We start from the raw sequence: 144,179 nt of genomic DNA, 5'->3' as shown, positions 1-144,179 counted from the left end.
CCAACTGAAGCTCAGAAAGCTCCACTTTTGAGCAGGTGGGGATGGGACAGAGGCTCAGGGCTAGCTTCACCTCCAGCCTTTTATTCTCCCCTTGGCCCTTGTATGGGGTCTCTGAGTGTGAAATGAATAGGAGCCTCCTCCCCAGCTGTTTTCCAGGCCCTGGGATCTGTCACAGCCTCCCAGAGGGGTGCAGCCCACAGCTGAGCCACCTCAGGGAGCAGTGAGGACAGGTCATAGAATCATAGAAGATTAGGGATGGAAGAGACCTCAGGAGGTCATCTAGTCCAACACCATGCTAAAAGCAGGACCAACACCAACTAAACCATCCCAGCCAGGGCTTTGTCAAGCCGGGCCTTAAAAACCTCTAAGGATGGAGATTCCACTACCTCCCTAGGGAACCCATTCCAGTGCTTCACCATCCTCCTAGTGAAATATTGTTTCCTAATATCCAACCTAGACCTCCCCCACTGCAACTTGAGACCATTGCTCCTTGTTCTGTCATCTGCCACCACTGAGAACAGCCGAGCTCCCTCCTCTTTGGAACCCCCCTTCAGGTAGTTGAAGGATGGTATCAAATCCCCCCTCACTCTTCTCTTCTGCAGACTAAACAAGCCCAGTTCCCTCAGCCTCTCCTCATAAGTCATGTACCCTAGCCCCCTGACCATTTTCATTGCCCTCCGCTAGACTCTTTCCAATTTTTCCACATCCTTTCTGTAGTGGGGGGGGGGTCCAAAACTGGACTCAATACACCAGATGTGGCCTCACCAGTGCCGAATAGAGGGGAATAATCACTTCCCTTGATCTGCTGGCAATGCTCCTACTAATGCAGCCCAATATGCCCTTAGCCTTCTTGGAAACAAGGGCACACTGCTGACTCATATCCAGCTTCTTATCTACTGTAATACCCAGGTCCTTTTCTGCAGAACTGCTCCTTAGCCAGTTGGTCCCCAGCCTGTAGTGGTGCATGGGATTCTTCCGTCCTAAGTGCAGGACTCTGCTCGTGTTCTTGTTGAACTTCATCAGATTTCTTTTGGCCCAATCCTCAAATTTGTTTTGGTCACTCTGGACCCTATCCCTACCCTACATCTTATCTACCTCTCCCCCCAGCTTAGTGTCATCTGTAAACTTGCTGAGGGTGCAATCCATCCCATCATCCAGATCATTAATAAAGATGTTGAACAAAAGCAGCCCCAGGACCAACCCCTTGATACCGGCTGCCAACTAGACATTGAGCCGTTGATCACTACCCGTTAAGCCCGACAATCTAGCCAGCTTTCTATCCACCTTATAGTCCATTCATCCAATCCATACTTTTTTAACTTGCTGGCAAGAATACTGTGGGAGACCGTATCAAAAGCTTTGCTAAAGTCAAGATATATCACGTCCACTGCTTTCCCCATATCCACAGAGCCAGTTATCTCATCATAGAAGGCAATCAGGTTGGTCAGGGATGACTTGCCCTTGATGAATCCATGTTGACTGTTCCTGATCACCTTCCTGTCCTAAAAGTGCTTCAAAATGGTTTCATTGAGGACCTGCTCCATGATTTTTGCAGGAACTGAGGTGAGGCTGTAGTTCCCCGGGTTCTCCTTCTTCCCTTTTTTTAAAGATGGGCACTATATTTTCCTTTTTCCAATCATCCAGGACCTCCCACAATCGCCATGAGTTTTCAAAGATAATGGCCGATGGCTCTGAAATCACCTCATCCTATCAAACCAACCAGTGCTGGGTCTCAAAGAGGCTTACGTGTAAGACCCATTTACTCCTCGGGGTATGTGGGTCTCTTGGGGGAGAAATGGGATCCCTTATGCATAGCCTGGCTTGGAGCTTCCCCCATCCCTGATCCCAGCCCTGGGACAGAGATGTCTCCATTAACGTTCCACCCTTGGTTTTTTCCTAGCAAGAGGCTACCCAGAGATGTCTTCGAACCTGGATGCCTGAGAGTGTTTCTGGGAGGAGGTACCAGGCCCTCAGGCCTGAAGAGAGCATCATGCAGTCTCCTTCACATGGCATCTCTGCTCTCCAGCTCCACTTCCCACAGCAGAACAAATGAACCCTTCAGCACCCAGAGTCCCAACACTTTGACCTCCTCCTTCCAATCAGCACTGGGTTTCTCCAGCCCCCTCACCCCACCTGTCAGCCTCTGAATGATGAAGGGCCTGAATGTCAGAGTCACCGGAACAAGCAAAATTCCAGTTCCAGCCAGTGGAGCCTGTGTGTACTCAGCCCCTCTGGAAACTAGGTCTTAAATGGGGAGCAAGGACCCCAGCCCAGTAACAGCAGGACTGGGCAGAGCAGGCATGTAACAGGGTACTTTCCCCTGGGCTGCAGAGCCTGGGGCTTAGCCAAACTGATTACAGAATGAGCCCTAACTGAGAGGGACCATGTGCCTCCCCCTAAAGAGCCAGATTTCAGTGGTGATAAAACCCACTGGGCTATAAACTGGAATGAGAACTAGGTAGAAAGTTCAGAGCAGCAAGGAAAGCTTACAGGGGAACTTGAGAATAGAGGTAGGAAGTGCCCAGGGAAAACTGCAGCAAAGAGAAAGAAGCAGACCTAGCTGTTGGGTACAGGGCCCTTGGCTGCTACCAGTGTCAGGGTGGGATTCGGTTCCCCTGCTGGCCCCCAAAAGCGGGTGTACACACACCCAGAGAGGGTTACCAAGCCCAGAAAAGGGGCTGCAGGCTGAGCAAGAGGCCCAGCGAAGGCAGGACTTCTGTCTGTGGAAAGAACTCTTTGGACTTCTAATGTTGAGACAAGCTGGGCCTAGAAGGGTGGACTAAAGGTTGTGACCCAGCCAGAGGCTGAGTTACCACGTGGGGAAACTGCATTGGTGTTGGAGCAACCATCGATGTGGGATGCTAGCCCAGTGAGAGGGCTGTGATTCCCTCCCTGACCATCAGGGGTTATATAACGATGAGTAGATTCATTTATTATTGGCATAGTCGGCAGGTTTGAATTCACCCTGTCATCCATGAGGGCAGATGGAAGTCTTGGTTGCTGAAGAAAGGTCTGTCCCACCAAGCAGCTGTATCGAGGAACCGAGCTGGTCACTGGATTTCCCACTTCAGTTCCAGGGACTGGTTAAGCAGCCAAAGCAGGTCTAGGGGTTTTTCCAGCAGCTCCTAGAAAACCAACAGAAGCAGTAGGAAGTGCAGGCAGAGCTACAGACACAGCCAGCAATCTTCATGGAGCAGCAGCAATACCTGTGAGAGATCCTGCAAAAGGAAATCAACCCAGGGTCTGCTATGACCATGAACAAAAAGAGCAGATGAGGAGAGCATGCCTGGGCTGTGCTGAGAAGGTTAGCCCAGGAGAGCAGGGCATGAGAAGCTGTACAAGCATGGCCTAATGCCAAGATGGGGACAAAAGTTCTTTGGTTTTGGTGCAGAGAAGCAGGTCATATCAAAAGACACTGCCCATTTAGGAAATTGCTGAGTGGCAAAAGGAGGGGCCAGGGCCCCAAGAAGGTAGCAAAAAAGGAGAAGGTTTCCTCTGGCACAAACACACATGAGGCAGGCAATGTGGAATTGGCAGTGATGGCTGTAGACTTTGCAGACCCTCAACCAATACACCCTGTTGGGTGCTGCAGGGAGGTGAAGGATGAAATGGTTGGCTTGAGCAGTCCATGGTGGGTCCTCAGACGCTGATGGAAAAAGTTTTGAGGGATGCAGCAGCGGTCGCCAAAAAAGGGTACAAGAGAAGCTAATGGCTTCAGAACAGGTTCTGCAAGCAGCTGTTAATGAAAATGAGTGTCTTCAGGAAGAGCACTGGGATACTGCAGAAGAGAAGGATTGCCTCTTAATTCTGATGAGCGAGCAGGCAGGGGCTGCAGATGCTGAGCGCCCAGGCTGTACAAATGCGCAGCCGGTGATAGTGATGAGATGGTGAAGGATGAAGCTTGGACAAGAGTAGAACTTGCCCCTGGTTTAGGCTGGGGTCTACGGAGGAGGGTATATAATAGGGTGGCTTGGCCTGTGGGCTGCAAAGCCTGGAGCTAGGCCAAATTGATTACAAAGTGAGCCCCACCTGAGGGGAAACCAGGGAAAACTTCAGCAAAAGTACAGGAGCAGACCTAGCTGTTCAGTACAGGGCCTTGGGCCAGAACGAAGAGTCCACGGTAGGACTGAGTTCTCCCACCATCCCCAAGGAATGGGACATTCAAGACCATAGAAAGGGCCACCAAGCCCAGCAAGAGCAGGCTGAGCAGAAGTCAGGCTGAGGAAGAGCCCCCAAAGGGGCGGAAGGCCTTGTTTCTGTTAAAGACATTTTTGGACTTTTAGTTTGGGATGAGTGCGACCCAGGAAGGAGTGGACTAAAGGACGGTCACCTGGTTGGAGGGCTGAGTTCCCAGCCAACAAACTGCCAGAGTGCCAGAGTGACTATCGGCGGGGGTGCTAGCCCAGCAAGAAAGCTGTGACCCCAGGCCTGGCCAGAAAGGTGCGCCTAGCGGTGAGTTAACTCTGTTACAAGCCTGCTTCCATTATGGAAACAGCCTGGTATTGGAGAGTGGTGGGGAGAATAGAGAAATGGGAGGGACTGCTGAGGCTGGGGTGGGGAGGAAGCTGTGGGGCAGGGAGGAGATTAGAGATGGGGCCCAGCTTGTGGGTGGGATCCTGCTGGCTGTGTCTGGAGCACTGTGTAGCCTCTTCTATGGAAAGTGCCCGTGGGTCAATGGGGCCTGAATCTCTCATTCTCCTTTGTTTCCTTTGGGCATCACAGGAGATGTCTGAGGAGCTGCCCTTGGACTTTGTGCCCAGCGCCATCCTCTACAACTCATGGTGGTTATGTGCAACCTCAGGTTCCAGTACCCTCCTGCCCGGATCCCCTAACCCCAGTGCTGCTCAGGCCCAGAGGCAGGAGTCACAGTCCCTCCCACTCCCAGATCACCTCCCACCAGTGGCTGTTCCCCTTCTTTGGCAGAGCAGGTCCCTCTCTCCTGGCTGGGGGGTTGATTTGACTCCAGCAGAGTTAGTATGGCTATGGGAGAGGATGGCAGGAGGGATCATACAGCAGGGTCGAGTGATGAGAGCAGGGAACGGATTGTACTGCAGCCCTGCCACTGACAGGTAATGTGACCTTGGCAAGGTCACTCTCCCTGCTGGTGCCTCACTTTCTACGTCTCTGAAGTGGGGATAATCCTGACCCACATTTAGAAAGTGTTTGATCCTCTGACCTTGCTTCCCAAATCCCTGCCCTCCTTGCCCTATAAGGGCCTCTGCCCTGTTCCTCAAACTTCCATACCTATATTAGTGCCTGTGTCACCCCCCAACTGCAAGGTCTCATGCACAGTCTCCTGACAGCAAACTGAAGCTGCCCATGGATCTGGAACAGGAATTGCAGTTCCTGTGCACTGCCATTTATGGAGTATTGTCCATGGGCATGGGGAAGGTCAACACCCACATCCAGATAGATCATCAACCTACTCCTCTGTCCCAGGAGCAGGAAGGCCTCTGGTGCTTGATCTCTTCCATAGCTGGAGCTGCTAAGGTGGGTGTGGGGTGGGCAGAGATGGGAACAGGCCACAGGATTAATAAAGTCTCAGGGGGAGACTCCCACTCTGTGGGAGATTGTTACCCCTTTGTGGGGAATCCCTTACTTGCAGATGTTGTGCTTTGGTTCCTGGACTCTGCCAGAAAGCCCAGCTCCCATTCCTAGTAGCTTGGCTGTTCCATACCCTACCACACACAGGCTCTCTGCAGAGAACTGCTCTGGGCAAGGACTGCAGAGCCAGCTGTCATCCTGGCAGGTGTGGCCCCCGATTCCATAACCCTCACCCATGGTCTCCCTCAGCTGGCAGGCTCTGAACAAGGCCTGTGCATGCTGAAGAGCCTGCTGACAGCAACCCCCAGCACATCTCCAGCATAGGTGGAGGTGCGCATAATGGGGAGAAGCAGCAGAAATTTTACCTTAACCCCGGGGAGGCCTGGAAATGAGAGACTGGATGATCCACGTTTCCATTGTGTCCTGCTACCTGAGAGCCCATTGGGCCACCCTTGGTCAGTGCAGTCAGTGCAGAGCAGTGTTGGGGCCCTGCCGCCTTCAGGGACACAGGGAAAGTGCTGATGCTTTAAGACAGGGCTCTGCCTGGTTCTGTTGAGCACTAACTCCAAGCTCCAGGCCAGCTTTGGGAGTGAGAGCATCAGACCCCTATGAGGTCCAGGAGAAGGTCCTCAGAGAAGAGCACTGGCTCCTTTCTAGGAAGCTGAAGAGATTCACAAGGAGGGAATAAGCCCTTCTGTCCCATGGACACAGATTATTTTAAGGAGCAGGGGGTTGTCCTTTGTCCAGCAGAGACCTGTCCTAAGTCACACCCATAAATCTGGGATAGAGCTAGCAACTTGACTGGGTCCCACCCTAGCACTTCCCCTGGTGCACTCTATTCTCCCCTTCCCTCTTGGCTATTTTGCTCTGGGTCTATGAATATGAAACAAACAGAACTTCTCCATCATTGAGGTTCTGCTCAGGCCACCCAGAACCATAAGCCCCTGATACCCCATTGCCTCAACATGTGAGAGCTTTGCTGCTGTCAAGCTGTGTCAGCTGCCAGACACACCAGCCTCTCTGCCTTGCCAGCAAACTCTTCAAGTCTCTGCTAGACTAAAACTTGTGTTGCAGGAAACAATCAGTGAACCCCAGTTCCCCAGAGTCATCCCCCTGCATTGTCCAGTCCCCTTACTGGACACCCACAAAAATTATTAGGTTTGCTGCCTCCAAAGAGACACGGCACACCTCAGCCTGTTAGGTAGGCTGGAGACTCACACTTCACTTGAACACACAGCACTGAGATGGTTTGGGAAGCATAGTAAAAAAGAACAGAGATTTAAGTGATACTAAGCAAGAGAAAGAGACAAGTGTGGTTACAAACAAACAAAACAAAACACACTTTTTAGTGACTAAAACTGAATCTTAGCAAGTCACCATCTTTGCCTCAGCAGTTTTCAGACTAATATCAAGTTACCAGCATCTCCAGCACTGCGGACCAGGGGACCCAATGTTCCCACAATCAAAGGGTGCTGTTCCCTACGTGATGGAGAACTCAAATGTCTCTTGCTCCCCTTCTATTACCCAAAGTCCATTGTCTGTGCTTCCAGAGCCAGGAAGGCATCCTGGGGTGCAGACTGGGCCCCCTGGTGTGCTCCCCAAGATGCCACTTGTTAGCTTGGTTGCTTTGTTTACCTTCGATGTCAATGTACTTTCATTGCCTATGGTTTACAAAGCTTGACCCAGACAGATGAATCCATATTCCTGTCGCTAAGCCAAACTTGTTTATCAAGTCTGATCCCAAAACAAACATATTTTCAGCACACATACACAACTCATTACACCCCACCCAGACCTACATCACACAAGGATATTCTTGACCAGCGTGTTCTCAGTGTTCCTAACAGAAATGACTTGATTGTCACCTCTGTCTTCCAGGCTCTGTCCCAGCCTCTCACACAGATGTATCCTGCAACCAGCCCAGCTCAGGGAGCAGTGGGAACATCCTGTCAAACCAAGCAACATGGGTCTCATGGAGGCTTAGATGGAAGATCCCATGCATCTCCTGGAGGTAAGAACTGTTCACTCTTCTGGGCACTTGGGGCTTTTGCGACAAAGAGGGGGCTCCTGCTACATACCCTGGCTGGGAGCTTTCCCTATCCCTGGATCCCAACCTTTAACAGAGACCTATTTGTCATCATGACATTCTTATTTTTTTCTTAGAGGATGTGTCTGGGATCCTGGTGACTGTTTCCTGCAGGAGGTTTGAGCGAAGAGAGATCAGTCATTGTCATGACCCATGGGTCTTCAACCTGGGTCTGCAGGGTTCATGGGAGCAGCCACACTCCAGCCCACTCCCAGCTTCTGGCAAACAGAGGCCAGGGACATGTAGAATATGCTGTTGCATCCCTGCCCATCTTGGTTAATAGCCATTGATGCACCTATTCTCCATGTACTTATCTAGTTCTTCTTTGAACCCTGTTATAGTTTTGGCCTTCACAACATCCCCTGGCAAAGAGTTCCACAGGTTGACTGTGAAGAAATACTTTCTTTTGTTTGTGGGTGTAACATGGATTTATATAGAGGCAATACAATATTTTCTGTCTTATTATCTATCCCTTTCCTAATGATTCCCAACATTCTGTTCACGTTTTTGACTGCCGCTGCACATTGAGCAAATGTTTTCAGAGAACTATCCACAATGACTCCAAGGTCTCTTTCTTGATGGGAACAGCTAATTTAGATCCCATCATTTTGTATGTATAGTTGGGATTATATTTTGCCATGTACATTACTTCGCATTTATCAACACTGCATTTCATTCTGTCCAAATGTGGGCTACCATTACTGAGAAAAATGTTGATTTTTTTTATTAACCATAACAATCAAACAACAAATCTGGTCTTGGATGTCAGACTAGAGAATCCAATGGTCCTTTGTTGCCTTACAATCTATAAATCTATGAATGTACCTCTATGATTCTTTCACACTATTGCACAGTTCCAAAATATCAAAACTTCCCAACAGATAGAACATGATTTGCCACTATTCACAAATATTCATAGAATCACAGAAATGTAGGACTGGAATGAACCTTGATAGGTCATCTAGTCCAGTCCTCTGCACTGAGGCAGAGCAAAGTATTATCGAGACCATCCCAGACAGGTGTTTGTCTAACCTGTTCTTTAAAACCTCCAATGGTGGAGATTCCACAACCTTCCTAAGGAATTTGTTCCAGTGCTTAACTACTCTGACAGTTAAGAAGTTCTTCCTAATATGTAACCTAAATCTCCCTTGCTACAATTTAAGCCCATTGTTTCTTGTCCTATCCTCAGTGGATAAGGAGAAAATTTTATCACCCTTATCTTTATAACAACCTTTTATATACTTGAAGACTGTTATCATTTCCCCCTCAGTCTTCCCTTCTCCAGATTAAACAAACTCTATTTTTCAATATTTCCTTGCAGCTTATGTTTTTTAGACCTTTAATCATTTTTGTTGCTCTCCTCTGGACTTTCTCCAATTTGTCCACATCTTTTCTGAAGTGTGGTGCCCAGAACTGGAGACAATACTCCAGTTGTGGGGTGCTGAGCAGAGCAGAAGAATTACATCTCATGTCTTGCTTACAACAATCCTGCTAATACATCCCAGAGTGATGCTTGTTTTTTTGCAATGGTGTTACATTGTTGACCCATATTTAGTTTGTGATCCACTATAACCCTCAGATCATTTTCCTTAAGTGTTGAAAACCCTTCTCATTACATAAGTTGTGGAATATGAAAATGTTCTTAAAATTCTGCTGGGAATTTACTCCCTGTCACATGAATTCTTAGGCTATTAAGGCTGAGACTTGTATAGCACTCTAACACCTCTTGATGAGTTGAGCACTTTAATCCATTAAGGCCCTCTCTAAACCCCAGCCAATATTGTTGGAAAGTTAGCAATTTTTATTTCACTGGGCCCCCTGTTTCACCAGCCATGTTTACGTGTTTACGTCCAGCAGCTACAGCTGGATTTCCCCCCACTGTGGAAACCTCTCTGGGAACTTGTGACCAATGTGAACCTCCAGTGATTCAGGATGTCTTCTTCAAAACAAGTGTGATTGATTGCTCCACAGAAATGTAACTAGCAGAGAGAAATAGCATTTAAACAATAACATCCTGTGTGCATATTGTCTTACCTAAACATAGCCTTTCCATGACAGTTTAAGCAGGAGTACCATGAGACAGGTTGCCTCTGCAGCCACAGCATCTCGGACAGTCTGATGCCCCAGTTAGAATCTCTCCCCCTTTATTCATAGATTCCATGGCCAGAAGGGCCCCTGTAATGATCTAATATGAACCACTGTGTAACACAGGCCATGAGACTTCTCTGAACTAATTCCTGTCTGAATGAGAGCAGATCCTTTAGAAAGAAATACCCACTCTTGATTTAACCATTGGCAGTGATGAAGAATCCTCCATAACCCCTAGAAAACTGTTCTAATGATTAATTACCCTCACTGATAAAAACCTGCATCTTATCTCCAGAATGAATTTATCTAGCTTCAACTTCAAGCCACTGGATCCTGTTGGACCTTTCTCTTCTAACTTGATGAGCCCTCCATTATCACATTTTTGTTCCCCACATAGGTACTTATAGACTGTGATCTATTCATCCCTTAACCTGCTCCTTGTTAAGCTAAACAGATTGAGCTGCTTGAGTCTATCAGTAATGGGCATATTTTCTAATAATTTAATCATCCTTGTGGCTCGTCACTGAACTCTCTCAATTTATCAACATCCTTCACGAACTGTGGGCACCAGAACTGGACAAAGGATTCCAGCAGCAGTTTCACCTGCACCAAACTCTGGGGAGCTAATATCTGGCTGATTCCCCAACTTACAGCATGTTTTAGTGACAAGCATTAATGTTATACATATATGGATAGAAAAATGACTTTCAGCAGATCATAACCTTTCTCATGACACCTCACATGGCCTGCTTTATATGCAAGATCACAATCATATATAAATGAGGAATATGGGGGTTACAGGGCACTCCCCCAGGTACAGAATGTCAGAACAATCACAAAAATGAATACAGATCTTTCTCACATGCTTCACAGAAGGTGAAGTTTAAATTGCTAATGCTCCACTGCTAAAGCACCTTGATACCCCTGTTTGGAAGGTGAAATATAAATGCAAACTAGTAGCAGTTGGGACTGAGTCCTCACCTCTATTCACAGAACAGCTCAAGTTTGATTTTATGAACTCTTACTTCTCAGGGTTTGGGGGACAGAATTCAGGTTTCAGAGAGGTTCTTGTCTTTCATCATTCTGCAGAAACTGGATCTTCTCAGTAAAGAGACCCTCATCCACCTGAAGGGGCGAGCAGCTGCCAAAATCTTACTTTGGAACATGGTTTCCCCCCTTCATTTACAAAGTGTAAACGCTTCCTCATATTTGCATCTTCTGATGTCACCCTTTTTAATATGGCCTCACCTCAGCCTTTCTCCCACTTGGTTAATTTTGTGTCTCCAAAGCTTTGGAGCTAATAATGCCCAATGTGACTTGTATAATTACATTTTTTTTATGTCCAATAATCCTGTGAGGGGGAAAAAAAAACTAGAACATGATTAAACACCAGTTTACATTTTTGAGAGATACCACTCCAAGGTATTCCAATGTACTTGCACTGCCTCTCAATTAATATTCAATATATGCTGCCGTCTAGTAGGTATTTCAGAAAACAGGTGCCCATAGCTCATTCTTACTCTATACCTCCACCAAATGAACATTTTACAGCATCACTGCCCTTTTCCCCAGTATTTATTTAGCTCCTGAGATCTATCCATCACTATTCAGTTTAGTCCTCTCATTTCCTCCACAATCTGGTGCCATCTGGTGTCGATTTCACATCACAACAGCCTGTTACTCTGTACCCTCTGCTCTCCTCAAGTGGATTCTTCCTTTTTGTCCTGTCCTCTTGCAATAGCAGCATCATTCTTGACTCTCTTGTGTCCCCTGGTGGCCATTATATAGTATAGCAGCCTAGTTTTCTTTTCTTAAATGTGCTGATCTGCATTGATGTCCTTTTCTCTTCAGGGCCTATTCCTCAACATTTACAGACTGTTATATAGCTTCATGTCCTTTTCCACTTCCCTCTCTGGGTTATTTGGCAGCATAATTCATCCTTTCTTACACTTCCATTTCAGCCGCTGTCCATCAGCCTTTGGCCAGCACCTCTGCACCTGTCCCAATCCTGTGCCCTCTAGACAGCACACCCACATCTTTCCATATTTCTTACCTTACCATGCAACTACTAGGTGTGCACCATTCCCAGTTATAGCCACTGTGAACCCAATCATACAACAGCATGATTAAAACAACTGTCACTACAACAGCAGATACAACAACAGTTCAGCTCACAAAGGTTTAGCAGGGGTTTCCCAGAAGTCCAGTGCATTGCTGTTTATGTGGGGCCTGTTTCCAATGGAAATGAATGGATTTAACCTACAGTGACAGAAGCCCAGTGGCTATCCAGGCTGAGATTTTCAGAGGGGTCTAAGGGAGTTCAGCATTCAGCTCGTTTCAAAGGGATTTGGGTGCCTAACTCCATTAGGCCCCTTGGGAAATCCTTTCTGCAGAGTGGAGGCCCTACAACTCTCACTGATGGCCAGCTCCCATGGCTCTGGCGAAGCCCTGACGTGCTCCGAGTGACTGAACCAGCACTGCCGTTTTTGGCATCCCAGGAGTTCTGCCCATTGGTAGGTGGTAGATATTTCCTCTCATCATAGGTTGCCTCACTCCCTGAGGAGGGGGCCCCGTGTGGAGCAGAGCTGACTAGACAACATGCCCTGAGAATTAGCCCTCTCAGGCCTCGTGCTTGTTCCAGTCAGTTTTGGGAACATTCATTGTAACAGCTCTAGGATTGCCAACCCTCCAGGATTGGCCTGGAGTTTCCAAAAAATTAAAGATTAATCTTTAATTAAAGATGATGTCATCTGATTAAATCTCCAGGAATACATCCAACCAAAACTGGCAAACGTAAGCAGCTCCCTGCCTTTGAACTGCTCTGTGCACCTGGCAGCAGCAGAGCGGCTACTGCCCTGCAGTGCCACATGCTGAGTCCCTTCTCAGTGACCGTTAGAGAGATTGAGCCACAGGACCAACCTCAGTTCTATGTGTGCATTAGAGGGGAGGGGGATAGCTCAGTGGTTTGAGCATTGGCCTGCTAAATCCAGGGTTGTGAGTTCAATTCTTGAGGGGGCCACTTAGAGCTCTGGGGCAAAATCAGTACTTGGTCTTACTGGTGAAGGCAGGGGGCTGGACTCTGTAACAGGTTGGATCATAGAAACCCCCTTGGGAGCTGCCGCCTGATGTGCAAAGACTACCTCTGCTCATGTTTTCCCTGCCAGCTCAGGACTCCAGCACCCTGTCTTGCTGAGCCAGACACTCCTGTCTGCTCCAACACAGACCCAGGGTCTGAATCACTTGTCCCAAAGCTGCAAGTTTACCTGAAAACAGCTCACAGAAGTGTGCTGGTCTTTGGCACTCAGATGCCCAACTCCCAATGGGGTCTAAACCCAGATAAATCGGTTTTACCCTGCATAAAGCTTATGCAGAGCAAACTCATAAATTGTTTGCCCTCTATAACACTGATAGAGAGATATGCACAGTTGGTTGCTCCCCCAGGTATTAATACATACTCTGAGTAAATTACTAAATAAAAAGTGATTTTATTAAATACAGAAAATAGGATTTAAGTGGTTCCAAGTAGTAACAGACAGAACAAAGTAAGTCACCAAGCAAAATAAAATAAAATGCGCAGATCTATGTCTAATCAAGCTAAATACAGATAAGTTCCTCACCAGTTCCAGAATGCTCCCTTTTACAGGCTGATCTTCTTTTACCTGGGTCCAGCAATCACTCACACCCCCTGTAGTTACTGTTGTTTGTTCCAGTTCCCTTCAAGTATCCTGGGGGGGTGGAGAGGCTCCTTCCTTAGCCAGCTGAAGACAAAATGGAGGGGTCTCCCACGGGTTTAAATGGATTCTCTCTTGTGGGTGGAGACCCCCCTCCTCCCTCCTATGCAAAGTCCAGCTCCAAGATGGAGACATGGAGTCACCTGGGCAAGTCACATGTCCCTGCATGACTCAGTCTTTACAGGCCGAAGCCATTGTCCACATGGTATCTTGTGTGTCTCCAGGAAGACTTCTTATGTGGATTGGAGCATTCCAAGATGCATTGTTCCCCAAGTGTTTCCTGATCAGGTACTTAACCTGGCGAATTCCTTCCTAAAGAAGCTGACTAAATGCCTCACAAAGCTTACTTAGAAACCAAGCCAGCATACAGCCCATGTTCTTAACCTCAAGTAGAAAATGATATACATGTACAAATAGGATGAATAGATATAGTAGACCATAACCTTTACGGAGATATGTTACATGGCACAGGCAGCACAAAACATATTCCAGTTATGTCATACATACATTTATAAGCACCGCCCCCCCCCCATAAAGCCTTATGGAGTACACTGTCACAGACTCAATGACCTTTTGGGGTCCCTTCCAGTTCTATGAGATAGGTATATCTCCACATTTATTATAACCCCCAACTGGGTCAGGATTGTCCCCACTGATCAGGGCTGTGAGTCTTCTTCTTTGTCTTAGCCCAACCTCCCTGCACCCATGCACCTTGTGAGCCAGGTGCTGTTGCTTTGCCAGAGCTGGTCACAGCCAGACTTAGCCCAGATAAGAGCTATTAAGCTGTTCCTGGTGAAGTGTCCAGAGGTCACTGCTGGGCCTGGCTGTTTGCGTCCGACCTGTGGGAGTGCAATGGAAGTGACTGGTTTGCAGGTGGATATGGTTTGGATGGCAATAGAGACCGTTTCAGGGGTGATTTCCCAGCTGCCATCCACACATGCTGCACCAGGAGTTCATATTTTCATCACCCAAACATTTATGTTGATCAAAAATGGCTTTTTATGGGAAAATTATTGGTGAAAAAAAATTCTGCACTCCACCCGGGGCCCAGTTAAAAACTCCATGATGGGATCATGGTTATGGACACCTCCCTGATGGACAACCCTGACCTGAGCTCTGGCTGGATTCTTCATTGTGTCCTTGGGGGCCTAAGAAACTATTAGAAGTAACAAGCCTTCTGGTACTGTCCCCCACTGGGCTTTGTTCATACTAGGCTGTTGGAATTGGATTACCAGATTTTATTGTCTAACACAGAGAAACTATGATCAACAGGGGATGTACACAGAGATTTGCTTTGATATTTAGTGGAGTTTGTGCCATACACAACATGTCGGCTCTACAGCAGCATCACCCAGGGTGAATGTTTTGCCAACACCATCCAAAAAAATACCATCATCCTGTACATATCAGTGCTGAACATGAGAGGTTGCTAGAACTGCCCACAACCTCATGTTCCTCTCTGTTGTTTTACATGGACACAGCACAAGATCATAAAGACTCTGCTTCAGTAACTCCATGCAGATCATCTCCATTAGTTTTTCACATTAGCACTGTGTGACAGGGTTCCACACAGCACAGGATCATAAAGACTCTGCTTCAGTAACTGCATGCAGATCATCTCCATTAGTTTTTCACATTAGCACTGTGTGACAGGGTTCCCCTGGGTACAACCTGGAACTGGGGTACCACTGTGCCCCCTTAACTCTCCATCCTGGGCTGTATCTCATACTGCTTTGCTAGTGACAAACAGGAAACCCTTCCCAGAGCTGTTATCACTCAGCACAACAGCAGGAGGAGCCCCACACCCAGCTAGATTGCATGAAGGCACCCAAAGCCTCTCATGAATCACACAGAAAAAGGCACCAGCCTATTCCCACAAGCTCCCCGACCTTGCACCCCTGTTCAGCTTTACCGCATCCTGCCCTGGTTAGAAGCCTGACCAGTGTGAGTTTATAACCATGTCTGTCCCTTCCTCAATATGGAGAGGAAACACACAATCCTTTTAAACAGAGCTGAGAATTCCCTTGAACTTCAAGCAAAATACACTGTTTTAGGTAAAATATAAAACAGGTTTATTAACTAGAGAAAGATAGATTTTAAGTGATTATAAGTGGTAGGCATAAAAGGTCAGAGATAGTTACCACAGAAAATAAAAATAAGTGCACAGGCTAAATCTTAAACCTTATTCCACTAGGCAGTATTTACATCAAGCAAGTTCTCACCCCACTGGATATTACAGTCCTTATGCACAGACTTCCTCCTGAAGCCTAGACCAGTCTCCTCAGATGAGTTTTGTCTTCTCGGCACCCCGGTTGTTTCCAGCATATGTGGGGGAGGAGAAAGGCCAAGACATGATGCTAGTGTCCCTTGTTTTAAACCCTTGGCCCATGTGCCTGGCAGAATCTAGCCTAGGAATGTCCTGGTGGGCTTTGCTGAGTCACAGTGAACAAGCAGTCCCCAAGTCACAGTGATCAAGCAATTCCCATTCTTTGGGGCTTGCATAGTTTAGTCACACAATTGATTAATGGATGTTCAACACCCATCTGGGCAGGGATCCTTTGTATGTCACTAGCAAACTTACAGCACATTTCAGTAACAACCATACTCAATCGCTATACAAACTAATGATACACATATTTGGACAGAACAACGGGTTTAAGCAGATCATGATATTTATATATCTTACATGGCATGCTTTGTATGAAATATCAATGTGGGATGTTTGCCTAAATCACGCAGGCAACTTTGAAAACCTCAGCCTCAGTTATTATCTAGGATTCCCTGCAATTCTCTGTGAATGCCATATTTACTGACTGCTTTGCTGATGGCTTCCCTGACCTCTCTGTTTCTCATGCTGTAGATGAGGGGGTTAACCAGGGGAGTCAGGACAGTGTAGCAAAGAGAGAGCACTTTGTTCAGGTCTCTCAGTGTATCGCGTTTTAGGAGCATGTACACAATCATTATTGTTCCATAGAAAAATGTCACCACAAAGAGGTGGGAGGAGCAGGTGGAAAATGCCTTTTGCCTCCTGGTGCTGGAAGGGATTCTCAGGATTGCAGCGATGATACAAATGTAGGATGTCAGGGTTAGTAGAAATGGAGGCAGGGTGAATACACAGGCAAATATGAAATCCAGCAATATGATCAGGTGTGTTTCCCCACACAAGTTTTATCAATGGGAGGGATTCACAATAGAAATGGTCAATTTCATTTGGGTCAGAATATGAACTGTGACATGAAGAATACCAAGATGGTAGTAGCCAAACAACCATTTAACCATGTGACAGCAGCCAACTGGAGGCAAAACTTGGTATTCATAAGAGTTGAATAGTACAGAGATTTACATATTGCTAAGTACCGAGCATAAGGCATCACTGCAAGCTGATAGCATTCTGCAGATGCCAGAAGACTAAAGAAGTACAGTTGTGTGATGCAGCTACTGACAGAAATGGTTCTGTCCCCAGTCAGGAGACTGGCCAGCATCCTGGAGCTGCAGCAGATCCCCAACCAGGACAAGTTCCCCAGGAAAAAGTATATGGGGGTGTGCAGATGCTGATCAGCCACAATAAGCAATATGATGAGAATATTTCCGGCCATGATTGCCATGTAGATCACTAGAAACATCAGGAAGAGAAGACTTTACAGGTCAGAGAGATCCCCAAATCACAGGAGGATGAATTTTGTGATGGCCGTTTGGTTTCCCCAGTCCATGTCTGCCATGGGTTGAGACTAGGAACTAGGGCTGTCAAACGATTAAAAAAATAATTGCAATTAATTGAACTGTTAAACAATAATAGAATAGCATTTATTTAAATATTTTTGGACGTTTTCTACATTTTCAAATATATTGATTTCAATTACAACACAGAATACAAAGTTTACAGTGCTTACTTTATATTTATTTTTATTACAAGTATTTGCGCTGTAAAAAAAACAAAAGAAATAGTATTTTTCAATTCACTTAAGTACTGTAGTGCAATCTCTCTATCATGGAAGTTGAACTTCAAAATATAGAATTATGTACAAAATACTGTGTTCATAAATAAAACAATGTAAAATTTTAGAGCCTGCAAGTCCAGCCAGTCTTACTTCTTGTTCAGCCTATCGCTCTCACAAACAAGTTTGTTTACATTTGCAGGAGATATTGCTGCCCGCTTCTTGTTTGCAATGTCATCTGAAAGTGAGAACAGGTGTTCTCATGTCACTGTTGTAGCCAGCATCGCAAGATATTTATTTGCCAGATGTGGTAAAGATTCATATGTCCCTTCATGCTTCAACCCCATTCCAGGGGACATGCATCCATACTGATTATGGGTTTTGCTCAATAACAATCCAAAGCAGTGCAGACCTATGCAGGCTCATTTTCAATATCTGAGACAGATGCCACCAGCAGAAGGTTGATTTTCTTTTTTGGTGGTTCTGGTTCTGTAGTTTCCACATCAGAGTGTTAATCTTTTAAGACTTCTGAAAGCATGCTCCACACTTCGTCCCTCTCAGATTTTGGAAGGCACTTCAGATTCTTAAACCTTGGGTTGAGAGCTGTATCTATCCTTAGAAATCTCACATTGGTGCCTTCCTTGCGTTTTGTGAAATCTGCAGTGAAAGTGTTCTTAAAATGAACAACATATGCTGGGTCATCATCCGACACTGCTATAACATGAAATATATGGCAATATGCAGGTACAACAGAGTGAGGGGACATACAATTCTCCCACAAGGAGTTCAGTCACAAATTTAGTTAATGCATTTTTTTTAATGAGCGTCATCAGCATGGAAGCATGTCCACTGGAATGGTGGCTGAAGCATGAAGGGGCATACAAATGTTTAGCATATCTGGCATGTAAATACCTTGCAATGCCAGCTACAAAAGTGCCATGCAAATGCCTGTTCTAACTTTCTGGTGACATTGTAAATAAGAAGAGGGCAGCATTATCTCCTGTAAATGTAAATAAACTTGTTTGTCTGAGTGATTGGCTGAACAAGAAGTAGGACTGAGTGGACTTGTAGGCTCTGAAGTTTTACATTTTTTTGTTTTGTTTTTGAGTGTATATGTAACAAAAAAAATCTACATTTGTACATTGCACTTTCAGGACAAAGAGATTATACTACAGTACTTGTATGAGGTGAACTGAAAAATACTATTTCTTTTTTTTATCATTTTCACAGTGCAAATATTTGTAATAAAAAATAATATACAGTTTGATTTCAATTACAACACAGAATACAATGTATACGAAAATCTAGAAAAAATATAAATATTTAATAAATTTCACTTGGTATTCTGTTTAACAGTGTGATTAAAACTGCGATTAATCTCGATTAATTTTTTTAATCGTGATTAATTTTTTTGAGTTAATTGCATGAGTTAACTGTGATTAATCGATAGCCCTACTAGGAACAATAAAAGAAATGGTGCAGTCAAATCGGAAGACGATAGAGCTGAAAGTTAATCAAGTGTTGCAAATTAATTCCATAAATATTCAAAAATTCCTCTACCTCTCCTGGTTAACTGGTAGACTTCAAAAAAGTGCCAGGCGTCTCAGTCCGAGAACTGAACATTGATATTCATGTAGACCACCCTCTCTCATATCAGAGTGTAATACCAACAGACGTCAGCAGGTGGGCTCGAACCTGGGACTTCTGGAGCTAAATGCATGAGCCTCTACTGTATGAGTTAAAAGCCACACGGCCTTTAGTTAAGGCTGTAGCAGACTCATTAAACTCTCACTGTCACTAGAGGGGACAGAACACCACACCCAGGGGGTGTATAGGTTACAAGAGCAATAATTATTATAACAGCAGCTATTTTTCTGGTAGCCCAAGTACTGATTTGACAGACCAGACCACCTCTTTATCTATTCTATCCCTTCTAGTGACATACTGGAGCTTAGCAGTGATGCTTAAAGGCAGCATTCCACTTGTGGTCATAGTCTGAATCATGTCATGTCTTAGGAGGAGTCAAAATCAATACAATAAATAATCAGTGCCTTAGTGTCCTTAGGCACCAGTCTTCTGCTAGAATTCATGGAAATTAATCTAATACTAGATCTTGCTAAAGTCAGCATTTTAGTGTCCTGTAAAAAAGGGATAATTATGTTTACCCCCTCACAAGAGATCAGTTTATGTCATAAATTATGAAGTGGAGTCAGTTCTTCCTCTGTTCATGTACTAACAGAGATGAGGATGACATGTTGAGGGACTGGCAATGCCTTTTCTATCTCAGATGAGAATTCTTCATGTTAACCACGTAGTAGTAATAAAATACAGCTCTTCTGAGGGTGCATTTTAGGAAGAGGCAAAACCAGGCATGATGTGCAACCCTAATTAGGGAGGGACCCTCTGCGTGCCATAGTGATTGTGGGCTGATAAAAGAGGGACAAGAAAGGCACTAGGGAAGACAAGTACTGCCCTCAAACTCAGAAAACAATCTGCTATGTATTACCTTGTGAGCTGGACTAGTAACTCTAACACCACGCACCACCCCAAGGGGACTCACACTAAGGAAGATCCCCAGCTGGTGTGAAATGGCCGTAGATCCATAGGCATCAGTGGGCCAGATCCCCACCCGAGGACATTTCACAAGACATATTTCAATTTCCCCATAGTTAATTTCCCCATGGTGCTATTCACACTGACAGGCACTGCTGTGGGTAAATAAGGCTAAAACTGCAAATATTCACAGAGCACATGCATGCCCTTTCTTGGAAGGTGGGACAGAAATGCCGTCAGGCACTTGGAGCTCACCTGCAACCACAGGACAGCCCAAGCTTGAAGCGATGAGCTGTTATTTCTCAGCATTTGGCAGCCAGGACTCAGGATTCTCAGCTGAGGTCCTTGTTTCTCATCATTCTGCAGAATCTGGACCTTCCCAGACCTGCATCCACCTGAATGGACAAGCAGCTGCTTCAATCTGCCTTAGAACATGCTCTGCCCTCACCCATGTACAAAGTGCAGAGGTCTCCTGCATTGGTATCCTTCTCTTTGGCAGGCTGCGTCTCCCTTGAGTCCACCTCCGAAGGGTCTGAGCCTGGGGAGTTAGCACTGTGTTTTCTGTGCAGACAGTACAAACAACTGTCCTGATGCAACCAACCTCCCACACCCAGAGGAATTGCCTTCCTGCTCCCTGCTGTACAAGATCACTGCTCTGCATGGGTGAAATGTAACTGAGCGCCCATGCAGTGCACGGCCATCCAGAGTGACTCTTGTGACGGTACCTCCCATAAGGCTTTATGGAAATATGCTTATATATATATATATATATATATATATATATATATATATATATATATATATATATATATATATATATATATATATATATATATATATATATATATATAACATAACTAGCGTGTGTTTTATGCTACATATGCCATGTAACATATCTCTGTAAATGTTATGATCTACTGAATGTATTAATCCTATTTGTATGCATGTATCATTTTGTATTGGAAGTTATGAATATTGTGAATATTGGCTGTGTACTGGCTTGATTTCTAAATAACCTTAGCAGAGCATTTGGTCAGTTCCTAGAGAAAGGAATGTTGAAATTAAGTACCTAATCAAGAAACATTTAATGGACAATGAATCTGGGAATGCTCCAATCCACATAAGAAGTCTACTTGAGGACATTCAAGGTAGCATGTGACCCATGGCTGCTACCTGGTAAGAAACTGTGAGTCATGCATGGACATGTGACTTGCCCAGGTGACTCCAGAACTTCATCTTGGAGCTGGACTTTGCATAGGAGAGAGGAGGGGGTCTCCACCCACAAGAGAAAGCCTATTTAAGCCCGTGGGAGACCCCCTCCATTTTGTCTTCAGCTGGCTAAAGAGAGAGCCTCTCCAGCCCCAAAGATACCTGAAAGAAACTGGAACAAAAGACAGTAACTACAAGAAGGTGTGAGTGATTGCTGGACCCGGACTAGAAAGAGATTATTCTGTAAAAGGAAGCTTACTGGAACTGGTGAGATCTTATCTGTATTCAGTTTCTTACTGTATTAAACATAGACTTGAGTGTTTTATTTTATTTTACTTGGTAATTCACTTTGTTCTGTCTGTTACTACCTGGAGCCACTTAAATCCTACTTTCTGTATTTAATAAAATCACTTTTTACTTATTAATTAACTCAGAGTATGTATTAATACCTGAGGGGGCAAACAGCTGTGCATATCTCTCTATCAGCGTTATAGAGGGTGGACAATTTATGAGTTTACCCTGTATAAGCTTTATACAGGGTAAAACGGATTTATTTGGGGTTTGGACCCCATTGGGAGTTGGGCATCTGAGTGTTAAAGACAGGAACACTTCTGTAAGCTGTTTTCAGTTAAGACTTCAGCTTTTGGGCACTTGGTTCAGACCCTGGGTCTGTGTTGGAGCAGATGGGCGTGTCTGGCTCAGCAAGGCAGGGTGCTGGATTCCCAGGCTGGCAGAGGGAAAGCAGGGGCAGAAGTAGTCATAGCACATCAGTTGGCAGTTCCCAAAGGGGTTTCTGTGATCCAATCCATCATAACTATCTCTGTATGTATTTATTTATTTACACAAGTGGTCAGATCTTAGCTTAGATATTAAGAAAATCTTTCCAACTCCCAGGATAGTTAAGCATTGGAACAGGTTACCTAGGCAGGTTGTGGGATAAGGTCCTAATTTGGCTTATATGCCATTTAAATAATTGTATGTCTTCAAAGCCTTGTTACTAACAGTGCCCGGTGTAAGTCTTTTCTTTTTCCAGTAACTGCATTTTAAAAAGCTAATGAATCTGAACATAGGGGGCAATATTTCTGATGATGAAAAAAATGTTTGTTTAAATTTATGAAAGATATCTGTCTAAGGTGATCATCTTTGACAATGTACATCTCCTTTGTCACTGCTTCAGGACTGGCTGCCCTGGGTTGGCTGCCATGTAGTCATCATTTGAGGCTTAGGGGCCTAAAAACCAGCTTCCCATGGCTTGTCCCCCTACAGTATGATGCCCATTCACTTCATTTTATTGCAGAATGAGACATAATGGCCATTGGACTCTGCACAGGACATCGCCCCCATTCGAATCAGTATGCTCTGGTGCCCCCTAGTTTCTGTTACACAGTGTAAATTTCTCACTTCTCAATCCTTGCCCTCTGTCTCCTCTAACAGTTATTTGAAATCATTGGTCTCCTTTTTCACACCCTAATTCTAAATCACCTGATGTCCTATACTTATATCACAGCACTTGAATGTTGTACACAGAAATGTTGTACGGTATTTCTGTTAGGAGTTTGTATTTTACTGGAGTAGTCATAGATGCAGTTATACCAATGTGGAATAAGTCATGCTAGTGTAAGCAACTTTATGCTGGTATAACAGCATCCTCTAGCACCTCGTCTACACATATGCCTGGCCTATAGTTAAAAGCTTTACTGACAGTAAAAGCCATAGTTTTACTGGCATACAGTGCATATGCTGGCAAAATTAATATTGTTTCCCATAATACAGTATAGCCACCCCTATCCACCACCACACACCACTGCCCCCTAGTGCCCATTATACAGTATAGCCACCCCTTCCACATCCCCACCCTCTGCTGCCCCTAATACTGTGCTATACAAGTGGTTAGCCAATGGTCCCTTTTGGCCTTTGCAGGTATGCCTTCTGGCCTTAGAAGGGGATGGCTTATGTGAAGTATTTTCCCTGTTGGATTATTATTAATTATTAATTATATATTATTTATTATTGTTATTATTATTATTATGTTGCGTTTCAATAAGGAAATGGAGTGTGTGTGTGTGTGTGTGTGTGTGTGTGTGTGTGATAGAAAGATGCTCACACACAGAAATATAGACACACACAGAGAGATTTCCTTTCATCCAAATCTTTCATTTGCAAACTACATATTAAATGTACTTTATATTAATTCTTCTGTGTGTTTGTTAAAATGTGAGGCTTCAACACCCACCTGGAAGGTCTGACTCATATTAGCCATTGTTACGCATGCAACTGAAGGCAATGGGACAACTGACATGAGCAAAGATTACTCAGCAGAGTCACTCTCTGCACGACCATGCACTCCACTCAGAGTGTAACTGTAACATCCGTGGCTGTTACATTTCAGCCATGCAGAGCAATGATCTCATACAGCAGGGAGGAGGAAGGCGATGCCTCTGGGTGTGGGAGGTTGGTTGCATCAGGACAGTTGTTTGCACTGTCTGCACAGAAAACACAGCGCTAACTCCCCAGGCTCAGCCCTTCAGAGGTGGACTGAAGGGAGATGCAGCCTGCCAAGGAGAAGGATATAAATACAAGGAGACCTCTGCACTTTGTGTGTGGAGAGGGAAGAACATGTTCCAAGACAGATTGAGGCAGCTGATCGTCCATTCAGGTGGATGCAGATCTCTTTACTGAGAAGATCCAGATTCTGAAGAATAATGAGAGACAAGGACATCAGCTTAGGAACCTGAGTCCTGGTCACCAAACCCTGAGAAATAAGAGCTCATCGCTTCACACTTGGTATGTCCAGGTAAGCTTCCTAACTGAATTTCTATAGCACCTTCAAAACAAGGGCATGGATGTGGTTTGTGAATATGAGAGGGACGAGGTGGGTGAGGTAATAACTTTCATTGGACCAACTTCTGTTGGTGAGAGAGACAAGCTTTTGAGCCACACAGAGCTCTTCTTTAGGTCTGGGATAGACAGTGCTTAATTTGTAATGAAAGAGGTGCCAGGGCTCAAGCAATTAGGTACAGGGTTCAAGTATTTTTTTTTACATTCATAATTGATGTGGCAAGCCCAGAGTTTCCGGGTGTAATGGGATCCCTGCCCCGGGGTGCAACCTGGGACTGGGGTACCCCTGAACCCTCTGTCTCACCAACCTGGACTCTTCTCTTACACTGTGCTTCTGTGACAAGCTGCAGACCACTCCCGGTCCTGCACTCACACAAACCTTTACACAGGCAGGGATACACCCAGCTGCAGTTACATGAAGGCTTCTCCCCAGCTTCACAGCCTAGGGCCCAAGAGAGTACCATCTCTTCTGGTCAAAAGCCAGACCAGTATAAGGTTATTACCCAGTCCACCCCTCCCTCAAAGTGGAGAGGACAATGCACCAGGTGATAGGGTGTTTTTGTCTTTTATCATTTTCCTGTGTGAGTTCATTCAAAAGCATAGTGATTGTCTGGTTTCACCCACATGGTTGTTATTGGGGTATTTAGCGTATTGGATGAGATACACCACATGTTGTGATAGGCATGTGGGGTGTTGATCATGGTAGCAGTGGAGATAAGTCAGCAGGTTTTGCCTTTGTTGTTCTGGCATGTTTGAGGTGGTGTGTTCTGGTCTATAGTAAGCTCAGAGTTTCAGCATTCAGGGGCACCATCTTTTCTCCCCAGTGCCTTTCTGTTTCCTGGATTTTCATCCTCCAATCATTACGGCGTGCAGAGGGTCCCACCACGGTTAGGGTTGCACATCAAGCCTGGTTTTGCCCCTTCCTAAAATCCACCCCCAGAAGAGCTGTATTTTGTTACTGCTACATAATTAACATCAGGAATTCTCATCTGAAACAGAAAAGGCATTGCCAATCGCTCAGCATGTCATCTTCATCACTGTCATTAACTGAACTACGAAAGGATTGACTCCACTTCATAATTTATAACATAAACTGATCACTTGTGAGAGGTTGCAAATAATGATTCCCTTTCCTATAGCACACTAAGATGCTGAATATGCCAAGATGTATTATTAGATTAATTTCCATGAATTCTAACAGAAGATCAGCACCTAAGGATACTAGATTCAATTGAAAATCTCAGTCCACGATTTTAGTTCATGTATTTATTGATTTGGATTCTAACTGAAACATGACAAGATTGTGGCCATGGCAAGAAGTGGAATTCTGCATTTAAGCATCATTTAAGCAGTATGTCAATAGATGGGATATGATAGTAGATAAAGAAGTGGGTGGATCTGTCCTATCAGTACATGGGTTACCACATAAAAGGCTGTTCTTAGAGTACTCAGTAATTTGATGTGACAGAGGGTGGTCTACCTGGATACTCACGTTGTGTTCTCAGACTGAGACTCCTGACACATTGAAGTCTACATTTAGCTTTAAAATTTCATCTGGTAACCAGGAAAGGGAGAGGAGTTTTTGAATATTTATGCAATGAATTTGCAACACTTGATTAACTTTCAGCTCTATGTTCTTACAGTTTGATTGCACCATTTATTTTATTGCAGTTTATTTATTGCACCATTTATTATCCTAGACTCAACCAATGGCAGACATGGACTGGGGAAACCAAACGGCCTTCACGGAATTAATCCTCCTGGGATTCGGGGATCTCCCTGACCTGCAAATTCTTCTCTTCCTGCTCTTCCTAGTGATCTACCTCACAACAGTGGCTGGGAACAGCCTTATCATTGCGCTAGTTGTGACTGATCAGCAACTGCACACCCCCATGTATTTCTTCCTGGGGAACTTGTCCTGCTTGGAAATCTGCTACACCTCTGCCATCATGCCCAAGATGCTGGCCAGTCTCCTGACTGGGGACAAAACCATCTCAGTCAATGGCTGCATGACACAACTGTATTTCTTTGCAGTTCTGGCAGGTACAGGATGCTATCTGCTAGCAGTGATGTCTTATGATCGGTATTTAGCGATATGTAAACCCCTGCACTATTCAACTCTTATGAATACCAGGTTTGGCCTCCAGTTGGCTGCTGGCACATGGTTAAATGGTTTTTTGGCTATTACCATCTTTATTTTATTCATGTCACAGTTCATATTCTGTGGCCCGAAGGAAATTGACCATTTCTTTTGTGATCCCATATCACTGATAAAACTGTCCTGCGGAGACACAGGCCTGATCATATTGTTGGATTTCATATTAGCCTGTGTATTCACCTTGCCTCCATTTCTTCTAACCCTGATGTCCTAGATGTGTATCCTCACTGCCATCCTGAGAATCTCTTCCACCACCGGGAGGCAAAAGGCATTTTCCACCTGTTCCTCCCACCTCACTGTAGTGACAATTTTCTATGGAACAATAATGATTGTGTACATGCTACCGACACTCGATACACTGAGAGCCCTAAAGAAAGTGCTCTCACTTTGCTACACAGTCCTGACTCCCCTGGTAAACCCCCTCATCTACAGCCTGAGAAACAGAGAGGTCAGGGAAGCCTTGCGTAAAGCAGTCAGTAAATGTGGCTTTCACAAAAAAATTGCAGGGAGTCCTAGATAATAAATGAAGCTGAGGATTTCAAAGCTGCCTTGATGATTTAGACAAAGAGCCCCCATTGAAATTAAGTTTAAAAACTCCCATTGAATATCTTAACACTGATGTGAAAAACAAATGGAGACAATCTGCACGGAGTTACTGAGGCAGACTGTTTATGGTCCCACATTGTGTCCATGTAACACAACAAATAGGAATATGACGTTGTGAACAGTTCTATCAATTTATCATGTCCAGCACTGATACATATAGGATGATGGTATTGCTCTCTGGTTTGTCTAAATATTCACTCTGGGTCAGGAGTGTGTCTAGCATCTGAAAATGCCAAAAAATGCCATGTTGCATAAGGCACAAACACCATTAAATATCAAAGCAAATCCCTGTGTACACCCTCTGTCACTCATTGTTTCTCTGTGTTAAACAATAAAATCTGATAATCCAATTCCAATAGCCTAGTACTTCCAAAGACCCGTGGGTGACAGTATCATAAAGTTTGCTAGTTCAGATAGTTTCTTATGCCCCCAAGGACAGAATGGAGAATCCAGCCAGAGCTCAAGTCAGTGTTGACCGTCTAAGTGGAAGGAGCAGGGAGGAAGGTGGCCATAACCATGTTCCCGTCATGCAGTTTTTAACTAGGCCCTGGTCAGAGTGGAGACAAAATTGTCACCAAGTGTTTATCTCCATAAAAATATGTTTTTGAATTTTAAAAAAATAAACATTTGGGGAATGAAAATATGAACTCCTGGTGCAACAGGTAGGGACATCAGCCTAGGAAATCCGTGACCCCTGAAACGGTGCCTCATGCCAACCTCACCATGCCCCCCCTGCAAACCAGCCACTGCAATTGCACTCCCACAGGGCAGATGCGAACAGCCGGGCCCCAGCGGTGACCTCTGGACACTTTACCAGGAACAGCTTCATAGCTATACCTGTGCTACACCTGGCTGTGACCAGCTCTGGCAAAGCACCAGCACCAGGCTCACTGGGCTCATGGGTACAGGCAGGTTGGGCAACCACAAAGAAACAGACTCAGAGCCCAGGTCAATGGGGACAGTCCTGACCCAGCTGGGGGTTTGCCAAGGCACTAGGGGATGCACACACATAGAACTGAGGCTGTTCCTAGGGCCAGGGCAGTCAAACAGTCACCAGGAAGGGACTCAGCACATGGCACTGCAGGGGAGAAGCTGCTCTGCTGCTTGAGCAGTTCAAAGGCAGGGAATGTCCCCAATACTGACTGCAACAAGCACAAGGCCTGAGAGGTTTAGCTCTCAGTGTTCGGTGTCCAGCCAGACCCAGGTGCCTCAGACAGCTCTGCTTCACACGGGGCCCTCTCCTCTAGGAATGAGGCAACCTATGGTGAGAGGAAGTGGCTACCACCTAGCAATGGGCAGAACACCTGTGATGCTAAACACGGCAGTGCTGTGTCAGTCACTGTGAGCACATCAGGGCCTGGCTGGAGCCAGGGGAGCTGGCCATCAACTCTGCAGAAGGGATTTCCCCAGGGGCCTAATGGAATTAGGTACCCAAATCCCAAATCAGCGCTGAACTCCCCTAGACATCTCTGAGAATCTTAGCTTGCATAGTCACTGGGCTTCTGTCACTGTAGGTCCAGTCTATGCATTTCCATTGGAAACAGACCTCACATTAACAGCAATGCACTGGATTGATGGGAAACCCCTGTTGTAGTATCTGCTGTTGCAGTCATGCTGTTGTGTGGTGTTGTTCCCAGTGGTTCTAATTGGGCACAGTGCACACCTAGAAGTAGGTAAGAAATGAGGAAAGATGTGATTATGCTGTCTAGGGTCACAAGAGGGAAGAGGAATGGGACAGGTGTGGGGGTGCAGTGCAAAGACCGATGGATAGCAGCTGAAATGGAAGGACAAGAAAGGAGGAGTCATGCTGCCAAATGACCAAGAGAGCGAAGTGAAAAGAGAGGAGAATCTGTATAATAGTGTGTAAGTGGTGAGGAAAGGGCACTGAAGAGAAAAGGGCCTCTATACTATAAAAAACTGGGGATAGTAGCAGAGGTTAAGGAATGAGAAATGGGAAGTTATACCCAATAATTGCCACCAGGTGGCACAAGAGAGTCAAGAATTGGAAGGCGGCAGCTAGACTGAGAAGCTGACTCCACTTGAGGAGAGTAAAGGGTACAAATATATTAATATATGGAGATATACCTATCTTATTAAACTGGAAGGGACCTTGAAAGGTCATTGAGTCCAGTCCCCTGCCTTCACTAGCAGGACTAAGTACTGTCCCTGACAGATTTTTGCCCCCAATCGGCCCCCTCAAGGATTGAACTCATAACCCTGGGTTTAAGCAGGCCAATGCTCAAACCACTAAGCTATCCCTCCTCCCATAGTAGCAGGCTGTCATGATGAGAAATCAATACTAGATGGCACCAACGTGTGGCATAAACGAGAGGAAGTCAGCTATACTGAACAGTGACGGACAGATTTCTGTAGGCAATTAAGTAATGGAAAAGGGCACCAATGCTGTAAAATGCCCACTAGGTGGCAGCAATCTATAAGAATGAGATAAGGGCAGGTATTTTCTGATCTGCTCATTAGATGGCAGGATGTATGGACGATTAATTGAGGGGCAATGCAAGTACATTGCAAAACCTTGGACAGGTGTCTATCAAAAATGTAAGCTGGTATTTAATAATGGTTTAAAATATTTTCCCCATAAGCTCATCAGACTTAAAGAAGAAAAATGCAAGGAACTATACAAGTCATATTGGGCATTGTTAGCTCCAAGGCTTTGGAGACAAAATTAACCAAGTGGGAGAAAGGCTAAAGTGGGACAGTGACATTGCAGGCTATATGATTTTATAAAAATATGCTAATGAGTGAATATAATGTAACTGGAATATGATTCATGCAAATGGTCTCTTGTAAGGTATCATTACAAAGCTTATAATCTGCTGAGTGTGTTCTTCCTATTTCTATAAATGTATCTCTCTTGTATCTATTGTAAGTATGCAAAGTGTGGGCCATTAATGGTGGTTTGGAATCTTGATGACTCCCATTAATCAAGACAATTGACTGTGGATGGCTTTGTTTGCAGGCAAGCCTTCCTGTGAGTCAGGCTGGGAGGAATGAACGCTTGGGGTCTTACAGTGACATGTGATCATGTCACCTGAACTGAATCCATCTTTAACCTAGTGCTTTTCCATTGAGAAGGCATTAACGTGCCATCGAGGGTAAAATGAGGGTCCGGCTGTAGAATCTTGCCTGTATGCTCGGGGTTCTACTGATCGCCATATTTGGGGTCAGGAAGGAATTTTCCTCCAGGGTAGATTGGCAGAGGCCCTGGAGGTTTTTCGCCTTCCTCCGCAGCATAGGGCAGGGGTCGCAGGCTGGAAGATTCTGTTGTGGGTGGGTCAGCTTTTGTGGCCTGCACAATGCGGGAGGTCAGACTAGATGACCATATTGGTCCCTTCTGACCTTAAAGTCTATGAGTCTATGAGTCTATGAGAAGGGGGGGTGGGAACCCAGACGGCAAAGGATTCCCACCTTATGCAAAAGATATATACGTGGGTGGAACAGAACAAAGAGGGAGCCATTATGAGGAATCCCCTAGCTACCACCTGAGCTAAAACAAGGCCTGTACCAGGGGAAAGGATTGTGCCCAGACTAGGAAGGCGTCCAGTCTGAGAAAAGAAGCTTATTGAAACATCTCTAAGGGTGAGATCTTATTTGTATTCAGTTGTATTACTGTATTAGGTTTAGATTTGTGTGTTTTATTTTATTTTGCTTGGTGATTCACTTTGTTCTGTCTGTTGGGATCTCTTAAATCCTACTTTCTGTATTTAATAACATCACTTTTTACTTATTAATGAACTCAGAGTATGCGTTAATACCTGGGGAGAGGGGCAAACAGCTGTGCATATCTCTCTATCAGTGTTATAGAGGGCGAACAATTTATGAGTTTACCCCGTATACGCTTTATACAGGGTAAAACGGATTTATTTGGGTTTAAACCCCATTGTGAGTTGGGCATCTGAGATTTAAAGACAAGTGCACTTCTGTAATCTGTTTTCAGTTAAGTCTGCAGCTTTTGGGCACTTGATTCAGATCCTGGGTCTGTGTTGGAGCAGGCTCAACAAGACAGGGTGCTGGCAGAGGGAAAACATAGAATCATAGAATCATAGAATATCAGGGTTGGAAGGGACATCAGGAGGTCATCTATTCCAACCCCCTGTTCAAAGCAGGACCAATCTCCAACTATCCCAATCCCCAAAGCAGGGGCAGAAGTAGTCTTTGCACATCGGTTCGCAATTACCAAGGGGGGTTCTGTGATCCAACCCGTCACAGGGACCTTATTAAAAAGTGTGAAGACATCAGAGGATACAAAGATATGAAAGCATTTACACTTTGCAAATGGAGGGGGAAGACCATATTTCAAAATAAGAACATGGAAGTTGCTCATCCCTTCAGGTAGATGCAGATGAGAAGATGCAGTTTCTGTAGAACGATGAAAGACAAGAACCTCTCTGGACCCTGAACCCTATCTCCCAATGCTTGAGAAATAGGAATTCATCAACTCAAGCTTGAGCTGTCCTGTGGATAGAGGCGAGGGCCCAATCCCAAACTGCCATTGGCCATTATCTTTGAAAACTCAAGGCGATTGGGTGAGGTCCCAGATGACTGGAAAAAGGCTAATGTAGTGCCCATATTTAAGAAAAGGGAAGAAGGAGGATCCGGGGAACTGCAGGCCAGTCAGCCTCACCTCCGTCCCTGGAAAAATCATGGAGTAGGTCCTCAAGGAAGCAATTCTGAAGCACTTAGGGGAGAGGAAATTGATCAGGAACAGTGAGCATGGATTCACCAAGAGCAAGTCATGCCTAACTAACCTAATTGCCTTCTATGACGAGATAACTGGCTCTGTGGATGAGGGGAAAGCAGTGGACATGTTATTCCTTGACTTTAGCAAAGCTTTTGATACGGTCTCCCACAATATTCTTGACAGCAAGTTAAAGAAGTATGGATGGATGGACTATAAGGTGGATAGAAAGCTGGCTAGATCATCGGGCTCCATGTCTAGTTGGCAGCCGGTATCAAGCGGACTGCCCCAAGCATTGGTCCTGGGGCTCATTTTGTTCAGTAATGATCTGGAGGATGGTGTGGATTTCACCCTCAGCAAATTTTCAGGTGACACTAAACTGTGAGGAGTGGTAGATACGCTGGAGGGTAGGGATAGGATACAGAGGGACCTAGACATATTAGAGGATTGGGCCAAAAGAAATCTGATCAGGTTCAACAAGCACAAGTACAGAGTCCTGCACTTAGGACAGAATAATCCCATGCACTGCTACAGACTAGGGAGTGAGTGTCTAGGCAGCAGTTCTGCAGAAAAGGACCTAGGGGTTACAGTGGACGAGAAGCTGGATATGAGTCAACAGTGTGCCCTTGTTGCCAAGAAGGCTAATAGCATTTTGGGCTGTATAAGTAGGAGCATTGCCAGCAGATCCAGGGATGTGATCATTCCCTTCTATTCGGCACTGGTGAGGCCTCATCTGGAGTACTGTATCCAGTTTTGGACCCCACTCTACAAGAAAGATGTGGAAAAATTAGAAAGTGTCCAGCAGAGGGCAACAAAAATGATTAGGGGGCTGGAGCACATGACTTATGAGGAGAGGCTGAGGGAACTGGGATTATTTAGTCTGCAGAAAAGAAGATTGAGGGGGGATTTGAAAGCTGCTTTCAACTACCTGAAAGGGGGTTCCAAAGAGGAAGGATCTAGACTGTTCTCAGTGGTACCAGATGACAGAACAAGGAGTAATGGTCTCAAGTTGGAGTGGGGGAGGTTTAGGTTGGATATTAGGAAAAACATTTTTCACTAGGAGGGTGGTGAAGCACTGGAATGGGTTACCTAGGGAGATGGTGGAATCTCCTTCCTCAGAGGTTTTTAAGGTCAGGTTTGACAAAGCCCTGGCTGGGATGATTTAGTTGGGGTTTGGTCCTGCTTTGAGCAGGAAGTTGGACTAGATGACTTCCTGAGGTCCGTTCCAACCTGAAATTCTATGATTCTTTTATATGTCTGGGTTGCTGCATCATCCGTTTGAACTCTGCTTTAGTGTAGGTAGATGACCTCATCAACACTCTGCAGGGTACTCAACCCCATCTGGAGTGGGGGTTCTGCTGGCCCAGCTCCGAAGTTCTGGACCTTGGTCTTCTCCCATGAGGTGTTCATTCCCGTAGTGTGGCCAGCATCTGGCGGGATGATGCTGAAATGTTTTGACTTCCCCACAAACAAGGCAGCATTGTCAGTATAGTTTTGGTCAGTAAACACTTCTTCACCAACCTTGATTCAGATACGTGGAGTGGTAAGTCCTACTAGCCAGTCGATGGCTCGGCAGAATAGTGCCAGGGCGAGAATGCATCCCTGCTGCATACCTGATGCTGAGTAGAAATGCAGCAAAACCCAGGAACCAATGTGCACTCTTGCACCTGGTACTGGTGTGAGGATCATGCACCAGATTTAGCAGAGCATCTGGAACACCAAGTCTTTTCAGGAATCTTGCCCATATTATGTATGTATGTATTGTAGTACCTAGAAGCCCCAGTCATGGATCAGGGCTCCGTTGTGGCAAGCACTGTCCAAACACAGAGCAAACAGACAACCTCTGCCCCAAAGACACCATAATCTAACTCTCTGATCCTGTTGCTGAACCCCACTAAACTCAGTGTCTTCAGTAATATCTTGCAAAAGTAAGTTCCACAAGCTAATTCTGCATTATTTGAGATAATATGAGTTTTGTGATCTAAGATGTTTGTTTAACCTCCACAACTACTTTAGTAGCTGACAACTTCACAGTCTTTATACAGTTATCCTCACAACACCCCTGTGGGGCAAGGCAGTGGAATTATCCACATTACACAGATGGGGAAGTAAGGCCCAGAGAGACACAAGATTTGTCTTCATTGCTCAGTTAACCTGGGTTCAGGTGTGGGAACCCAGGTCAATTTACCCCAGAGTTGAGTGTCCACATTGCTAAGACACTCTTAAGTCAGGTGATATAGCCAGGTCCACACTAGCACTGTAATAACCTGGGTGAGGCACTCGGATTTATGGGGCACAGGCCATGGTTCTGAACTAAGCTGTGCTGCTCTGTGAATTGTTTTGCAGTGTACAATGGGAGAACTTGTCTGTCTATCTTGGGCCCTTTTGCAGATGTGATTTTACCTAGAGCTGGCTGAAAGCCAGTATTTCTGATATGCAGGAAATTTAGTGGTTGTTTTTTTTTTTTGGAGGGGGGGGGGGTTATTTTGTTCTGAATTGTTTTCTAAATTTCCCTTTAACTGAAAATTCCAGGAAAAGTTTCATTTCAGAAACATCGACTTATGGTGTCTCTGAGAGGAGACATGCTCCCTTGCAAGTGGCAGCTGCTGACTGAAATTAACATTCTTGTCAGTTTTGCACTGCCTAAAACTCACAGAAATGTCAGTTTTAGCCAGCACTGACCAGGAATTAGGTTCTGGGATCACTGTTGCTGGCACTTTGTGGAGCCCCTGGGCAGCCCTCTGTGTTGGAGCTTTCCTGGAGCAGTGAACCCTGGAAGCTCTGAGATCCACCAGCCAGGAAAGCTGGGAAGTTTCCCTCTTTTTCTTTAGAACATTTCCACCAGCTCTATTCTTATCTCAACAAATCAGTGAACAAGTGCTCTGTGGGCTGGGCATGCACCTCAGTTCTGTCTGCAGTCCGTATTCCAACCGGGCAAGGCCTGGATATAGTTCAGGATGCCAGAAAGAGGGTTTCCAAGATGTTTGTGGGGTTTAACCCCAAACCGGTGCATATAGACTGGTAGGTGACTTTAGATGCAGAAGAAGGGTGTAGGAAGAAAGGCAGGAAAATACAACCATGGGGGGAAACATGGAGGACTCTCAGTAGCCTGTCTCCTCACTGCAAAGTGGACATGTCCTAGCCCAAATTAAAGCAAAGCCTGGGCTCTAAGCCACGCCCCTAGCTGGGATAGCTAGCCTGGATTCAAAGCATCTCCAAACCTGGATCACAGGGTTTTGTGTGTGGACAGTAGAGGCTTTTGGGCTAAAATCTGGGTTAACTCTGAAATGAAGAGATACCTCAAGGATCAAATTTTCACAAGCACATTGGAGATTTAGGAGATTAAATCCCACTTTCAAAAGTGACTCTGAGCCAGATTTTTAAAGGTATTTAGGCACTTCACGTTGGTCCCAATGGATTCTCCAGATGCAAAGATAAAACCTCTGTGGCCCACCATCTCATACTGATGCAGGCAACCTTATGGGCTGCTCTGATGCTGCACCTCCCTCTCCATTTGCCTCTGTGATTGTGGGAGTGGAAGGGCCTTTTGAGGTCTCTTCAACACCCAGAGCGGAGGAAAATATTTTGGAAAAGTTGCTATCGAAAAATTGTCACCACTTCTTCAATTTACTCTGACTGAGGGGATGGTTCATGGACTGATTGACTCAATGTGGCCTTTGTTGCAAGGGAAGAACATGGGGGAACATAATGAAATACAAAGGCAGCACATTTCTGGTAAAGGAAAGCAGGAAGGTGCTGACCTGGGAGCTGGGAGAGCTGGAGTCAATTTCTTACTCTGCCACTGGCTTCCCATGTGACCTTGGGCAAAACACATAGGGTAAAATCTTGAAAAGTGACGTAGGAGTCTAAGTTCCATTTTAAAACCTGACTTAGGTGCATGGATGTTGAACATCAATGAGGCTGTGATTTCTAAGTGTCTGAGGGCCAAATTTTTAAAGGTATTTAGATGCCTAGTAGGATTTTCAAGAGCACCTGGACAACTAACAGCCAGTGATGCTTTTGAAAATCACCCCTCTCTCCCCATGGTGTTTTTGTTTGTTTGTTTGTTTGTTCGTTTTTACTAGGGCTGTTGCCTAATCGCAGTTCACTCAAAAAAATTTATTGTGATTAATCGCAGTTTTAGTCTCACTGTTAAACAATAACAACAAGGAGTCTGGTGGCACCTTAAAGACTAACAGATTTATTTGGGCATAAGCTTTCGTGGGTAAAAACCTCACTTCTTCGGATTCATAGAGTGAAAGTTACAGATGCAGGCATTATATACTGACACATGGAGAGCAGGGAGTTACTTCGCAAGTGGAGAACCAGTGTTGACAGGGCCAATTCAATCAGGGTGGATGTAGTCCACTCCCAATAATAGATGAGGAGGTGTCAATGCCAGGAGAGGAAAAGCTGCTTCTGTAATGAGCCAGCCACTCCCAGTCCCTATTCAAGCCCAGATTAATGGTGTTAAATTTGCAAATGAATTTTAGTTCTGCTGTTTCTCTTTGAAGTCTGTTTCTGAAGTTTTTTTGTTCAATGATAGTGACCTTTAAATCTGTAATAGAATGACCAGGGAGATTGAAGTGTTCACTTACTGGCTTATGTATGTTACCATTCCTGATGTCCGATTTGTGTCCATTTATTCTTTTGCGGAGGGACCGCCTCGTGAAGGCCATCGACCCGCACCTGGGAGAGGTCACCGTCAACTGCACCATCCCCGGCACCGACAGCCCGCTGCGCCCAGACATCGTCGTCACGGATGAGGTTGGAAAAAAGATCATTCTGGTCGACGTAACGATTCCATTCGAGAACAGGACCCCGGCCTTCCGTGAAGCCCGAGCCTGCAAGTTCAAAAAGTACACCCCCCTGGCTGACACCTTGCGGACAAAGGGCTACGAGGTGCACACCGACTCCCTGCTCGTTGGGGCCCTCGGTGCCTGGGACCCATGTAACGAACGCGTGCTAAGGACCTGTGAGGTAGGCCGTCATTACGCACGGCTCATGAGACGCCTGATGGTCTCGGACACTATTCGTTGGTCATAGGACATCTACACAGAGCACATCACCGGCCACCGCCAATACCGGAAGTGAGCCGGGGAGACCTCGTGCACACGCAAGGGGGAGAAACCTATAATCCCCCCCCCCCGCTGGACTTTATCCGCTGAGCCCTGAACCCACCGAACCTAACTGAATCCCACCACGTGAGGGTCACCCCATCCCCATTACCCAGCCCGCTTACTTATACTGGGGGCTGTATGTGATGGCCAGTGGTGTTCTGTTATTGTCCTTGTTGGGCCTGTCCTGTAGTAGGCGATTTCTGGGTACCCGTCTTGCTCTGTCAATCTGTTTCCTCACTTCTCCACCTACCTCCCACAGGGGGCTACAACAGTGGTACCCTCAACTCATCTAACAACATTGTCAATCTTTCCAACCACACACTTAGCCCAGCAGAAGAGTCTGTCCTATCTTGGGGACTCTCTTTCTGTCCCACCATCCCCACGAACATGATACAGTTCTGCGGTGATCTGGAAGCCTACTTTCGTCGTCTCCGACTCAAGGAATATTTTCAACGCACCACTGAACAGTGCACTGACCCACAGGAACCCTCCTACCAACACTACAAGAAGAAGAACTCTGCGTGGACTCCTCCTGATGGTCAAAATGACAGACTGGACCTCTACATAGAGTGCTTCCGCAGACGTGCACAGGCTGAAATTGTGGACAAACAACATCACTTGTCCCATAACCTCAGCCGTACAGAACGCAATGCCATCCACAGCCTCAGAAACAACTCTGACATTATCATCAAAGGGGCTGACAAAGGAGGTGCTGTAGTCATAATGAACAGGTCGGATTATGAACAGAAGGCTGCCAGGCAACTCTACAAGACCACATTCTATAGGCCACTATCCTCTGATCCCACTGAGGAATACTAAAAGAAACTACACCATCTGCTCAAGAAATTCCCAGCTACAGTATGGGAACAAATCTACATGGACACACCCTCAGAACCCTGACCAGGGGTATTCTATCTATTACCCAAGATCCATAAACCTGGAAACGCTGGACGCCCCATCATCTCAGGCATTGGCACTCTTACAGCAGGATTATCTGGCTATTTGGACTCTCTCCTCAGACCCTACGCTACCAGCACTCCCAGCTATCTTCGAGACACCACAACTTCCTGAGGAAACTACAATGCATTGGTGTTCTTCCTGAAAACACCATCCTGGCAACCATGGATGTAGACGCACTTTACACCAATATTCCACATGAGGATGGACTACAAGCTGTCAGGAACAGTATCCCTGATAAGGCCACAGCACGCCTGGTGGCTGAGCTTTGTGACTTTGTCCTCACCCACAACCACTTCAGATTTGGGGACAACTTATACCTTCAAGTCAGTGGCACTGCTATGGGTACCCGCATGGCCCCACAGTATGCCAACATTTTTATGGCTGACTTAGAACAAAGCTTCCCCAGCTCTCGTCCCCTAGTGCCCCTCCTCTACTTGTGCTACATTGATGACATCTTCATCATATGGACCCACGGAAAGGAGGCCCTTGAAGAATTCTACCTGGACTTCAACAATTTCCACCCCACCATCAATCTCAGCCTGGACCAGTCCACACAAGAGATCCACTTCCTGGACAATTCAGTGCAAATAAGTGATGGTCACATAAACACCACACTATACCGGAAACCTACTGACCGCTATACGTACCTACATGCCTCCAGCTTCCATCCAAGGCACATCACACGATCCATTGTCTACAGCCAAGCCCTAAGATACAACCGAATTTGCTCCAACCCCTCAGACAGAGACAAACACCTACAAGATCTTTATCAAGCATTCATAAAACTACAATACCCACCTGGGGAAGTGAGGAAACAGATTGACAGAGCAAGACGGGTACCCAGAAATCACCTACTACAGGACAGGCCCAACAAGGACAATAACAGAACACCACTGGCCATCACATACAGCCCCCAGCTAAAACCTCTCCAGCACATTATCCACAATCTACAACCTATCCTGGAAAATGATCCCTCACTCTCACAGACCTTGGGAGGCAGGCCAGTCCTCGCTTACAGACAACCCCCCAACCTGAAGCAAATACTCACCAGCAACTACACACCACACCACAGAAACACCAACCCAGGAACCAATCCCTGTAGCAAACCTCGTTGCCTACTCTGTCCCCATATCTACTCTGGTGACACCATCAGAGGACCCAACCACATCAGCCACACCATCAAGGGCTCATTCACCTGCACATCCACTAATGTTATATATGCCATTATGTGCCAGCAATGCCCCTCTGCCATGTACTTTGGCCAAACCGGACAGTCCCTCCGCAAAAGAATAAATGGACACAAATCGGACATCAGGAATGGTAACATACATAAGCCAGTAAGTGAACACTTCAATCTCCCTGGTCATTCTATTACAGATTTAAAAGTCACTATCATTGAACAAAAAAACTTCAGAAACAGACTTCAAAGAGAAACAGCAGAACTAAAATTCATTTGCAAATTTAACACCATTAATCTGGGCTTGAATAGGGACTGGGAGTGGCTGGCTCATTACAGAAGCAGCTTTTCCTCTCCTGGCATTGACACCTCCTCATCTATTATTGGGAGTGGACTACATCCACCCTGATTGAATTGGCCCTGTCAACACTGGTTCTCCACTTGCGAAGTAACTCCCTGCTCTCCATGTGTCAGTATATAATGCCTGCATCTGTAACTTTCACTCTATGCATCCGAAGAAGTGAGGTTTTTACCCACGAAAGCTTATGCCCAAATAAATCTGTTCGTCTTTAAGGTGCCACCAGATTCCTTGTTGTTTTTGTAGATACAGACTAACACGGCTACCCCCTGATACTTGTTAAACAATAGAATAACAATTGAAATGTATTAAATATTTTGGATGTTTTTCTACATTTTCAAATATATTTATTTCAATTACAACCCAGAATACAAAGTATAGAGTGCTCACTTTATATTATTATTTTTTTTACAAATATTTGCAATGTAAAAATGATAAACAAAAGAAATAATATTTTTCAATTCACCTCAGACAAGTACCATAATGCAATCTCTTTATCGTGAAAGTGCAACTTACAAATGTAGATTTTATTTTGTTACATAACTGCACTCAAAAACAAAACAATGTAAAACTTTACAGCCTAAAAGTCCACTCAATCCTACTTCTTATTCAGCCAATCGCTAAGACAAACAAGTTTGTTTACATGCTGCTGGCTTCTTAATCACAATGTCACCAGAAAGTGAGAATAGGCATTTGCATAGCACTTTTGTAGCCAGCATCCAAGGTATTTACGTGCCAGATATGCTAAACATTCGAATGCCCCTTCATGCTTCGGCTACCATTCCAGAGGCCATGCTTCCATGCTGATGATGCTTGTTAAAAAAGTAATGTGTTAATTAATATTATAGCAGTCTCAGATGATGACCCAGCACATGTTGTCCATTTTAAGAACAGTTTCACAGCAGATTTGACAAAAAGCAAACAGGGTAACAATGTAAGATTTCTAAAGATAGTTACAGCACTCAATCCAAGGTTTAAGAATCTGAAGTGCCTTCCAAAATCTGAGAGAGACAAGGTATGGAGCATGCTTTCAGAATTCTGCTGCAGAAACTATGGAACCCAAACCATCAAAAAAAATCAATTTTCTGGTGGTGGCATCTGAATCAGATGATGAAAGTGAACATGCATTGGTCTGCACTGCTTTGGATCGTTATCGAGCAGAACCCGTCATCAGCATGGACGATGTCCTCTGGAATGGTGGTTGAAGATGAAGGGACATATGAACCTTTACTGCATCTAGCACATAAATATCTTGCAACACTGGCTACAACAGTGCCATGCGAACACCTGTTCTCACTTTCAGGTGACATTTGTAAACAAGAAGTGGGCAGCATTATCTCCTGAAAATGAAAACAAACTTGTTTGTCTGAGAGACTGGCTGAACAAGAAGTAGGACTGAGTGGATTTGTAGGGTCTAAAGTTTTACATTGTTTTATTTTTGAATGTAGTTATTTTTGTACATAATTCTAAATTTGTAAGTTTAACTTTTATGATAAAGTGATTGCACTACAGTACTTTTATGAGGTGAACTGAAAAATACTATTTCTTTTTTTTTTACAGCACAAATTTTGTAATCAAAATTAAATATAAAGTGAGTACTGTACACTTTGTGTTCTAAGTTGTAATTGAAATCAATATATTTGAAAGGTAGAAAACATCCAAAAATATTTAAATAATTGGTATTCTGTTATTGTTTAACAGTGTGATTAATTGCACGATTAATCATGATTTTTTTTTAATCGCATGATTAATCATGATTTTTTTTTTAATTGCTTGACAGCCTTAATTTTTACCTGTTTTCACTGACATCTTTGAAGGGTTGGTTAAAAATAATAATTTTTAAAACACAAAAATGCTTTAAAAATGAAAAGTCATTACTGAAAAATGAAAACTTTGATCAAAAAATTGAACCGTTAACTAAAATATTAAAATTAGTACTGAAAAATCATTTTGTCCCAAAATACTTGGGCTTCCACAAATTTATTTTAGTACAAAATATTTAGGTTTTGAAACTGCATTCACTTAGATGTTTCCATTTCAAGTACAAGTTTTCATTTTCTAAACACCAAAACAAATATTTTTTTTCAAAAACTGATCATATTTAATATCCCAAGCATTTTTATTGATTTTTTTTATTATTTTCAGTTTCTGAGTGTGTTTTTGTTTGTTTGTTTTTCATAAATAACAGAAAATTTGGATTAAAATTGAAATTTTCTGCAAAAATATTCATTTTGGTCAACAGATCATTTTTTACCTAAAATTCCAAGCAGCTCTACTATTTGGGAGGTTTTGAAAATCTCAGAGTAAATGTTTGGGGTATAGAAGGTCCATCACTCTCTTTTCCTCTGCCCTCATTCCGTCATCTGGACCTCCAAGACTTGACACCCAACAAGGAACATAAGGAAACCAGATGGAGCAGGGCAACATTGGGTCAGAAAGAAAGGGGAGTAGGGCTGGGAAAACGGAACACTGTTTCCACAAAGATGCTGCTTTCTTTCTGAGATACACACATTAATAGCTGGGGTATCTTGAGCATGTCTACATTGCAGGTGGGCGTAACCTTCCCAGCCTGTGTAAACAGACTCACACTAGCTTCATTTGAGCTAGCACATTAAGACTAGGAGTGTGTGCATTGCAGAGACTCAGGCTGGCAACCTGAGCAATGCTTGAGAGCCTTAGGGCTGGTCTACACTGGGGGGGAGGGTCAATCTAAGATATGCAACTTCAGCTACGCTATTTGCATAGCTGAAGTCGAAGTATCTTAGTTCGACTTACCTGACCATCCTCATGGCGGCAAGTCAACCACCCCGGCTCCCCTGTTGACTTCACTTACTCCTCCTGCCGAGGTGGAGTACAGGCATTGATTCAGGGATCGATTTATCGTGCCTAGACGAGACGTGATAAATCGATCACCGATAGATCGATTACTACCCACCGATCCGGTGGGTAGTGTAGATGTGGCCTTAGCTGCTGCTTGAGCTGCAAAGTCTCCACTGCTGCTTTAGCATGCTAACTTGAGCACAGCTAGCACAAGTCTGTCTAGGTGGGCTGGAAGGCTCACTCCTAGCTGCAGTGCGGACATACCCTCAAGGGCAAAGGCCCCAAGAGAAAACTCACAAAAGTTCACCAGCCTTTTAAAATGATCTTATTTTTTGCCAGCAAGAGATTGCCCAAACACCCACCCCTCTCCCCCCACAGCCATGCCCCACCCAAGCTTAGCAGAAGTTGGTATCCAAGTCTACATCTGAAGTAGTTAGGATCAATGTTGGAATTTCAATAGATGGTTGTCATAACTATAAAGGGCAAGGTAACAGCCCTCCTGTGTACAATACTATAAAATCCCTCCATCTCCATTCAATGACTTTGAAAATCCCTTCCTAAGTCTACCACAGGGCAGATTGTCCATCTACTCACACATGTGTAAAGCAGGAGAAACTCCACCAAAGTCAATGGTGTCACTCACATGAATAAGGGTTTCCCAAGATTCTGGTCAAGTCAATCTAAAAATGGACATTCCACTCTTTGGGAAAACATTTCCTGGCTATCACCCTACCCAGAGCCTCTCTTATCTCCTTGTTCCTCAAGCTATAAATGATTGGATTCAATAATGGTGGCAGCACGGCATAGAGCACAGATGCCAACAGGTCCCAATAGGAAGAAGACATTGAGGTTTGCCTCATATACACAAAGCTGCCAGTGCCAAAGAATAAGCCAATGACCACAAGGTGTGGCAGGCAGGTGGAGAAGGCTTTACGCCTTCCCTGCATGGATGGGATCTTCAGTACGGTGGAAAAAATCTGAATGTAGGACACGATGATAAACACAAAACAGCCCAGTGCTAAGCACACCCCAAAGAGGACCACCACAACCTTGTTGGAGTATGTGTCAGAGCAGGACAGCTTGAGCAACTGAGGGATATCACAGAAGAATTGGCCGACAACATTGGAATGGCAGAAGGGCAACCTAAAGGTGTTGCCTGTGTGAAGCACTGAATATAGGAATCCACTGACCCAGGAACCAGCTGCCATCTGGGCACAGGTACCCCTGCTCATGATCATCCTGTAATGCAGAGGAAAACAGATGGCAGTGTAGCGATCATATGCCATCACGGAGAGAAAGGCACATTCTGTGGCTGCAAGTGAAATAACCAGAAAGACTTGGGTGACGCATCCAAAGAAGGTAATGGACCTGGTGTTGGTTAGGGAGTTGGCAAACATCTTGGGGATGGTGACGGAGATGTAGCAGAGGTCTAGGAAGGATAGGTTGAATAGGAAGAAATACATGGGGGTGCGAAGGTGGCAATCGAGGGCTACAACTGCAATGATAAGAAGGTTCCCTATCACAGCTGCTAGATAAATGAGTAGGAACACCATGGAATATAAAATCTGTTGCTCTCGGATGTCAGAGAATCCCAGAAGAAGGAACTCGCTCACGGTAGTTCTATTGATCATCTCCTTCCATATACTTGGTGCTGCCTGCAAAGGAAAAGGACTTGGAGTAATCAAAAAGAAAGGAAGCATATAAAATATTAAGGCACAAAATTCCCATTTCAGCTATAATTGAGTTAAAATTTTACGCCTTTTTTGTGTTGATGGAGGTTTTACTACTCATACAAATATCTTGATGGAGACTTTGAAAGCCATCTAGCGAATGTGAGTGCTTGGAAGTGGTGAATGTGAAAAGGATCTAAGGGTTAACACGAGCTCCTAATGTGATGCTATGGCACAATCATGTGGGGAACATCAACCTGAATGACATGTGATGGAGGTCTCATTCAGAGATTACTAAAATATCTTTGGAATTTCTAAATAATATAGAGGACAATTTCCTAACTCAAAATTGTTGTGTCTAAAATGGGGTAATTCTAGATTAGACCTTGTCCTACCAGATAAAGAGAAACTGATCACAGAACTAAGGATTAGTGTTAGCTTAGGTACATGTGATCATGACTTGATCACATTTATAATGTGTAAGTACAATGAAGTCCAGACCAGTAATATATATACTCTGTGCTTAATAGGGCCTGTTTCACAAAGCTGAAAACAATTGTGAGCCAAATCAGCTGGGAGGAAGACTTTAATTACAAAAATGTGAATGATAATTGGGAATCATTTTACAAATGCCCTATTAGATGCCCCAAAAGCTACAATCAAGGAGGAAGGTTGTGCAGAATATAAAACAAAAAAATCTGGATTAGAGGGAAAGTTGTAAAAATAAATAAATAAATAGATAGAAAACAAATGGAGGAAAGGGGAAGTTGACAGTAATGAATCTAAATCAGAAGTCAGGATTTGCAGAAAATTGATAAGGGAAGCAAAGGGACACAAGGAGACTTCTATAGCCCACTCAGTTAAGGACAAAAAGAAGAAAAGATTTTTAAAATATATTAGGAACAAAAAGAATTCTGATAATGGTATAGGTCCAATTACTAGATAGCAATGGTAGAATTATCAATATAGTATATATTACTATTCTGTATTTGGGAGAAATATGGTATAGTCTCACATTGTGATGATAATACTCCACACCACAAATATAATGGATTATGTTAAACAGAATCAACTAAAGTTAGACATTTTAAAATCAGCAGTTGCAAATAATTTGCATCCAAGTGTTTTTAAAGAGCTGGCTGAGGAGCTTGCTTGGGAATTAATGTTGTTTTTCAATAAGTCTTGGAGCACTGGGAAAGTATCAAAAGATTAGAAGAAAGCTAACTAATGTGCAAATTTTTCAAACAATGGCAAATGGGATTACCTGGGTAATTATAGGCTTCTCAGCCTGACATCAATTCTGGGTAAAATAATGTAGCAGCAGATAAGGGGCTCGATTAATAAAGAACTAAAGAAGAGTAATGTAATTACTTAAAATCAGCATGGATTTATGGAAATTAGATTCTGTCAAATTAATTTGATTTCTTTTTGATGATATTACAAATTTCATTGATAAAGGTAAAAGTGTATGTAATATACATAGATGTATGCAAGGTATTTGACTTGGTACCACATGATATTTTATTTAAAAAGTGGAAGCATATAAAACTGAAAAGGCACACATTAAATGAATTAAAAACTGGCTAAGAGATAGGTCTCAAAATCTAACTGCAAATGGAGAATCGTCATTGAGCTGGTGTTTTTCCAGTGGAGTCTGGCAGAGATCAGTTCTTGGCCCTACACTATTTAACATTTTATCAATGACCTGGAAGAAAACAAAAAAAAAAGTCACGGATAAAGTTTGCAGATGATGCAAATATTGGAAGAGTAATAAATAAGGAAGAGGTTTGCTTGAATTGCTTGGATTGCTATCTGGATTGCTCGGATTTGGATTGCTACCTGGATTGCTTGGTAAACTTAATTGCTTGGTAAACTGCCCAAGAAAACAGTATGTGTATTAATATGGCTAAATGTAAATGTACACATCTAGGAACAATAAAAGTAGGCCATACTTACCTGAGAGGCAGCTCTGTCCTGGGAAGCAATAGCTATGAAAAATATTTGAGGTTGTGGTAGACAATCAGCTGAACACAAGCTTCCAGTCTTACACAGTGGCCTACAGAGCTAATTTGATCTTGAGATGCATAAACAGGGAAATCTCAAGTAGGACTAGAGAGGTTATTTTACCTCTCTTCTTGGATCTGGTGAGATCAATGCTGAAACACTATGTCCTGTTCTGATGCCCACAATTCAAGAAGGGGGTTGATAAATGAGAATGGGTTCAGAGAAGAGCCATGAAAATGACTAAAGGATAGGAAAACATACCTTATAATGATAGACTTCAGGAGCAAAATTTATTTATCTTATGAAAAAGACTGTTAAGGGGTGATTTGATTACAGTCTATAAGTACTACATGCTCCATATTTTTGAAAATATCTGAAATTCTGAAATCATTGTAACTCCATTGGTTTTCAGTACAAACTGGGTTATTTTGGTGGTTGTTCAGTTGGTTTGGTCTTTAAACTTTTCCAATGATTTCTTTTAAAAGAACATTAATTTCTCTTCAGTTTTGTTCTCAAACTAATTAATTTTTGGACAATACAATTTTCCAGTTTTTGAAAATAACTATATTTCCAGTTTGATATTGTATGTTTTTGAAACATAGTTTCCCTGTGTCAGCAATGGACAAGAAAAAATCACCCCAAAATGCCAAAAAACAAATAAACAAAACATCAGTGAGGATAGCGACCAAACACAGAAAAAGATGAAGGGTCCAAGTAACCTCATGCCAATACAGACAAACACAAGGTTTGACATCTAATCCCCAGGAAAGAGAGGACACACACATTTACAAAACAAAAACAGGAAAAGTTCAACTAAGCAATACACTCAAAAAGGCATGAGAAGGGAACACTAAGGAAAAAAGAAGAGAAAGAATAAAGATGCAGAAATTTTGCAGAATACAGTAACTTAGAATTCAGGAGGAAAATGGACAAAAAACATTAAGAATTACTATTTCTTCTTCTGTAAATCTATCTATATTAGATTCTTATATAGACCCCATCACCACAGCATCTTAGATCTCAAAGTGCTTTACAAGGAAGGAAGATTGGGGTGAATTAAGAAAAGTAATATGACCAGGACAATTCCATACAATGGGTCAGTACCACAGTCAAGAAAAGAACCCAGGAGACCTGACTTCCAGCCCCTGTCTCTACCACACTAGATCCCTCTCCACTCCTAGAACCAGAGATAAAACCCACAAGACCTGATTCCATGACTCTATGTTCCCTAGAACCTCTCCTGTCATTCTAAAAAGATGGAAGGGACGGGATGCACATTCAGACAAGATACTAGAGCCTCTGTTCTGAAAAAATACATAAGCAAGAAGTTCTGCTTAAGCAGCATGCTTACATTTATGTATAAGGGTTTTCAGGATTAGGGTCTTAACTACCTAGATCTAATTCTGTTTTGTTATGCTGGTGAAAATCTGGAGTAAAGTCCTTTGGCTTAAATTTCCACCCTTGGAGCTGAAAACAGGATCTGGCCCCAATCGCCCAACAGACTTTTATCTGCTAATACTATTTGTCAGGTGATAATTCCAGGGGCAGATACATACAGATGCCAAATAGTGGGTGGCCAGTTCACAGATGGATTAGGGTCCCTTGGAAAGTTGGCACAAGAGGTGGAAATTACCTCTGCTTCACACGTTCAAAGCAGGATCATTCAAAGAGGGGTTGGCCGATTACAAGGATAATTAACATATCCAGAGATATCATAGTTAATTCTAAAAATATGAATTTTGGGGAAAATGTAACATCTTATACCTGAAGGCTTGAACCAGCTTCTGTCAGAGATCAAGATGAGACCTTCATGGAGAGCAGATTACACCACATCTTTGTTCCATAAGGGTCTTACACCATCCTTTCCATCATCTGGTACTGGTCACTGTCAGAGACTGGATACTGAGTTAGATGGACAAGGGTCTGAGCCAGTGTGGCAACTCCAAGCTACCTCCTATGTTCTCTGGTTTACAGAATATTCTTCACTCTTTTGTCCAGCTGAACTATTAAATGAAAGCAGATTAAATATCTGGATAACATCCTCAACTGAAGTAAAATGAATTCAATGGAGCTCAGCCAGAGATCTAGCTTATTGACTCCAGTGGATCTATGGACAATTTATACCAGCTGGGGATCTGTCCATTTGTGTTATTCTGAAAGAAAAGAAAACCCTGCTATCTCTTCTACACAAGTGCAATTGCATTTATTTCAATAGATTTACTCCTGATTCATACCTGTGTAAATGAGAGGAAAATGAGACTTTTGGTTTCCATTTAGTTTATGTTCAAGAAATTTAATATATGCTCAAATTCTGCATATGAAGGGACAACTTCCAGGTTCAGTTATATCAGTATTAATTCAGACCATAAAACACCATAAATGTCAATGCAGCCACAACAGATCTGCACTGGAAAAAAATAGGGCATATGTAGGACCTAAAGAATCTGACTCTCCTGATTTGGTTCTGATTGATTTTTTCCGTGACAATTATTGATGAAAATGAATTTATTTTCTTATTTGTATTTCCCGCCCCCCTCCCCCCCAACCCTCCCTTTTGGGGAGTAGGTGTCATAAATAACTGAAACCCCAGCATGTTCCATAAAAACAGATTTTTTTCATTACAAATTATATTTTCTCCAAAAAGGATTTTTTCCAAAAGAAAACTTTGAATCAGATCTATACTCAACCAATAACAAAAGCATTACACTAGTGTCAAAACACCGATTTCCAAGAAAACCTGCTTTTGAGCCCCCCAGTCAATTTTCAAAATTGGACATAAGCACCCAAGTCATTTAGGTGCTTTTGAAAATTTTATCCATGATCAGAATTTGTCTCATTACATAACAATTTCTCATCTTTATCCCCACTGCCAATGTTAAGTTGTTCAGAAAAATGAAAAAGAAAATGTTTCATAAAACTGCACTAATATCTCAGCTGGCATAAATTACCATAACTGGATGTATGTCAGTTTGCTCCCTTTGAGAATCATTCGAATATGACATGTCCCTTTCACATCTAAATGATTCTGGTCTCACACCAAAGGAATTATTCTTGATTTACACTCTATTAATGTGAATAAAATATGGCCCATTGAATGAAATGATACAGAGATACTCAAACATACCCGTCTGCAAGAAATACTTGCCCAATGAGCATGAGATGTCAGATCAGCGTTCAACAGCACTAAAGCAATGATGCTTTCCAAACCAAATATAGTCTCTGTGGCCTTTGGAGGCATGTGCCTTGGGGATTTTCAAAGTTAAGATGCTCATGCAAACTTGAATTGGAAAATTTACATCTCGGTTATAATTTAATAACTCCATTGAGTTCTATGGGCTTTACTAGTATGTTTAGCTGAGATCAGAATCTAATTGCATTTACTACTGTTTGATTTGATTCTTTGGCTGGGGTTTTCAAAGGAGAGAGTTAAGCCTTCAACTCCCATAAAACTTTTGATGTATAGAATCATAAAATCATAAAATATCAAGGTTGGAAGGGACCTCAGGAGGTCATCTAGTCCAACCCTCTGCTCAAAGAAGGACCAATCCCCAACTAAATCATCCCAGACAGGGCTTTGTCAAGCCTGACCTTAAAAACCTCTAAGGAAGGTGTCAAGGCTGTATCCCCACTTTGAACTTTAGGGTACAAATGTAGGGGCCTGCATGAAAACTTCTAAGCTTATCTACCAGCCTAGCTCTGGTCCGCTGCCACCATCTTAAGAATTCCCTCCCTGGGAAGCCTTGAGAAACCTTTCACCAATTCCCTGGTGAATACAGATCCAAACTCCTTGGATCTTAAATAAGGAGAAATTGACCCTTCCCCCCTCCTTCCTTTCACCAACTCCTGGTGAATACAGATCCAAACCCCCTTTGGATCTTAAAACACAGAGAAATCAATCAGGTTCTTAAAAAGAAGGCTTTTAATTAAAGCAAAAGGTAAAAATCATCTCTGCAAAATCAGTATGGAAAATAACTTTACAGGGTAATCAAACTTAAAGAGCTCAGAGGACTCCCCTCTGTCTTAGGTTCAAAGTGTAGCAAACAAAGATAAGCACTCTAGTAAAAGGTACATTTACAAGTTGAGAAAACAAAGTAAATCTAAGACGCCTTGCTTGGCTTTTACTTACAATTTTGAAATAAGAGAGACTTGTTTAGAAAGATGGGGAGAACCTGGATTGATGTCTGGTCCCTCTCAGTCCCAAGAGCGAACAACCCCTTAAACAAAGGACACACCCAAAAGCCTTTCCCCCCCCCCCAAGATTTGAAAGTATCTTGTCCCCTTATTGGTCCTTGGGGTCAGGTGTCAGCCAGGTTACCCGAGCTTCTTAATCCTTTACAGGTAAAAGGATTTGGAGTCTCTGGCTAGGAGGGATTCCATAGCACTGTACACAGGAGAGCTGTCACCCTTCCCTTTATAGTTATGACACGCCCCCCAAATCACAGATAGTGTTGGACGTCCGGTTCCACACTGGCTGTGATTTCTTCCTGGAGCTCTAGGAGAAAACAGAGTTAATAAAACACATGTACCTTTAGACATCTACTGATTATATAAAAACTAACAATATGTTTTATTTCAAGAACAATTGTTAACCAGTTAACTCTGGGAAACTTTCCCGGGAGAGTGCATCAGCCACTTTGTTAGAAGCTCCCGAAATGTGTTGTATTTCAAAATCAAAATCTTGGAGAGCTAAACTCCACCGAAGAAGTTTTTTGTTATTTCCCTTGGCGGTATGAAGCCACTGTAGCGCAGCATGGTCTGTTTGTAGTTGGAAGCGCCGTCCCCAAACATATGGGCGTAGCTTTTCCAGCGCGTACACAATGGCGTAGCATTCCTTTTCGCTGATTGACCAGTGGCTTTCCCTCTCAGACAGTTTCTTGCTGAGAAACACGACAGGATGGAATTCTTGATCCGGTCCTTCCTGCATTAAAACTGCTCCCACGCCTCGCTCGGACGCATCTGTGGTTACTAGGAACGGTTTGTCAAAGTTTGGGGCCCTTAGCACAGGGTCAGACATGAGGGTTGCCTTAAGCTGGTTAAAGGCCTTTTGACACTTATCAGTCCACTGAACTGCATTTGGCTGTTTTTTTCTGGTTAGGTCTGTCAGCGGGGCGGCGATTTGGCTGTAGTTTGGTACAAATCGCCTATAATATCCAGCCAAGCCTAAGAAGGATTGGACCTGTTTCTTTGACTTTGGAACCGGCCACTTTTGGATAGCATCCACTTTGGCCTGTAGGGGATTTATAGTTCCTTGACCCACCTGGTGTCCCAGGTACGCCACTCTGTTTTGGCCTATTTGACACTTTTTAGCCTTAACAGTTAGTCCTGCCTGCCGGATGCGCTCGAAGACTTTTTTCAGGTGCTCCAGGTGTTCTGTCCATGAATTAGAAAAAATGGCCACATCATCGAGATAGGCAACGGCAGATTCTCCCAATCCCGCTAAGAGACCATCTACAAGTCTTTGGAAGGTGGCGGGTGCATTTCGCAACCCGAAAGGGAGTACATTGAATTCATACACCCCTGCCTGGGTGACGAAGGCGGACCTTTCCTTAGCGGGTTCATCTAGTGGTACTTGCCAGTACCCTTTGGTTAAGTCTAAAGTAGAGATGAATTGGGCATGTCCCAATTTCTCCAATAGCTCATCTGTGTGTGGCATTGGATAGTTGTCAGGACGAGTTACAGCATTTAGCTTACGGTAGTCCACGCAAAAGCGTATTTCCCCATCTGGTTTGGGAACTAGAACCACTGGAGATGCCCATGCACTGCTAGAGGGGCGGATTATACCCATCTGTAGCATGTCCTGGATCTCCCTTTGTATAGCCGCTTGGGCATGAGGTGACTCCCGGTAGGGTGGGGTTCTAATTGGGTGAGCATTACCTGTGTCAATGGAGTGGTATGCCCGTTCGGTCCGTCCTGGAGTGGCTGAGAAAATCGGTGCAAAGCTTGTGCACAGCTCCTTTATGTGCTGTCGCTGCAGACGTCCCAGGGTCGTGGAGAGGTTCACCTCTTCCACGCCACCATTCCTCTTTCCTTCATAGTAGACACCTGCAGTCCACTCCGCGTCATCAGTTTCCTGGGCTGTAAACTGGCAAACGTTTAATTCTCTAGAATAAAAGGGCTTAAGAGAATTAACATGGTATACCTTAGGCTTTATGTTGGAGGTGGGGGAGGCTATGAGATAGTTAACAGCTCCTAGGCGCTCCTGGACCGTGAATGGTCCTTCCCACGACGCTTCCATTTTATGGGCCTGGAGCGCCTTTAAGACCATGACTTGGTCTCCTACTTTGAAGGACCGTTCTCTGGAATGTTTATCATACCAGGCCTTTTGCTCTTCCTGAGCATCCTTTAGGTTTTCTTTAGCAAGGGCTAAAGAGTGTCAGAGGGTGTTTTGTAGGTTGCTTACAAAGTCTAGAATGTTAGTTCCTGGAGAAGGCGTAAACCCCTCCCATTGCTGCTTCACCAACTGTAATGGCCCCTTAACCTCGCGGCCATACACAAGTTCAAATGGTGAAAACCCTAAACTGGGATGTGGTACAGCCCTGTAGGCAAAAAGCAACTGCTGCAACACTAGGTCCCAATCATTGGAGTGTTCATTTACGAATTTACATATCATGGCCCCCAAAGTCCCATTAAACCTCTCCACCAGACCATTGGTTTGATGGTGATGAGGGGTGGCAACCAAGTGATTCACCCCATGAGCTTCCCACAGGTTTTTCATGTTCCCTGCCAGGAAATTAGTTCCCGAATCTGTAAGGATGTCGGAGGGCCAACCTACCCTGGCAAAAATTTCTGCTACTGCCTGGCACACACTTTTAGCCTTGGTGTTGCTTAAGGGTACAGCTTCCGGCCATCGGGTAGCAAAATCCATGAAAGTCAGTATGTACTGCTTTCCTCTGGGTGTCTTCTTTGGGAAAGGACCCAGAATATCCACAGCTACTCGCTGAAATGGGACCTCAATTATGGGTAGTGGCTGGAGAGGGGCTTTACCCTGGTCTTGGGGCTTTCCCACTCGTTGGCACACCTCACAAGACCGGACATAATTAGCAACGTCCTTGCCCATTCCCTCCCAGTGGAAGGACTTCCCCAACCGGTCTTTGGTTCTGTTCACCCCAGAATGGCCACTGGGATGATCATGGGCTAAGCTCAAGAGTTTTACCCGATACTTAGTGGGAACTACCAGCTGTCTTTGAGGATGCCAGTCTTCCTGGTGCCCACCAGAAAGAGTCTCCTTGTATAAAAGTCCTTTTTCTACAACAAACCGGGATCGGTTAGAAGAGCTGAGAGGCGGTGGGGTGCTCCGTGCCGCCGCCCAAGCTTTTTGAAGGCTGTCATCTGCTTCCTGCTCGGCCTGGAACTGTTCCCTTGATGCTGGAGACATCATTTCCTCCTTGGACTGTGGACTGGGGCTTGGTCCCTCTGGAAGCGATGCAGGTGCTGGGGCTTTTTCCATTGACTGTGAACCGCTGTCCGCTGGTGCACTATGTGGTATTTCAGGCTCTGGCTGAGCCTCTTGGGTAGGGTTATCTGCTGCTTCCTCCAGTTTAGGCTCGCTGGTGCCCTCTGGCATTGGAGTTGTAGACGGGGTTGCAAGCGCTGGACTCAGTGCTGGCAATGGTTCTGGTGCTGGTTGCGTTGCCAGTTCCGGTTCTGGGACTGGCTTTGGCTGGGTCTCTGGGATTGGATCCACTACGGCTGTTGCAGTCGTTGGCAGGGGATCCGGTTCCACCACCTGTTTTTGGGTCTCCGGTAACACAGACGGGGCCCTGGTGGACGGCTCAGGAACAGGGATGGGGGTGAAAGCTTGCTTAGCCTGGCTGCGGGTGACTATTCCCACCCTCTTGGCTAGCTTCACATGGTTGGCCAAGTCTTCCCCCAGCAGCATGGGAATGGGATAATTGTCATAGACTGCAAAAGTCCACATTCCTGACCAGCCCTTGTACTGGACATGCAACTGGGCTGTAGGCAAGGTTACAGACTGTGACACGAAGGGTTGAATTGTCACTGTAGCCTCAGGGTTGATGAGTTTGGGGTCCACTAGGGATTGGTGGATAGTTGACACTTGTGCCCCAGTGTCCCTCCAAGCGATAACCTTCTTTCCGCCCACTCTCAAGGTTTCCCTTCGCTCCGAGGGTATGAGAGAGGCATCTGGGTCTGGGGTTCTTTGGTGTGATTGGGGTGTAATGAACTGTAATCGGTTGGGGTTCTTGGGGCAGTGAGCCTTTATATGCCCCAGTTCATTACATTTAAAACATCGCCCTGCTAAGGTATCACCGGGGCGATGTTGGTTGCTGGAGACTGGTGTGGTGGGGTGAGAAGGCGTCTGGGGTTTCCCTTGGGATGTGGGTGGGGCCTTGGGTTGTCCCCGGTGATAAGGTTTTGTTTCGGCTTGCCCCTTCTGATATTCGCTCCAACTGCTACTAGCTTTTTTCTTTTCTGTCACCTCCACCCATTTGGCTCCAATCTCCCCCGCCTCGGTTACAGTTTTGGGCTTCCCATCTAGGATGTACCTTTCTATTTCCTCAGGAACACCCTCTAAAAACTGCTCCATTTTTACTAGGGAAAGCAGATCTTCCAGAGATTTAACATTTGCTCCTGATACCCAGGCATCACAATTTTTGTCAATGTGGTAGGCATGCCGGGTAAATGACACATCTGGTTTCCACCTTAGGGCTCTGAACCGCTGACAGGCATGCTCAGGTGTTAGCCCCATTCTGATTCTGGCCTTGTTTTTAAAAAGTTCATAACTGTTCATGTGTTCCTTAGGCATTTCAGCCGCCACCTCTGCTAAGGGTCCACTGAGCTGCGGCCTCAGCTCTACCATGTACTGGGTTGGAGGGATGTCGTATCCAAGGCAGGCCCTTTCAAAATTTTCTAAGAAGGCCTCAGTATCATCGCCTGCCTTGTAGGTGGGGAATTTCCTGGGATGGGAAGTGGTACCTGGAGAGGAGTTGTTAGGATGGTCTGATGCACCCGGCCTAGTCCTTGCTGCTTCCAGTTCCATCTCTTTTTCTTTCAGCTCCATCTCTCTTTTATGGGCCTCCTGTTTGGCTTTTTCTTCTCTTTCATGGGCCTCCTGTTTGGCTTTCTCTTCTCTTTCATGGGCCTCCTGTTCAAGTTTTTTAATTTGAAGCAGTCTTTGATGTTTTCTTTCATTTTCTTCTGCTTCTAGTTTGGCCAGTTCTATTTTGTTAGCTGCTTCTTTGGTAGTCATTTTCCTGTTTTCTTGTGCTGGGTCACACCCTCTGCAGTTGACTGAAACTGGGATGTATTTAGCTCAGGCTCCTGCTGAGTGCTGCTGAGTTAACAGAGACTTTCTAACTAGCTACTTCGGAGGATGTAAAAAGAAAAAAAAAACAATTCAGATTGTAAATTACCTTTACCAGATCAAAGTTTGCTCACTTATTGAACCGTTCTCTTAACAAAGGACCTTGTTAAAAAAACTTAACACCTCTGCCTTCAGGCAAGGAGAGATAAGATATGCATCTACCTTCAGCTCTGCTTTCCAAGCAGCTAGAAGGAAAAAAAAATCTCTTACTGGCTTTTGGGTTTAAAACGATCCCACCGCTGTGCCACCATGTCAAGGCTGTATCCCCACTTTGAACTTTAGGGTACAAATGTAGGGGCCTGCATGAAAACTTCTAAGCTTATCTACCAGCTTAGCTCTGGTCCGCTGCCACCATCTTAAGAATTCCCTCCCTGGGAAGCCTTGAGAAACCTTTCACCAATTCCCTGGTGAATACAGATCCAAACTCCTTGGATCTTAAACAAGGAGAAATTGACCCTTCCCCCCTCCTTCCTTTCACCAACTTCTGGTGAATACAGATCCAAACCCCCTTTGGATCTTAAAACACAGAGAAATCAATCAGGTTCTTAAAAAGAAGGCTTTTAATTAAAGCAAAAGGTAAAAATCATCTCTGCAAAATCAGTATGGAAAATAACTTTACAGGGTAATCAAACTTAAAGAGCTCAGAGGATTCCCCTCTGTCTTAGGTTCAAAGTGTAGCAAACAAAGATAAGCACTCTAGTAAAAGGTACATTTACAAGTTGAGAAAACAAAGTAAATCTAAGACGCCTTGCCTGGCTTTTACTTACAATTTTGAAATAAGAGAGACTTGTTTAGAAAGATGGGGAGAACCTGGATTGATGTCTGGTCCCTCTCAGTCCCAAGAGCGAACAACCCCTTAAACAAAGGACACACACAAAAGCCTTTCCCCCCCCAAGATTTGAAAGTATCTTGTCCCCTTATTGGTCCTTGGGGTCAGATGTCAGCCAGGTTACCCGAGCTTCTTAACCCTTTACAGGTAAAAGGATTTGGAGTCTCTGGCTAGGAGGGATTCCATAGCACTGTACACAGGAGAGCTGTCACCCTTCCCTTTATAGTTATGACAGAAGGAGATTCCACCACCTCCCTAGGTAACCCATTCCAGTGCTTCACCACCCTCCTAGTGAAAAAGATTTTCCTAATATCCAACCTAAACCTGCTGCACTGCAACTTGAGACCATTACTCCTTGTTCTGTCATCTGGTACCACTGAGAACAGTCTAGATCCATCCTCTTTGGATCCCTCTTTCAGGTAGTTGAAAGCAGCTATCCAATCCCCCCTCATTCTTCTCTTCTGCAGACTAAACAACCCCAGTCCCCTCAGCCTCTCCTCATAAGTCATGTGCTCCAGACCCCTAATCATTTTTGTTGCCCTCCGCTGGACTCTTTCCAATTTTTCCACATCCTTCTTGTAGTGTGGGGCCCAAAACTGGACACCGTACTCCAGATGAGGCCTCACCAATGTCAAATGGGGGGAATGATTATGTCACTCGATCTGCTGGCAATGATCCTACTTATAGAGCCCAAAATGCCGTTAGCCTTCTTGGCAACAAGGGCACATTTTTTACTCATATCCAGCTTCTCGTCCACTGTAACCCCTAGGTCCTTTTCTGCAGAACTGCTGCCTAGACACTTGCTCCCTAGTCTATAGCAGTGCATGGGACTCTTCCATTATAAATGCAGGACTCTTCACTTGTCCTTGTTGAACCTCATCAGATGTCTTTTGGCCCAATCCTCCAATTTGTCTAGGTCCCTCTGTATCCTATCCCTACCCCCCAGCGTATCTACCACTCCTCCCAGTTTAGTGTCTTCTGCAAATTTGCTGAGGGTGCAGTCCACACCATCCTCCAGATCATTCATGAAGATATTGAAAAAAACCGGCCCCAGGACTGACCCTTGGGGCACTCCGCTTGATACCGGCTGCCAACTAGACATGGAGCCATTGATCACCACAGTATCTGAGCACCTCAGCACCACAGTATCTGAGCACCTCAGAATTGTTACTAGACTTTGAGAGTTCGGTGTTCATCTGCAATGAAAGGCACAGGATTTGGACACCAAACTTCCTTAGGCTCCTTTGAAATAATATACTTCCTCAGGATCCTTTGACATAATATACTTAGACCTCTCTAAGGTGTTTGACATTTGATTAAAAACTACAATGATATAATGTTAGTATGGTATACATTAGATTGATTAAAAACTGGCTAATTGATAGGTCTTAAAATTTAAATGTAAGTGGGAGTCATTCTTCAGTGAGTGTATTTCCAGCGGGGTCCAGCAGGGATTGGTTCTTGGCCCTATGAGATGTAACACCTTTATCAATCACCTGAAAGAGAACATCAGATCATCACTGATAAAGTTTGCAGATGACACAGAAAATGGGGGAGTGGTAAATATTGAAGAGGGCAGATCACTGATTCAGAGTAATCTAGATATCTTGGTAAAGGAGGTGAAAGCAAACAATGTGTGATTGAATATGGCTAAATGTAAATGGATAGATCTGGGAAGAAAGAATGTTGGTCATATTTAGAGGATGGGGGACTCTATCCTGGGAAACAGTGATTCTGAAAAAGATTTGTCGGTTGCGATGGATAATCAGCTGAACATGAGCTTCCAGTGTGATGCAGTGGCCCAAAGAGCTAATATGATCCTGGGATGTATAAACAAGGGAACCTTGAGTTGTAATGTAGAGGTTATTTTACCTCTATATTTGACAGTGGTGCAAATGTTGATACATTGGAGAGGGTTCAGAGAAGAGTAATGAGAATTATTTAAATTATTAGAGAACATACCTTATAGTACTAGACTCAAAGACCTCAGTCTTCTTAGCTTAACTATGGGAAGGTTAAGGAGTTACTTGATTACAGTCTATAAATACCTATATGGGGAACAAATATTTAATAATGTTCTCTTAAATCTCAGAGGAAGGTATAACACAGTCCAATGCCTGGAAGTTGAAGCTAGACAATTTGAGATTGGAAATAAGACATACAATTTTAACAGCTAGACTAATTAACCATTGGAAGCGTTTACAAAGGGTGATGGTGGATTCTTAATCCCTGACAATTTTTTAAATCAAAATGTGATGTCTGCTCTATGAATTTTTTGGGGGAAGTTCTGTGGCCTGTGTGATCACAGTGGTCCCTTCTGGTCTTGGAATCTGTAGATGTATGAAAATCCCAGCCACTATTGGCACAACACTTCTGTGACATAGGGTAAGGTTCTTTAGCTTAGGTCACATGATCATAATGAACAGTTCTGGCCTTCCAATCTATTATGCCCATTTGTAAGTTACCCCAAGGCAAAGTGTCAATCAGGGCCACATTTTCAAATGTAATTAGGCACTGAGGTATTTTTTTTTAAAGCATCATGGCACCTACTACCCATTGAAATCAATGTATGTTAGGGGCTTGGTTTGAAAATCCCACTAGGTACCCAAATACCTTTAGAAATCTAGCCCTAAGTGATTTTCTCAATGTCACACAGGAAATCTGTCACTAAGGCAGGCACCAAGGCTTGGTCTCCCAAACCATAGTCATCTCCACTAGTCCACCATTCCTATCCCATCAGTAACGGGGTTTGGGTGTCTAACTCCCTCAGACTTCTTTGAAACCCTCAGAGTGAAGCTAGTGGCTATTATTTACACAGGGGAGTGAGTCAAAACTCGACCTAATAGTTGAAATCACTTCGGTTTTCTCCTTTATTTTTGATGGTGTCAGAACATTTTGTTTCAATACGGTCAAAATGTTTTTCCCAACTTTCTCATTTTGTTGTATTTGGTTTTGACTCCTAGAGTACATTATAATATTTATATATATATTATATATATATGCAGTATTAAATTGTATTATATTTACTATTTTATTTTATGTTATGTTTTGGTATGTTTCTACCATATTGAAATGAAATAGTTGATATTATTAGAACAATATTCATAAGTTGCAAGACTAGAAGAGACCATTGTGATCATCTAGTCTGACCTCCTGTAGAACACAGGCCAGGGACCTAACCCAAAATAGTTCCTAGAGCAGATCTTTTAGAAAAAAATACATCCAATCTTGATTTTTAAAATTGTCATTTATACCTTTCTCTGCTAGATTAAAGAGCCCATTGTTAAATATTTGTTACTCACATAGATACTTATAGACAGTGATGAAGTCAATATGTAATTAATATATTTCTAAATAGATTTTTTTGTATTTCCATTCCATGAGAAATGTAAAAATATTGACTTTTCATTTCAATCTGGAATGAAAACAATGGTTAAAATGTAAGAATTTGCTGCAGAATGGAAATTCTGTTTTTGGTGCTGCTCTAATGAGCCATAGAATCTGGCTTGCTATCAGTGCCAGAATCTGTAAGCCCGATTTAGGCTTGTCTACACCAGTGGCTCTCAACCTTTCCAGACTACTGTACCCCTTTCAGGAGTCTGATTTGTCTTGCGTACCCCCAAGTTTCACCTCACTTAAAAACTAACTACTTACAAAATCAGACATAAAAATCAAAAAGTGGCACAGCATGCTATTACTGAAAAATTGTGTACTTTCTCATTTTTATCATATAATTATAAACCAATTGGAATATAAATATTGTACTTAAATTTCAGAGTATAGTATGGGGGTGGCCAAACTGTGGCTTATGAGCCACATGCAGCTCTTCTACCGTTAAAGTGCGGCTCACAGAGCCTCCCCCCACTCCTTCCTCCAGACAGGGGGTGGGGGAGCTTGGGCCCTCTGCCTTGCAGTGGGGTGATGGGGTAGGGGCTTCTGTCCAGTGGTGGAGGGGGTCATCTCAGAGCTTCAGCCCTGTGGGGTGAACCTGCTGGGGCTTCAACAGGAGCAGGGCTGAAGCCCCGAGCCCTGTCAGGTGCCTTTCACGGGGTTGAAGCCCTGAGCCCCAGTAGGTGCATCCTGGCTCTCAAACTTCTGAAGGGTCAGCAAGTTTGGCCACCCTGGTAGAGTATATAGATCACTATAAACAAGTCACTGTCTGTATGAAATTTTCATTTGTACTGACTTCGCTAGTGCTTTTTCTGTAGCCTGTTGTGAAACTAGACAAATATCTAAATGAACTGATGTACCCCCTGGTTGAGAATACAGGACTGCATTAAAACACACTAGGGAACTTTTAATGCACACCAGCTGGGTCTACACAGACCAATTAGCGCATAACACATTAGTGTGCTTTTAAAAATCACACCACTGTAGACACACTACCCCACTCTGTAGATGAGCCCTTAGGCTATGGCTACACTGGCGCTTTACAGTGCTGCAACTTTCTTGCTCAGCAGTGTGAAAAAACACCCCCCTGAGCGCAGCAAGTTACAGCGCTGTAAAGCGCCAGTATAAACAGTGCCCCCGCGCTAATCTAAAATAATCCACTCGTGGAGGTGGAGTGCCTGCAGCACTGGGAGAGCTCTCTCCCAGCGCTGGCGCACGACCACACTCGCACTTCAAAGTGCTGCCGCGGAAGCGCTCCCGCAGCTGTGCTTTGAAGTTTCGAGTGTAGCCATGGCCTTAGATGAATCATCCTTACAGAGGTGAGTTGTCTCTCTGACTCAGAACTTTCTGAAAAGGCCTGTTGCTGACTCCAGCTCAATCCCTCAAGTGACAGCTTCAGGCTCAACTGGAAAATTTCTTTTTTGATTAAATGAAAACATTGTGAAAAGTGTCTTCTTTCCTAATTTTTTTTAAAATTCTTCAGAAAATGAAACCTCAGAGTTCTCTCTCTCGCTCACTCTCAGCCCTTCTCAGGCTTTGGCTCTGCTTCAGCAATCCTCATATTAACTAGTTTTTTTCTCCCACAGATCAAGCAGATGCGAGTGCCATGGAAGATGCTAACCGAACTGATATGGCTGAGTTCATTCTCATGGTTTTTTTCACATCCCCGGAGCTGCAGTGAATGCCCTTTGTGACGTTCCTGATCATCTGCCTCCTGACCATTGTCACCAACACTTCCATCATTGACATAGTCACTGCCACTGCCCTATGTATGTGTTACTCAACAACCTCTCCTTCCTGGAAATCTGATACACCCCAGTGACAGTGCCCAAGATACTGGCTGGGCTTCTGCTGGGGAGCAGGTCAATCTCTGTCAGTAGGTGCATTGCACAGATGTCCTCCTGGTACTTATGGCATATGATCGCTACTTGGCCATATGCCACCCTTTGCAGTACTCCACTGTCATGTGCAATACCTTGTGCTTCAAGCTGTCAGCAGTCACTTGGGTCTCTGGCTTCCTGGCCTCATCCATCCTCACCTCAGCAGTGTCCATGGCCACTGAGATCTACTGCTTATTCTGTGACTTTGTCCCCCTGGCAAAGCTCTCCTGCTCAGACACGTATCTCAGCAAGTTCATGAGTCGCACCCTGATGTGGGTCCTAGCTGGTAGTTCCTTACTCCTCACCACCGGTTCCTATGACTGCATCATATGGATGGCACAGCAGTCACCTTTGGAAAATGGTCTCCAGAAAGCTCTGTCCACCTTCGGTGTCCACACTTCAGTCACTGACATATTCTGTGGCTCAGCCCTCTCTATGTAGGCTTGGCTGCCAGTGTTGGTGTCCTCCAACATGGACAAGATGGTATCACTTTTCTTATGCATCCTGACCCCACCCTACGGAATGACATGGTGAAGAATGCACTGAGGAAATCCATGGTGACTGCAGGGTTATTTAGGGTCTAAGGAAGAACTTTCTCTGGGTGGCTTTGTTATGTTGTGGGGTATCAGTGACTGCATGAATCACAAACCTCATTGATATTGGGTGTGAAGTACCCTTCAATTAGGACAAGTTAATCAGAAGCATCCCACCTAAGACAAAAGGAGGCTGTGAACATGCCCAGGAGTTTGGACTGAATAGGAGAAGCACTTTTGCTGAGTAGTGTTTGTGTTTTGTGTGTGTGAGCGGGAGGAATCGGGGGACCGAGGGTCCAAGGGGAAGGCAGAACACACAGAAATTGAGAACAGACAGGAAAAGAGAGAGGCAGAGGCTAAAAAAGTAAGAAATCCAAGCAGTAGTCCGTGAGCCTAGTGAGACCCTGGAAAAAGCTAGAGAGAGAGCTTTTAGGTTGGTGTTGACTTAAGAGGCTTGGGGCTGTACGTTAAGAAACTGCTCTTTTTGTTCTTGGTTCCTCCTGCATTCAGAGAAGCCGGACTTCGTACCTTCCTTTTAAATAAAGAAGTTTTCATAAAAGAAAATAGCAGACTCCATCAATTTCTACTTCTAACTGGAAGGTCCCCAGGGTCCCGAAATATGTCTACCTGCTTGGTTCGAAAAGGGGCAGAAGTATTTTGTTGCATGTAAAGCAATGTTATTCTACCAGTGGCTTGATCTGTATATAGTATTGAGTTCCAGACAGAGTGTGACCCCTGGCAAACAACAATGGAGACAAGGCTGGTGTGACGGGTTCCCCCTGGAGTGCCAACGGGAACTAGAGTACCACTGAGCCCCCCTGACCCACCAGCTTGGGCTCCCTTTACACTGTACTGCTGTTACCAGCCTGCCAAGCCCTCTCCCAGGTTCCAGACTACACTTTTACCAGCACACATACAGGTAGAGACACATCGGTCTGCAGTTACATGCAGACGCTGTGATCAGCTCTGCATGGGGAGGTTTCAGCTAAGAGACTGCTCAGCTATTCAGGTACACACTTACCTCTGGAGTGTAAACCCAAAATTATACCGTCTTGCACTGCACAGCAAACTGTACAGCATAAGCTCATGACATTCATCCCCTCCCTCAATGTGGAGGGGAAATATACAACAGATTTCTGCCCCAAGTTGTGACTCACACATACATTTGTTTTAGACAAAGTAAAAACAAATGTATTAACTACAAAAGATACATTTTAACTTATTACAAGGGATAGCAAACAAATCAAACCAGATTACCTAGCAAATAAATAAAAACACAAACTAAGCTTAATATACTAAAGAGGTTGGATAGAAATAGCAGATCCTCATCCTAAGTGATGACACCAGCATGCTGCTGGCTCTTAAGGGGCAAGCTGCACTAACTTACAGCTTAAAATACCCAGGTGTTCCATTCACAGGCTAAAAATCCCTTTACCCTGGGTCCAGCACTTCTCCCCAGTTCAGTCTTTCTTCCTCAGGTATTTCCAGGAGTCTTCTTGGGCGGGGAGTCAGTGAAGACTCATGATGATGTCACTCTCCTGCCTTAAATAGCTTTTGAATATGGTGGGAACCCTTTGTTTGAAAGCTTGGTTCCCACACCAGTCAGTGGAAAAACACTGATATTCCAAGATGGAGTCCAGCACCAGGTGACCTGGTCACTTGTCCCTGTGGTGTCACAGCAGCCATGAGTCAGAGGCTGTTTGCAGTGTCCTCAGGAAGGCTCCCAGGTGGGAAATAAGCTTCTTCTAAGACCTATTGTTCTCCCTAATGGTTCATTAACTTGAATGGGCCCTTCCCAGCCAGCCATCTAGACTGACAGCCTTTTGTCTACTGGGTGTTCCCCATGTATAAACACATTTGTAACACAGATACACAGCCAATATTCCTAACTTCAGATACAAAAATGATACATGCATACAAATAGCAGAATCAGTAAATCATAACCTTTTCAATGATATCTCACGTGACCTATTTTGCAAAAAACACATTATGGTTATGCTATTATCATATAATAATATCTGTATGAAGAATATGGGGTGCAGTGTCACAGCTGGAACTCAAGATGTTTGGGAGCTTGTTTGTACCTCTGGCAAAAGCTGATGTCTATAATAGCCAGGAAGGGTGAAATCTTGGATCCACTGATGTCAATAGGAGTTTTGCCATTGATTTCAATCAGACTAGATTTTCACCCTCCTGTTTAAGAAGGTATGTAATTCCAGATCTCATAGAATCATAGAATATTGGGGTTGGAAGAGACCTTAGGAGGTCATCTAGTCCAATTCCCTGCTCAAAGCAGGACCAACACCAACTAAATCATCCCAGCCAGGTGTGACAGGTTAGATAACAGAACCCTCCTTGGGAGCTGCCACCTGATGTGCCAAGACTACTTCTGCCCTTGCTTTTCCTGCCAGCTCAGGACCCCAGCACACTGTCTTGCTGAGCCAGACACGCTCGTCTGCTCCAACACAGACCCAGGGTCTGAATTACTTGCCCCACAGCTGCAGACTTAACTGAAAGCAGCTTACCGAAGTATTCTTGTCTTTAACACTCAGATGCCCGACTCCCAATGGGGTCTAAAACCCAAATAAATCCGTTTTACCCTGTATAAAGCTTAAACAGGGTAAACTCATAAATTGTTCGCCCTCTATCACACTGACAGAGAGATATGCAGAGCTGTTTGCCCCACCAGGTATTAATACATACTCTAGGTTAATTAATAAGTAAAAGGTGATTTTATTAAATACAGAAAGTAGGATTTAAGTGGTTCCAAGTAGTAACAGACAGGATAAAATGAATTACCAAGCAAAATAAAATAAAACACGCAAGTCTATGTCTAATACAGTAAGAAACTGAATACAGATAAGATCCTCACCAGTTCCAGAATGCATCCTTTTACATACTAATCTCCTTTTAGTCTGGGTCCAGCAATCACTCACACCCCTTGCAGTCACTGACCTCTATTCCAGTTTCTGTCAGGTATCTTTGGGGGTGGAGAGGCCCTCTCTTTAGCTAGCTGAAGACAAAATGGAGGGGTCTCCCCTGGGCTTAAATAGACTTTCTCTTGTGGGTGGAGATCCCCTCCTCTCTCTTATGCGAAGTCCACCTACAAAATGGAGTTTTTGAATCACCTGGGCAAGTCACATGCCCATGCATAACTGAGTTCCTTACCAGCCAAGCCACATTCCTGGGAAAGCTCAGATGTGGATTGGCGTCTCCAAGTTCATTGTTGGCTTAAGTGTTTTTTGATTGGACACTTACTGAGAATAATCTTTTCTCAGGAAGCTGACCAACTGCTTCACTAAAGCCTATTTAGAATCAAACAAGTATGTAGCCAATATTCATAACTTCGAATACAAAAATGATACATGCATACAAACAGGATTAATAGATTCAGTAGATCATAACCTTTACAGAGATATGTTACATGGCATATATAGCATAAAACACATTCTAGTTATATTATATATATAAATACATAAGCATATTTCCATAAAGCCTTATGGGGGGCACTGACCGTCACACCAGGGCTTTGTCAAGCCTGGCCTAAAAAACCTCTAAACATGGAGATTCCACCACCTCTCTAGGTAACCCATTCCAGTGCTTCACCGCCCTCCTAGTGAAATAGTGTTTCCTAATATGCAACCTAGAACTCCCCCACTGCAACTTGAGACCATTGCTCCTTGTTCTGTCATCTGCCACCGCTGAGAACAGCTAAGCTCCAGCCTCTTTAGAACCCCCCCTTCAGGTAGCTGAAGGCTGCTATCAAATCCCCCCTCACTCTTTTCTTCTGCAGACTAAATAACCCCAGTTCCCTCAGCCTCTCCTCATATGTCATGTGCCCCAGCCCCCTAACCATTTCTGTTGCCTTCCACTGGACTCTCTACAATTTGTCCACAGCCTTTCTGTAGTGGAGGGACCAAAACTGGACACAATACTCCAGCTGTGGCCTCACCAGTGCCACATAGAGGGGAATAATCACTTCCCTCGATCTGCTGGCAATGCTCCTACTAATACAGCCCAATATGCCGTTAGCCTTCTTGGCAACAAGGGTACACTGCTGACTCATATCCAGCTTCTCATCCACTGTAATCCCCAGGTCCTTTTCTGCAGAACTGCTGCTTAGCCAGTCGGTACCCAGCCTGTAGCTGTGCATGGGATTCTTCTGTCCTAAGTGCAGGAGTCTGCACTTGTCCTTGTTGAACCTCATCAGATTTCTTTTGGCCCAATCCTCCAATTTGTCTAGGTCACTCTGGACCCTATCCCTACCCTCTACCATATCTACCTCTCCCCCCATCTTAATGTCATCTGTGAACTTGCTGAGGGTGCAATTCATCCCATCATCCAGATCATTAATAGATATGTTGAACAAAACTGGCCCCAGCACCGACCCCTGGGGCAATCCGCTTGATACCGGCTTCCAGCTAGACATCGAGCCATTGATTTCTACCTGTTGAGCCTGACAATCTAGCCAGCTTTCTATCCATACTTCTTTAACTTGGTGGCAAGAATACTGTGGGAGACCGTATCAGATGGTTTGCTAAAGTCAAGCTATATCACATCCCGTGCTTTCCCCATATCCACAGAGCCAGTTATCTCATCATAGAAGCAATCAGGAATCATAGAAGGCAATCTCATGACTAAAGCAGATTGGGAATTTTCCATCAAAACCATTTATTAATGAAAACTGAAGTATCTGGAAAACTTAAAACTTAATCTTAATCATCCATAGGAAAAAATTGATTTTGCCAAAATACTTTGATTTTTCATCTAGGATATTTCCTTCTGAGTCATGAAAACCCAAACTGAAACACAGAAAGTTTTGTTTTGGTCAGTTTTACATTAAACTCTGGTAATTCATGGGAGCTCCACTTTGGGTGACTCATGCCCCATTCTCCTCTATGGGCCGTGCTCCGTCCCTGTACACATTTGTTATGGTGGAATGCAGATAATGGCCAGGCTATTGCAGTATTTCACTGCTAACAGGGCTGGTAAGAGCAATCTCATCCATGGCCTATGTCCCCCAAACTTGACAGTTCTAGTATATGGTGGTAACAGTATCTTTAAGCACATGAGAGTAGTCTGGTATGTATCTGTCCTCCCCTGTCTCCACATGATCCCCAGCAACATATAGTCCCCCCACCATTCCCAACTCCCCCTCCCCTTCCCATACCAATAAGTATTTAGATCTTTAGAAGCCAAGTGTACACAAAAAATGTTGGTAGAATCTGTGAACTTTAAGAAAAGCTGTTTTGTTTCCAGGGGCTGCATCTCTGGAACCGCTTGCATAACTGACCTCAGATTTGGATCACTGACCTTACTCCTGAAATAATAGCTCTGAGGTACATGATCTTTTTCAGAATCTCTGCTTACATGAGAAGCACAGGGAGAAGCCTTAAACCCTGTAGAGAAGTAGGATCCCCCAGATTCCAGTTCTCATGGAGTGGGGTATAGGCCTTGCTGGAGCCCTAGGCATAACTAACAGTGTGAACCAAAGGCTGAGAACTTGGCAGAATAGCAACACACCAGGTACTAGTCAATCAAGTAAGCACATTCTTGACCTGAGACGATGGCACAGGGACACCCAGAGTTCTCAAGTAATTGTGTAAACACATTCTTAGGAGATGGTACAGAGGCACAAGGACCCCTCATAAGATAAGGAGTGAATGACAGGATAATGGATGACGATGTTTTGTTTGAACTAGCAGGTACAAGGAAGAGGATAATGAAAGCATATGAAGTGTAATACATTTTGAAAAAAATTTTCACTCTCATTCAGAACAAAATGTTGAAACTTGTAAATGAGCAATTAAAAAAAATATTCAGAAACATGAAAATGTTTCATTTCAATAATACCCAGTAATTTTGTTTAGATATTGTTGAAACATTTTGTTTGGATAAAGGCATACCATTTTGGTTTGATAATATTGAAACATTATAATATTATAATTTTGGTTTAATAATATTGAAACAAATGTGTACAGGGACGGAGCACGGCCCATAGAGGAGAACTTAGGAATCACATAACAACTGTGTGGCCTATCGAGATGAGTGGCGGTGGAGAGAAGAGAGGACAGGTATTCAGGAGCCTCAGACTCTAATCCCCACTTCTGCCACTTGCTTGCTGGGTGACCTTGGCCAAGCCGCATCACCTCTTTGTGCCTCCATTTCCACATCTGTACAATTGGAATAATAATGTTTCTCTCCATAGTAAAGTACTTTGGCATCTACTGATGAAAATCACTAAGTAAGAGCTAGGTATTATTACCATTAGCTAGGAATTATTATAATCACTAGGCTACAGTAGCATCTTAACCACAAACCTAGATGAGGCACTGGGGAGGCCACGGCTGGAATACGGTGTTCAATTCTGGGCGCCAAACATAAGGAAAGATGTGAACAAATTGGAGAGAGTCCAGAGCAGAACAACCTGACCTATGAAGAAAGGTTTAAAAAACGTGGGTATGGTCACTCTTGAGAAGAGAAAACTGAGGGAGGACATAACAGTTTTCATATAAGTTAAATGCTGATATAAAGAGGGCAGGACAAGAAATAATGGGCTTAATCTGCAGCAAGGGAAATTGACGTTAGATATTAGGAAAAGCTTTATAGCTCTAAGAGTGGTTAAGCTCTGGAATAGGCTTCCAAGGGAGGTTGCAGAATCCCCACTCACTGGAGGTTTTTAAGACCAGGTTGGACAAACACCTGCCAGAGATGTCCAGGTTTACTAGGTCCTGCCGTGGTTCAGGGGGCTGGAATTGGTGACTTCTCAGTGTCCCTTCCAGCCCTACATTTCTATGATTCTGTGACAACGACAATGACCACTAAGTCCTGCCAACAACGTTTTCTGTTAAAAACAAGCATAAAAAACACCTGGGAAATTCACTGACAAACTTCATGATGCAGAGTTACATGTGTACGTGGCCAGTGGTATATCATGCCTATGTGCTTTAGCAATTCTATGATTGTGATCTTCATTGAGACCTTCAGCTTGCATTGCAAACTTCTTGTTGGTTTAGGACACCCAGGTCCAAATAAGTCCAATCCTGACATCGGTCTGTTCTGAGCTCTGCTGCCCATACTAGAGTGCAGGATGCCTTGCAAAACACTCCCAGTGAGAGAACCCTCAGGAGTCATCAACATGGACTGACTCTTCTGCACTGGAACATGGGTTTTCTGTTGACAGGGCCACTGAATTGAATTGACTCTAAACAGAAGCAAATTGGGGTGGGAATTAGAGCTGGGATCCACCCTTCCCCAGCTAAAGCACATGGAAACAAGATGTGGTGAAGAGACTTTGCCTACCTAAGGAGGCTGACCAGAACCAGGTCTGCCAGGGCGGTGAGATCAGACTGAGGGGGATGCGTCAAGAATGTTGTTGTAAGATCTGTTACTCTAGTGTTGTGTTGTAAAGAGTAAAGTGTTTGTGTCTCTTACTTTCTGCTGCATTGTGCCAGAAGGGATTCTCTGGGCTCACTGCCAGGTAAAGGGGAATGTGTCTAAGTAACTGGATGTGGGGAGGAATGAGACCCTTGTTTTAGTGTTTAATCCAGGTGGACTTCAGATTCCCACTGCCAAAGACGGGAGTTACGCATAGTATATGCACCTGGGAGTGTTCCTGAGGGCTAGTCTACACTCGAAGCACTACAGTGGCGCAGCTGCACTTATGCTGCTGTAGTGTGTCTGGTGAAGGCACTCTATGCTGATGGGAAAGAGCTCTCCCGTTGGTATCATAAAACCACCTCCGTGAGAGGCAGTAGCTATGTTGATGGAGAAGCTCTCCCGCCGACATAGCGCTGTCCACACTGGCGCTTACGTTGGTGTAACTTAAGCCATTCGGGGGGTGGCTTATTCACACCCTTGAGTGATATAAGTTATGCTAAAGTAAGTAATAGGGTATACAAGGCCTGAAAGAAACCCAAAGGTAGGGACAGTGACCAGTCACTGTCTAGACTCAGAGGGGTTAGATTCACATGGGGCTCAGAATTTGGGTCTGAATATACCAGACTGGTGCCTGTTTGGGCCAATTTGTCACACCACTCATTGAAATGTAGGAGGCAAATCACATTTCAGAGCTATTGTGTCAGGCTCTCTGCAAATTCAGGCAGCCATTGCCATACTTGTTTCACTCATGTCATGTTTTCAAGGTTGTCTTAGAAACCATAACAGATAGAGATGTAGAGCTAGTATCACAGGTGGGATTTAGGAGCCTAACTGCTCCTTTAGGAGTCAAAGGCCAATATTTAGACACCTCTGGCATTCATGAACTCCCAAGTTGCTATGTAGCTCTATTGATGTCTGAAGTCCTCAGGTGCCCATGTTTCCACTAGTAAAGTCCCTGAGATGCCTAAATTTTTGCCATTGGGCATGTGCAAAGTCACCAAAGTATTGACAGCACTGAGCCAGCTCATCACCTAACTCATGCCTACACCCCAGGAGGATTTACAAACTTGATGTTCACCCCAACTATTTTGCCTTTGGGGTTCTGATCTCGCAGGTGTGCTCAGAGGTCTCTCTCAATCTGTACTGTTGAAGGTGTTCTAATCTATGTACATACAAAAATCTTCATTGAAGCAGGGACTGGAAACTTGGTCTCCCAGGAGAACATCCTGGCAACTAATACTAGAGAGTCCTGGAGGGTGTAGAGAGAGTGGGGGTCACTCTATACCCTAGTGACTAACATATTCTCCTGAGAGACCCAAGTTCCATTCCCAGTTCCAATGAAGGTTTGGAAATGTCTACAGTACAGCTACAGTGCTACAGCTGTACCACTCTACCAGAGACATTTACTACACTGACAGAAGGGGTTTTTCCACCAATGTAATGAATCCACCTCTCCGAGAGGCAGTAGGAAAGTCAACAGAAGAATTGTTCCATTAGCCTAGTATTGTCTACGCTGGAGCTTGGGTCAGCTTAACTACATTTCTGAGGTGTGTGAATTTTTCACACTGCTGAGTGACATAGCTAGATGATCTGAAATTTGAAGTGTAGAGCAGGCCTTTAAATTTGCATTGAAAATGAAACATTTTGAACAAGAGTGTCTGAGATGTATCAACCCCATAATTCTAGATAGCCCCAATGTTTAGGGTCCTTTCCTATGAGGGGGGAGATCGGGGATCAAATTTCTCTCATCAGGCAGAGGAGGGATTTGAACCAGAGCCTTCCATACCTTGAGGTGCGTGAGTGCTCCAGCTGCTCAGTGCTTGGCTAGATTAGGTGGTCCCCCCAGTCAGGGGGCCTGCTTTTGTGAATTCCCTTTTTAAGCACCTAACTCTCCCCCTATATTGTAGAGCCTTGAGTCACAAAAGAGCATAGGAGCCTAACTGCCAGTTTAGGTGCCTAAATCCCAGAATCAGGCCCCACAACAACTCACAAAACCCCTCACAGCTGACCCTGAACCCTGTAGGCACCTAAACTCACTCAGCCCCTAAATTTTTGCAGTAAACTTTCTCTCGGGGCCTATATTTCTGCCTCTGAATGTAAGCAGAGCAGCCTCTCCCAGAGCGATGCACAAACTAGGGGAAGAAAGGCCTTCATCTATGTCCCCTGCAGGGCCTGATATGGTAGGTAATCTCAGAGCATGATTACCAGCGCAGGCCCCTCTAGGCAAGCTTGCACAAGCTGCCAGAGGGACAAGATGTTTAGGCCAGTGGTGAGGGTACTCAGCTAGGATGTGGGAGAACCCTGCTTCAAGTCCCCTCTGTGCCTGCCAGCTCTGCTCTGGGATGGAGGGAGCGAGTGATGGGGCAGAGGGGGAGCAAGTGGGGGGGTGGGACATGGGGAAAGCATCAAAGATGGGACCTCTGGGGGGTGGGTCGGGTCAGAGGTGTCTGGTTTTCAGCCATTAGAAAGTTGGCAACCCTACCAATGCCTTTTTAAATGAGTTAGCCACTGTGTGGCGGGCCTTCAACAAAAGAGAATGAGGGAGCCCTGTTGCTTCAGTGTCTATCACACTCCATGGGTCTAGCACTCACCTGAGAGATAGAAAAGGCCTGTTCAAATCCGTTCTACCCTTCAGGAATGGGGGCGACTTGAATCAGTGGTATCCCACATCCCAGGTGAGTACCCAAGCTGCTGGGCTGAAAGCTGGCAGGGTGTTCTTCTTGCCCTCTTCAAAATGACATAGTGTGCCTGACACCACGACAGGCTTTGCAGCTGAGAATCTCGAGAATCTGCAGCAGGGACTTAAGGACCTACCTGCAAGAGAGGGGCAGGGGTTAGTACACCACTCTCCCTTTGGCTACCTTAGGCAGCTCCCCACTATCATGCTGCCTTTTGTGAATCCCATACTTAGGTGCCTATCACACTCATTTTTGCATAGGGAGCTCAGGTGCCAAACTCAGGTTTTGTGAACCCGTGATTTTCCAGCTGCCTACAAGTTAGGCGTGGTGACAAACAGCCTCACCAGAGCTAAGTTGTTGTATGAATCTTGCCCTGGGTTCCTCACTTAGGACTGTGAATGGAACCAGGCAGCAGGGCACCTAAAAGAGAGAGGTTGCAACCCTGAGTGTTGAAATGCCTAATTCCCCTTTGTGAATCTCGTCCTTACTTTTTAAAGCTGACTTTCTGGAAGGCAACTGAGAAGTCTAGATGTATCCTCTGGGAGAGTCTCTGCCACCTCTGCACATTGGGAAATGATGCCTTTACTTGAGGTTAAATCTGGTCAAGAACTAATATGGGGACAAAGGAGCTTGACCTTATACGATGATGATTATAATCATAGAAATATCAAGCTGGAAGGAATCTCCAAAAGTCTTCAAGCCCAAACCCTGCACCATGGTAGGACTGTTCCTGATCACCTTCCTCTCCTCCAAGTATGGACCAAGTAAACCTAGACCATCCCTGACAGGTGTTTTTTGTCCGACTTTTCTTAAAAACCTCCAATGATGGGGATTCCATAACCCCTCTTGAAAGCCTATTCCAAAGTTTAACCACTCTTAGAGTTAGGAAGTTTTTCCTAATATCTAACCTAAATCTCCCTTGCTGCAGAGTAAGCACATTATTGTCCTATCTTCTGTGGGCATGGAGAGCAATTGAACACAGTCGTCTTTATATCAGCTCTTTATCAAATCTGATAAATGCTGAAGGCTGGAACGTCGTTTCCTCAGTAATGCTGTTTAGGCTGCTCAGCGGTTCTGTCCTGGAATACAGGACATGTTGATTCCAACAGATCCCATAAAGAAAGCACAGGCTTGGTTCTGTGGTGAAGGCACTCGGCCAGGTTTATTGTCAATGGAGCACGGTCCTAGTGCTCTGGCTCTGTGGTTACAGATACACTAACACATGTAGGCCTGATCCAATGGACTGAGATCAGGCAGCAACAGGACTTACCACTGCCCCCTCGGCTGGACAAAGGGTTAAGGCAAAGTACCCTGATATTTATAGGCTGATGCAAACAACTGGAATAAACAGCTTAGACACCGCCTTACATATTTCCTGACATCTCTGTGTTACCTCCCCTTATTTCTGATTTCTTGGGTAAAACATCCCTATTCATTATTTTGTCATACCATCTTATCTTGCACTAGATTGGGATATATCTGTACTAACTGGAATAAATGTATGTAAATATCTAGTGCCTAGTACACTATCAACAACTTTTCCAAGTTCATGCACTGGACAGTGAACTTGTAAGCATTTGCTTGAATACATGGCCAGACTTTGGTTCACAGTCTCTAGTTCAGTCCTTAAATCTTGCACCAGGGCCTGTGCTCCAGGCTCTCTCTCTCTCTACTACGCTCAAGACTACACATACCATTTTTTTCAACTTTCCCATAGTTTTTTTTCTCACCTTTTCTGAACCTTTTATCGTTTTTTGTTGCTGTCCTCTGGACTCTTGCCAATTTGTCCACATCTTTCTTAAAGTGTAGCTGAGATAACCTACAGCCCAGACTTTATGAGGGATTTGCCCTTGTAGGAGCCCCTTGGGTAGGCTGCTCCTTCTGAGGCCCATCTCCGGTCCCCTGAGAACACCCCTTTCTCATGGATGGCTCATGACTCCACTTCTTTCTGGTGTGGGACCCCACAATCAAATCACTCTCTGACTGGGTCTCCAAGTTACTTCCACCTGGGTTCCAACCATGCAATTTAGCAGGTCTAGCTGGACTTGGACTTGGCCAGAGTTCCCCTTCCAGAGCCTGGGGTCAGTAATAGTTTTCAGTGACACAGAAGCAGGAATATTTGTCCAAATCATGCCCTGAGCTTAGAGAAGCAGTTTTAAAAAATAACAAAGAGACCTGTGCACCTATTGTCTTCACTACACTTGGCATTCACCTCCAGCTCAGTCTGTCTGTCAGCCTTCACCCTGCTGGCTCTGGGTCCCTCTGTCAGCTTCCAGCCGAGCTGACCACTTCCTTTGTAGCCCTCCCAACCAATGACCTAGCCCATTGCTGTCCTAGCTCTCTGAAGCAGGTACCTCAGAGGCTGATAGACCAGTGTGGTTGTTTTACTCTTCCTGCGTTCTTTAACAGTCCACTTTACAATCTGTTTGGTTTGACTCTATGCATTTGATCAGGCAGCAATGCCCAATTGAAAAGAGAAACCAAATCATACATCATATCCGTAAGAAATAATACAGACATGTTCCCACTTTGTCAGACCTCCCACGTTGAGACATTTGAATGGGGCTCAGTGATGAGAAAAACAAACTGATAAGAATGCGAAAATCCCACTACTGCTCAAGAGTTTACTCAGAGCCTCCTTTACTTCTTTGTTCCTCAGGCTGCATATGACTGGGTTGAATGTTGGAATAATGACTATGTAGAGCAGGGTGAGGACTCGTTCGGTGTCCACCGAGACACTGGAACCGGGCCTCATGTAGGCGATAATAGGGCTTCCTGATTCATACTGAGAAAGCAGGGCAATCAGCTAGTTATCTTAGGTGCATGAACATGAATGCAAGAAGCCCGTGAAACAAGCAGGAAGAATTGGAAGTCCTGGAACAATAAAAGAACTATGATGTGATTGGAATAACAGAGAATTGGTGGGTAGCTCACATGACTGGAGCACTGTCATGGATGGGTATAAACTGTTCAGGAAGGACAGTCAGTGAGGAAATGTGGAGGAGTTGCACTGTATGTAGGAAAGTGGTGATTGCTCAGAACTCCAGTATGGAACTGGAGAAAAGCCTGTTGAGAGTCTTTGGGTTAAGTTTAGAGGTGAGAGCAACACGGGTGATGTCATGGTGGGCATGTGCTATAGACCACCAGACCAGGAGGATGAGGTAGATGAGGCTTTCTTTGAACAATTAACTAAAGTTTCCAGAACACAGGCCCTGGTTCTAATGGGGGACTTCAATCACCCTGACATCTGCTGGGAGAGCAATACAGCAGTGCACAGACAATCCAGAAAGTTTTTGGAGTGTGTTTGTAGTGAGGCGGCCTGGCTCCCGACAGCCCCTGAGAGAGAGGAGCCAGAACAGCCACCCAGGTGGGCGGAGCCAACCCCAGAGAGGGAGGAACCAGAACAGCCACCCAAGTGGGCGGAGCCACCGCCACCTGTTCCCGCCCCCCGGAAGTCAAGGGGCGGGACAGGAAGTATAAAAGCCAGGCCCCAACACTCAGTTGGAGCCGAGCGGCCGGAGAGGACAGACGCTCCTGCTCGGGCTCTGGCTAGACCAAGCCTTCCCAGAAGCAGGTACCCTGACGCCGGCAGACCGAGCCTTCCCAGAGGCAGGTACCCGGACGTGGGCCGCTCGAACCTCCCTCGAGGCAGGTACCCCGAGGTGGACTGTCCGAGCCTGCCCCGAGCGCGGTACCCCGAGGTGGACTGTCCGAGCCTGCCCCGAGGGCGGTACCCCGAGGCGGACTGGCCGAGCCTGCCCCGAGCACGATACCCCGAGGAGCGGCCCGAGCCGGAGCCAGACCCGAGACCGGAGGAGCGGCCCAACCTAGACAGCCCTCAGCAACCCGAGGAGCCCATGGTGTGGGACCCCGCTGCCGAGCCCAGCGATGAGCAGGTACCCATGGAGGAGGAGATGGGAAGTGGCCCGGGGATAGCAGACCCCGAGCCTATGTCAGTGTGTTGCGGTCAGGATCCCCACTGACCCAGCAGCAGACGGACTGCTGCTGATAGGGCCCCGGGCTGGAACACAGTGGAGTGGGTGGGCCTGTGTTCCCCCCTGCCACCCCACGCCGGGTGGCAGTCTCTCCTCCTCCCTAACCCTGGGCTCCTGAACTGTTTGCCTGCCCAGCCCCTGCACCAGAGGGCCTGGGCTCCTGAACTGTTTGCCTGCCCAGCCCCTGCACCAGAGGGCCTGGGCTACTGATTGCTTGCTGCCCCGCCCTGACCTAGGGCCTGGGCTGCCACTACTGGTGCTCAGTCCCTGCCTGAGGGCCTGAGCCCTGAAGCACTGTGTGTTTGCTCAGCCCCTACCTGAGGGCCTAAGCCCCTGGACTTACTGTGTGGTTGCTCAGCCCCTGGTTAAGGGCCTGAGCCTCAGAGAGACTGATTGTTTGTTGCCCCACCCTGACTAAGGGCCTGGGCTTCCTGACTTTGTTAGTGCTCAGCTCCTGCTACAAGGACCTGAGCCCTCTGGACTATTGTTTGTTGCCTCGCCCTGACTGAGGGCCGTGGCGTACTGACTTTTAGTGCTCAGCTCCTGATACAAGGACCTGAGCCCCCTGGACTATTGTGCGTTGCCCCGCCCCGACTAAGGGCCTGGGCTTCCTGACTTTGTGAGTGCTCCGCTCCCGCTACCAGGACCGGAGCCCCTCGAACCCTGGTGTATTGCCCCGCCCTGAGCTAGCGTTTGGGCGTATTGGACTTGGTAATTGCTCAGCTCCGGCTGCCGGAACCAGAGCTTAGGACTGGTATACTGCCCAGCCCTGACTGAGGGCTGGAGCTCCTTGCAGCGGCAGGGAGCCTTTTGTTTAGCCCCCGCCTAAGGGGCGGAACCCCGAGACCTCCCGAACCCGAGGTCTGATTTGGCCGTGTAGTGAGGCGGCCTGGCGCCCGACGGCCCCTAAGAGGGCACAACCCCCCTCACCGGACCCTTTACAGTGTTGAAGACAATTTCCTGGTGCAACTACTGGAGGAAACAACCAGGGGCCCTTTTCCTCTTGACTTGCTGCTTACAAACAGGGAAGAATTGATAGGGGAAGTAGAAGTGGGTGGCAATCTGGGCAGCAGTGACCATGAGATGCTTGAGTTCAGGATCCTCACAAAAGGAAGAAAGGAGAGTAGCAAAATACGGACCCTGGACTTCAGAAAAGCAGACTTTGACTCTCTTAGGGAACTGATGGGCAGGATCCCCTGGGAGGCAAATATGAGGGGGAAAGGAGTCCAGGAAAGCTGGCTGTATTTTAATGAAGCCTTATTCAGGACGCAGGAACAAACCATACCGATTTGCAGAAAATATGGCAGGCGACCAGCTTGGCTTAACAGAGAAACCTTCGGTGAGTTTAAACACAAAAAGGAAGCTTACAAGAAGTGGAAACTTGGACTGATGACTAGGGAGGAGTATAAAAATATTGCTCGAGCATGCAGGGGTGTAATCAGGAAGGTTTGAAATAGTTGGTGTTGGTTAGTTGGTGTTGGTCCTGCTTTGAGCAGGGGATTGGACTAGATGACCTCCTGAAGTCTCTTCCAACCCTAATATCCTATGATTCTAAGGCCAAAACACAACTGGAGTTGCAGCTAGCAAGGGATGTGAATGGTGACTCGAAGGGTTTCTACAGGTATGTTAGCAACAAGAAAAAGGTCAGGGAAAGTGTGGGACCCTTAATGAATGAGGGAGGCAACCTAGTGACAGATGATGTGGAAAAAGCTGAAGTACTCAATGCTTTATTTGCCTCGGTCTTATCAGACAAGGTCAGCTCCTCCACAGCTATCCTGGGCAAAACAGTATGGGGAAGAGGTGAGCAGCCCTCAGTGGTGAAATAACAGGTTAAGGACTACTTAGAAAAGCTGGACATGCACAAGTCCATGGTCCAGATCTAATGCATCTGAGGGTGCTGAGGGAGTTGACTGATGTGATTGCAGAGCTATTGGCCATTTTCTTTGAAAACTCTTGGCTATCATGGGAGGTCCTGGATGATTGGAAAAAGGCAAATATAGTGCCCATCTTTAGAAAAGGGAACAAGGAGAATCTGGTTAACTACAGACCGGTCAGCCTCACCTCAGTCCCTGGAAAAATCATGGAGCAGTTCCTCAAGGAAACTATTTTGAAGCACTTGGAGGAGAGGAAGGTGATCAGGAACAGTCAATATGGATTCACCAAGGGAAAGTCATGCCTGACCAACCTGATTGCCTTCTATGATGAGATAACTGGCTCTGTGGATATGGAGACAGGAGTGGACATGATATATCCTGACTTTAGCAAAGCTTTTGATATGGTTTCCCACAGTATTCTTGCCAGCAAGTTAAAAAAGTATGGATTGGATGAATGGACTATAAGGTGGATAGAAAGCTGGCTAGATTGTCAGACTCAATGGGTAGTGATCAATGGCTCGATGTCTAGTTGGCATCCAGTATCAAGAGGAGTGCCCCAGGGGCCCGTCCAGGGGCAGGTTTTGTTCAACATCTTTATTAATGATCTGGATGATGGGATGGATTGCACACTCAGCAAGTTCGCAGATGACACTAACTTGCGGGGAGAGGTAGATATGGTTAAGGGTAGAGATAGGATCCAGAGTGACCTTGACAAATTGGAGGATTGGACCAAAAAAAAATCTGATGAGGTTCAACAAGGACAAGTGCAGAGTCCTGCACTTAGGATGAAAGAATCCCATGTACTGCTACAGGCTGGGTACCGACTGGCTAAGCAGCAGCTCTGCAGAAAAGGACCTGGGGATTACAGTGGATGAGAAGCTGGATATGAGTCAGCAGTGTGCCCTTGTTGCCAAGAAGGCTAACCTCATATTGGGCTGCAGTAGTGGGAGCATTGCCAGCAGATCGAGGGAAGTTATTATTCCCCTCTATTCGGCACTGGTGAGGCCACATCTGAAGTATTGTGTTCAGTTCTGAGCCCCCCACTACAGAAAGGATGTGGACAAATTTGTGAGAGTCCAGTGGAGGGCAACAAAAATGATCAGGGGGCTGGGACACATGACTTACAAGAAGAGGCTGAGGGAACTGGGCTTGTTTAGTTTGCAGAAGAGAAGAGTGAGGGGAGATTTGATAGCAGCCTTCAGCTACCTTAAGGGGGTTTCTAAAGAGGCTGGAGCTCAGCTGTTCTCAGTGGTGGCAGATGACAGAACAAGGAGCAATGGTCTCAAGTTACAGTGAGGGAGGTCTAGGTTGGATATTAGAAAACACTATTTCACTATGAGGGTGGTGAATCACTGGAATGGATTACTTCGGGGGGAGGGGCGGATCTCCATCCTTAGAGGTTTTTAAGGCCCGGCTTGACAAAGCCCTGGCTGGGATAATTTAGTTGGTGTTGATCCTGCTTTGAGCAGGGAGTTGGATTAGATGACCTCTTGAGGTCTCTTCCAACCCTAATCTTCTATGCTTCTATGATTCTATGATCAAACTGATGCCATAGAATGAGGTGACTGTGATGAGATGTGAGGTGCAGGTGGAGAAAGCTTTGTGTCTCCCCTTACCTGAGCACCTCTTCAGAATGGTGCAGCTGATGTTGGCTTAGGAGATGATGATCAGGATCAAGGGGACTATTGTGAACACCACAGTGAGCAAGGTGAGAATGGCATCGGTGAGGGATGTGCCCCTGCTCACCAGCTGTCATAAACATACAGCTAAGGGTAGCATAAAATCCCTCTTTATCTTTTATTTTGGCTTCTGTTTTCCCTTGTAGAAAATTAACTACCCAGCCCTCAGGCAGAGACAAAAATCTCCAGCTGCTCACAGCTAAAAAAAAAAAAAAAAATCCCTTTGTTACAAGAACCTGATACCTTTGCCTCCAGGCAAAGAGAGATAAGATCTCTATCTGCTTTCTAAATAGCCAGAACGGAAAAAAAATTGTCCTTTAAAAATCCTACTGGGCTTTTGGTTCAAAATGATCTCTGGTTCAAAATGATCCCACCACTCTGCCACCATGTCAGGGTTCCCTCCCCACTCTGAACTCTAGCGTACAGATGTGGGGACCCGCATGAAAGACCCCCTAAGCTTATTTCTACCAGCGTCCATTAAAAACTCCCCAAGGCACAATTTCTCTCTTATACCTTGGATTAAGTAACGCTGCCACCACCAAGTGATTTAAACAAACATTTAGGGAGGGCCACTTGGAGCCCTACCTTCCCCAAATATCCCCCCAAGACCCTACACCCCTTTTTGTTGGCAGGATTGAGAATAATCCCCCAAGTCCCTACAGCCCCTTTCCTGGGGCGGCTTGAGAATAATATCCTCACCAATTGGTAAAGGTGAACACAGACCCAAACCCTTGGATCTTAAAACAATGAAAAATCAATCAGGTTCTTAAAAGAAGAATTTTAATTAAAGAAAAGGTAAAAGAATTACCTCTGTAAAACCGGGATGGTAAGTACTTTGCAGAATAACAAAAGACTCAAGAACACAGAGGATCTCCCTTCTAGGCAAAACCTTAAAGTTACAAAACTAGGCATAAACCTCTCTCTTACACAAAGGAAAACACAAGCCAAAATAAAAGTAAACTAACACATTTCCTTGCTAAATACTTACTAACTTTATAGGAGCTGGATTGCTTGCTTCCTTGATCTGTGCCGAAGCACACAGAACAGAAAGACAAAGCCTCCCCCCTCCCCAGATATGAAAGTATCTTGTCCCCTTATTGGTCCTTTTGGTCAGGTGTCAGCCAGGTTCCTGAGTTCTTAATCCTTTACAGGTAAAAGAGGAATTAACCCCTTACAGGGTAAGGAGGGATTTTATGCTACCCTTAGCTGTATGTTTATGACACCAGCCTAAGCACTGGGAGGATGTTACAGAAGAAGTGGTTGATTTTATTTGGCCAGTGGAAGGGTAACATCAATGTGGCCACCATTTGCTCACACGGCACCACCTTGCATATGATCCACACCATAGCTGCCAAGATAACAGTGATCTTTCTTCACATGACGAGTAAGTAATGCATGGAGTTGCATATGATAACATAACGGTCAGAGGACATCACAGCCAGCATGCAGCATTCCATGTGGCCAAAGAGAAGGAAGAAATATATCTGGATTGAACAGCTCAGGAAGGAGATGGCCTGCCACTCAGAGCGGATCTTGGACAAGGTCTTGGGGATGACAACCAAGGTGTAGCAGATCTCCAAGACTGACTAGTTCCCAAGGAAGAAATACATAGGGATCTGGAGGGACAGGTCAGCCACTGTGACAGCGATGATGAGGACATTTCCTATCAGGGTGGTAAGGTAGATGAATAAGACCATGGCAGCCCATATGGCTAGCTTGTCTTTACTATATTCGCTGCTTTCATTATATTCAGCCATAAGGCAAGAAACCTACAGGCCTGTAAGATATTAGCTGAAGCATAAATTAGCATAAGTGTGGTTAAGTATGCCATACCCCTTGGCAGAGATTAACAGTTACCTTTAGATTTGGGAACTAAGAAGAGCTTGCTCAATGGTAGGAGGTGGAATGTTCCAGTAAATGCCACCACAGTGAACGTGGACGTAATAACCGCAAATCCGCTTGAGGAAGGGGTGACGGGTGTGATCATCAGCTGAAATGGTAGTTACACATATCAGCAAACTAATCTATATAAGAACATAAAAATGGCCATGCTGGGACAGACCAAAGGTCCATCTAGCCCAGGATCCTGTCTTCAAACGGTAGCCAATGCCAGGTGCCCCAGTAGGAATGAACAGAACAGGTAATCATCAAATGATCCATCCTCAGTTGCCCATTCCCAGCAAATGGGATACCCGAACATTAGTAGAGGAAATACAAATAAGGAAAAGGGGAAAAACCCCTACTGAATATGCATTAGACATAGTGGGGTCAACAGAACATATTATAAAAGCTACATCTCAGCCTTGAGCAGGGGGTGAGAGAGATGTAGCTCTTGCAAGGTGCCAGAATGATGGCCACCGGTAAAGAAGAGGAAGGTGACAGTGATGAGGAAGACAATGGCTCACATTTCAGGTTGTCCTTCAAGAGATGGTGTGAGTATATGGATGTTCAAATGTACATTCTGTAGTCTGTCTATCTACCTTTCTGAGTCAGAGTGTTTGTGACTTTGCTAAAAGTATTAATAAACTATTTGTAAATACAGAGGAGTTCCTATAGTGTGCGTGTTGCAATTGTGCACATCGAGGTTCCCAACTATATAGTAATTTTAATAATACTGGGCCTAATCTTGGGATAAGGAGCTGTCAACCCTCAAGGTGATAATTGAGAATTCTCAAGTAATCAATATAATGAATACATAATATATAGATCAGGCTATACCAGGACAAATAGAAGGGGCTGCAGATGCTGGAGGTCTGACAAGCCCAAAAAGGAAGATAAACTCAGTCACTGCAGTTAGGTTTCCCTCCATATCTCTGTCCTCTTGAGACCACATAGGTATAGATAGCTGAGGGGGTTGCATGGTATATCATGATAGCTGAGGGGTAAATCATGATAGATAGATAGATAGATAGATAGATAGATAGATAGATAGAGTCACAGTTAGCTGCACCATTGTCACCTTTCTCATCTCTCTGTGTACACCCAGCTCAGCTGTTCGGTCTTTTGGACCTTACTCATCTCTGTCAGGAATCTTCTGATTTTTCTTCTCTTGGGCTTGATCTATACTAAAAACTTATCTTAGTCTATTTCCACCTGTGGAAAAGGAGCAGGAAGTAGCAAGTTAGAACATCTGGGATATAGGAGTCAGGACTCCTGGGTTCTATTCTGCCCTCTGAGGCGGGAGCAGTGGGTTAGAGTATAGGGACACAGGTAGTCAGGACTTCTGGATTCTATTCTGCCCTCTGGGAAGGGAGGGGGTTTTAGTGGTTCAGGATGGTGCTGGGAATCAGGAGCATGGGTGACATTTGATGACTTTGTAAAGGGAATGGGTTTAGGAGCTGGAGCAGGGGAGTTGAAGCCCCATCACAATTGTAAAGCATTTTCATATCTCTGGATGAAAGCTTTTAACGGGGTTGTTAAGTGTTATTATTAAGTTTGGAGTAATAAAATCAGAGAAAGGATTAAACAATAAACCATTGCGATTAAACTGAACCTTAATTTATAAATATAATATTAGTTGCTGTGTGGCCTTGAACATGTTTCACAAAGTTAGGAAAGATGGGGTCAAATTGAAGTGAGTCCAGAAGAGAGCATCAAAAATGATGAAAGGTTTAGAAAACCTGATCCTATGAGGAAAGATGAAAGAAATAGGGCATGTTTAGTCTTGAGAAAAGGAGACAGAAGGGGGACCTGATATCAGTCTTCAAGGGTGTTAAGGAGTGTTATAAAGAAGACTAGGTTAACTTGATCCTGCCTCACTGCACGGGGCTGGACTCTATGACCTCTGAAGGTCCCTTCCTGCCCCACATTTCTTTGATTCGCCAATGTATATAAGACTAAAAAGTTGAAATTTGGGGCCAGTCCTTCAAATACTTAAACATGTAATCCTAGACTTTCAAAAGAGCGTAATGGAGTTAGGCACCAACTCCCGTTGACTTTCAATGAACTCCTTTATGACCCTTTGAAAATCACAGCCATGAGTAATTGTCTGATTGATTGACTTACTTCCTCTTCTGCCAATGCACATGCATACCTTTACTTGTGTGAGTAAGAGTCTACAGGCCTACAAGTATTTCAATAGGTACTGAGCTTTGAGGTGCTATCCCTGACAGGGGTGCATATTAATAGTGGGTGAACTGAGCAGTCCCTATTGCCCAACTCCCTCAAAGGCCTACGCTTGGATTTTAAACAAATCTAAAGGATTTACGTGCTCTTTTCCCCCACTGAATTTCAGTGGGAGTAAGCCTAATTTTAAAAAAAGTTCCCAACCTTTTTCTTTGTAGTCATTTCATATCTTTAGGTGAAAAATGCTATGGAAGGTGTGGACTGCAAAGTTTACCAAACAGCTAAGTGACATAGCTATGCCAGCAAAACCCCTGGTGTAGAGGCAACTGTGTGAACCACATAGCTTATGTCATTCAGGGAGGCGGTGTAGCTATGCCAGCAGAACTCCTTTTGATGGCATATACTGTGTCTCCACTACGGGTCTTTGCTGGCACATCTATACCAGACAACGGTCTGTAGTGTAGACAAGTCCAAAGTGAAAAAAAATATTTATTTATAGTATTTCTTATTTGCCTATACTTATGTCTTATTAACTTGTACTAATTAGTCTATTTCCCTCTGCTCTGTATATTATTTAATATGGTTATATGTATTTTTCTTCTCTGCAAAATGTGTGGGGGATAGTTTGTCTAAAAGGGTGTTACAACAAAATAAAACTGATTTTATATTATTCTTGACTGATCTATCTATCTATCTATCTATCTATCTATCTATCTATCTATCTATCTATCTATCTATCTATCTATCTATCTATCTATCTATCTATCCCACCTAGAAATAAGGTTTGTAACAGTGAGAGTAATTAATCACTGGAACAATTTACCAAGTATTCTTCATCACTGGCAATTTTTAAATCAGCATTGTTTTGTTTTTGTTCTTATTTTTGTTTTGTAAATGATCTGCTGTATGAAATATTTGGGGGCACATTTTCTGGCCCCCAGGAGGCCAGTCTAGATAATCACAATGGTCTCTTCGGCCTTAGAATCTATGAATCTATAAGTACTTGAATGACCCCTATCACCATGATATCTGACCACTTCACTAATCTTAACAGTTTACCTACAAAACCCCCCATTGTGAGGTAGGGAAACACAAGTCTCTCTCTTACCCATGGGAGCTCTATGCCCGAAGCTCAGAGAAGGCAGTGAGGTATTTCTAATGGCATGTGCTTACTTTTATTTGAGAGGCTTCTGGCATTCTGGGGCCCTGATTGGAGCACAGAATTTCCATCCCTGATAGAGGACAAGAGGTCTCAGGGAAATAGAGGCCTACAGATAAGCAGGGGCTGTTTCCCTAGAGCAGTATACAGAGGGTGCATTCCCTCTCTGCTTTACGTGGGCCAGACAGAGAGAGAGCAAGTATGAGTGTCCAGTCCCCCTGCTCCAATTACTATTGAATTATTTAACCACAGTGGATTGGCTTCAAAAGGCACTGAACTCATCCTATATAAATCCCAGACTCCCAGTGGTTTTCTAGGCACCTAAAAGTAAGGCCTGGTGACACTCAGGGTCCCCATGCTGAAGTCCCTTTGTGAATATCATTCCTGTTCGTATGGTGGGTGCCAGGCAGACAGTCCTGGAGCCTGCCTCACTGCAGATGATCCCATGAAGAAGCATAGCACTACTTTGGCCCATCCTGTGTCGGCACAAAAGGATCTGTGGACTCCAGTAGTGTTGAAACTCCATTAAATGTAATGGGGGTTGGACCACAGCTATGCTCCCTTTCCCCACAGCAGCACTGGGGCTAGGTAAGCATTAGTGGTCCCCTGTTGCAGAGAGTGACAGATCATAGAAACTATTATTCCAGTTAGAAAGGTTTTTCCTACTAATCTAAATCTCCCTTGCTGCAGGAGAACAATTGATCACTGTCCTCTTTATAACAACCCTTATCAGCTCCCTCCTCAGGCTTCTTTTCTCAAGACTAAAAATACCCAGATATATTTTTTTTAATCCTTTCCTCATAGGTCAAGTTTTTAAAGCCTTTTGTCTTTTTTGTTGCTCTCCTCTGGACTCTCTCCAATTTGTCCACACCTTTCCTAAAGTGTGGCACCCAGGATTGGACACAATACTCCAGGCTGAGGCCTCACCAGGGCCAAGTAGAATGGAGCAATTTCCTTCCATGTCATACATATGACACTCCTGTTAACACACCAGAGAATGATATTAGACTTTTTCACAACTGCATCACATTGTTGACTCACATTCCACTTGTGTTTCACTATCACCCCCAGATCCTTTCAGCATTGCTATCACTTAGCCAGTTACTCCCCTTTTTTGCAATTGTGCATTTAACTTGTCCTTCCTAAGTGAAGTACTTTGACTTATCTTTGTTTAATTTCATCTTTTTGAATCCAGACCAATTCTCCAAGTTGTTGAGATCGTTTTGAATTCCATTCCTGTACTTCAAAGTTCTTGCAACCCCTCCCAGCTTGGTGTCATCTGCAGACATTAAAAGCACACTCTCCACTCCATTATCCAAATCTTTAATGAAAATATTGAATGGTACCAGACCCAGGACTGACCCTTGCATGACCCCACTAGATACACCCTCACAATTTCACAGCGAGCCATTCATAACTACTGTTTGAGTACACTTCTTCAACCATTTGTGCACCCACATTATAATAATTCATCTAGACCACATTTCCCTACTTTGTTCATGAGAATGTCATATGCGACAGTTTTAAAAGGCTTACTAAAATCAAGATGTATCTTGTGTACTGCTTACCCCCATCCACCAACCCAGTAACCCCATCAAGAAAGGAAATTAGGTTGGTCTGGCATGATTCATGAGAATGTCATGTGGGACAGTTTCAAAAGGCTTACTAAAATCAAGATGTATCTTGTGTACTGCTTACCCCCATCCACCAACCTAGTAACTCTGTCAAGGAAGGAGATTAGGTTGGTCGGGCATGATTTGTTCTTGGTCATGCTGGCTATTCCTTATAAGTGCCATTTCACTGTGTATTTCCTCTAGTGCACAAGGATTCATTATGCTTGCTTCAGATGCAAAGTCTATAGAAATGGCCAAAATGTGATATAATGGTCCATGTTATGTCTCCCTTCACAAGCCAGACCCAGAAGAAAATAAGGGACCTACTAGTAGATAAAGGAGACCTGCTTTCACTCAAGTAGTAGAGGCCAGCTATTGCAGGCTGGGATTTTCAAAGGAGACTAAGGGAGTTCCAAGGCCTTTGAAAATCAAGGACCAAGGTTTATAGTCTTCCTTTCTCATGACAGAGCCAGTCCCATGGCTTTTTCTGGAAGCTGAGCAAATATTTTTGGTTCAGTGTCAGACAAAAATCTGTTTTAAAAAATGGTTTGTTTCATTCTGAAACTGGATTTGGGTGGTGGTGGTTTGTTTGCCCATCAAAAACAACAACACTAACTAACTAACTAACTAACTAACTAACTAACTAACTAACTAACTAACTAACTAACTAACTAACTAACTAGAATTGCTGGAGTAGAATTAAACATTTCGAATGTTTATTGAAATTGACATCATCAACATGAAAATGTTGTTTCATAAGGAAAATGCCCATTAGAAATGAAGTTTCATTTCCAAAATATCACAATTAACTGTTTAATATTCCCCGACCCCCCCAAAAAATTCAGCTATTTTCTGGTCCAAAATTATATGCCAAATTTGACCCCAAGTCCCCCCCCTCCAAATGCACCGCAAAATGCATTTTTCACTACATTAGAATTGATTGGGTCTTGGGCTTATTGCTGGGGATGATTTTGCTTTCAGCTTCTCCTCCCTCCCTGTGCCCAGGAGCATGGTTGAAAAACATGTTGTAGTAGAGAATTTCCCAGTGGATGCAAACATATCTAGCTACATAAATATATAAGGAAGTAATAGCCACACAGCACCTTACGAGTCCTGCTGAGTTTAGAACACTGCTGCTTTCTGTCACCGGTGAGTGGAGTAGGTTGCATTTTGTTTTTTCTGCAGACATCTTCAACATTTAATCAAAAATGAAAACCTGAAATATGATATTTTTAGCCAAATCCTTAAAAATATCAGCTGAAAAGTGTCCAGAACTGAATATTTTTTGGCTGAAAACCATAGGCGTAGTTTGACTTCTATATTTGGGGAGGCAGCTCCAATCGGGCCAACGGGGCTGCACATGGGTCGGGGGGAGGGCAAATTGCATGCCTGCCTGAGGTTTACAGTTTGGGGAGGCAATGCCCACCTACCTCCCTCAATTATGCCCATGCTGAAACTTGCCACATAAGGAGATATTTTCAGCCAAAAACTGGCAAAAAAAGAGAATTTTTTTCCTAGGGAACAGCTGGTAATTTGTATGCCCCCACTGTCACCTTGCAATGAAAAGTCAAATACAATTAGAGGAAAGTAGATACTTCCTGTGAACATTTTCATTGTTTTTTAAAACCCAATGTTCCATTATAGATAGATAGATATTCAATGAAAAGTTTTCAGCCAGCCCTACCTATAGCATGCTGATAAGTCTAATGGTGTTTGCGACAGAGGAAAGTAATGTAATAGAGCAGAATCTGAACTCATGTAAATCAATCTAGAACCATAGCTAGTGTAAATGCAGCCACACTGATTTACATCAGCAAAGAATCTGGCTCCATTTGTGAGTCTGCTGGTTTTCTGATGTACATTTATCTACTTGAATAGGATGGTATGTGTGTATTTTTTGGGGTATGTCTATTTGAGTCTCTCTGTATGGGGAATGTGTTTGAGTGGGATTTTTTTCTCTGTCTGAAAGTATTCGCATGAGAATGTGGGTTTTGTGTATATGTCACTCTGTAGGTTTGTTTGTGTGTGTTGCATAGTTAAGTATTTTGTGTGGGTGGATGTTTGAGTGTATGAGTATAATGGACTAAATTCTGTTCTCAACTGCATTAGAGTATCTTCCTTATTTGGTTCAGTGTAAATGAAAATTTCTATGCAACTTAAACAGAATGTTGTGGAGTGACCAGTTGCACAACAAACAAAACCACAATCAAGCAGCACTCCTTGTAAACAGACACATGGCAAGTACACACATTCTCAAACCAAACGCAATCCTGCATACACCTTACACAACAGACATAGCACCCACATTGATTATACTCACAATCACACAAAAACATACAAACACTCAAACCCAACTCAAAGACACGCGATATACTGCACTTTTTATCTATCTATCTTAGTAAATTGCCATTTCTTTCCTTCTGTTTCTACATAGTTACTAGTGTCCTGATATAAAGCCCACTGGATCCTGTGCAAAGATTCTGATTGAGTTGGATATAGACAGTAGAGAGCAGTGTATCCTAGTGAATGGGACCTGGACCTGCTGTGTGACCTTGACTATGTCACTTCACCTCCATGTGCCTTGTTTTCCCCATTGATAAAATGGGGATAACATCTCCTATCTCTTTTGTAATTTCATTTGTGAGGATGGAGGAAAAGAACTGTATAGGGTCCAGGTATTAATATGCAACGTTCATCACCAGTGGCCTCATATACTATAATGAGGTTATCCCCAAAAATCATTTATGTGGTGTTAGTATTTTCAAATAGAACATTCACACATCATATCTTTTCTCGATTACAAGATTACACTCAAATTTGTATTTACACTCCTTGTAACATTCTCCTCTTACAATGGCAGGAACACAATTGAATGTTGAAACATGGATAGGAGAAATCAAACTGCATTGAAGGAGTTCATCATTCTGGGATTTTCTAGCCTCCAGGAGGTGCGGCTCCTACTGTTCAGTGGATTTTTGATCACATATCTCTTCACCCTACTTGGGAACACCTTCATCATCATCCTTGCCTTGGTGGACCAGCGACTCCACACTCCCATGTATTTCTTCATTGGGAACCTGTCCTTTCTGGACATCTGTTATACCACCACTACTATTCCTCAGCTACTGATCCATCTCCTCTCAGAGAGGAGCAACATCTCCTACATGGGCTGTGTTCTGCAACTTTTCTTCTTTTTCTCCTTCGTGGGCACAGAATGCCTCCTCCTTGCAGTGATGGCCTTTGACCGCTATGTTGCCATTTGCAATCCACTGCATTACACTCTGATCATCAACAAAAGCATTTGCCTCCAATTGTCAGCTGCTTCCTGGGTAAGTGGCTTCCTTAACTCTGCAATACACACAGTCTTTGCCTTCAAGTTACCCTTCTGTGGGGAAAACCGTATTGATTATTTCTTCTGTGATATCCCACCGCTGCTTGAGCTGTCATGTGGGGACACCTCCCTCAACAAACTCCTGATCATATTCATTGGTCTGTTTATAGCCTGGACACCCTTTGCCTGCATCCTTCTATCATACACTTACATCATCTCGACCATACTGAAAATGCCTTCTTCCCAGAGAAAGAGGAAGGCATACTCCACGTGTTCATCCCATCTGACTGTCGTCCTTCTGTACTATGGCAGTTGTATCTTCACTTACCTGAGACCCAGTTCAAGTTACTCACTGGGTAGCACCAGACTGATCTCACTATTATATAGCATCTTAACACCAATGTTAAACCCCATCATTTATACCCTGCGAAACAAGGATGTGAAAGAAGCTTTGAAAAATGTGATCCTTAGGATGTGAATAAATGTTATACTCCTCTTCTTTAGCTTCTTCTTCTTCTTTTGCTGGTGTTTCACTTTCTTCTTTTTCTTCCTTTTCATCATAATCTTAATCATCATCTTTTTGTTTTCTTTCTCAGATTTTCTTTTAATGATGCTGTTTCTTGTAATTATCATTGTCATCTTCTTAACTATTTGAACATAAAAACAAAAGAATGGCATAGTGGGTCAGACCAATTATACATCTCGTTCAGTACCCCGTCATCCAACAGTGGCCAATGCCTGATGCTTCAAAGGGAATGAACAGCACAGAGCAATTATCCAGTAATCCATCCTCTGTTGTCCAATCCCAGCATCTGGCAGTCATAGGCTAGGGACACCCAGAGCATGGGGTGGCATCCAGACCATCTTGGCTAAAAGCCATTAATGGACCTATCCTCCAAGAAAAATTTTCATGATCATCTTTTTCATCATTATTTTCCTTCTTCTTCTCCTTCTTCTTCTTCTTCTTCCAAATATTTGAAAACTACTTATGGCGTTAACCCACGAACAGCAGTGAATCAATTCTCATTCATTTTGGAATGTGATAATATATCTGTTTTTGTATTATTTTTTTTTCATTACTTAGTTCCTCTTTTCTGTACAGAAGTATGGCAAATTCCAAGGAACGGAGAGTGCACAGAAGACACAAAGTCATTATAGCTAAGCTTGGGAGGGTTAGATTTTTTTGTAAATGTCAATTGCACAGTAAATACACAAACCAACAACAAATATTTTAATCGCTAATTGAAATTTACAGAAAGACAAAGCAAGAAAAATGCTGCTTGATAACTTAATAGAGATTGGTTTAAGGATATTTACTTTGTATGTTTTGGTATGTGCAACTGAAAATTTGTGTTTTAACTGTTTTAAAGCTTTAAGTTTTTGAAATCAATGCCCATTATCAATAAATAATTGTCATCCGTCCTGCCCTGTGGTCTGATTCACCCATAATTTCCTGCCACTGTGAAACTTTAATTTAATAAAAATATAAAAACTGCTTATAATCTATAGCTATATTACCTGTCCCAATTGTAGAAAAATAAAATTGAATTCTGCCAAGCCTAATTGTAAGATATTTGCAAAACTGTTCAGGAGTTTTAGGGAAATGTGAATATAAATCACCTAGGCAGCTCTGAAAATATCAACAAACATATATCTTGACTTTAGCAAAGCTTTTGATACGGTCTCCCACAGTATTCTTGCCAGCAAGTTAAAAAAGTATGGATTGGATGAATGGACAATAAGGTGGATAGAAAGCAGGCTAGATTGTCAGGTTCAATGGGTAGTGATCAACGTCTTGATGTCTAGTTGGCAGCCAATATCAAGAGGAGTGCCCCAGGGGTTGGTCCTGGGGCAGGTTTTGTCCAACATCTTTATTAATGATCTGGATGATGGGATGAATTGCACACTCAGCAAGTTCGCAGATGACACTAACTTGCAGGGAGAGGTAGATATGGTTAAGGGTAGGGATAGGGTCCAGAGTGACCTAGACAAATTGGAGGATTGGGCCAAAAGAAATCTGATGAGGTTCAACCAGGACAAGTGCAGAGTCCTGCACTTAGAACGGAAGAATCCCATGCACCCCTACAGGCTGGGGATCGACTGGCTAAGCAGCAGCTCTGCAGAAAAGGACCTGGGGATTACAGTGGATGAGAAGCTGGATATGAGTCAGCAGTGTGCCCTTGTTGCCAAGAATGCTAATGGCATATTGGGCTGCATTAGTAGGAGCACTGCCAGCAGATTGAGGGAAGTGATTATGCCCCTCTATTCAGCACTGGTGAGGCCACATCTGAAGTATTGTGTCCAGTTTTGGTCCTCCAACTACAGAAAGGATGTAGACAAATTGGACAGAGTCCAGCAGAGGGCAAAAAAGATGATCAGGGGGCTGGGGCACATGATTTACAAAGAGAGGCTGAGGGACCTGGGCTTGTTTAGTCTGCAGAAAAGAAGATTGAGGGGGGATTTGATAGCAGCCTTCAACTACCTGAAGGGGGTTTCCAAAGAGGATGGAGCTCGGCTGTTCTCAGTGGTGGAAGATGACAGAACAAGGAGCAGTGGTCTCAAGTTGCAGTGGGGGAGGTCTAGATTGATATTAGGAAACACTATTTCACTAGGAGGGTGGTGAATCACTGGAATGGGTTCCCTAGGGAGGTGGTGGAATCTCCATCCTTAGAGGTTTTTAAGGCCCAACTTGACAAAGCTCTGGCTGGGATGATTTACTTGGTGTTGGTCGTGCTTTAAGCAGAGGGATGTACGAGATGACCTCCTGAGGTCTCCTCCAATCCTAATCTTTTATAATTCTATGATTTCCATAATGAATTGAATTTCTTCCTGTGTCTGCAGACAGCCTGAAAAAATAACTCAGAATGAAATGTTAATTGCCTTTATTAATTTAAATGGGATATTAACTCTGAAACTTAATGAGGACAGTCCCACTGCCAGCACAGTTAGTTATTTATTGTTGATATATTTGGCAGACACTCCTGTCATTCAGCTTATTTCAAAATGCTTCCCATACTATCCCACATGTCCAAATTATTGTCTCTTAAAGAGTTGTTGTAAGTCCAGTTCTCTTTGTGGCAATATTAGAGGTGATTTTGACAAAAAAAATCAGATGAAAATTTTCTGCTAACTGTACTTATAATTTACATTATCTAATGTAATGGTGAATAATCCTTTTAATTGAATCAATGCCCCAAACTTTCTTTTTAATCCAGGTAGCTACTGTTTAGATAGATAGATAGATAGATATCGTGGTCAAGGAAATTGAAAGGCATCTAATTGAAAATGTCCTGATATCTATATCTATATCTATCTATTGATCGATCCATCAATAGATAGCAAGATATTAGGACATTTTCAGTTAGATGCCTTTCAGTTTTATTTACTAGTCTATTTTATTTCTTTTAAGAGAAAGAGGAAGTAAGGGGACCTCAATAAATCTTTTCTATCCCATTCCTTATTTTGTATACCAGGCTCTACCTGCAGAAGCGTTAAGCAGCCACTTCATATTATGTGGTCTCCTACAACTCTTTATGCTTAACAAACTGTCCCAACTTGAATTTAGCTGTACTAATGTGAACACCTTCCCCACACCTGAAGAAGAGCTCTGTGAAGCTCAAAAGTGGTTCTTTCCACCAATAGAAGTTGGTCCAATAAAAGATACTACCTCACCCACCATGTTGATCTGTCATATCCCCTCTTCTCCTCCCTAAACTAAATATTTCCAATCTGTTTATGTCACTAATCAGTTTTTGATGTTCATCCCTGAAAGCCATGCTATCTCCTTTTCTGGAGGGTCCCCAGAAATGAATATAGAATTCCCATCGATTTATGTTTATATCAGTCCCCATCCCATTCTTTAGGCATCCTAAAATTTTGTCTGCTTTTATGAATACTGACATTGCACATTGAGGAGAACTCCATGGAGTTGTCTGCAATGTCTCTCTCATGAGTTCACACAGTTATATTGGAACCCAGTAAGGGGGAGGAGAAGTTCAAATTGTTCCATTCAGTTTGCATTATCCTACACTTCCTAACAACAAATTGCACCTGCCACCATGTTGCCTATTCAAATAACTTAGTGAGTAGCCTCTGAATGTACTTACAGTTTTCTCTGATTTTGACTAACCTAAATTATTTTGTATTATCTGCAAAATTTGCAATCTCACTGCTCACCTACTTTTCCAGATCATACATTACACAACTCATACCAGGAAAACTTGTGAATCCCCAGTGTCCTTGGTGAAACCTTTTGCCATAATGAAACTTCACCATTTATTCTTGCTCTTTGTTTCCTATTTCTGATCATGTTTTAGATCCATTATTGTATGCCCTCTTTCAGCTTTCATGGAATATGAGTGCTAGAAGAAACCTCAGGAGGTCATCTAGCCCAACCCTTTGCTCAAAGCAGGACCAATACCCAGACAGATTTTTGCCTCATATCTCTAAATGACTCCCTTAAGGATTGAACTCACAACTCTGGGTTTTACAGGCTAATGCTCAAACAACTGATCTATCCCTCCTCTGGAAACGTTAATGCTGTCATGTCAGGGACTTTTCAAAGGCTTTTGGAAATCGTAATAAATTAAAATCAACCGGTTCTCTTTATTCACTATCAGCACCAAACAAAAGCCCTTTGATTTAAGTTATTACTACATTTTGTATGGCAGCAAACATAGTCACTGAGATCAGACCTTCATTGGGCTAGGCATTGTCCAAACACATAATGAGAGATAGTCTTTTTCCCAAGTAACTAACCATCTCTCTAGGAAAGACAGATAAAGAGGAACAGAGAAGCAAATCAGCTCACCCAAGGTCACACAGCAGGTGATTGGCTCAAACAAGATCAGAACTCTTTCCTCTTGCCTCAGAGACCACTGCCCTAGCTAATAGACCATACTGCTTAATATCTTTCTTGGGTTCTCCACAGAGTCACGTTTTGTTGACAATTTTTCTTTACTGATGTGTTGGCTATTCCCTATCATTTCATGTCCTTCTATGTGTTTTATCTATCTATCTATCTATCTTACTTGGAACTGAAGTACGATTGACTTGCCTGTTATCCACAGAATCATCACTTTACCAAAAACTTTACTCTTAAAGCCCTTGAGAGTTACAGATCTTTGAAAACAGAATGATAGTCCTGTGATGAACCCTCCCTTAGCCATCCTGGCATTCCGAGGTTTGGTCGTCTTTCACGCTGGCCAGAGCCATTGAGCCAAATTGTAAACCCTGTACATGTTGGAAACTGCCTCAAGCCAGGGGTGCTGCAGCACTCCCAGCACTCCTAGTTCCAGCACCTATGCTCCTACAAGTCCTTCCTCCATGTGGGGTAGTGGTCTCCAAGCTCAGAGCAGTCCCTGACTCTTAAGGAGACATCAGGCTGCCTGCCTTGTATTTTGCTGGGATGCTACAGCCCCCTGCCTGCCTTGGTCAGTCTTGCCCCACCTGTGTAGAAAAAACAAACCAAAGCATTGTTCAATGGGGATGGGCCAGTTGTTGAGAATCCATCCAAGTCCATTGCCCCAGATGGGTGTGTCATGCTGTGAGGAGTGGCTCATGAGTGAGAATACCAAACTCAGAGTAGAATGTTAGGAAACAAGGCACAAAGCCCAAACTGGTTGTGCATTCTATGCTTAGGTTTCAACAACCAAGTAACAAGTGTAAACTCCTCAGGCACTATAGAGTCTTATCATGGAGCCACAGACAGTCCCCCTGGGCATTTCTATCTATTGTGCCCCCCCCCCCCCGGGGCAAGCTTGACTGTGTGATAGATGGTCACCTTACACCAAAGATCAGAAAAATATGCCAGTTACTCCCAGTCCCAAAGGATGAATCACTTACCCCAGGTCAATTATACTGCAGATCTCAAACCAAATATAATGCCTGTAGCCAAACCTGTAATAAACTAACTATAGATTTATTAACTAGGAAAAATAAATAGGGGAGTTATTGACAAAGTTAAAGCAGATAAATATGCACACACAAATGAGTTACAGTTTTAGGTTTTGCATTGTGATAGATCTGCTGAAATATGCAAACTCTATATGTCTGTTAGGGCTAATACAGGTTAATCCTGGGAATCTTTTTGCCTATGCTTGCTAGTTCTTGCCCTTTCAGAGTTCAAGCCACATAAAAGATCCCAATTTCTTAATGTCAGACAGTTTTATTTTCTTTCCCCCGAATTCAAGCTGATGAGATGAGCACTTCTACATGTCTCCCTCTTCCTGGACATACAGGGAACAATCAACAACATCCTTGTTCTATGATTATTCACAATGGCCCATTTGGTTTCCATAGGCCTTCCTGATGGGCAGGAGATAAGCCCACCTGGGGCACACTAGTATTTCACACTTAGTAATTTCTCTTTCCTGACTGGGTCTACAGCTTCAGAGCAAACCTTTTTACAGTTCCAGAGCAAACACTTAGATATTACCTTATAGCATGGGATACAAATGCTATCAGTTTAGCGCATGCAGCAATTTACAAGCATTTTATAAATTCTAAACACTGAACACATTCTTATAATATTAACATCTATCTTAGCAGTGCTAACACACAGGTGAGCCAGACTGGTTTCCAGCTATGCATTTGTCAGTGTTCAGTGAGGCCTAGGGGCCCTGGCATGAGCTGACATCTGGTCTGCTGGCTTCACAGGGTGTTCTTGGTGATTTCTGTGTGTTAGTCCTTCACCGAGGTTTCACGAGTAGGGCAGCACATTAGGCTGCCCTCAAGCAAGTTTAGACACGTGCTCATCACATAATAGGAAATGGTGTTCACGACTTGACACAGGCATACCCACTCTGGCACAACTGTTTTGCCATTGCAGGTGTATGGAATATTCCTTGTGGTGTCTTTAGTTTAGAGAGGCCCACAATTGACTGATGTATCACAGTCAAGTCCTCAGAATCATACTCAAGGGGCCTATCCCTTCCCTGATTTCTGATAAGTGGTTGTTAGGATTGAGGGGCCCAGAGATGAATGCAGAAGCCCAGTTGGGTTCTCTTCAGAGCTGGATGTAGAGGGATTGAGCCATCCCTGCTCTGATAATGAGCTGCCATGAAATGAGTTATCTGAGATGCAGAGGATCCTCCATCCCTATCACTTTTAATGTGAACAAAGGATGCTGAGCTTCTGGTAGAAATCTGGCATCACCTGGCAGGAGCTAGCCCATTTGGGTGCACTCTCCCATCCCTGATCCAGGTAACGAGGGGCTTTTCTAAACATGGCAGCCAATCTACTGCTGGTGGGTTCCTCTGACTCTCTTCCTCTGCTGGAACAAACTGTGGTACACTGGGATTTTCAAAGGAGCCTAAGGATGTCAGCCACACAACTCATTGTATTTTGAGCATCGAATTCCCCTACGTTCCTTTGAAAAGCCCAGGTATACAGATACATCATTAGAGGTGGTGCTGGTAGTGATGCCTATAGTAGGGTTTACTCAATAATTTCCATTATAAAACCCTGTTTTCAGTTGCTTATAACTTTGCCAAATGAATTCTGTCAACCCTGCTATCATGGTCAGAGATGATTCCCTTCCTGCAGCTTCAAGACACAATGAAATTATCTGGTCTCCAATTCTCACTTAATTAAATTTTTTGTAAAGCACCTCACACTATTATATCTACCTGTCATAATTTATTCACGTGGCACGGGGTACAGGCAAGTCCTATTGACTCCATAAAGCATCTGTGCTTCTTCCTGGAAGAGAGGAACAAGTCAAAGTGGAATGTGGGAAAGTGGTGATATGCTATTGAAGCTCAATTAGCTGTGGAGGTAAGTTGACCTCATAGAGTTCTTGGTCCTCTGATTTCCAGAGAAATCTAGACTAGATTGTAGGAGGAAGTTAATATTAATAATGTGTGATTCTTATGGTAGGTCATTCTCTAATTCTCTGCTAAAGTAAACAAGAGTCTGATGTCTCTGATCACACCACATCCATACACCAGTCTCCACCCCAAATCCCACGGTCTATCCCAAATCCAATACGTGTGTTAAATTTCTGCTGAAATTACCTACAGTGACACAGTAAATTATGGGCATGGATGAGTCAAATGGTCAAAATAGAATTTGAAAATTAAGTTGCTCGAATAGAGATTTGTAGATGGGGTTTTCAAAGGACCCTATGGATTAAGGCACATAACTACATAACTTCTATTGGACATTGTGCAAAGTTAGCTGGATGTCTGACTCCATCAGGCCTCTTTGAAAATCCCCATCTCATTCCCTATCATTGGGTAAAACAATTTTGAAAATCCTCCCAATCGGGTCATCAGTAGGCTTCAGAATCATCACACTAACTGATAATTAACGGAGCCAACATTAATCCCTGGCATAAATCCATTGATTTAAATGATATTAGAACAGACATTTCTCTCTGGGGATTCCAAGTGATGCCTAAGAATTTTAGATGCTCAAATCCTCTTTCCACGCACAGCTCTACAGAGTGCTTTACCAGGGTGATATATGGAGAATTTAATTCCCACCGCTAGAATTTAAATGCTTATTTCTGTAGAAATTGTCAGAGCCATCAGAACAGTGACCATGATCTACACCCCACTCCAGAGAGCTGCAGTCTGGCTTCGGATGTCAGTTGATATAGAAATGTACATCAACATGAACTCCATTATTTCCAAATATAATTTACATCAAGATTACACAGTACAGTTACATGTATTCACAGGTGAAAGTAAGCCAGTCCGGTCCGGTCCGGTGTACTGGCAAGAGTCAGTATGTTGTACCGGACCGACTTTCCCAGGCGGTGATTTAAAGGGCCTGGGGCTCCCGGCAGCGGCTGGAGCCCCAGGCCCTTTAAATTGCCACCAGAGCCCCACTGCTGGACCCCCTGGGTAGCAGAGGCGGCTGGGAGCCTCGCCCCCGGGCCCTTTAAATCACCACTGGAGACCCCGACTACCACTGCTACCTCGAGGCTCCGGCAGTGGGACTTGGTGCTCTGGCAGAGATTTAAATGGCCTGGGGCTCCACTGCAGTAGCCCTTTAAATCACCACCGGATCCCCGCCACCGCTACCCCAGGGCTCCAACAGTGATTTAAAGGGCCAGGGGCAGTAGCAGTGGCTGGAGCCCTGGGCCTTTTAAATTGCTGCCTGAGCCCCGCTGCCGGAGCCCTGGGGAAGCAGCGGTGGGCCTCAGGCAGCGCTTTAAAATGCCCAGGGCTCTGGCCGCCACTACCGCAGCAGAGCCCCAGGCCCCTTAAATATCTGACAGAGCCCCAAACCCCGGGATAGTGGCAGCAGTCGGGAGCCCCTGGGGCTCTGTCGGTGATTTACAGGGCCTGGGGCTCCACTGCGGTAGCGGCGGCTGGGAGCCCCGGGCCCTTTAAATCACCACCGGAGACCCTGGCCGCCACCGCTACCCTGGGGGCTCTGGCAGCGGGGCTCCAGCAGTGATTTAAAGGGCCCTGGGCGGTAGCGGCGGCCAGAGCCTTGGGCCCTTTAAATTGCCACCCGAGCCCCGCTGCCGGAGCCCTGGTTTAGCAGCGGCAGCTGGGAGCCCCCGGGGCTCTGTTGGCAATTTAAAGGGCCAGGAGCTCCGCTGCGGTAGCAGTGGCCGGGAGCTCTGGCCCCTTTAAATCACTGCCGGAGCCCCCGGCCACCGCTGCTACCCTGGGGCTCCAGCAGCGGAGCTTGGACGGTGATTTAAAGGCCTGGGACTCCACCACAGTAGCAGCGGCCAGAGCCCAGGGCCCTTTAAATGGCCCCCGAGCCCCGGGGGTCCCAGCTGCCTCCACAGCTGGTAGCTCCGGTGGTGACTTAAAGGGCCCGGGTCTCCCAGTCGCCACTACCGCAGCCGGAGCCCCACCTCTTCTGGTTGAGGCCACACCCCTTCCAGTTGAGGCCCCGCCCCCCTGCTCAGGACTCCAGCATACTGGTAAGTCCTTTAAGTTACTTTAACCCCTACATGTATTTCCCCAGAGAATAAAGAGAGGAAATTTCCCTCCCATCCCCTCCCCCTAACTTCACCCAAAGCAGCTTCATCCCAGAAAAAACAGCAGATGCTCTGAGCATATGTTTTCAAGAGTCCTTTCAAAGTAAAATATATTTAAGTTCTCCTTCAAGGTCCTCATTGTTAGAAAAGCAGGGCCAACACCATTTATTTGAACTGGCAGGTGAGAAACATTTCACATATGGCTGTTGCTATTATAATAATTCTGAATTTTCATTCTTAAATGTATGTTTTGAATCTCCCTCATCTATCTATCTATCTATCTATCTATCTATCTGATAGACACCAGATGAGTACAATAATATATTTTATTTGTCTGATTTCTACTGGTGGAAGAGGTAAGCATTCCAGTTTCACCAAACACATGGATCCCAATATCAAGTGGACTGTGGTACTTTGCATGGTGGAAATATAAGGCAGTTAAAGAAATAACTGTTTAGTGACTCGTAGGACTCAGAATTAGAACGCCTGGGTTCTAGTCTCAACTTTTTGAGCTGAATAGTGTCTATTGGTTAGAGAAGCAGAGGTTGGAAGTTAGCACTGGTTTCTATTCTAAGTTTTGGGTACTGTATATTGTATTATCACAGGGGGATTGGAGACAAGTTGTGGGGCTGAGGTATAGCTCAGTGGTTTGCGCATTGGCCTGCTAAACCCAGGGCTGTGAGTTCAGTCCTTGAAGTGACCATTTAGGGATCTAGGGCAAAAAATCTGTCTGGGGTCCTGCTTTGAGTAGGGGGTTGGACTAAATGACCTCCTGAGGTCCCTTCTGACCCTGATATTCTATGATTCTATTGCAGTTTCTGGGAAGGAGTATGGTGTAGTGGCTAGAGCAGGGAGCTCTAGGAGTCAGGAGCATTCTTCAGCAATGGAAATTGTGTGTGCTCTAGCAGTGAGGTTCCTGAGGTCTGGTACAAGCTCCAGAAGGTAAACAGGTTATAGGGGTTAGATCAAGGTCAGGGAGTCAGGATATCTAGTTTCTATTCCTGGCTCAGGGAAGGAAAAGGGATCTAATGGATAGAGAGGGTTAGTAGGAAGAAACTGTAAACTCCTGGTTACTGACCAAACTGAAATGTGCAGTCTTGAATCATAGAATATTAGGGTTGGAAGAGACCTCAGGAGGTCATCTAGTTCAACCCCCTGCTCAAAGCAGGGCCAATCCCCAACTAAATCATCCCAGCCAGGGCTTTGTCAAGCCTGATCTTAAAAACCCCTAAGGAAGGAGATTCTACCACCTCCCTAGGTAACCCATTCCAGTTCTTCACCACCCTCCTAGTGAAGAAGTTTTTCCTAATATCCAACCTCAACCTAAACCTCCCCTTATAGTGGATCACAAACTGAATGTGAGTCAAGAATGTGATGCAGTTGCAAAAAAGGCTAACATCATTCTGGGGTGTATTAACAGGAGTGTCATATGTATGACATGAAAGGCAATTGCCCCACTCTACGTGGCCCTAGTGAGGTCTCAGTTCTGGGCACCACACGTTAGGAAAGACATGGACAAATTGGAGAGAGTCCAGAGGAGAGCAACATAAATGGTGAAAGAGTTAGAAAACCTGACCTATGAAGAAGCTTAAAAAAACCCTGGGTATTTTTATTCTTGAGAAAAGAAGACTAAGGAGGGACTGATAAGGGTTGTTATAAAGGGAACAGTGATCAATTGTTTTTGATGTCCACTGAAGGTATAAAAAGAAGTAATGGGCTTAATATGCAGCAAGGGAGATTTAGGTTTCTATCTGTAATAATAATTAAGCTCTGGAATAGGCTTCCATGGGAGGTTGTGGAAGCCCCATAACTGAAGGATTTTAAGAACAGGCTAGACAAACATCTGTCAAGGATGGGTCCAGGTTTACCTGGTCCTGCCTCAGGACAGACATCAGGACTTCTTCACATCCCTTCCACCTCTACATTTCTATATTCTGTTACCCTCTTCAACAAGGGACCAGTAATGCTTACCAGTCCTAGTGCTGCTGTGGGGAAAAGGAACATAGGTGTGGTCCAACCACCCCCTACATCTAATGGAGTTTTAATGATGCTGGAGTCCACAGATACTTGTGTGCGAACACAGGATGGGCCAAAATAGGTGCCATGCTTCTTCATGGCATCACCTGCAGTGAAGCAGCATCCAGGGCTGTCTGCTTAGTACTCACCATAAGAACTATGGACTATATTCACAAAGGGACTTAGGCATGGAGATGTTGAGTGTTACCAGGCCTTACTTTTAGGTGCCTAGGAAACCACTGGGAGTCTTGGATTTATATAGGCTGAGTTCAGTGCCCAGGCTCCATATGCAATAAATGGGGAGAGGTGGGCACCTCCGAATGGGATTCATCAAACCCAACACACTGGTCTTGGAGCCCACTAATGTGGCCAGTGGGATATGGCAAGGAGAGGGGTGTGTGCTAAGCCCTAATTTGTTTTGTTGTTTGGCAAGAAGGGAGAAGACGGTGCTCCATTATAATTTTTAGCCTAGTGGTTAGGCTACTCACCTGGATATGGAAGAACCCAGATTCTTGCTTACATGCACCTTAAGGTCAGAAAGGAATTGAACAGGGCTCTGCCACTTCTCAAACAACTGCCCTAACCAGTGGGCTGTAGGATATTCTGAGTGGGGGCCTCCCTCAATCTATCCTGCTGAAGCCATTCCACTGTAGATAAATAATTAAATAGTCATTGGAGCAGGAGGACTGGACACTGGGTCTCCCAAGTAAGTGCGTTAACCACCAGGCTACAGAGTCATTCTCATACTTGTTCTCTCTCTGTCTGGTGCACCCTCTGTATACAGCTCTAGGGAAACGGCACCTGCTCTGCTGTAGGCCTCTCTTTCCATGAGATGTCTTCTCCCACGGCAAGGATGGCATAGCCCCACTTTGTACAAGTAAGAAACCCTCGGCCTCCTGGATATTCTGTGCTGAAATCAGGGCCCCAAAAATCCAGAAGTCTGTCAAATAAAAGTAGGCACATGTCCATTAAAAAACCTCACTGCCTTTTCTGAGCCTTGGTCATAGTGTCCTCTGCATGAAAGGGAGATACAAGTATTTCCCTACATCACAATGTTGGTTTTGCAGCTAAACTATTAATACTAGTGAGATGCTCAGTTATCATAGTGATGGGAGTCCTACAATTAGCTATACATGCATAGATTCTCAAGCCAGAAGGGACTACTGTTATGATCTAGACTGACCTCCTGTAGAACAAAGCCAATAATTCCTACAGCAGATCATTTAGAGAAAAAAATGTCTAATCTCAATTTGAAAGGTGATGCAGAATCCAGCACAACCATTGGTAAATAGTTCCAGTGGTTAATTACTCTCACTGTTAAAAATTTACACTTTATTTCTAGGTAAGAGAGAGAGAATAATAATAAGAATAATATAAAATCAGCTTTATTTTGTGTAACACTCTTTTAAACAAACTATACCCCACATATTTTGCAGAGCAGAAAAATACATATAACAGGATTAAATATTATATAAAAACAGATGGAAATGGACTAATTAGTGTAAGTTTATAAGAAATAAATATCGGCTAATAAGAAATACTATACGTAAATCTTTTTTTTTAATTTGGGCTTCTCTACATTATAGACCCTTGGCTGGTATAGGTGTTCCTGCAGAGCCCCCTAGTGGAGACACAGAATCTGTGAGCAAAAAGAATTCTGCTGGCATAGCTACGCTGTCAGACACACTCTTCCATCAGCATTGTTGCTTCTACACCAAGGGTTTTGCCGGCATAGCTATGTCATTTAGGTGGTGTGACTATTTTCACGCTCCTGGCCAATATAGCTCTTTGGTCAATTTTGCAGCCCACGCCTTCCATAGCATTTTTCATCTTAATATATTAAATGACTTTACAAACAAAAAGGTTGGGAACTTTTTTTTTTTAATTAGTCTATCTCCCACTGAATTTCAATAAGAGATGGGCACCTAAAGCCTTTAGACTCTGATTAAAATCCAAGGCTCAGCTTTTGAGGGAGTTAGGCAACAGGGAATGTTCAGTTCACCCACTATTGACACGCACCCCTATCAGGGACAGAGCATCAAAGTTCAGTAAAAACACCTCTGAGGAATTTACAGGCCTGGAGACTCTTCCTCACATGAGTAAAGGTGTTCATGTGCATTGGCAGGAGAAGAGAGGATGTAAGTCGATTAATCAGACAATTACATATGGCTGTGATCTCCAAAGAGGCAGAAACGAGATCACTAAAAGTCAATGGAAGTTGGGTGCCTAACTCCCTGAGGCTCTTTTGAAAATCTGGGACCACATCCTTAAGTATTTGAAGGACTGGCCCCAAATTTTAACGTTTTAGTCTTATATACATATCAGCGAATGATAGAAATGTCAGTCTGGAAGGGATCTTGAGAGTTCATCTCGTCTAGTCCCCTGCAGTGAGTCATGACCAAGTCAAGCAAGACCAGCCGTGACAGGTGTTTGTCCACTTGTTCCTGAAAACCTCCAATGATGAGGATTCAACAAACCTGATCCAGAGCTTAACTATCATTAGAGTTATTTTTTTCCAAAAGTCTAGCTTAAATCTCCCTTGTTGCAGATGAAGCCCATTACTCCTTGTCCTACCTTCAGTGGACATGAACATGATTGATTCCCGTTCTCTTTATAACAGTCCTTACCATATGTGAAGACTGTTATCAAGTCCTCCTTTTATCTTCTTTCCTCAAGACTAAACATGGCTCATTTCATTCACCTTTCCCGATAGGTCAGGTTCTCTAAACCTTTGATCATTTTTGTTGCCCTCTTCTGGACGCTCTCCATTTTGTCCACATCTTTCCTAGGTATGGGAAACATTAATTAGATAATTAAATAGAATTAAAAATTAATTAATAGTTAAACAGAAATTAAAAGATTTCAGTGCAAAAACGTGAAATTGCTGCAAGCTGCATGGAAACTTTTTAAAGACTCCATAATGGAGGCTCAACTTAAATGTATACCCCAAATTAAAAAAAAACATAGTAAGAAAATCAAAAAAGTGCCACCATGGCTAAACAACAAAGTAAAAGAAGGAGTGAAAGGCAAAAAGGCATCCTTTAAAAGGTGGAAGTTAAATCCTAGTGTGGAAAATAGAAAGGAGCATAAACTCTAGCAAATGAAGTGTAAAAATATAATTAGGAAGGTCAAAAAAGAATGTGAAGAACAGCTAGCCATAGACTCAAAAAGTAATAGCAAAATTTGTTTTGAATACATCAGAAGCAGGAAGCCTGCTAAACAACCAGTGGGGCCACTGGATGATCAAGAGGCTAAAGGAGCACTGAAGAATGATAAGGCCTTTGTGGAGAAACTAAATAAATTATTTGCATCGGTCTTCACAGATGAGGATGTGAGGGAGATTCTCAAACCTGAACCATTCTTTTTAGGTGACAAATCTGAGGAACTCTCCCAGATTGAGGTGTCATTAGAGGAGGTTTGGGAACAAATTGATAAACTAAACAGTAATAAGTCACCAGGACCAAATCATATTCACCCAAGAGTTCTTAAGGAACTCAAATGTGAAATTGCAGAACTAATAACTGTAGTATATAACCTATCATTTAAATCAGCCTCTGTACCAAATGACTGGAGGATAGCGATTGTGATGCCAATTTTTAAAAAGGGTGCCGGAGGGGATCCTGGCAATTACAGACCAATAAACCTGACTTCAGTATTGGGAAAACTGGTTGAAACTATAGTAAAGAACAGAATTGTCAGACACATAGATGAACATAATTTGTTGGGGAAGAGACAACATGGTTTTTGTAAAGGGAAATCATGTCTCACCCATCTACCTGAATTCTTTGAGGGGGGTCAACAAGCATGTGGACAAGGGGGATCCAGTGGATTTCCAGAAAGCCTTTGGCAAGGTCCCTCACCAAAGACTCTTAAGCAAAGTAAACTATCATGGGATAAGAGGGAAGGTCCTCTCGTGGATTGATAGCTGATTAAAGGATAGGAAACAAAGGATAGGAATAAATGGTCAGTTTTCAGAATGGAGAGAGGTAAATAGTGGTGTCCCCAGGGGTCTGTACTGGGTCCAGTCCTATTCAAAATATTCATAAATGATCTGGAAAAAGGGGTAAACAGTGAGGTGGCAAAATTTGCATATGATACAAAATGACTCAAGATAGTTAAGTCCCGGGCAGACTGTGAAGAGCTACAAAAGGATCTCTCAAGACTGGGTAACAAAATGGCAGATGAAATTCAATGTTGATAAATGAAAAGTAATGCACAATGGAAAACATAATCCCAACTATTCATATAAAATGATGGGGTCTAAATTAGCTGTTACCACTCAAAAAAGAGAGCTTGGAGTCATTGTGGATAGACTCTCTCCTGGCAACGTAGCTTCTGCCTCTTGTTGAAGTGGATTACAGACAATGACGGGAGAGTGCTCTCCCATTGACTTCACCAGACCCGCTAAATTGACACCGCTGCATCGATGGTAGCAGCGCCAATTTACTGTGGTATTGAAGACACATAGTAGTAACATTTAACACCCCTATAAAAGCTTTCTTCCATAGACATGAAAGTTCTTTACAACAGTCTGAGGCTTCAACTCCCCTGCTCCAGCCTGTAGGCCCATTCCCCTCCAAACATCATCAAATGTAAGTCAGTCTCCTGACTCCCAGCAGCCCCCTCCAACTACTAAAACCCCCTCCCTTTTCAGAGGACAGAGTAGAACCCAGGAGTCCTGACTCCCAGATGCCAATTGTTCTAACATACTACATCCCACTCACTTCCCACAGGTAGAAGTAGGTGCCAATGCAAGTATTATTGATTGTCTTAGAAGAACATTTTCCTCACAAGGAACTTTTTCATGGCTCCCTTCACATCCTTGTTCCTCAGAATGTAGATAATTGGGTTTAACATAAGGCTGACGATGCTGTAGATCAGGGAGATTAATCCGTCATTGTCCAATGAGTAGCTAGAGAGAGGTTTTACATACATGAAGATATCACTCCCATAGTAGAACAGGACTACAGTGAAGTAGGTCCTGAGGAGAATGTATCTTCGGTATCCTAAAAACAATGTATTCACACAAATGTCCGATGCACAGGGAGGGGCTCTACCGGTGAAGATCCTGGACACCAGTATCATGGTGACATTGAAAGAGATGTCTGCACAGGAAAGGGCCAGCAAAGGTGGGATGTCACAGTACAAATAGCTGACCCTGTTGGCCTCCCTAAAGGGCAGGTGGATGGTGAGAAACGTGTGCACAGCTGTGTTGAGTGCAGCACTCAGCCAAGAGATGGACAGCAGCAAATTTCAAATCCACCTATTCATGAGCACTGTTTAGCGCAGCGGGTTACATATGGCCATGTAGCAGTCATATGCCATGGTGGCCAGTAGGATGCACTCAGCACCCACAAAGGAAAGGAAGAAGTACAGTTGTACCACAAATATTGCATAGGAGATACTGCTTCTACCCAAGGAGTGGTGCAACAGCATCTGTAGGATGGTGGTGGTGGTCTGGCAGACCTCTAGAAGGGAGAGGTTCCCCAGGAAGATGCATATTTGGGTTTGGAGATGTGGTTCCACAAAGAAGAAAAGATTATAAGAATGTTCCCCAAGAGAGTGAAGATGGAGATGATGGAGATGACCCAAGACATAGGAAATGTAACCCCTGTAAAATATATGTACAGGTGAGTCACAGTCTATTATTCCAAATGGAGGCAGAGATGTAGTAATCTGCCAGTTTCTCAAAAGTCTCTCAGGGCTATCCAGAATAACTCTGGGGATCTTCGTCTTCTCGTTCAGTTGTTCTATGCTGTTAGAATCCAAACAGTCCAGAGATGAAGGATTTTTCCCTGAATCCATGCTTACATCTTTTTCTCACAGAAAAGAACCAGTAGGGTCACTACCCACATGGGCTTTTCCTTTGCTGACAGGGAGTGAGGAAAGCATTTAGAGTTTTTGACTTCTGATCACCACAGACAATAACCACATGTTTTGAAATTAGCACTTTTCTGTTAAAGTTCTTCATTTGCATTCCATGCAGCTTCTACCTCCTTTGATGGGTTATTCAGTTACAGCAGTATTTACAATGTAAATATTTGCTATTACATTATAACAGGATAAGTAAAAACAATGCATGTAACATCCTATTACTTTTCATAAAGTTTAAATACCAAAAACATTTAACAATCACTTTGATCTACACTAATTCACAAATGAATTTACATTGGGCTTCAGCTTGAGCTGGCACCTGGTCTGCCAGCATCACATACTAAAATCCCAAGAGGATGAATTCAGTTGGCATGGTTTGATTCTCCATGATAATGTCTTCACTTTGCTGCCACAGAAAGGAGAATGGTCTATAAACAAGGACAAAGCAGTTCTGCAGAAAAGGACCTGGGGATTACAGTAGACGAGAAGCTGGATCTGAGTCAGCAGTGTGCCCTAGATGCCAAGAAGGCTAATGGCATATTGGGCTGCATTAGTAGGAGCACTGCCAGCAGATCGAGGGAAGTGATTAGTCCCCTCTATTCAGCACTGGTGAAGCCACATCTGGAGTATTGCGTCCAGTTTTGGGTCCCCCACTACAGAAAGGATGTGGACAAATTGGAAAGAGTACAGCAGAGGGCAATGAAAATGATCAGGGGGCTGGGGCACATGACTTACAAGGAGAGGCTGAGGGACCTGGGCTTGTTTAGTCTGCAGAAAAGAAGATTGAGGGGGGATTTGATAGCAGCCTTCAACTATCTGAAGGGGGGTTCCAAAGAGGATGGAGCCTGGCTGTTCTCAGTGGTGGCAGATGACAGAACAAGGAGCAATGGTCTCAAGTTGCAGTGTGGGAGGTCTAAGTTGGATATTAGGAAACACTATATCACTAGGAGGGTGGTGAAGCACAGGAATAGGTTCCCTAGGGAGGTGGTGGAATCTCCATCCTTAGAGGTTTTTAAGGCCTGGCGTGACAAAGCCCTGGCTGGGATGATTTAGTTGGGAATTGGTCCTGCTTTGAGCAGGGGGTTGGACTAGATGACCTCCTGAGGTCTCTTCCAACCCTAATACTCTATGATTCAAGACTGAACATTTCAGTATGGTCAGTGGCAGAACCAGGAGTTTACAGTTTCTTCCTACTAACCCTCTCTATCCATTAGATCCCTTTTCCTTCTCAGAGCCAGGAATAGAAACTAGATATCCTGACTCCCTGACCTTGATCTAACCCCTATAACCTGTTTACCTTCTGGAGCTTGTACCTTTCCAACCCTGATATTCTATGATTCTGTGATTCTAACCCCCAGATCCTTTTCAGCAATGCTATCACTTGGCCAATTATCCACCATTTTGTAGTTGTGCATTTGATTTTTCCTTGCTAAGTGAAGTACTTAGTGCTTATCTTTGTTGAATTACATCATGTTGAGTTTAGACCAATTGTCCCAGGTGTCGAGGTCTTTTTGAATTCTAATCTTGTCCTCCAAAGTGCTTGCATCCCCTCCCAACCTGGAATCATCTGCAAATTTTATAAGCACATGCTCCAATCCATTATCCAAATTCTTAATGAAAATATTGTATGGCACCGGACCCTGGACTGACCCCTGTGGAATCCTACTAGATACGCCTTCACAATTTGACAGCGAACCATACTGTTGGAATTTGGTCTTTCAACCAGTTATGCACCCAACTTATAATAATTTATCTAGACCTCATTTCCCTACTTCGTTTATGAGAATGTCATGTGGGGCTGTGTAAAAACCCTTCTTACTAAAATCAAGATGTATCTCGTCTACTGCGTCACCACATCCACTAACCCAGTAATCCTGTCAAGGAAGGAGAATAGGTTGGTTTGGCATGATCTGTTATTGATTATGCTGGTTATTCCTTATAAATGCCACTTCACTGTGTATCTAGTGTCCAAGATGTATTATGCTTGCTTAAGGTCCAAAGTCTATAGGAGTGGTCAAAATTGTAATATAATGGCTCTATGTTCATGTTATGTCTTCCTCTACAAGCTGGACCCAGAAGAGAACAAGGGACCTACTAGTAGCTAAAAGAGACCTGCTTTCACTCGAGTAGTAGAGGACAGGTATTCCGGGCTGGGAAATATCCCCCTTGAAAATCAAGAAATGAGGTTTGTAGTCCTTCTTTCTCCTGAGAGACAGTACCATGACTTTTGCTTAAAGCTGAGCTGTCATGTTGGGACACCTACCTCAACAAACGCCTGCTCATCTTCATTGGTCTGCTTATAGCCTGGACACCCTTTGCCTGCATCCATCTATCATACACTTACATCATCTCGATCATACTGAATATGCCTTCTTCCCAGGGTAAGAGGAAGGCATACTCCACCTGTTCATCCCACCTGACTGTGGTCCTTCTGTACAAAAGGCAGTCCTATCTTCACTTACCTGAGACCCAGTTCAAGTTACTCACAGGGTAGCACCAGACTGATCTCACTATTATATAGCATTTTTACACCAATGTTAAACCCCATCATTTATACCTTGTGGAACAAGGATGGGAAAAAACCTTTGAAAAATGTGATCTTTAGGATGTGAATAAATGTTATACTCCTCTTCCTTAGCCTCTACTTCTTCTTTTGCTGGTGTTTCACTTTCTTCTTTTTCTTCGTTTTCATCATAATCTTCATCATCATCTTTTTGTCTTCTTTCTCGGATTTTCTTTTACTGATGCTGTTTCTTGTCATTATCATTATCATCTTCTTAACTATTTGTGCATAAGAACATAAGAATGGCCAGGACTGGGTCAGACCAATGGTACATCTAATCAAATACCAGTTTTTCAACAATGGCCAGTACCAGATGCTTCAGAAGGAATGAACAGAACAGAACAATTATCTAGTGATCCATCCTCTGTAATCCTATCCCAGCAACTGGCAGTCAGAGGCTAGGGACACCCACAGCATGGGGTTGCATGCCTGACCATCTTGTCTAATAGCCATTGATGGACCTATCCTCCATGAAAAATTTCATTGTCTTCTTTTGCTCTTTTTCATCATTACTTTCATCTTCTGTTACTACGGCTTTTCTTCTTTTTCTTCACCATCATTCTCATCCAAATATTTGAAAATAACCTTTAGTATGTACCACAAACAGCAGTGAATCAATTATCATTTATATATCTGTATATATATTTATTTATTCATTGCTTACTAGCTCCTTTCTGTACAGAGACATGGTAAGTTCCAAGAAATGTAGGGTGCATTGCACAGAAGACACAAAGACATTATAGCTAAGTTTGGGAGGATTCAATTTTTATTGGTAAATGTCAGTAAATGTCAATCGCACTGTACACACACAAATATTTTATTCCATAATTGAAATTTACAGATAGAGAAAGGAAAACAAATGTTGCTTTAGAACTTCTTAGAGTTTGGTTTAAGGATATTTGCTTAGTTTGTTTTGAGATGTGCTGTTGGCAATTCGTGTTTTAACCATTATAAATCTTCAAGTTTTTGAAATCAATGTCCACTGACAATAAATAATTGTTGATTGATCTGTCCTCTAGCCTGAGCCACCCACAATGTCCTGCAACTGTGAACATTTATATTAATAAAAGTCAGAAAAAAATACTTAAACACGATAATTTTGTGCAACTGTGAAATTTTAAATTGATACACATAGAAAAAGTGCTTAAACATAAATAGCTATATTATCTGTCAACGTTTTTTTTTAAAAAAATTAGATTCTGACAAGCCTAATTATAGCAGAGATTTTCAAATCTGCCCTGTAGTTTTAGGGAACTGTGCATCTACCTAGGCAGCCCTGAAAATATAAGCAAACATTTCCACTATGAATTGAATTTCCTCCTGTGTCTGCAGACAGCCTGAAAGACTAGTTCAGAGAGAAATGTGAATTGCCTTTATTCACTTAAATGGGATATTGTCTCAGACTCACAGCATCAGTGCTCTCTTGGCTCCGTACAGTCCCTGTGAGTAACCCCCTTCAGTGTGACAGCCCTCCGTGAGGCTTGCACTCTGTCTCTGGGGTTAGGCTCTTTGGCCCCGCTGCCTCCTGGGACTGCACCTCTGAGCCCTCAGCACACCTATCTGTCTCCATGAGACCTCTCAAGGAGTCCACTCACTCTGGACTCCCTGGCCCCCAAACCCGCAGGTAGCAATGTCACCCCGATCTCTAGACTGCAGTGACTCTCAGCCAGTGTAAAACAGAAGGGTTTCTTGTACGTCTGGAACACAGCACAAGAAGTCCCTCAAGCCTAGAAATTCTCAGCACAGTCCATGTGAGCTCAAGGCCCCGATTTGTCCTTAGTCGAGAAGCGGCCTCCTTCCAGCTGACCACCCTATATCACTTTCGCAAAAGCCCCTTCTCCATCCTTTATCTTCATTCCTGGGCACACAAGTCACCTGAACCCTCTCTCTTCCACCCTTTGTTCCCATTGGCCAGAACTGGCTGCCTTCCAGATCACCAGGGACCTCTCTCCTCAGCCCTTTGTCCTCCCACTGGCCAGAACCATCTGGCTTCAAAAATGAGGTGGGCCTCCAGGTCACCAGTTGCTAAGTTCCACAGTGTACAGGCCATTGTCTGGGGTACAGGCTGCTAGGTGAGGTCACACCTGGTCCTCTGTAACAACAAACACCCTCTTCCACCACCTCATCAAACATGCAGAGCATATGGAAAACACACACAGAAAATCCCTCATTTCATCACATAACACTAAGAAAATCCCCCACTTTGTCACATATGTTAACTCTGAAACTTAATGAGGACAATCTCACTGCCCACATAGTTAGTTATTTACTGCTGATTTATTTGGCAGACTCACATGGTTAGTCTGCTTATTTCAAACTGCTTCCCACACTATCCCATGTGCCCAAATTATTAACTGTCTCTTAAAGAGTTGTTGTAAGTCAAACTCCCCTCCCCCGCCCAACAACATCATAATACCAGGTGGTATAGTCCATAAGCACATCGATTTCATGCTGGAAACTAAAATGGGAAGACATAGGAGAACAAATTGAATTTAGTGCGCTGATTGTTTTATTCATTTTCATGATAAATTAATTAAGAGCCAGCTGTTTAAAACTTGAAATCAAGTTCCTGCAGAATTCCCAGTCTGCTGCACCAGATCTCAAAATAATCCAGAGACCTTGCTACAGAGTTTAGCCCCAGCTTGCCATACTTGACTACACTACATTCTATACACTGTACATTAGATTCTATGCTGCACCTCTGAGGAGGTGTAGTGCAGAGGGCCCAGTGGAGGGTAAAGATGGCTTTAAGATATCTCTGTGAATCTCAAATTCTAGGCTTCTCCGAGGGATTCGCACATTCACAAGAGTGAGTTAGAGTAGCTCAGAGTGGCCGCTACCCCTCCCAATACACTAATTTCCACCAATGGCCACATCTGTGCCAAGTCCTTATGTCTAAGGATGCGCATGTGTTGCTTTGTGGGAGAATGGACTGCTCTGTGCACAATGGCCCTGCACTGCTTCTGCATGAGGAGAATTGTAGAAGTGTGTAAAGGGCCCTATCACAACCTGGAATTTGGTTCTCTGACTGTAACTTCTCAGGCTCTTAAAAATGAGGAAGAATTCTGAGTCAGCATCATGTAATTGCCAGTATTTGCATTTGGCCATTACACTGGGGGAAACACCCGATTGCTTGAGCAGAAGACCAAAGGAAGTTTATTTTCTCCTCAAGGACGTCAGCAAATTCGATGCCCAACTCCCATTAGAGGTCATTGAAACTTAGTCATCTAACTTCTTTAGGCATCTTTTAAAATCCCTGCCTACATGCCATCAGGGCCTTGGCTTTCTCATGGTTTCAGGGCTCGCTGAAGCTCTGACTCATTCTCTGGCCTCACTGAGTACACCCCTTCAAATCCCAGGCTTCATGCCTTTACCTCCCAGGAGTGGAATTCTGTGATTCTCCCACTCCTAGGTGGGGCTGCAGCACCTTGCACATTGGCCATTGCTCACAAAACATAAGAGAAAAGGATTTTTAAAATAACAAAGCATCTACACACGTCTATCTTACCTGGAGTCCAAGGTAGGCCTATATTATCCTAGATGCCCCAGTCTCTGGAGGTTGGGCTCACTTGAGTTCCCCTCTCTCTGAGCCTATGCTTTTAAATCCAGCACCCAGTCCTATTTTCCTGTTCCCATTTCTGAGCCTGATTAAACTGATGTCAGAGGCTCAGTAGGAGCTCTGAATAGCAATATCAAAGTCTATAGTCCTGATTGTTTGCTGAAAGATTGTCCTCTGGACTATTGTCCTCCCTGCTCCCACAGTGCAGATTTTAAAAAATTTAAAAATTTAAAAATTGCCAGTGATGGAGACTCCAACACAGCCCTGGGTAAGTTGTTCCAGTGGGTAATGTTTTTTTGTTTTACCTTTCCCATATATTAACCAAAGCCAAATACAGGATGCTCTAGTTTATGGATCAACACTGTAGTCTGACATATTCAGACTCGGGGCTAAAATTTGAATCAAAACTCCAGATCCAAATGGACCCAGATGAGTGTGTATTTCTAATGAATTTCTGCAATAGCTGGACTCACTATCCAATTACAGAATGATCCTATTATCTGATCAGATCTTTCACCTCAATGCAAATACACCTCTACCCCGATATAACACGACCCAATATAACATGAATTCAGATATAACACGGTAAAGCAGCGCTCTGGGGGGGCAGGGCTGCGCACTTGGGCTGATCAAAACAAGTTCGATATAACGCGGTTTCACCTATAATGCAGTAAGATTTTTTGGCTCCCGAGGACAGCGTTATATCGGGGTAGAGGTGTGCAATCAATCACCTTATGCTCCCAATTCCATCCCAGGAGATGATGAAGTAATCGGGCCTCAGAAGAGAGGAACTGCAAGTTAAATACTCCGGTAAGCTTCAAGGTTCATAGGAAGATGATGCAGCCTTTGGGTCAAGAACAATAGAGCCAAAAATCCTAGATGTGAATCAATATTTTAGGATGTTTACATTCATTTTATGCCATAAATTAAAAAATGGAAAAGGCAGGGATTTTTGTCCTTTTTTTTTTTTTTTTTTTTTTTTTTTTGCTATGACCACACAGTTAATCACCTTTTAAGGTACTACTGATAATCTGTGAATGCAAGGCACTTCAGATAAACCATTCATACGACCTCTCAGAAGTCAGAGGTTGTACAAATATTGTAAGCTCTACTAATAATTTATTTTCCTGTCTAAGGAAATGGTGAGTAACCTTTTGAATTGAATCAATGCCCAATTCTTTCTTTGTAATCCAACTAGGCACTGTTTATACATATGTGAGGACATTTTCAATTAGATGCCTTTCAGTTTCCTTGACTAGGAAAGAGGAAGTAAGGGGACCTCAATAAATTTTTTCTACCCCATTTCTTATTTTGTATAACAGTCTCTACCTGCAGAGGTGTTAAGTGGCCACTTCATATTAAGTGGTCTCCTGCAACTCTTTATGCTTAACAAACTGTCCCAACTTGGATTTAGCTGTACTACTGTGGACACCTTCCACACACTTGAAGAAGAGCTCTGTGAAGCTCAAAACTGGTCCTTTCCACCAATAAAAGATATTGGTCCAATAAAAGATATTACCTCACCCATCATGTTGATCTGTCATTTCCCCTCTTCTCCACATGAAACTAAATATTCCCAATCTGTTTATGTCGCTAATCAGTTTTTGCTGCTCATCCCTGAAAGCTATGCTATCTCCTTTTCTGGATGGTCCCCAGAACTGAACATAGAATTCCTAGTGAGGAATTTATGTCTGTATCAGTCCCCATCCCATTCCTTTGGCATCCTAAAATTTTGTCTGCTTTTAGCAATACTGATATTGCACATTGAGTAGAGCTCTTCATGGAGTTGTCTGCGATGTCTCTCCCATGAGTTCACACAGTTATATTGGAGCCCAGTAAGGGGCAGGAAGAGTTCAAATTTTTCCCTTCAGTTTGCATTATCTTACAGTTTTCAACATGTTGCCTATTCAAATAGCTTAGTGAGGTGACTCTGAACTTACTTAGTCTTCTCTGGTATTTACTACCCTAAATTATTTTCTATTATCTGCAAAAATTTGCCATCTCACTGCTCATCTCCTTTTCCAGATCATACATTACACAACTCATACCAGGAAAACTTGTGAAACCCCAATGTCCTTGGTGAAACCTTTTGCTATAGTGAAACCTCACCATTTATTCTTGCTCTTCGTTTCCTAACTGTGATCCTGTTTCAGATCCATTATAGTACTTCCTCTTTCAACTTTGATGCTCTCATGTTTTTTAACAGACACTTGTGAGGGACTTTGTCAAAGGCTTTTGGAAATCCTAATAAATTAAACCAACCAGTTCTCTTTAGTCACTATGGGCACCAAACAAAAGCCCTTTGATTTAAGTTATTATTACATTTTGTATGGCAGCATATAAGGTCACTAACTGAGATCAGACCTTCATTGAGCTAGACATTCTCCAAACACATCACGAGAGATAGTCCTTATCCCAAGTAACTAACCATCTGTCTAGAAAAGACAGATAAAGAGAAGCAAAGTAATTCATCCAAGGTCACACAGCAGGTGAATAGCTAAACCGGGAAAAGAACGCTTGCCTCTTTAGTCAAAGACCGCTGCCTTAGCTATTATATCATGCTGCTTATCCTTCTTCTTGGGCTCTCCATTTTGCTGACAATTATCCTTATTGATGTTGGTTATTCCCTATCCTTTCATTCTCTTCTAGGTGTTTTATAATTCTATTCATATTCTATCCATCCATCCATCCATCATTTGGAACTGAAGTAAGATTGATTTGCCTGTAATCCACAGAATCATCACTAGCTATTCTGTAAAGAAAAAAAATCCATATTTGCAACTGTCCTGACTTCTAGTACAGTTGCTTGCCTTGATGACAGAAAACACCATTTTTAGAGCTAGTCAAGGAAGGATTCTTTTACCCACCAACATTTCAACATGAATACACTTTTTTTTTATTTGCATTGAAATTTTTCTTCTATTGTTTTTTAAGTTTTTGCAGAAAACCCAAAACACCAGAAAATAAGAAAAACACTTTGGGTTCTTTTGATTCCCAAAAATCAAACAATGCAAATTGGGCGGCGGTTTGGGATGGGTGGGCGTGCAGTGGAGAGTTAGATGGAGGGTTCTTTAATGTGAAATGTTCTATAAGAATGGACTTTTTGGTGAACATATCCATTTTGTTTTTAAAAAATCCATATTAAAACACGTTGGCAAAACATTTTCAACCTACTTTAATCATTTTGTTAAAAACTCAGCTTCTTCATTTTAAGGTTGTTTCAAAATTATTTGACTTACCCAACCTCATCATTTTTCTCAAGTTGCTATATACAGTTGATGAGTTTGGTTCTTCACCTCCTCTTTTGACATCTCCCTTTTTGACTGCACCTCATTTTTATTATCTGGAAGAAGTTTTCTCCCCAGCATTCTTTGTGATAAAAACTCTTCTTTAAGATGTCCATATATTCCCTAATTGTTATATTTGCTCCTTGATAGTTCCAAAGGTGTGTTGTTGACGGGTCAGTTCGTAACTCTGGTGTTCATCACTGTGAGGTTCTGCTGTGATCTGTCAACCATGCCTGTAATGTCCCACACAACAGGACTGAAGTCCAATGAATACAAAAGGGATTCTGTATTGAGGCTGCTGGAGACAGAGTGATGCTGTGGTTCTTTCTCGCTGCCCAGCTCTCAGACTGTGCTACCCAGTATCACAACAGAGGGCCATCTTAAGTCTCAGCCTGTTTTATGCAGTCACAGAGGAGGCTGTTGAGTACACTACATGCACTGTATGGAGATGAACCCAGCACTAGCAATGGCAAGCCAACGCCCTGCCCTAGCTCTGTGTAGAATCTGGGATAGATTCATAAGAAGATAGGACTGGAGGGGATTTTTCAAAATTGCCTAGTTGTCTGAAACTCAATCATTTCAATGGTGTTAACCCCTCAGGTCTTTTTGAAAATCCCACTAGGTGACTATCTACATCTTTTGGGACCAAAATACCTTTAAAAATCTGGCTTCATGTGCTCATATGTCTCTCATTACCTCAACAGTTCACAACTATTGTCTACACAAGCACCTTCTGAGCTAGATAAGCATCAGCTCCCACTTATATAGTTAAGGCACAGGTTCAATTAAGGGACTTGGTGAAGCTTACTCAAAAAATCTGTGGAAGAGCCTAAATTTCTGAGGAAGCCCAGATCTCTGGAGTGACCAGCCTTTCCCCAAGTCTCTAGGCCATTTATCCACCCATCCATTGGACCAAAGTGGTGAAAAGCATCCTACCAATAATTCATTACAAATTATTTCCTCTGCTCTTGATGTTCAGGCAAACTCTATAGGAAGGAAAACAAATTGCAAGTGGACTGAGTGTGTGACTGAAGGTTGGGCTAGGAGGCTACAGTTTGGATGTTAGGGTAGTTGTATAATCTACACCTTGAGCCTTGTACCCCTTTGTGGTGAGGGGAAATCCTGGGACCAACGCAACCTGATTCCTCTTGAGGAGGATCCCTGACAGCAGACAGCAGCCCCTCTGCAGTGACTGAAGAGTCCAGCATCATCTTCAAACCTGAAGATCATTCATGGAGTTCGTGAGTGCACCGTCTTTTAGTTAGTCAGGGAATTTGTTTTGGGGACCCCCTACTCCCTGAACTGTGTCCTCAAGCCAGGGAGTAAGGGTTTGAGGATTTTATTACCTGCTGCTTATTATATCTGTGGAGGGATTCACCACCTCCTCCCACTTGTGGGTCCTTTGGGCTGTACTGAACCCAGTCAGCCACACTGCTTAACCACTGCAGAGAATTTTATAGGTCATCAAGGGCCCCAGCAAAGTATGCCTACCAACAGGACACTAATTTTACACTTGTTACATCAAGTCATGGCTATTTTCAGTGTGGGCACCGGTGACCCTAAAAATAGTGTTTCACCCTGTTATATTGTATTTGTTGCCTGTTTAATATAATTATTGTGTTGAATATATTTTTATGTGTTGTGTTATTTCTTGGAAGTCTCCAACTATATGGCAAGTAAGTGAGGATTACTCTGTAGTTAGAATTTTCCTCCCAAGCTGCCCTCGTGACCCTGCCAGGAAGGAGCGAGGGGGTGGAGGCACCACCAAATAATTTCATAGAAAAAGAAGAAAAAAAGATTCACCCTGCTGAGTGGCTGGCGGGATGCAAAAGAACCCAGACCTGTCCATCAAAACCTGTAAGCGGATTGCCATTAAAGGAGGTAACCAGGTGGAGAGGGGTGCTACACTTAGGATAGCTTCAGAGGACTGCTCCAAAGTACACTTTGTTATCTAGTCCTTTTGATAATTAACTTTTACAAAATGCATAAATCATAGTGACCCCTACTGGGTCATCACGTCTCCTAACATCAACAAACATTCCTAACAATCTTAGTCACAATAAGCTTCTATATCAAAGGGGCCCAAATTCAAGGTCCTCATCCACTTATTTTCTTTCAGTCTCAATTGTTGACTTTTTCTCTGCTCTCCTCCCATTCTGATTAGCAGAACCTGCAGCTAGTTTTGACCTTGCTTCCAGAAGCCCTGCTTGTTCAAATTAACCCTTAAGTAGTAAGTGTTCTATTTTATTAAGTCCTGGTTACAGAAAGAATATACGATTTCAAAATTTGGGGTACACCCCCCCCTCAAATCTGGGGTAACAAAACCACCCCTTCCCTTGGGAGTTTGTTCCAGTGGTTAATCGCCCTCGTTCATAAACATTGTGCCTAATTTCTAACAAGAATTTGCCGGGTTTCAGTTTCCAGCCATTGGTTCTTGTTCTGCCAGTCTGTGCTAGATTAAAGCTCCCCTATCAGCTGTGTATCAGGAGGCTCCTATGACTCATGTGCAACTGAACGCTGGGTTCTAGCATGGGGGCAATCTTGCTATTACCTCTTATATAGCTCATATAATGGAGCTTTCCCTGTCCACTCCTAAAAGCACACATTCCTAAGTAATTTAGGCTGAGATTTTGAAAGCCTCCTAACGGATTTGGAAGCCCTATTCCCATTAGCAGGGATGGGAGCTGGGTGTCCAAATCCCCTCAGCAACTTTGAAAAGCTCACCAGTATGAGTAGGGAGTCAAAAACTGGGCCTATGTAGATATGTGTAGCCTGAAAGAAGAACCTTTTGAGAAAACTAGAGAAGACTATACAGGGTTCAAAAAAGAACTAGATAAATTCATGGAGGATAGGTCCATCAATGGCTATTAGCCAGAATGGGCAGGGATGGTGTCCCTAGCCTCTGTTTGCCAGAAGCTGGGAATGGGAGATGGGGGATGGATCACTTGATGGTTTTCTGTTCATTCCCTCTGGGGCACCTGGCATTGGCCACTGTTGGAAGACAGGATACTGGGCTAGATGGACCTTTGGTCTGACCCAGTATGGCCAGTCTTATGTTCTTAAGGAACACAGAGGAGGAGAGGCTGAAGAAGATTTCAGTTGCTCTAAAAGCAGTTTCCAGAGGTGGAGGCATCCGAGAAGAAGGGGTGAAGAAGGACTGTGAAGATCACACAAAGTCCCCTATGAGGAGAAGGGTGTGGGCATGTGGGATGCAGGCAAGCAGAAGGAGACAGCCCAGTGAGGTAGTTGATTCAGGGCCTTGTAGGGAGCTTACATTTGAAGCCAAGAGAGTTATTTGAAACACAGATTATACATGGTCAGTATGGGAAATAAGAGGGGTAATCAGGATGGCGGCATTCTGCATGGAAGCTCCACTTTCATGACCCAGTCTGAGAATTTCCTACATGACTTAGGCATCCAAGGTAAAATGTTTAAAGAGCACCAAAGCATTTTAGGGATGAGATTTTAAATGGAGCCTAAGAAAGTTAGGGGCCTAACTCACACTGAATCTCAATGGGATTTGGTCATCTAACTCCCTTTAGGTTCCTTTGGAAACTCCAGTCATAGAATCCTAAACCCCACTGATTTATGACTCTTGGGTCCCCAAAACCCTTAGTCATCCTCAAAAATCTTAGGCTATTTATTCATATCATGCTTTGCTTATCTCTCTCTACGCAACATTCCCCATTTCTGTCATATTGCTAGTGTGCCCATTTCTGTAGTGACTGAAGCATAGCTAATAAACATAACAATCACATTTACTTATCAAATTATTCATGCCAGCACAAATATAATAAAATAACATAGAATTTGTGCCTGAACCCCTCCTGAGTCCAGTCCCTGTTATCACAGGCAACCCCATCTTATAATTCCCTTCATAAATTTATCAAGTTCCACCTTCAAATTAGTTAGGACTTCCCTCCCTCCTCATCCTATTAGGTGATGAACTCATTAGGCCTCAGGAGGTAGGCCAAATGATCGTCAGCCAGAAGATAACCGTAAACCTCAAGATGTGTCAGACCTGAAATCATCCTAGAATAATAGAATCATAGAAATGTAAGGCTGGAAAAGACCATGAGAGGTCATTTAGTCCAACCCCCTGCACAGAGGCAGGACCAATTAAACCTAGACTATACTTTAAAGGTGTATGTGCAACCTGTTTTTAAAGACTTCCAATGATGGGGATTCAGTAGCCTCCCTTGGAAGCCTATTCCAGAGCTTAACTACCGTTAGAGTTAGAGAGTTTTCCTAATATCTAATCTAAATCTTCCTTGCTGAAGATTAAACCCATTACTTCTTGTTGTATCTTCAGTGGACACGGAGAACAACTGATCACCATTAACTTTATAACAGCCCTTAACATATTTGAAGACTGTTATCTAGTCCCTCGTCAGACTTCTTTTCTCAAGACTAAACATGCACAGGTTTTTTTTTAACCTTTCCTTCTAGATCAGGTTTTCTAATCCTTTTATCAGTTTTGTTGTTCTCCTCTGGACTCTCTCCAATTTGTCCACTTAGCTGTGACATTAGTGCAGTTTTCAGTCAAGAAGACAACACAGGTAAATAATTGATGTTTCCAATATCTCTATTTTTTAATTTTCTTTTGTGTTCATATGTATATTCAAAATGATAAATCTTGTCAGGAACATTGCTGAGTCCAAATAAACTATGTCACCTAGTTGTCCTTTATCCAATATTGACCCAATAGTTGTAGAATTGAATAAATTAGAGCAGTTCTCTTTTCCTTTGAAAAAGGCATGCTGATGTAACTCTATCATATCATGATCTCCTAGATGTAGAGGTAAAGATTCTGTGTTTGTAATTTCCCCACTTCCCCATGCACTGTTTTAAATTTTAGATACAGCATTTTCTACCCATTAGTCCTCTGGTATAGGGGCTGACTTTAATGGGAGATTTCATCTAATAGCTCAGCTTCTTTGTTCTGAAGCTCCTTTGAAATGATGTGATGTGCGATATCTGGCCCTGGTGACTTGTTGCTCTTCAATTGATACATTTGTTCTGGCAACTCTTGTTCTTAACCTCAGGGTTTAGATGGAGTGTTAGTGCATGGCAAACTGGCGTGGAAATCCTACAATGCACTAGCCTGAAACTCACTAATGGTCCCTAGAGATATATCTTCAATCTCTGAAAATATCTTAGGCAATTTTTTTTCAAAAGTGCCTCAGTGACTTTGAAGCCTAAACCCTCTTTTATAAAGTCAGAAAGAAACAGATTTTTTTTAAAAAACATGTAGGCACCTAAAGATGCAGCTAAACATCTGGTGGGATTCTCAAAAGCACCTAAGCAAGTTACATATCTTTCCTCCTGGCCAAGCTATTTGCATCTTTAGGTGCATAAATACCATTGAAAATCTGGCCCATGGGGACTTCTGAAAATTTTACCCCTCATCTTTAATACCAGATTAGAGTGAGTCTGGGGTAGGTATTTCCAGAATATCCTCTGTTGTGAAGACTGACATTGACAAATGGTTTAAACTTGAACTTCCAGAGGAACCTTAAATGAGTAAGGCTCCCAAATAACACTGAAAGTCAATAGCAACAGAGGGTCCTGTGGCACCTTTAAGACTAACAGAAGTATTGGGAGCATAAGCTTTCGTGGGTAAGAACCTCACTTCTTCAGATGCAAGTAATGGAAATCTCCAGAGGCAGGTATAAATCAGTATGGAGTCAATGGCACTTAAGCACAAAACTCCGTTAGCCCCTTCAAAAATCCCAGGCTTCAGTTCTCTTATTCTCCTTAATTTCTCCCATTACCCTAGTTGACCAAAGGCAATGATGGTTTCAACATTTTATGCACCCAATCCCATTTTCTCTTTATTCCAACTCAGGTTGACTCCATGGGAGCCATGCATGTATATCCATGGTTAGAATTTGGCCCTGATATCCTACACACATGCAGTCAAACAAATAATCAACTATCCTAACAAGCACCACCCAAGATACACAAGGTTATGATAGTACTGCTCTGTATTCTCTTGCAGATTGTAGAAGTCTCATCCACAGATTTGCGGAATGGTAGCTCAGTGACAGAATTCATTATCCTCAGTTTGAGCAGTACCTGAGAGATACAGGTTTCACTCTTCATCCTCTTCTTAGCAATGTATCTCCTCACCATAATGGGCATAATCACGTCACTAAGGATGGATAGCCGACTCCACACCCCCATGTACTTCTTCCTGGGGAATTTGTCCTTTCTGGACATGGACTACACCACAGCCACAGTCCCCAAGATGCTCCCATCCTGCTCAGACAGGTGTGAACTATCTCCTTTGCTGGCTGTGTATTGCAATCTTACTTCTTCTTCCTTGGCACAACTGAGTGTTTCCTTCTGGCGGTGATGTCCTATGACCAATACATGACCATATGTTACCCGCTCAGATCCTCAACCATCACGACCAAAAGGACATGCACACAGCTGGTGATAGGCTGCTGGATTGGGGGCTGCCTGTCACCACTGATGCCAGCCGTCCTACTGTCTGGTTTATCTTTCTGCGGCTCCATTTTGATCAACCATTTCTTTTGTGATATCCCACCGCTGCCGAAGTTGGCGTATGTGGACACCCATGTGATGCAAAAGCTCATATTCCTGCTTTCTGCCCTGGTGATTTTAGGGACCTTACTGTCTATGGTGGTTTCCTACAACTACATTGTCATCACCATTGTGAAGATCCCTTCAGCAGAAGGCAGACATAAAGGGCTAGTCTACACTGGCAAGTCTAAAGTGCTGCCATGGCAGTGTTGCTGCAGCAGCGCTTTAACATGGCTTGTGTAGTCACAGCAGAGCGCTCTCCCATCACTCTAAAAAAACCACCTCCAAGAGGGGGTGTGGCTACTAGCACCGGGTGCACAGCTCCCACTGCTGGTGCAATGTCTACACTGGCGCTTTACAGCGCTAAAACTTGTTGTGCTCAGGGGTGTTTTTTCACACACCTGAGCAAGAAATTTGCAGCACTATAAAGTGCCAGTGAAGACAAGCCCAAAGTCTTCTCTACCTGTGCCTCTCACCTGACTGTGGTCTTGCTCTTGTAACTGCTTTTTCTCCAGCTCCAGTTCCTGCCTTCCCCTTACCACTTCAACCATGTCCAGACATGCATAAAATAATGCCCATGCAGCAGCCACATCCTTTGCACTACCTTGTGGCTTAAAGGTTGTGCAATATTGTTCAAAGCTCAGATTCACTTCAATAAAGGGATTCTCACCCTTAAAACAACCTATTTCCCAGGTGCATTTCCCCTTCTTCATTACCCATCTCTCTAACCTGCTGGTTTTCTCCTGTCTCAAGCAAGCAGCCAAGGGGATTTTTTCAGCCATCTCTACTTCCCTTATCTCACTAATGATGCCTACCAAAAGCCCTTTCATGTAGTCACAGTATTGCTCTAAAATCTTTACTTTTAAGACACAACTCTTTAACTCCTTATTGCATGGTCCTACAGTTATTCTAAGCATGATTCTTAACTTAAAAGTTACAGGACATTACCAAATATTCTATGAGAGAGAGACCTCACTAAAGGAGCTTAGTCTAAAAAAGGAAAAGACAGTTTTCTCAGGTCTGTGCCTCAGTTTCCCCACTCCACAGCAACTACTCAACAAGTACCACATGATTAGGATCACGTGCTGCCCGTGTTCCTCCATCAATTCATTACCAGATTTGCCCATTACTTTGTGGTATGCTCATTTATTAGGGTTATTCTTCTGGGGCGGAGGTTCCTGTACTTCTGTCAATGTACTGCTTGTGTCACTTGTGTTCTCATACGGAGCTCTACTTCTCCCTGTTGCAAGTTCCCTCCCAATGGAGCTATCCTGCAGGACCTAGGTTCCCCAGGGCTGAGTTCATCCACCCACAGAATCAGATGAACACACACATGTACACACATGCACACACATTAACAGAGTGCGTCTGAGAGTACTAGGTTAATCAGCTGTCCCAAGCTGACCCTGGACTCAGTAGACTGGGTTGAGCAGCACTTCCAAGCTGTCACCCTCATATGCCATGGGCACCCCACCAGAATAGAGCACACCTGAGCAGACTGGGTCGAGCAGCACTTTCAATCTGCCACCCTCACATGCCCCTGGACTCAGCAGACTGGGTCGAACAGCACTTTTCCAACCTGCCACCCTCATATGTCCCAAGTTCAGCACATCTCTATCCCCACTTTCACATTACAATTGTTCTGGTAGTAACCCACTTGATGAGCAAACCCCACAGGATTTTTGGGCATTGCAGGGATCTTTTAGCTTAGGTACAAGGAGTGTTGCTGCAGAGTAAATGAGGAAACCAAAAAACACCCAGGGAGGTGTGGGGGGGGGGTGGAGTGAGAGAGAGAGAGAAGCAACCAGCTTAATCATGAAAGTTATTTATTGCCAGGTAATAGCCACAAAACATTTATAACATTAAATCTAACTTAAACTTGATTATAAAAGTCAAGTTTAGAAAATTATAACTGATCACACAAGTCAGGGTCAGAAAGCTATACTTAGAGAGAGAGACAGCAGGGTTCTCACCATTCCGTGAAGCTTGAATCAATCGGGGGTCCTAGGTGGTGGTGGTAGCTGAGGGACCAGAGTACTGGAGACAGGCAGAGCTCCCAGCATGATCAGTCAGGAGAAGATGAAGTCCCAATGGAACTGATGCAGATTTTGGATCCAGGCCTCAGAACACTTACTTGAGCATGGGTAGGGTTTTTCGTAGAGAAACAACAGTGGTTCAAGGGAGAACACTAGATTTATTTATGTGTAGACTGATGGCTCAAGGGAGTGTACCAAAGTTGTTTTGTTCAGGCTAGACAATGGGAGCTGATCATTCCTGGCTTTGGGCGGGGGCTCACAATGCAATTAGGGAGCTTCACTATTTTGGATACCAATAAAGGATTTATTACTAGAATTGGTCTGATAACTTCTGAGCTGGGTGTGTGCAGTCGTGGATTCATTAACATATGGAGCAGAGATCCCCCATGATGCAGTGCGTCCCTGATTTTCTGGTCCCAGAGCTCCTTGCAGTTCTTGCCTTGGAATCTCTGTTGTCCATTTTGTATGCTAATGGAGATGCCTCCTTGTCCCATCTCCGATGCAAATGAGGCTAGGGGAGTTTCCTTAATTCTATCATCTCTATCCCAGGGGGTTAGGTGTGTCTCCCCCTGCCTTTTCATTGCTTTTTGTAAGACTTTCTTCTGATTAGTTTTGGTTCAAGCAGAGGCTGGGTGGGGGGAGGTCTTTTGTGAGTCAGACAGGCTGGGTATTGCACCCTGGTTCCCCAAGAACACAGAGCTGCTGGGTAACAACAGAAGTTTGTCCAATAAAAGCAGAATGTTTTAAAGCCTTCAAGATTCATCGCTAACGTCAAGCGCGCAGCACTTCATATCTGTTGTAACATATAACACTCATTTAATGTAAGTTACTATGGGTCATATTGTGCCATCAGTCTTGAAGTAGAATTCTCCTTTGAAGTTGAGTTCTACTTAAAATCTGATAGTATGGAATTGACCTATCAGAGTAAGAAGAAACAATAATAGGCAGTGTGTGTAATTACTTACAGTAAAACTCCTCAGAGATCAGATATGTGACTGAAATAACCTAACACTTTCATTCCCAAAATCCTGACCATCAAGGAAACTTAGAGTTCCAGAATTTTAAAATGTAATTCTGTGTTGTAGATGTTTAAAAAAACAAAAGAAATCAATGTTTTAAATCCCTGGATTTCAATAGTTCACTATAAATAACTTAATGAGAATTTATCTTAGGGCTTGTCTTCACTAGGGAGAGATCAACGCTGCTGCAATCGATGCATCAGGGGTCCATTTAGCGAGTCTAGTGAAGACCTGCTAAATCAATGTCACGGTGTTCTCTGGTCGACCCCGGTACACTAGCTCTCTGAGAAGAGTAAGTGAAGTCAACTGGAGAGCGCCTCCCATCGATGCAGCACAGTGAAGACACCGGAGTAAGTCGACCTAAGCTTCGTCAACTCCAGCAGTAACATAATTTAGATTGACTTACCCAGGTAGGACACAAGCCCTTAGGAGTGGATCACAGTTCCTTTCCACACCAAGTAGCAATTGTGTGAGTGTGGTTATTACTGGCTTTCTCTGCTGATACCCAAAGGGATGCCTCTGTTAGGAATGTTAAAGCTTTCATGAGCCATACCATGAACTTTTCTAATTGTGGTACTGAGATCATTAAATGGGCTGGATTGTTTCTCTCTTGACCTTGTTGAGGAAATCTCAGTTGAAAAAGTCTAACTTTTGAAGAAGATATTGTGAGATACCTAGGGAATGAATTATCAGGAGTGCTAAGGTTCCCCAAACACCAATACATTGCAGTTTTTCAGTTGCAGAACTTTAGCACAGAGAGATAACAGATTTGCCCAAGTTTTCACAGATCTGGGAATTTAATCCAAAGAAAATGATTAGGGGGCTGGGGCAAATGACTTATGAGGAGATGCTGAGGGAACTGGGCTTATTTAGTCTGCAGAAAAGAAGAGTGAGGGGGGATTTGATAGCAGCCTACCTGAAGGGGGGTTCCAAGGACGATGGAGCTAGGCTGTTCTCAGTGGTGGCAGATGACAGAACAAGGAGCAATGGTCTCAAGTTGCAGTGGGGGAGGTCTAGGTTGGATATTAGAAAAAACTATTTCACTAGGAGGGTGGTGAAGCACTGAAATGGGTTACCTAGGGAGGTAGTGGAATCTCCATCCTTAGAGGTTTTTAAGGTCTGGCCTGGCAAAGCCCTGGCTGGGATGATTTAGTTGGGTGTTGGTCCTGCTTTGAGCAGGGGGTTGGACTAGATGACCTCCTGAGGTCTCCTCCAACCCTAATATTCTATGACTCTATGCTTCTATTAATTCCTATCTAGCTCCTTAATACAAAACCTGCTTTTCACTTCCCAGGCTAATAAGGCCATATGTTCAAGAGAGCTTTTGTCCCATTTGGATAATAAAATAAGTGGTTATGTGAAATGCTGGGTGCAACTTGTCTATTGAGCTCTGTAGAATATCTGGCCATAAGTCTCACTCTGGGAACTTTGGGATGCTGAGAAATTTTGAAAACATGCCCGTTAGTCGGGGGCTGAAATATGAGCTGTGCTCTTTTGAAAATATGTCCCAGACTCTTTAAATCTTGATTGAAAGTGGAACAGCTTCAACAGGAGAGATTAGAAAGCTCCACAGCCCAGTGGTTAGGTTGGACACTTACTTGAGATGCAGCAGATCCTGTTCAAATCCCTTCTCCCTGTCAAGCAGGGGAGGGGACTTGAACCCAGGATCTTCTACATCCTGAGTAAAAATAACAGGAGTACTTGTGGCACCTTAGAGACTAACAAATTTATTAGAGCATAAGCTTTCGTGGGCTACAACCCACTTCTTCGGATGCATATAGAGTGAAACATATATTGAGGAGATATATATACACACATACAGAGAGCATGAACAGGTGGGAGTTGTCTTACCAAGTCTGAGAGGCCAATTAAGTAAGAGGAAAAAAAAAAACTTTTGAAGTGATAATCAAGATAGCCCAGTACAGACAGTTTGATAAGAAGCAAGTGTGAGAATACTTACAAGGGGAGATAGATTCAATGTTTGTAATGGCTCAGCCATTCCCAATCCCTATTTAGCCCTGAGTTGATTGTGTCTAGTTTGCATATCAATTCCAGCCAGGTGAATCTCGTTGACTTTCTAGCTGTCTATAAGGTGCTGCAATGCCCAGCATGAGAATGCCTAAGTCCCTTTGTGAATCTAGCCCTTAATGGGGTTTTGAAAAGCATCTAGGCACTTAACATCCATTTAAATCAACAGGTGTTAGGTGCTTCGGTGATTGTACAAATCACACTTGGAACCTAAATACATTAAATATCTTACCCTTAACTCCCATTTGTGCCTTTCAAAAATCTTCCCCAGACTTCTTCATTATACACAAATAATGCAGTGCACCCCCTCTAAAATTAAAGCACTTTCTCTGTATACGTTTTAAATTATGTACAAGGACATTTCTTAATTAATTTTAGAGTTAAAATTACGGTAAAAGCTGTTTTATCTGCACTTCACCAACCAGAAAGCTCTATAAACTGGAATTTCTGATCTTCATTGAAATTCCAGTTTATAGTCCAATTGGCGCGGGACCGGCAGGGGGTTGGGGAGTGGGAGGGCGTGCAGGGTGTAGGCTCTGGGAGGGAGTTTGGGTGCAGGAGGGGACTTGGGCAGCAGGTTGGGGTGTGGGAGGGGGTGTGGAGTGCTGGATCCAGGGGCCGCTCCCCTCGGGTGACTCGCCTCAAGTGGTGACCTGTCTCGGCTGCTTCTAGGCGGGACCGCAGCTAATGGGAGCGGCAGGGGTGGCGCCTGCAGGCGGAGGCAGCACGCAGAGCTGCCTGCTGCGCCTCCACCTAGGAGCAGCCGGGACAGGTCGCCGCTTGCGGGGACCCGCCTGAGGTGAGCGCCCCCCAGATCCGGCACCCCGCACCCCCTCCCAACCCCAGCCCCACACCCATACTCCCTCTTAGTTAACTGGCATTTTTAAGTTACCGGCACCCCCCATTCCCCCAACATGACAGATAAAACAGCTTTTACTGTAGTTCAAAATGGTTCCTTTGAGAAAGGCAGCACTTGTGTTCTCTTTGCTTTGGCTCAAATGATCTTAATAATGGAATAACAGATTCTGTGAGCTTTATATGTAATGAAAATCACTGAAAATGTATGTGGCTCCTGTTGAAGAAATGTGGTTGCAATCACGTTAAATAACAGTATTACTACAGTGAGAGCTACTTTAGCATTTCAGCCCATTGAGTCTCAGATGTGAATTTCCATTGCTTCAAATGTTAGAATTTCTTTTGAATTTAATTGTAAATTGAAGCGTCTTGTAATATTTGTTTTTGAGATAACTACTGCATTTCGTGATTTTATTTTATTCTTAATTTCCTGATGATTATTCTCAACTTTCACTCCAATGTAACACAGATGGCTCTTTTTTTTTTTGCCATTTCTCCCTCAGACTTTTTTAAAATTTATTTTAATACAATTTAATTAATTTTAATTTTAATTGATCTAATTTGATTTACTCATATAAATGTATTTAAATTTAAGTATAAATAGAACAGGAAAAGTTTCCCTTCTCTAGCCTTGGAACTCTAACAGTGAACCCAGACAGCAGCATAAGGAGCCCTCACACCTCAAAACTGAAATCAATATATTTTCTAGCCAAGCAATGTACCACCACACTCAAAACCCCCAAAAGCCAACAGATTCATGATATCGTGGGCTTCTTCTGGTATAGGAAGGAGACAGTCTGGGCTGGTTTAAATTGCAGTCAGTAAAGACCTATGCTAAACTCCAACTCCTGTAGTCAACAGATTATGTTTAGGCTTGGACGGACATTGGTGGGTCTATTATAGATCACTGACCAGAGAAGAGCAACAAGAATGATTAAAAGTCTTGAGAACATGACCTATGAAGGAAGGCTGAAAGAATTGGGTTTGTTTAGTTTGGAAAAGAGCAGACTGAGAGGGGACATGATAGCAGTTTTCAGGTATCTAAAAGGGTGTCATAAGGAGGAGGGAGAAAACTTGTTCATCTAAGCCTCTAAGGATAGAACAAGAAGCAATGGGCTTAAACTGCAGCAAGGGAGGTTTAGGTTGGACATTAGGAAAACGTTCCTAGCTGTCAGGGTGGTTAAACACTGGAATAAATTGCCTAGGGAGGTTGTGGAATCTCCATCTCTGGAGATATTTAAGAGTAGGTTAGATAAATGTCTATCAGGGATGGTCTAGACAGTATTTGGTCCTGCCATGAGGGCAGGGGACTGGACTTGATGACCTCTCGAGGTCCCTTCCAGTCCTAGAATCTATGAATCTATGAATCTATGACACCAATATCCTTCCAAGATCATGATGAGCTAACTCCTTCACTATCAGTTTGTAATATGTGAACATTACATTTGTATTATGGAGAACTTCAATTCAGAAGAAATATGCAGATGTAAGAAAATTGCATTAGTGTTTCTAACAAGTACAGATTATAATACAGGTTATTTCATCCCACATGAGGTTACTATACATTGGAATTCATTATGATGGAGAAAGATGAATTAGTCACTGGACTGGAGGTTGGTGAATGCCTAGGGACCAGTGATCATGACTTGGTTGCACTCAATATGAGCAAATGGAGGACAGTCTCAATCTGTAATGTATATATATACTGGATACTACAAAAGGGCTAATTTCCCAAGGATGAGGAAAATTATGAATGAAACTTATTGGAAGAGGGAAAAAAGAAGGGCAAATGTGAATGAATTTTTAAAGTACTTTAAGAAGAATTTAAGAAATGGCCCAAAAGCCACGATTCTAACACAGACCACCCTCCGACTCCCTATGAATGTAATACATTGTTATTATATTTGTTATTTTTCCAGAATTTCCTCTTCCTAGTGTTTTTACATAATAACTATACTTGAGAATATGGTGATCATGCTGGTGATAAGGGCTGACTCTCATCTCCCCCCACATGTACTTCTTCATGTCCCATTTATCCTTCAATGATATCTGCTATTCCTCAAGCATGCTGTCTTACAGGCTGGAGAATTTCCTGGTGGAACAGAAGACAATTCACTTTCATGGCTGCATTACCCACATTTTCTTTTTCACTCTCTTAGGAGTTAGCAAAATTTTCCTCCTCTCAGCCATGGCATCATACTGATAAAGTGCATATGTGACTCATTATGTTATATGCAGACCATGAGGGAGCAGTTCAGCAGCCAGCTGATGAATGGTGCATGGTCCATTGGTTTTGTATACAGTTCTGTGGGACCAATGAAATCAGACACTTCAACTGAAAGCTACTTCAGCTCTTAGGCCTCTCCTGAAATGAGAGTTTTCTCCACCCACTTCCAATGCACAGGGCATGCATATATATTCTTTCTATTGAAAATCCTTGGCACACAGACCTTTCTGCCATATACAGGTTTATGCCCTGTGCATTGGAAAGGGTGGAATTGAGGCCTTACTGGAGCTCTGGGTAAGCCAAGCTTACCCCGAGTCATATGGTGGAGGACTAACTCTGATCCATAGGATGGCACACAAGGGCTGTCACTTCACCCCACTGTGCTCTTCCTTCTGCAACCACTGCCATGTTGGTAAACTCCTGGGAGTGAACTGGGGACATCCAGAGCTGAAAGCATCAGACACCACAATGTGAGGTAAAGAAGCATCTGCTGTAGCTAGTGCCTGTAACACACTCACATCCTGTATGGATCAGAGGGACAGGTAAAGCCAGTAGGTTACATCTGAACCCTCTAAGACAGCACCTGCAGGAACACTTACAGGGAGCAGGGATTATTTTCCTAAACACAATTCTGCTCAATCCTGGTGCAGAAGTAAAGGTGGAAGGGGCTTAGAATTGCTGTGTGCATTCTCATTCCTTGGTCACTCGTGCACAACATAGCCTGTAGCCCTTGCTCAGACATTTCAAGGGAATTGGCTTTTGATTTTCTTCAAACATGTCTTGTTTTATAGATCTCGCTGAAAGCTGAAATTCAACGCAGTTTTGAAGAAAATAAATCCAGTTATTATTATTAATAATATATTTAAATGTTGGGTGTCATGCTGCCTGGAGTGGCTCATGACCATGAGTGCCTGTCTCAGGGCAGACTGTTAGAAAACAGGGCAGACACCCCAAAATGGTGGTGTGTTCTATAACTAGATTCCACCAAACCAGTAACACATGTGAACTCCTGGATCATTATACCATTATAACCATGGAGTCACAGACAGTTCCCTGAAACTCTCCAGTCTATCTTGCCACCCAAAAAAACTGGAATTTGTAATAATTTGTCACTTACAGCAAAAATCACAAATATTCTAGGTTACTTCCAGTCCCAAGAGACCAGTCACTTACCCCAGATCAAGTAGTATCCTAGATCTTACACCAAAGACAATGCTGGTAGCCAATTCCATAGTAAACTAACTAAAGGTTTATTAGCTAAGGAAAAGGAATGAGCCTTATTGAGTGGTTAAAGCATGTAAAATGTATTTACAGGTGAGTCACAATCTATTATTCCAAATGGTAACAGAGATGTAGTAACCTTCCAGTTTCCCAAAAGTCTCTCAGGGCTACCCAGAATAACTCTGGGAATCTTCATCTTCTCGTTCAGTTGTTTCACCCTGGTAGAATCCAAAGAGTCCAGAGATGAAGGCTCTTTCCCTGAACCTATACTTATAGCTTCGTCTCAGAAAACAAGCTGACATGTGTCTACCCACATGGGCTCTTCCTTTGATGACAGAGAGTCAGGAATGCATTTTGAGTCTTTGACCTGTGATCATCACACACAATAACCATGTGCTTTGAAATTAGAACTTTTCTGTTAAAGCATTTTACTTGCATTCCATAAAACTTCTTTCTCATTTGGTGGGTTATTTAGTTACAGGGGAATACACAATGCAAATGTTTGCAACTACATTATAACAGGATACAGATAATGTATGCAATATCCCATGCAATAACAATGTATGCAATATCCCATGAGTTTTCATGAAGTTTAAATACCAAAGACACTCTTATACATTCAAAAATCACTTGAATCTATACTAGTGAATTGGCCCACCTTTCAGCTATGCATTTGTAAGCATTCATTCAGCGTGGCCTGGGGCTTTGGCATGAGCTGGCACCTGGTCTACCAGCATCACATTGGGCATAACCTTTCTGAAGCCAAAAAGTGAGCAGTTGTGATTTTGTATATTGGCAACAACAGTAGGTATCAGAAGCCCTGACTCTGCCACTTCTGCTGACTTCATTGTGTGCCATGCTAAATTAAGGTGCAAGGCTCCTGAAATCATGTATGTTAGTGTATAGGTCTGTTTGTTAACCTGGGATAGAATTTTGGTTTTGACTTTTTGATACTCTTATATGTTATACTAATATGTGTAAACAAAGGACAAAGACTGTGTATGTTGCCTCTGCCTAGTCAGATGGATTTGTTAGTACAATGGGAACAGATAAGAGCAGTTAAAGTGTTACTCAAGAGCACACTTTAAGATTGTCTCAACCCCTATCTCAAGGCAAAGTCAAGCAACCCATCGGGAGGGGCAAAAGGGGTTGGGGGGAAGGTATAAAACACTAAAAGAAAGAAATGCCTGTCCCTGACCGCAGCAAAACCTCTCTCCTTACCCCTCCGATAGGGAACAAAAGGGGTGGGACTGTAGATGTGCATTGCAGGTATATTTGGGCCTGCTAAGAAGGAGGAGGGGGAAATGAGGAATGGGAAATGAGAATAGGGAATGGGGAATAGGGGAATGGGGAACGGGAACACAGGCAAGGCTCTGTGGCATCAGAGCTGGGAAGGTGGACATGGGGTAAGTGCTCTGCAGTGTCAGAGCTGGGAACGGAACACTGGGGAACAGACTCTGCCGGTGTGTAGAGCTATGGATATGCTTGCTTGGAACTAACCCCAATTGCTTGCACTTCAGACTTCTGGTCTTCTGCTTTCTGTCTGCATGACAAGAACAAGGGGAAGGGGTGAAGGGAAAGCCCTCTAACAAAGTGATCACCAGAATCTGAGCTTGCATTTTAAAAAGCAAGTTTTATGGTTGGTTTGAAAAACTTGAAAGCATGACCCAAATGTAACTGATACAGTGATACCTGCCTGAGTATGCAGAGAGCCTGGAACAAGAGGTTTAACAACTACACATCGCTTGATCCAAGCCCTAAATGTTGAATGTAGGATTCTTGCTTTGCTGTTTCCAGCTCTTACCAGTAGACTACACTCCCTCTATGATCTGACAGTCTCCATTCATATAATTCACAATAACTATTTCCTTTCTGAGCCAGGAAAAGAAACCAGAAATCTTTAGTAACAGAGGGGTAGCCGTGTTAGTCTGAATCTGTAAAAAGCAACAGAGGGTCCTGTGGCACCTTTAAGACTAACAGAAGTATTGGAGCATAAGCTTTCGTGGGTGAATGCCCACTTCATCAGACGCAAGTAATGGAAATTTCCAGAGGCAGGTATAAATCAGTATGGAGATAATGAGGTTAGTTCAATCAGGAAGGGTGAGGTGCTCTGCTAGCAGTTGAGGTGTGAACACCAAGGGAGGAGAAACTGCTTCTGTAGTTGGATAGCCATTCACAGTCTTTGTTTAATCCTGATCTGATGGTGTCAAATTTGCAAATGAACTGGAGCTCAGCAGTTTCTCTTTGGAGTCTGGTCCTGAAGTTTTTTTGCTGTAAGATGGCTACCTTTACATCTGCTATTGTGTGGCCAGGGAGGTTGAAGTGTTCTCCTACAGGTTTTTGTATATTGCCATTCCTGATATCTGACTTGTGTCCATTTATCCTCTTTAATCACACTCCCTAGCTCTTACTACAGGACATTTCCTTCTTTTAGCCCTCTGCTCCAGTTATGTTGTGATTCTGGGGCACTGGTTCACATTTCCTTTCCAGCAGCCACTACCCTGCCATATTCCTATGACAATGTGGCCATGGCTTTTTGGAGTCATCAGTAAGAAGAGCAGAGCTCCAACCCAGCCACCCACAAAGAATAGTTTCTCAGAAGGATACCACACGACTTAAATGGTGTGGAGGAACTTGTTTAAGCTGAATCCCTTGGCAAGAAATTTGTTCCAGTGCACATGGCCCAAAAGTCCAGACTGTCCAACAAAGAAATTATGAATTACTAATTTCTATACCAGACCGTAAGTGGGGAGAAATGGCAATATTTTGACTTCTGAACCCAAACTGAAAAGATCTGTTGCTTGCTTGATCCACAACCAGCTTAAGTCAAATGGTATAGTCTGTAGTTTCTAATTAGTTCTGTCAATGTGATGGGAGGTAAAGTGTGATTAATTACTGGCCCAGAATAAGGGGAATGTTGTTAAGCAGGATAAACATCAGGGATTAGATCTTAGGGGAAAGAGGATTTTTTTCATACGTTCTTAGGGTATAAAATGTCAATCTCTCAGCCAGATGGGGTGGGAGTCTTAATTTTTCAGCGATTGTTCAAGGCTCTACAGATTTCCTCCCTTTGCAATAATTTTTCAGCAAAGGCTGAGTTTTTGAGTGACGTTCCATAGAGGAATTAGATGTATACATGAGCATGTCTGCAAGTTTCTGGATGGCACTGAAATGTCATATTGTCTGTGATCAGTGTCTGGATTCTCGGTGAGCTTCATTCAGTTGAATGTTGGTTTATTTCCTTTTCATCTTCTAAAGAAAATGAAATAATGACCAGTGGCATTCAGGAGGCCTTGGCTTTATTCCCAGTCCTGCTATGGAACATAGGAAAGTACTTTTTCTTCATTTTTGCCCTTTTTGATGACACTTTTTAATGACATTTATCCCCAATGTAAATGACCCAGTGTAATGACACTTATCCCCACTTATCCCCAATGTAAATGACACTTATCCCCAAGGTAAAGTGCTTTGAGGTCTACGGATGGAAAGTACTCTCTATTTTCAGTACTTATAGGACCACAGTATCTCACAGTTGTTAATGTCCTTATCCATACACCTCTGTGAGGTAGGGAAATGCTGTTATCCCTCTTTATTACAGGAGAGGAACTGAGGCCAAGAGAGGCTAAGCACCAGATTTTTAAAGATATTGAGATGCCTAAAGATGGAAATAGCACCAGTGAGATTTTCAGAAGTACCCAGATACTTAATTCTTACTGGAGTCAATGGGAGTTAGACAGGTAGACACATTTACAAACCCTCTAGGTATGTGACTGCATCTTTAGGTGCTGGAATACCTTGAAAAATCTGGCTTATGCTGACATGCCAAAGATCATACAGGCAATCTATGGGTGTGCAAAGACTCAAACACTGCTCTCTCACGTCTGAAGCCAATGCACTAACCACTGCACCATCAACCACCTTCATCTAGCTAGCACCCCACTTATTTATTAGATTATTGTTATTATTAGTAGCAGTTGTATATTATATAAAAGTCATTTATAAAAATCCAGTAATTATCTTATTGTTTTGCCTCTTACCATTCACAAACAACTTGGTCAATGAATGAGGGTTAGCTTTTTGTTAGCTGTTTTCTCTGCCTCGGACACTTTCCATTAATTTCTCTTTCTTTGGGACATTTTATTGCATTGATCTCAATTCCTTCCCTCCTCTTGTAATTAACATGATTTGCTATTTCATGGCAGACCCAAGCGTGCAAAAGAAAAGTCTCATTCCGATGTCTCATTCTGTCATCTCAAGTGGACTGAGATTGATTTTTTGGGTAGAATTAGATCGGTCAGTTCTACCAAGTATTTTTCTTATTAGGCACCTGATTCATGGTGAGTTCAATTCTTTTATTATTCCTGTTTTATCTGTTGTGTACTTTTGGGGGGAAATGCAATTTTATCATCAGCTGAAACCAAGGCACTTATTTAACTGTTAATTACTAAAAACAAACAAAAAAGACTAGCATGGGCAAACATTTGATTAACAGGTAAAGAATAAAGACTATAAATTATTCTGGAATGCCCACTGATCACAAACTGCTTCATTTATTTATTTCTTAATTTCTGTTTGCCAGAAGCTGAGAATGGGCAATAGGGGATGGATCATTTGATGATTATTTGTTGTGTTCATTCGCTCTGGGGCACCTGGCATTGGCCACTTTCAGAAGACAGGATTCTGGGTTAGATGGACTTTTGGTCTGACCCAGTATGGCCATTCTTATGTTCTTATGTTTCCAAGGATAACAGAGTGGAAGGAGGAGACATTTTGGTATGGGATGTTGCCGCACTTACTTGATAACCCACACACCTCCTAGGTGTGGTGTTCTGTCCCATGTAGTGGCACTGAGACCACTTAGAGATTAATGAGTATGTTACAGCCTTACCTAAGGACCATGTGGCTTTTAGCTCATGCAGTATAGGCTTGTGCATTTAGCTCCAGAGTCCCAGGTTTGATCCCACCCACCAATGACTGGGATCTGTTGGTGTTACACTTGCAGTTCAGATGATGATGATGATTAGGCAGGTTTCTAGCAGGAAGCCCAATTAATGTTGTGGTCTGTATTGTCATGTGCCCTGAAGAGACTAGTAACAAAGGAGAGAGTCTGGACTAGATTCTCAAGGAACTTAGACATTTGGGTGCTGAGCCTAGCAGCACTTAGCTTTCGGGCACCTAGAGAATCTCTGGGATTCACAAAGCCTCTGCTCAGCACCCAGGCTCCCTACACAATGAAGGGAGGGAGACAGATGCCTAAAAATGAGATTCACAAAAGTTGGCACCCTAGGCAGCTCCTTGTCCCTCCGAGAGAGTTCAACACCTAAGTCTGGGATGCATGGAGGTGCCTCCTTCTGCTTGGGAAACTCAGCTATGAGCCTCTCTCAGAGTTTGACATCTAAGACATGATTTTTGCAAGAAAACAGGAATGGCAGCCTCATAATATTTGGCTCAGTGATAAGTATATTCACCTGGAATATGGGAGACCCCTGATACAAGTACTCTTTTCACCTGAAAAAACATGAACAGGGATCTAGTGCCTCTCACACGAGCGCCCTAGCCACTAATCTATGGGCTATTCTGATGTGAATCTCCAACTGTCTCTTCTGTTGAAGCTGTTCCATTGTGCATAAATAATTAGCCATTGGAGCAGGGGAACTGGGTAGTAGTACCTGGATCAGTATTCTAACCACGAGGGTGTAAAATCATCCATTTTCATGCTTTCCTTTTCTCTCTCTGGTCCAAAGGGTCTTAGAGATTTATCCAGAAGAAAACAGCTTTACCAGGAGATATTGAGAGAGCCCCACATCAGAATAGTCCATAGCCCAGTGATTTGGGCACTCACCTGAGAGTGGAGACTTGCACTAGGGGTCTCCTACATGTGGGTGAGTTCACTAACCACTGGGCTAAAGGTCATTTTTGGTGGAGTTAGGGGTGTGGTTTGAGCATATCTAAGGGACTCACAGATGTGTTAGGTGGAGGAACACCTGCCTTTCCCTGGTCATGCATCACCCTGGGGCATAGACTGGAGGTAGGCATCAAGTGAGCATCACTGCACATGCCCAGTCATGGAAACAAATATCCCTAGGAAGATTTGACTGTGAAAATGTAGGTGCTGAGTGAGTTTAGGTGCCTACAGGGTTCAGGGGCTGCTGAGCAGATGTTTTGTGAATCCCAGTTGCACCTAAATCTGGAACTTCTGCTCCTAAAATGGCTGTTAGATGCTTAAATCCTTTTGGGAATCTAGGTCCCATGGATGAGAAAACTTTTAATCTGGATGTCTGGTAGGATACAAGTAGTGGATGAATTATAATACTAATAATACCTGCTTGTATATATAGTAGGACCTCAGAGTTAAAGACACCAGAGTTACAAACTGACTAGTCCACCACACACCTCATTTGGAACTGGAAGTATGCAATCAGGCAGCAGCAGACACACAAAAAAAGCAAATAAAGTACAGTACTGTGTTAAATGTAAACTACTAAAAAAATAAAGGGAAAGTAGCATTTTTCTTCTGCATAGTAATGTTTCAAAGCTGTATTAAGTCAACATTCAGTTGTAAACTTTTGAACCAACAACCACAACATTTTGTTCAGGGTTACGAACATTTCAGAGTTACTAACAACCACCATTCCTGAGGTGTTCATAACTCTGAGCACTTTTCATGGACTGATAGATTCCAAAGTCAGAACAGATCATTGTTGTCATCCCATCTGACATCCTGTAAAGCAGAGGCCGGAGAACTTACCCAAAATACTTCCTAGAACAGATATTTTAGAAAAAATCCCCTCTTGACTTAAAAATTGTCAGTGATGGAGAATCCACCATGACCCTTGTTAAATTGTTGCTCCCACCATTATCAATTTATGCCTTATTTCCCATCTGAATATGTCTAGCTTTAACATCCAGCCATTGGATCATGTTATACCTTTCTCTGGGAGACTAAAGAGCCCATTATTAGATATTTGTTCCCCATATAGATTCATATAGACTGTCATCAAGTCACCCCATTACCTTTTCTTTGTTAAGTTAAGTAGACTGAGTTCTTTGAGGCTATCACTATGTGGCATCTTAGAGACTAAAATCCACTTCATCGGATGCATGCAGTGGAAAATACAGTAGGAAGATATATACACACAGAGAACATGAAAAAATGGGTGTTGCCATACTAACTATAACAAGGTGTGAGTAACAGTAGGGGAAAAAATAGCATGGGGAAATAGTTTTTACTTTGTGTAATGATCCATCCACTCCTAGTCTTTATTCAAGCCTAATTCAATGGTGTCCAGTTTGCAAATTAATTCCAATTCAACAGTTTCTCGTTGGAGTCTGCTTCTGAATTTTTTTTGTTGGAGTATTGTGACTTTGAGGTCTGTAACTGAGTGACCAGGGAGGTTGAAGTGATCTCCAACTGGTTTTTGAATGTTATAATTCTTTACATCTGATTTGTGTCCATTTATTCTTTTGTGTAGAGACTGTCCAGTCTGGCCAATGTACATGGCAAAGGGGCATTGCTGGCACATGATGGCATACATCATATTGGTAGATGTGCAGGCGAACGAGTCTCTGATAGTGTGGCTGATGTGATTAAGTCCTATGATGGTGTCCCTTGAATAGATATGTGGACAGAGTTGGTAACGGGCTTTGTTGCAAGGATAGGTTCCGGGGTTAGTGTTTTTGTTCTGTGGTGTGTGGTTGCTGGTGAGTATTTTCTTCAGGTTGGGGGGCTGTCTGTAAGCGAGGATTGGCCTGACTCCCAAGTTCTGTGAGAGTGAGGGATCATCCAAGGATCAGGATAGGTTGTAGATCCTTGATGATGCGCTGGAGAGGTTTTATTTGGGGGCTGAAAGTGACGGCTAGTGGCGTTCTGTTACTTTCTTTGTTTGGCCTGTCCTGTAGTAGGTGACTTCTGGGTACTCTTCTGGCTCTGTCAATCTGTTTCTTCACTTCAGCAGGTGGGTATTGTAGTTGTAAGAATGCTTGATAGAGATCTTGTAGGTGTTTGTCTCTGTCTGAGGGGTTGGAGCAAATGTGGTTGTATCTTAGAGCTTGGTTGTAGACAATGGATCATGTGGTGTGGTCTGGATGAAAGCTGGAGGCATGTAGGTAAGTATAGCCATCAGTAGGTTTCCGGTATAGGGTGGTGTTTATGTGACCATCGCTTATTAGCACTGTAGTGTCCAGGAAGTGGATCTCTTGTGTGGACTGGTCCAGGCTGAGGTTGATGGTGGGATGGAAATTGTTGAAATCATGGTGTAATTCCTCAAGGGCTTCTTTTCCATGGGTCCAGATGATGAAGATGTCATCAATGTAGCACAAGTAGAGTAGTTAGGGGACGAGACCACACCACATGATCCATTGTCTACAGCCAAGCTCTAAGATACAGCCGCATATGCTCCAAACCCTCAGACAGAGAGCAGACTGCAACGAGAAACTGCAGAATTGGAATTAATTTGCAAACTGGACACCACTGAATTAGGCTTGAATAAAGACTGGGAGTGGATGGGTCATTACGCAAAGTAAAAACTATTTCCCCATGCTAATTTTTCCCCTACTGTTACTCACACATTCTTGTCAACTGTTGGAAATGGGCCATCCTGATTATCACTACAAAAGTTATTTTTTTCTCCTGCTAATAATAGCCCACCTTAATTGATTACTCTCGTTATAGTTTGTCAAGGTTCCTTCCCCACTCTGAACTTTAGGGTACAGATGTGGGGGACCTGTATGAGAAGCTCTAAGCTCAATTAACAGTTTAGATCTGGTCTGGCTGCCACCACTCCCAAGCACTAATTCCCTTCCCTGGGTAGCCTTGAGAGACTCTTCACCAATTCCCTGGTGAACACAGATCCAAACCCCTTGGATCTTAAAACAAGGAGAAATTAACCACCCCCCCTCCTTTCTCCCACCAACTTCTGGTGGATCCAGATCCAAACCCCTTGGATCTTAAAACAAGGAGAAATTAACCATCCCCCCTCCTTTCTCCCACCAACTTCTGGTGGATCCAGATCCAACCCCCTTGGATCTAAAAACAAGGAAAAATCAATCAGGTATAAAAAAAGGCTTTTATTTAAAAAAAAGAAAGGTAAAAGAAAACCCTCTGGGAGAGATTAGCATACCAGCTACTCTCACAGACAACAGACTCCAAACACAGAGGATGTTCCCCTGGGCAAAAACTTACACAAAAAATACCCAAATACCCAATTTGACTATTCCTCTAATTGCACAAGACAGGTTACAAAGAAATAAACATAAACCTATTTATTTCCTTCACTAATACTCACTACTTAATAAGAGGCTGAATTCTGCAGCTTTCCCACTCAGGTCCAAAGTGAAAACTCAACAGACAAAGGGAACTTCCCTCCTTCCCTTTGAACCATCTTGTCCTCCCATTGGTTCCTCTGGTCAGGTGTCAGCTAGGCTAGGTGAACTTCTTAACCCTTTACAGGTAAAAGAGGCATTAACCCTTAACTATCTGTTTATGACATAGTTGGTATGGCAATACTCATTTTTTCATGTTCTCTGTGTAGATATATCTTCCTACTGTATTTTCCATTGTATGCATCCGATGAAGTGGGTTTTAGCCCACGAAAGCTTATGCTCAAATAAATTTGTTAGTCTCTAAGGTGCCACAAGTACTTCTCGTTCTTTTTGCTGATACAAACTAACACAGCTACCACTCTGAAAACTATGTGTCATGTTTTCTAATGCTTCAATCATTCTTGTGGCTGTTCTCTGAAAGCTCTCCAATTTATTCACATCCCTTTTAGATTGTGGAAACCAGAACTGGACACAGTATTCCATCAGCAGTCATTCCAATGCCAAATAGAGAGGTAAAATAACCTCTCTGCTCCTACCCAAGATTCCTGGTTATAGATCCAAGGATTGCATTATCCCTTTTGACCACAGCATTACACTGGGAGCTCATGTTCAGCTAATTATCCACCCTGAGCCTCAAATATTTTTCAAAGCCCCATGCTTCCCAGGATAGAGTCCCCCATCCTATAAATATAGCCTACATTCTTTGTTCCTAGATGTATACATTTACATGTAGACATATTGAAAAACACATATTTTTGTTTACCAAGTGATCCAGATTGCTCTGTATCACTGACCTGTCCTCTTCATGATTTATCTCTCCTGTAATGTTTATGTCATCTCCAAACTTTATCTGTAAAGCTTCATCAGCAGATCTCAAAGCCCTTTTCTAAAGGAGATCTATATAATTATCCCCATGTTACAGACAGAGAAACTGATGCTCAGGCCTTGTCTACACTATGCAGCTAAAATGGCACCACTGCGATCGATGCAGCGGCATCAATTTAGCGGGTCTGGTGAAGACGTGATAAGTCAACGGGAGAGCGCTCTCCCATCAACTTAATTAATCAACCTCAATAAGAGGTGGAAGCTATGTCAATAAGTGAGCATCTCCCATCGACAGAGCACAGTGTAGACATCGCGTTAAATTAACATAAGTTACATCAACTTAAGTTACGTAATTTACGTAGCTTAATTAGCATAACTTAGATTGACTTCTAGCATTAGTGTGTACTGGGCCTCAGTCTTGCGAAAAATGACTCACTCAAGAATGTGGTAGGATTGAGATGCTAAGAATTATGTCCTTGTTTTATTATGTTAATCCTTCATTTTATGTTTTACAGTTCTTAATTTGGAGGAATACATGAACATGGAAAACCAAACCATGGTGACAGAATTCATTTTCCTGGGACTTTCCAGTGACCCGCAGCTCCAGATTTTCCTCTTCCTGGTGTTTTTGGTTATTTATGTTATAACGCTGTTGGGGAACATGATGATCATCCTGGTGATAAGCGCTGATCCTCAACTCCACACCCCTATGTACTTCTTTCTGTTCCATTTGTCCTTTGTTGACATCTGCTATTCCTCCGTCACCGTCCCTAAGATGCTGCAGAATGTCCTAGCAGAGAGAAAGACAATATCTGCCAATGGCTGCTTTGCACAAAATTTCTTTTTTCTTTTCTCAGGCGGCACTGGGGTTTTCATTCTCTCAGTGATGGCTTATGATCGATACACTGCCATATGTAACCCACTGCATTACATGGGAACCATGAGTAAGCAAGTCTGTTGTCACTTGCTCAGTGGCTCTTGCATATCTGGGTTCTTGTACGCAGTGGCCAACACTCTGTCTCTATTAAGCTTACACTTCTGTGGTCCCAATGAAATCAACCATTACAGCTGTGAGCCCCCTTCACTCTTGGTCTTGTCCTGTTCCGAGACACTGACCCCTAAAGTGGTGCTTCTTTCATCTATTATAATTTTTGGATCAAGCTCCTTCCTTCTCACTCTGGTCTCCTACATTCACATCATCTCCGCCATCCTGAGGATACGCACTACAGAGGGCAGGCATAAAGCCTTCTCCACCTGCAGCTCCCACCTAGTTGTGGTTATTTTATACTATGGCACAGGTTGTTTCCGGTACATGAAGCCTACTTCTGAAGCATCTGTTTTTGATAGAATAATTTCCATTCAGTACAGCATCTAAACCCCCATGTTAAACCCCATCATCTACAGCCTGAAAAACAAAGATGTTAAAACTGCTCTGTGGAAGTTATTTGTAAAATTCAAGTTTCCCAAGGAAACTTTACATTGTTAAGTGTAGAAAAAAAGACACATTGAACTAGTGGTATATGTCTGAAAAATCCAAGGTTGTGTAATGGACTAAGTATTTGTATTTACGAA

General features: G+C 43.6%; 2 protein-coding genes and 4 pseudogenes across 2 annotated transcripts; 3 read left to right on the top strand and 3 right to left on the bottom strand.

Moving 5' to 3' along the window:
- The first annotated feature begins 25,693 nt into the window (after window positions 1-25,693).
- On the top strand, window positions 25,694-26,662 carry LOC135886022 (olfactory receptor 6N1-like; annotated as a pseudogene).
- A 15,897-nt stretch (window positions 26,663-42,559) lies between these two features.
- On the bottom strand, window positions 42,560-43,510 carry LOC135886204 (olfactory receptor 14A16-like). Its single transcript, XM_065414047.1, has one exon. It carries the CDS (start codon window positions 43,508-43,510, stop codon window positions 42,560-42,562), a length of 951 nt encoding a protein of 316 aa, XP_065270119.1.
- Window positions 43,511-45,146: 1,636 nt separating this feature from the next.
- Window positions 45,147-81,946, bottom strand: LOC135886203 (olfactory receptor 10A4-like; annotated as a pseudogene).
- Window positions 81,947-88,832: 6,886 nt separating this feature from the next.
- Window positions 88,833-89,759, top strand: LOC135886741 (olfactory receptor 5V1-like). Its single transcript, XM_065414524.1, has one exon. The coding sequence runs from the start codon at window positions 88,833-88,835 to the stop codon at window positions 89,757-89,759; it is 927 nt and encodes a 308-aa protein (XP_065270596.1).
- A 16,254-nt stretch (window positions 89,760-106,013) lies between these two features.
- Window positions 106,014-123,626, bottom strand: LOC135886202 (olfactory receptor 5V1-like; annotated as a pseudogene).
- Window positions 123,627-143,148: 19,522 nt separating this feature from the next.
- On the top strand, window positions 143,149-144,093 carry LOC135886201 (olfactory receptor 5J3-like; annotated as a pseudogene).
- The last annotated feature ends 86 nt before the right edge of the window (window positions 144,094-144,179 follow it).

This window comes from Emys orbicularis, chromosome 12 (genome assembly GCF_028017835.1).
Source record: "Emys orbicularis isolate rEmyOrb1 chromosome 12, rEmyOrb1.hap1, whole genome shotgun sequence".
Classification (NCBI taxonomy): domain Eukaryota; kingdom Metazoa; phylum Chordata; order Testudines; family Emydidae; genus Emys; species Emys orbicularis.
The sequence above is the reverse complement of the archived record's forward strand: the minus strand, read 5'-3'. Positions and strand labels throughout refer to the sequence as shown.

What these genes read in the sequence shown, in the direction of transcription:
- LOC135886741 (XM_065414524.1), top strand. Translation starts at nt 88,833, where the DNA reads ATGGATAGGAGAAATCAAACTGCATTGAAGGAGTTCATCATTCTGGGA.
- LOC135886204 (XM_065414047.1), bottom strand. Translation starts at nt 43,510, where the DNA reads ATGATCAATAGAACTACCGTGAGCGAGTTCCTTCTTCTGGGATTCTCT.